Source organism: Oncorhynchus nerka, linkage group LG8, assembly GCF_034236695.1.
Source record: "Oncorhynchus nerka isolate Pitt River linkage group LG8, Oner_Uvic_2.0, whole genome shotgun sequence".
Classification (NCBI taxonomy): Eukaryota; Metazoa; Chordata; class Actinopteri; order Salmoniformes; family Salmonidae; genus Oncorhynchus; species Oncorhynchus nerka.
The window spans coordinates 23,812,718-23,956,896 of record NC_088403.1 but is presented as its reverse complement, the minus strand read 5'-3'; the positions used below and the strand labels follow the sequence as shown (position 1 = coordinate 23,956,896).

At 44.8% G+C, this 144,179-nt stretch overlaps 2 protein-coding genes and 1 pseudogene across 2 annotated transcripts; 1 reads left to right on the top strand and 2 right to left on the bottom strand.

Moving 5' to 3' along the window:
* Positions 1-44,496: 44,496 nt before the first annotated feature.
* On the bottom strand, positions 44,497-76,695 carry LOC115132987 (guanine nucleotide-binding protein G(i) subunit alpha-1). The gene is made up of 10 exons (XM_065021540.1): positions 76,241-76,695; positions 64,789-64,831; positions 62,650-62,791; positions 62,273-62,430; positions 60,936-61,064; positions 59,121-59,250; positions 57,127-57,280; positions 46,523-46,743; positions 45,080-45,653; positions 44,497-45,032 (listed from the first exon to the last, which is right to left on the bottom strand). Exons 1-8 carry the CDS (start codon positions 76,356-76,358, stop codon positions 46,553-46,555), a joined length of 1,065 nt encoding a protein of 354 aa, XP_064877612.1. The 5' UTR covers positions 76,359-76,695; the 3' UTR covers positions 44,497-45,032; positions 45,080-45,653; positions 46,523-46,552.
* Positions 76,696-82,828: 6,133 nt separating this feature from the next.
* Positions 82,829-89,690, top strand: LOC115133796 (platelet glycoprotein 4-like; annotated as a pseudogene).
* A 744-nt stretch (positions 89,691-90,434) lies between these two features.
* On the bottom strand, positions 90,435-137,556 carry LOC115132986 (semaphorin-3C-like). Its single transcript, XM_029665766.2, is given in 19 exon segments — positions 90,435-92,922; positions 93,661-93,791; positions 94,633-94,700; positions 96,716-96,873; positions 97,103-97,144; positions 97,765-97,853; positions 99,122-99,344; positions 99,616-99,760; positions 101,630-101,699; positions 102,270-102,384; positions 102,482-102,624; positions 102,860-102,979; positions 104,215-104,305; positions 105,562-105,681; positions 108,544-108,606; positions 110,055-110,215; positions 130,456-130,557; positions 130,560-130,629; positions 137,484-137,556. Coding segments are annotated over 18 exon segments (2,304 nt in total). The 5' UTR covers positions 130,591-130,629; positions 137,484-137,556; the 3' UTR covers positions 90,435-92,490.
* Positions 137,557-144,179: the final 6,623 nt, after the last annotated feature.

Genomic DNA, 144,179 nt, shown 5'->3' with positions numbered 1-144,179 from the left:
CCTGACAATCACAAGACAATTAAATATTTATTGCTCTTTTTTACCCAGCTTTCCAATGAGATTTTCTTCAAATGAAGCAAATTCCCATTCCTCTAAAATGAATCTAAAAGGGAGCCAAATGAGTTTAAAAGTTATTATTTCTCCCAGTATAATCCATCTTCAAACAGGAACGTAAGTATTTGATTTAGGAACCACCTTCTCCCAGGAGACATGCAGTTCTTAGTTCTATAAGCAGTGTAGTATCTTCAACTCTGTGGGCAATCCTCTTTGAACTTTCTCCCTCAAAGCAGCTCAATCTCTCTGATGATAAGTAGGCCAACGCAGTATGCCAATCTCTCTGATGATAAGTAGGCCAACGCAGTATGCCACTCCGTCTTCATTCAGAATATCCCAGTTATTATGTCATAATTATCATGTCCTTCCTATCGAGGGTCTTTTAGTTATTTTTACTCAGTAGTTGAATATACCTTGTAGCACAGAAACGTTCATTTAGATACAGATTTGATTTCTACAGCTTTCTCTAACTCCATTATAATTATGTTTTCTAAGAGTCACTTTTGGTGTCCTTGATAAGGGATGGAAACACTGGCCAGTGGATATAGACTCCTCCCAAGCAACCAGAGAAGCGGCCCTCTGCATTCCAGAGGTGGGAGTACCACTGACTCCGGTCAAACTGAGAAAGAGGAGTCTTTTGAAGGCTGGAATTCGGTGGAAGAAGTGTTTGACCCAGGAGAGGAATTCTCAGAGGGTGGCAGAATACTGGTGCTGGGGAGGAGTTCAGGCCATCGTCCACACAAGGGGTGAGATGAATGAGACTAGAATAACAGACTGATTAAACTGAGTCAGGTTGACATGTAGGGTGTGCTCTGGTATGGCATATCCAAGACTGGTGGATTTAAACACATTTTTTTAATTGAACCTTTATTTAACCAGGTAGGCTAGTTGAGAACAAGTTCTAATTTGCAACTGCGACATAGCCAAGATAAAGCAAAGCAGATCGACACATACAACAACACAGAGTTACACGTGGAGTAAAACAAACACAGTCAATAATACAGTAGAAAAAGTCTATATACAATTTGTGCAAATGACATAGGATAAGGGAGGTAAGGCAATAAATAGGCCATGGTGGCGAAGTAATTACAATATAGCAATTAAACACTGTAATGGTAGATGTGCAGAATATATATGTATATATTTATGTGTATGTATATATTTATATGTATGTATATATGAATGTGCAAGTAGAGATATTGGGGTGCAAAGGAGCAAGATAAATAACTAAATAAATAAATACAGTATGTGGATGAGGTAGTTGGATGGGCTATTTACAGATGGGCTACATACAGGTGCAGTAATCTGTGAGCTGCTCTGACAGCTGGTGCTTAAAGCTAGTGAGGGAGATATGAGTGATTTTTGCAGTTCGTTCCAATCATTGGCAGCAGAGAACCGGAAGGAAAGGCAGCCAAAGGAAGAATTGGCTTTGGGGGTAACCAGTGAGATATACCTGCTGGAGCGCGTGCTATGGGTGGGTGCTGCTATAGTGACCAGTGAGCTGAGATAAGGTGGGGTTTTAGATGACCTGAAGCCAGTAGGTTTGGCGACGAGTATAAAGCGAGGGCCAGTCATCGAGAGCATACAGGTCGCAGTGGTGGGTAGTATATGGGGCTTTGATGACAAAATGGATGGCACTGTGATAGACTGCATCCAATTTGCTGAGTAGAGTGTTGGAGGCTATTTTGTAAATGATATCGCCGAAGTCGAGAATCGGTAGGATGGTCAGTTTACGAGGGTATGTTTGGCAGCATGAGTGAAGGATGCTTTGTTTTTGTCACGTTCTGACCTTTATTTCCTGTGTTTTGTATTTAGTTAGTATGGTCAGGGCGTGAGTTGGGTGGGCAGTCTATGTTTGTTTTTCTAGGTTTTGGGTATTTCTATGTTTCGGCCTAGTATGGTTCTCAATCAGAGGCAGGTGTCATTAGTTGTCTCTGATTGAGAATCATACTTAGGTAGCCTGGGTTTCACTGTGTGTTGGTGGGTGATTGTTCCTGTCTCTGTGTTTTCCACGTTTATTGTTTTGTAGTGTTCATGTTTATCTGTTTTTATTAAACATGAATCAATATAACCACGCTGCGTTTTGGTCTGCCTCTACTTCACCACAGGAAAACCCTTACAGTTTTGCGAAATAGGAAGCCGATTCTAGATTTAATTTTGGATTGGAGATGCTTAATGTGAGTCTGGAAGGAGAGTTTACAGTCTAACCAGACACCCAGGTATTTGTAGTTGTCCACATGTTCTAAGTCAGAACCGTCCAGAGTAGTGATGCTGGACGGGAGGGCAGGTGCGGGCAGCGATCGGTTGAAGAGCATGCATTTAGTTTTACTTGCATTTAAGAGCAGTTGGAGGCCATGGAAGGAGAGTAGTATGGCATTGAAGCTCGTCTGGAGGTTACTTAACACAGTGTCCAAAGAAGGGCCAGAGGTATACAGAATGGTGTCGTCTGCGTAGAGGTGGATCAGAGAATCACCAGCCGCAAGAGCGACATCATTGATGTATACAGAGAAGAGAGTCGGCCCGAGAATTGAACACTGTGGCACCCCCATAGAGACTGCCAGAGGTCCGGACAACAGGCCCTCCGATTTGACACACTGAACTCTATCGGAGAAGTAGTTGGTGAATCAGGCGAGGCAATCATTTGAGAAACCAAGGCTATCGAGTCTGCCGATAAGAATGTGGTGATTGACATTCAAAAGCCTTGGCCAGGTCGATGAATACGGCTGCACAGTAATGTGTCTTATCGATGGCGGTTATGATATCGTTTAGGACCTTGAGCGTGGCTGAGGTGCACCCTGAGGTGCTCTGAAACCGGATTGCATAGCGGAGAAGGTACGATGGGATTCGAAATGGTCGGTAATCTGTGTGTTAAGTTGACTTTCGAAGACCTTAGAAAGGCAGAGTAGGATAGATAATCATGTATGCTAATGTTTTCGTGTGAAAGATTGTGCATTAGCCATATCAGAATGTGAAAACATTATAGCCCTTGCAGTATCTTCAGGAACTTTTTAAGCACATACCCATTGCTCTGTTTCGACGACTGAGTGGTTCACAGTAGGAGGGACAGCAGGTGTGATATTGGTATGGGAGTTGGCACAATGGGCTTTGGAGCTGTGAAGGACTGCTGTGGGAACTGTCCACTCTTCCATATTGCACTGCTCCAGATGGGAGCTGCCAATTGGCTCTAACGGTGATGCTGCCTCCAGGACCTCGGTATGCTACGCTGCTACGTGATGTAATGAATATGACAGGGGTAATTTCAAGGCAATTAAAGTCGGTCCAGGAATAAAGCAATGTAGGCTGATGGCTCCAATTGTGTCGCTACACAGCATAAAGAGAGAGGTGTGATTGGAGAGAACAATGGCCGCTTTGTGCCATCCCTTACAGTGATGCTCATTGTCGCCGCAATGAAGTGTGTAAGTCTTGTTGACGGTGATTTGGCAGCTTGAGTTTTCATCTCTCAATATAAAAAGCGGTGGAGTAATTGAATGGGGCCTGATTGTTCCAGGCCGTCGGCAGGGCAAGGAGATAATCAACTAGTCTGCGATCCTGCGTTTGCTTCATTTGACGTGTTTTTTTTGCGCCCCCATCTGTTCGACCTAGCTAGCTGCCTAATAAAGGGTTTCCTCTCTCTTATGTGCGCCCAAAGGAATTGAATATGCCAAGAGAAGTAGGGTGGCATCCTCTGGTTTTCCTCGGGCACAGAATGGCTGTGAAAGAGAAGGGGAAGGAGATTCAAATCTCTCGCCATGTTGACTATTAGCCAGTCCTTGTGTTTGAAATGCGTCAAGGACATGTCACAGTGACTGTATTACTGTTTACTGAGGGAGAAATGGAAGAGGCCTGAAAAACTGTTCACCAATGAATCAGTCAATACACCACCACCTCACCATGTTCTCAGATAACAGAACATCTCAGAGTTGTATTATTCATACCTTTCAATGGGAGGGAACTAGCTAGTAGAACACTGTTTTGATTGATTTCCACAGACTCCAAAAAGGAACTCATTGAGGAGTTCCACATTATGTACTGGAGACTGCTTCATGTACGAAGCTCTGGTCTTCATAAACTCTTTTGTTCCTTCAGCGGAGTCCCTTGCCACACTACCATGTATTTTTTAGTTGTCTCACGGTACTCAGTGTGTGAATGAGAAACACCACCACTTGTTTTATGGCAAGGACCTGAATCAGTCTACCAGCTCTGACAAGCTGCTCCTCTTTAAAACAATGAATGGCAGACGACCCCCCCCCCTTCTCCTCTTCCCTCGTTCCCCAGCGCTGGGCCAGCGGTGACTGGAGGATATATTTAGGGCTTTTACAGCGAGTGATTGAGGCGGAATCACAGCGTAGCAATAGCAAGGGGCAGTCACTCTGGAGAGTCCCAGTGAGAAGCACACACTGCTTCAGGACATAAATGAGGACAAGTGTCTCCTCCCTATTGGCTCAGAGATAAGTTCCCCTTCCTTCTACAGGCTTTTAACCACTCTTAGTTACACACACGGGTCAGGTCATCTGAAAACAGAGCCTCCCACTGCTGTATCTAGTGTAGTCCTCTGCTGATTCTATGATGTGATGAGAGGGAAAGTTTCAGTCATACGGTGTAATCTGTCATGGACTGACGTCCCAGGGCCCCTCATCCATCAACGCGGAACGTTGTCATTATTGCACAATCAACGCCACGCCTACGGTTTGATGGACTTAACCAGGAACTGGCTTTAACATCATGTCACAAAGCATGTCTGACAAACACGTAGAGACAGATCGAACTGTGACACCTTTCTGCTCTTCTGACATCTCACCGACCATACTCCTTTCACTGATATTATTACCACCCAAAGCTGCTGCTGAAGATGAATACAACAACGCTACATGAACAGTGTCAAAGGTCATATCTGAAGCAAGGCAACCTCTTTTTTTTTGGCCTTTAGAAGAATGCATGTAGGTTAGCCTTATTGCACAGTTTCAACATAGGATCTCTCTGTGGCGCTCTGTGATCCATTACTCATAGGTAAAGCCTGCAACTTCTAACCCTGACATTTCCCCATCGCCTCTATCAGCTGTAAAGACATGGGAGTATTAGCTCTGTTACAGCAGCCACCTTCAGCTGTTGGCTGTGGGTGTTTCATCTCGACCTGGCATAACCCTGTGATGAGGCACAGGCAAATGACAGTCTTGAATCATGCCGTTCAGGGCCATGTGGTGCAGCGGCAGATGACAGTCTTGAATCATGCCGTTGAGGGCCGTGTGGTGCAGTGGCAGATGACAGTCTTTAATCATGCCGTTCAGGGCCGTGTGGTGCAGTGGCAGATGACAGTCTTTAATCATGCCGTTCAGGGCCGTGTGCAGTGGCAGATGACAGTCTTTAATCATGAGGGCCGTGTGGTGCAGTGGCAGATCTCTTTAATCATGCCGTTCAGGGCTTTAATCGTGGGTGGTGCAGTGGCAGATGACAGTCTTGAATCATGCCGTTCAGGGCCGTGTGGTGCAGTGGCAGATGACGTCTTTAATCATGCCGTGGTGCAGTGGCAGATGACAGTCTTGAATCATGGTGCAGTGGCAGATGACAGTCTTTAATCATGCCGTTCAGGGCCGTGTGGTGCAGTGGCAGATGACAGTCTTTAATCATGCCGTTCAGGGCCGTGTGGTGCAGTGGCAGATGACAGTCTTTAATCATGCCGTTCAGGGCCGTGTGGTGCAGTGGCAGATGACAGTCTTTAATCATGCCGTTGAGGGCCGTGTGGTGCAGTGGCAGATGACAGTCTTTTAATCATGAATCAGTCTTGAATCATGCGTTCAGGGCAGGGTGGTGCAGTGGCAGATGACAGTCTTTAATCATGCCGTTCAGGGCCGTGCAGTGGCAGATGACAGTCTTGAATCATGCCGTTCAGGGCCGTGTGGTGCAGTGGCAGATGACAGTCTTGAATCATGCCGTTCAGGGCCGTGTGGTGCAGTGGCAGATGACAGTCTTGAATCATGCCGTTCAGGGCCGTGTGGTGCAGTGGCAGATGACAGTCTTGAATCATGCCGTTCAGGGCTGTTGACAGTCTTTAATCATGCCGTTCAGGGCTCAGTGGCAGATGACAGTCTTTAATCATGCCGTTCAGGGCCGTGTGGTGCAGTGGCAGATGACAGTCTTTAATCATGCCAGGGCCGTTCAGGATGACAGTCTTGTCATGCCGTTCAGGGCCGTGGTGCAGTGGCAGATGACAGTCTTTAATCATGCCGTTCAGGGCCGTGTGGTGCAGTGGCAGATGACAGTCTTGAATCATGCCGTTGAGGGCCGTGTGGTGCAGTGGCAGATGACAGTCTTTAATCATGCCGTTCAGGGCCGTGTGGTGCAGTGGCAGATGACAGTCTTTAATCATGCCGTTCAGGGCCGTGTGGTGCAGTGGCAGATGACAATCATGTCTTGAATCAATCATGCCGTTCAGGGCCGTGTGGTGCAGTGGCAGATGACAGTCTTTAATCATGCCGTTCAGGGCCGTGTGGTGCAGTGGCAGATGACAATCTTGAATCATGCCGTTGAGTGGCAGTGGCAGATGACAGTCTTTAATCATGCCGTTCAGGGCCGTGTGGTGCAGTGGCAGATGACAGTCTTTAATCATGCCGTTCAGGGCCGTGTGGTGCAGTGGCAGATGACAGTCTTTAATCATGCCGTTCAGGGCAGTGGCAGATGACAGTCTTTAATCATGCCGTTCAGGGCCGTGTGGTGCAGTGGCAGATGACAGTCTTTAATCATGCCGTTCAGGGCCGTGTGGTGCAGTGGCAGATGACAGTCTTTAATCATAATCAGTGCCGTTCAGGGCCGTGTGGTGCAGTGGCAGATGACAGTCTTGAATCATGCCGTTGAGGGCCGTGTGGTGCAGTGGCAGATGACAGTCTTTAATCATGCCGTTCAGGGCCGTGTGGTGCAGTGGCAGATGACAGTCTTTAATCATGCCGTTCAGGGCCGTGTGGTGCAGTGGCAGATGACTCTTAATCATGCCGTTCAGGGCCGTGTGGTGCAGTGGCAGATGACAGTCTTTAATCATGCCGTTCAGGGCCGTGTGGTGCAGTGGCAGATGACAGTCTTTAATCATGCAGGGCGTTCAGGGCAGATGACAGTCTTTAATCATGCCGTTCAGGGCCGTGTGGTGCAGTGGCAGATGACAGTCTTTAATCATGCCGTTCAGGGCCGTGTGGTGCAGTGGCAGATGACAGTCTTTAATCATGCCGTTCAGGGCCGTGTGGTGCAGTGGCAGATGACAGTCTTTAATCATGCCGTTCAGGGCCGTGGCAGTGGCAGATGACAGTCTTTAATCATGCCGTTCAGGGCCGTGTGGTGCAGTGGCAGATGACAGTCTTTAATCATGCCGTGGGGCAGAGTGGCAGATGACAGTCTTTAATCATGCCGTTCAGGGCCGTGCAGTGGCAGATGACAGTGCAGTGGCAGATGACAGTCTTTAATCATCATGCCGTTCAATCATGCCGGCCGTGTGGTGCAGTGGCAGATGACAGTCTTTAATCATGCCGTTCAGGGCTTGAATCATGTGGGCCGTGGTGCAGTGGCAGATGACAGTCTTGAATCATGCCGTTCAGGGCCGTGTGGTGCAGTGGCAGATGACAGTCTTGAATCATGCCGTTGAGGGCCGTGTGGTGCAGTGGCAGATGACAGTCTTTAATCATGCCGTTCAGGGCCGTGTGGTGCAGTGGCAGATGACAGTCTTTAATCATGCCGTTCAGGGCCGTGTGGTGCAGTGGCAGATGACAGTCTTTAATCATGCCGTTCAGGGCCGTGTGGTGCAGTGGCAGATGACAGTCTTTAATCATGCCTTTAATCATGTTCAGGGCCGTGTGGTGCAGTGGCAGATGACAGTCTTTAATCATGCCGTTCAGGGCCGTGTGGTGCAGCGGCAGATGACAGTCTTTAATCATGCCGTTCAGGGCCGTGTGGTGCAGCGGCAGATGACAGTCTTTAATCATGCCGTTCAGGGCCGTCTTTAATCATGGGGCCGTGCAGTGGCAGATGACAGTCTTTAATCAGGGCCGTGTGGTGCAGCGGCAGATGACAGTCTTTAATCATGCCGTTCAGGGCCGTGTGGTGCAGTGGCAGATGACAGTCTTTAATCATGCCGTTCAGGGCCGTGTGGTGCAGTGGCAGATGACAGTCTTGAATCATGCCGTTCAGGGCCGTGTGGTGCAGTGGCAGAGGCGGAGAGGGCAAGGAATTAAAGCACTTCACCAACGGTGACAGGGAATGATCCAAAGGGCATCCTTGTTGCGAGGTCGTTAGTTAGCGCCAAGCCCAGGGCGGTGACAGCATCGGCTGGCATTGTCAGCAAGCTCACACTATGAGAGGGAAGGCGGGACCGGCTGAGAAAGGAGGAAACACAACAGGCCTAGAACTGGGTTCACATAATATTTGAGCGTTTGCTTGAACCCTTTTGGAGTTCCAGATGGACAGAGTTTGCACGTTTGGGACTATACAAGTGGGTCCAATGCGTCAGGCAAGTTCGAACAAGTACAGCTAAAGTATTTTAAATATTGAATTGACTATTTGAACCCAGGTCTACCGAGGGCTGAAAAGGAAGGAGGTTGAGAGGTTAAGAGGGCGGCTCATAGGACTTCACAGGCAGTAGTGCTCATTGTCTGGATCTGGTTCAAAGGCAGAGCTCTCACTTACAGCCCATCGACTGAGCTGAGCCGGCATCAGTCTGGCTGCTGGTGAATGTCAGTCAGGTCTCCCAGAGTCCTCCTCTCTGTGTTCCTCTCATACAGCCTAGCCCACCTAAAGGCTTCCATTGGTCTACTCTCTAGGCCCACAGTACAGTATTACATCACTGTCATACACTATATCTAGGGCACTGTGTTTTGGACTATCATTTCCAAAACACAGGGCCTCAATTTTAACCTTTATTTAAATCCTTTTCCAAAAAGGAGAATTACACCAAAAATGAAAGGAATTGTCTGAGGATGGTGCTGGAGGATGGTGCTGGAGGATTGGTTCTGTACCATTTGATATCAAAAGAAAAGGGTGGAGTTTAATGAAAAAATCCAGGTCATGTGACATGATTGTCCAAAACATAGGGCCCTAACTATATAGTATCAAATTTAGAAACAAGTAGACATTAATATTACTGGTGGTAGGCTCATGTCTCTTCTCTCCTCCACCTAGTCCTAGAATGAATAACAGACAAAGCACTGAACAAATGACAAGACAACTTGGTCCGTTCGAAATGTGTGAGACTACGATAGGCATGTTTCACAATAAAAGTATGGCTGTTTTTCTTTGGCAACAGTTGAACAGGTTCATGGTTTTGACAGGTATGACGCTCTTTGACATTCATGATCACAGTAAAATGGATTAAAGTGGCAATATGTCACTTTTTGGGCGACCAGACCAAATTCACATAGAAATGTGAGTTTTAGATCTATCATTCTACTTAAAAGCCTAAGAAGCGGTAGATCTGTTATATGCGCGCTATTTCTATGCTTCCCATTCAGTACCATTATTGTTTAATTGTGCTATACTTTACACAGGTGTGTGTTGGTCTAGTACCTTGCTGAGGCACTTAACCAGTGACATGATCAACTGAAATGAACCAGACATATGGATTACACTTCAAATGTTGGTAGCAATGAAACTAAGCATAGTGGTGTGTGTTTTGCCATTAATAATGAGCTTATTGGAGGGATAAATGATTAAGAGAACTATCAGACAGATAAGACACTCTCACTCTCCTACTTTGCATGAAGCAAAAATCAGACAAACATCAAACCTATTCTTTAAAGATTCCCTCTTCTTCTTCGGATCCTCTCTAATGAATGAGACTCAGGCCTGGTTTTCCCTTCTGCTTCCCCCTTTCCTCCCACAGGTCTTTTGAAGAGGTGATGTGGGCTATGACAGGGGTGACATGCTTCCCACCACGACTCTATAATTCATCCCTGAGTTGTGATTTATAACAGCTCGCAGCAGTGCATGTCGCTCACTGCTGGTCAATAAATATTTTCTCTGACGGGATTAGATTGTTTCAGATGACCCAGATATTAAATCACGTTTCTTCTCCCAACCTCGTTCATGGTAGATTCTCTCAGAGAGAGAGGAGTCGAGAAGGGATGCTCTAGTTCAACAGTGACCCCTGCTGTAGAGACCCTCTTATTCCAGTGTTGAAATTGCAAGTTGACGTTTATTGTCATGAATCTTCCCCTGGAGGCAGAACTGAGCAATTTCTGCTAGATGGGCCAGCCGCAACGTCAAAATGGGTTATATTGTAAAAAATCTTGAATACAAAAATGTAAGGTTATGGTTAAGCATTGGGTTAGCAGTGTGGTTAAGGTTCGGGTTAAGGTTAGGTTCAAAATCAGATTTGATGACTTTGTGGTTGTGCCAGCTAGTGACCACTTTGCAGAGCTGCCTCCAGAACAAGATTCATGACAACATTTAACACCAACCTGCATTGAGGTTCCAGCCATGTTTTTGTCACTGACTGCACTGTAGGGCACAGTGGGGAATGTTGAGCCAAACAGGTAAGTTGAGCCACTCTTGTTTCTAGGATACCATACACAAAATGTATAATTTGACCAAATATTTAGGAAATTATAATTTCATGGAGTCTGTGAAGGAAGAAACCACATAGAAAAGTGCTATGCAAGTTAGGTCCCAAAACCAGTCAAATGAATGTATTGTGTTAGAGGTTTCGATATATAATTGCAAGGTTGTTCTTTACATCAGCTGGGGTCTCTGTAAGCTTCAATATGAGGTCCTAAACCTAGCATGAAAGAGCATTCTTGGAGCTGTGTGGGCTAATATAGTCAAAATGTTTGCCTTGCGGTAAGTTGAGCCAATGGCCAAGGGGTAAGTTGAGCAAATGGCCAAGGGGTAAGTTGAGCAAATGGCCAAGGGGTAAGTTGAGCCAATGGCCAAGGGGTGAGTTGAGCCAATGGCCAAGGGGTAAGTTGAGCCAATGGCAAAGGGGTAAGTTGAGCCAATGGCAAAGGGGTAAGTTGAGCCAAGGTTGGGGGTCACCGTCTCATTTCTACCCGGTGGTGACAGTATGATATTCTTTGTGATTTTACTGATCCTGTCCTGCATGTGTGACCGCTCCATGTGTTTTATGTGGCTGGCCAGAGGTAAAGAATAATCACAGATTCCCTGACTCCAGGAAAGATTTCAGGCTCTCGTCGTCAGCCCTAACCGCCAGACACTCAGAGAGGAGCAGCTGCCCTGGGCTTCCAACGAACTTATACTGAACATCATCCGCCTGTCATCACTACTAATATGTATCATAGAGGTATTGGAAGATCAAATGCTTTTTCAGTGTAAGGCAGAAAACTTACAGAACCATATAAAAGCTGCGAGACACACTGGAGTGTGTGTGTTCAGTAGTTGTGAGTTTATATTCATAAAATTATGTTGATTTAGACAGGCACCAGGGGGTTGTGGGTAGCCCAGAGCAGGAAGGCTTGAGTGCTGGTGTAAGAGGAGGTGCTTATCAGATCTCTCTAGCTCCTTAAAAGCTCCCAAAGAAATTGGGAGGCATTTCTAACAACGAAGGGAAGTGCTTCTGTGTTTGAATAGGATGAAAATATGGGGGACACCTTGGGTCCATTTCAAGTATTTCACTGAAGAGATATGTGACATGGGTTGCTACGCTACAGCACACCTAAAGCATAACTGGCAGCTCAGGAAGGCAGACTGCTCGTTTACATTCAGGTCAAATCATACCATCAGCTTTCAGACTGAATGAGCTCTAAAGGCCTCTAGCGTTGTCTGAGCCACTGATGTCAACCACTTAAGATTCCGCTCAGACAATAAGGTAAAGATTAAACTTTCTCTACAGGGCCAGATAAAACTAAGCAAACGGATGTCAGACAAGGACATAGGAAAGTGGTCGATACCGTGCCGGTGGCCACAAGCGAGCAAGTTTGAGGATGACTTTCCATGTTACCTGCAGGCAGGGGAATGGGATGGGGGGATAAAAAGGGGGAGGAGGAAAGAGAGAGGGGTGACATGGACAGTCATTACTTTAGTCCCTTCTCCTTCCTCTCAGGTAACCATCGGCTTTCTTATCTGGACGGGCTGATGTGAAGGCCCAGATACCCTCCTCTACCCTCGCCACATAGCCAAAACACACTTCATGTCTATCAATGAGCTCACAGGATGGGAGACGGGAAGATGGCGTCATTCAGGGCAACAGGTAAGGTGATGGCGTCAGGGAGGTTTGCATCATTCAGGGTGACAGGTAAGGTGATGGCATCAGGGAGGTTTGCATCATTCAGGGTGACAGGTAAGGTGATGACGTCAAGACTGTCAGTCTATGTCCCGACTTCGCCCTCTCCTCTGAAACTTTTATCACTCTCTATAAACTCAGAAACGAAGCTGAGGATCCCAAGAGGGAGAGACAGGCTGGTACAACTGTTGAATAAAATGGCCACCTCAAAATGTTCATAAACTCACTAGGTTATTAAAGACGAATATCCAGACTATTCATCAATATACAAGTATTGCATTTTCACTGTGGAAATGTCAAAATTCACTGACACAAATCATATTGCCATTTGGGGAGTCTATTACTGGGGTGAGATACAGATGTAGGATCTTAATTTGAACAAGTTTTCTACAGCAGGAAAATAATCCTGCAGCAACAGTAAACCTGAATTATTATGTGGATTATAATTAATGGACATTTACAGTATGTAGGGGTTGATACATTTTTCATAAGGAAAAATCTAATGGAAATGACAAACTTCATAAGCCTTTTTAAACCTCTCGCGCAACAGGGTGGTCAAATTAAATGGAATGGACTGTAATGGCCCACAAGTAATGAAACTATAGGACCACTCCTAACAAACTATTTACAGGGTCAGTACACTTTCTAGATCCGGTCACCTGAGCTGACCATAGACAATGCTGCAGTGTGAACCTCTCCTCAAAGGAGAGACAAATTGTTTGGGGAAATAAAACACGGAATTATGGGTCTGAATGCAGCAGACCCAATCTCTTATCAGAGTACCCCAGGGCAGTAGGCTTACCTCAGAGACACAGTGTGGTCTGAGGCTGGCCGGGCACTAATACCTAGTTAAAAGTGCCAACCTGGCACTGGAAGAGAGACAGACATTCAGCTCAATAGTAACATCTTGTCAGCGCTTTGATTCTACATTCACTACAGGAGATAAGACAGTGTTTTGAAAATGACATGATTCCTTGTCTTTGAGGCCAGGCTGGATTGCTGCAAGCTAGAGACTGACTGAATAAGCATCTCTGTATAGCTCTCTTCCTCTGTCATTCTGTCCCCCCCCCCCCCCTCTCTCTCTTTCCCTCCATTTGCTGTGACTGTTTTTTCATGTAGGCATACCCAGTGCGCTCCGATCTCTGCTATGGGAGAAATATCCTTCCCTAATACCATGCTGACAGATTGCTTTCTGCTCGGAGAACGATAGCCCTCAAAGCGCCATGACTAAATCCCCTGACATCACACACGCTCGTGGAAGAACTGCTCCTCTTGATTCCCTCTTTCCTCAAAGAGAAAACAACTCTAATAGTAGAGGTAAACCCCCAAAGGCTAGTAGCAATGCCCGCATCCCAATAACCAGCCTCGTCCAACAGCAGAGAGGAGACCCAAATGAAAGACACACATGCTGAACAGAGAGGATGGAGATTATGATGGAGACACACATCACACACCAAGAACGAGGGAGTCATGTGAGATTACAGCTGTTGACTGTTATACTAACCACACATACTGTCAGCAGTACTGAGTAGACTAACATCTATCATTTATTGATGGATGTGTAGTGTGTAAGTTTAGTGCTCATAGCGATTGCCCAATGGGCACAGACGTCAGTTCAACCTCGAGTTTTGATTTACATTTGGTTCAGTTGTCAACTAATGTGATTTCAACTTGAAATCAACAAAACATTTCACCATGTCATTGGATTTAGGTTAAACGTTGGCTGAAAAAAAGACTAAATGACATGTTGATGACCTTTTGCAAATCCAATCAGTTTTCCATATTGATTCAATGTCATAGCATATAATTTTCTCACTGAAATGACATAGAAACAACGTTGATGCAACCAGTGGGTGTGTTTTCCTCTATGGTGCTGTGTGTGAGAGGCTGAACAGGGAGAATAGACATGAGCAGCCCTCCCCCTATGGGCTTCATTAGATGGTTGGATATATCATTAGGAAAGTGCTGTTTTGTTGTCTCTGCATTTTCTATTGAATAACAGGAAGAATGTAATCACGACAATGAAGAGACGCAGGACAGAGCGACAGAGGAAGATCATTTACATATTGCACTGTAATGATGTGCAGCGCTAGCCTGCTAATACACACACACACACACACACACACACACACACACACACACACACACACACACATACACAGAGAGAGAGAAATCAGAACCATGGGAAGCCACATCATATTTAGCTTACTATGGAAGACCAGGGGGTTAGGTCAAGACATTTACATAGATTAGACACGGACAGGGTAGGATAAACAGCTCATGCTGTCATTTTGTAAATGAAGGGGGAGAAATGTGTCAGGGAATGATAGAACTGTGCTTGGCTTATTACAGACCTATTTGAAGTGGCCTATTTCGAGAGAACGCTGTCAGGGAAAGTGTATTTTAAATGTTTATGGGTGTCAATGGGTAAATGGCATCTGTTATCTGTGCCAACCCTTGTCATGCCCTTGGGGATGGGATGGGACAGGGTCAATGATACGTCCTATGTCCTATCAGGGATGTGTATTCATGGATGCCACGGGAAGCCAAGCTTCCCCAAATATTTGACCAACAAAATAAATTAAGATTTCTCTTTCGTCTCTCTCTGCGTTTCCATAATCTCCTGTCAATTTTCTTATTGGCTATATTTCATCATTAAGGACTGCACTGCTATCAGATCAGTGTGTGTGGCCCATTCCAAATCAGCATCACAGCCCATGGGCTTTGGAGGAGTTCATGTGAAGAATTTGCTAAGATCAAAGTGAAGGTCAGTGCATATGTGCAGGCGCACGAACGTCCAGGGACACACACTGATGATAAGCACTAGAGAGCAGTCGTCCACGGGTGCTTCTTGAATTACAGTGGCATTTGGGTATAGCATTTTGGAAAACATTTGCGTCCAGGACAATTCCTTAAGAGTGTTATACAGTGCACTCGGAAAGCATTCAGACCCCTTAACTTTTGTTATGTTAAAATTCAGCATAATGACAAAGCAATAACAGGTTTTTAGACATTTTAGCTTTTAACATTTTTTTATTAACTGAAATACAATATATGTATTCAGACATTTTGTTATGAGACTCGAAATTGAGCTCAGCTGCATCCTGTTTCCATTCATCATCCTCTTGTCTCATGGCTTCATTTTTACTGTCGGCTATGGGACCTTACATGTGTGCTTTTCCAAATAATATCCAATCAATTGGATTTAGCACAGGGGGACTCCAAAACCAGTTGTAGAAACGTCTCAAGGATGATTAATGGAAAGAGGATGCAGTTGAGCTCAATTTCGAGTCTCATAACAGAAAGTCTGAATCCTTACAGTTGAAGTCGGATGTTTACATACACCTTCGCCAAAAACATTTAAACTCAGTTTTTCATAAATTCCTGACATTTAAGAATGTGAAATGTCAGAATAATAGTAGAGAGAATGATTTATTTCAGCTTTTATTTCTTTGATCACATTCCCAGTGGGTCAGAAATGTCCATACACTCAATTAGTATTTGGTAGCATTGCCTTTAAATTGTTTAACTTGGGTCAAACGTTTTGGATAGCCTTCCACAAGCTTCCCACAATAAGTTGGGTGAATTTTGGCCCATTCCTCCTGACAGAGCTGGTGTAACTGAATCAGGTTAGTAGGCCTCCTTGCTCACACACGCTTTTTCAGTTCTGCCCACACATTTTCTATAGGATTGAGGTCAGGGCTTTGTGATGGCCACTCCAATACCTTGACTTTGTTGTCCTTAAGCCATGTTGCCACAACTTTGGAAGTATGTTTGGGGTTATTGTCCATTTGGAAGACCCATTTGCGACCAAGCTTTAACTTCCTGACTGATATCTTGAGATGTTGCTTCAATATATCCACATAATTGTCCTACCTCATGATCCATTTTGAGAAGTGCACCAGTCCCTTTTGCAGCAAAGCACCCCCACAACATGATGCTGCCACCCCCGTCCTTCACGGTTGGGATGGTGTTCTTCGGCTTGCAAGCCTCCCCCTTTTTCCTCCAAACATAACGATGGTCATTATGGCCAAACAGTTCTATTTTTGTTTCATCAGACCAGAGGACATTTCTCCAAAAAGTACGATCTTTGTCCCCATGTGCAGTTGCAAACCGTAGTCTGGCTTTTTTTATGGCAGTTTTGGAGCAGTGGCTTCCTCCTTGCTGAGCGGCCTTTCAAGTTATGTCAATATAGGACTCGTTTTACTGTAGATATTGATACTTTTGTACCTGTTTCCTCCAGCATCTTCACAATGTCCTTTGCTGTTGTTCTGGGATTGATTTGCACTTTTCCCACCAAAGTACGTTAATCTCTAGGAGACAGAACGCGTCTCCTTCCTGAGCGGTATGACGGCTGCATGGTCCCATGGTGTTTATACTTGCATACTATTGTTTTACAGATGAGCGTGGTACCTTAAGGCGTTTGGAAATTGCTCCCAAGGATTAACCAGACTTGTGGAGGAGGTCTACACATTTTTTTTTGAGGTCTTGGCTGATTTCTTTTGATTTTCCCATGATGTCAAGCAAAGAGGCACTGAGTTTGAAGGGTAGGCCTTGAAATACACTCACAGGTACACCTCCAATTGACTCGAATGATGTCAATTAGCCTATCAGAAGCTTCTAAAGCCATGACATCATTTTCAGGAATTGTCCAAGCTGTTTAAAGGCTCAGTCAACTTAATGTATGTACATTTCTGACCCACTGGAATTGTGATTAAGTGAAATAATCGGTCTGTAAACAATTGTTGGAAAAATGACTTGTGTCATGCACAAAGTAGATGTCCTAAACAACTTCCCAAAACTATAGTTTGTTAACAAGAAATTTGCAGAGTGGTTGAAAAATGAGTTTTAATGACTCATCTGGTCAGTCTATCATGGCAAGAGCATGTTTTGTACACTCAGTGTACATATACATAGTTCATTCTGATATTTCTTCATCATCCAGTTTGCAGGCATCTTAAATCATAAACTAACTATTAAACTGCCGGAGACACGTTGAAAAGCAAACACACTGGATAATTGAAATAGCTTCCGACAAACCCTACAATCTTTCATTAAATTACACACTGTGATAACGTTAACAAAGAGGTAAACACTAATCAACACACAGAGTAATGAGGAGATGGACATGTAATTGGTGGCAAAAAGCAGCAGACCTGGGTCCAAATACTGTTTGAAATGCTCCAAATACTTTGAGCATGCGCTTAAGCCTGCGTGGAGCGCCAGATGGGCGTGGCTAACACTTATGAGACCATTTTTCCTGGTCCCATTTCGCCAGGCAAGTTCAATCAACGAGAGCTTATGTTTTTGAAATGATTTCAAATACTATTTGAACCCAGCTCTGAACAGCAGAGGCTTCCAAGAGACCTCCCTCATTTGAGCTACGAAGAGAATTTAAGTATATGTAACAAAGCAGTGGCTTGAGGTAATAGGGAGAGCCCCCCCACTGTTTGTTTGAAAGAATACAGGAGAGGCAGGCACTCTGTGGGGAAATGGTTTTCTCTTCAGTCAACAACAACAACTGCAGAGCAGGAATACCAATGAATACCAATACCAATAACTAGGAATGCTGCCAAAATAAAGAGCTCTCAAATTGTTGTCTAAATGGGTTCTGAAGTCCTCTCTCTATGTGTTGTATAAAAGAAGCCAGAATTAAGTGTCGAGCTATGTGGTATCCATTTTCAATGAAGAATCCTCTGTTTTTTTGTAACCATATCCGTCTGGATGTGAGGGTTCAGTACACATTAGTCTGGGATCAAAGGGAAGATGGGGCTGGGAAGTTACTCTAAATGCTAGTAAGCTGCAAATGTATACGACACTTGATGTAAATCCAGATGATAGAGTCTGGCTGCTGCAGCAGGGTAGTACAAAACACAGGACATACAATATCAAGATGAGTGTTCCAATGCATTCAACTGGCCATGCAAGTTCCCTGTCATCTTGTAATCCACACATGAGTCATACTGCCAAGGGGCCTAGTTGAAAAGATGATGGTGTGTATGATGCTGGTGACCCCAGCTGCAGTGAGTCTTCCCAACCTGCGGAGGGCAGTGTCTAAGCGACAGACTGCTTTCACCACCATCAGTGTAACCTTACAATCATGAATCTGTCACAGCCCCTGAATTCTCTGTTATTTTTCCTTATTTGTCACATAAGCATTATGCTGTGGTGTGTTGACTGTCCCAAAGCCAGACATGTTAGGAGAGTGTTTTAACGTGGAGAACAGCAGCACTTTGCAGGTGAGTCCAGTCGAGCCAGTGAGTATGTGTTAGCTCCAGCTCCAGATGAACAGCACTCAGACAGGCCGTAACTGGCATTTCATAAGGATAAAGAGAGCGTGAGGGAGAGAGAGAGAGAGGGGGGGGGGGGGGGGGGGGTATGCAGGGTATGGGGTCCTGAGCACTCAACTGGCTGCTTCTTACTTGAGTGGAGTTTCATGGCCCCTTCTCTAAGTACCACCTCTCTCCCACCTGAGTTCACGCCTCACTTCTCACATTGTCTCTCCCTCTCTCACCTCTCTCTAGCTTGCTGTGTTCGTTCCCACCATTTCTCACATCGCTCTTCTTCTGTTTCTTCCTCCTATTCATTGTGTAGCGGTGTTTATCAGAGAGCGGCTAAGATAAGAACTGACCAGCATTAATGTTTTGGGTTGTTGTCGGTCCTGAGGTATGCTCTCAAAATACGTTTTATGTTTCAGTCCCTGATGAACTCACTTCACCATCATCCGAGTTTATCCCCCTGAACTATTGACAGGAAGAGAGAGGGAGAGAGAGAGACGGGGAGATTAAGAGCATGTCAAGGGGTTCTGAGCAGTGCACTCGCCTCACCTGCCTCTCACTTGAGTGGCCTTTCATGGGCTCCTCTCTGAGTGCCACCTCTCGCCCACCTGCTTCCGTGCCTCACTCTCTCTCTCTATTTTACTCTCTTCAGAGCTTGTTGTGTTTATCCCCACCATTGATCACGTCTCTCCTCCTCCTATGTTTCTCCATGAAGAGGGGTAAGAGCGGAGCAGAAAGAGTGTTGTGGGTTGTTGTCCACTCTTTCAGAATAGTACTGATGTTTTTTTCTGTGATTAACTTTGTCTCTCTCACCTCAGCTGCTATGGATGTAGTTTATGTCAATATCCCTAACCTCAGTGAAAGTGACAGCTCCAAATTGCTCAAAAAGAGCTCCAGCTATCAGACTCTTTCTATTGGAAGTGGTTCTTTCAAACGGCCCCTTCGCGAGGCGGCTGCTGCTGATGATCTAGCCCCGGCAGAAGGTCAGACTAACAATTTCAGCTCGATGGGTGGAAATGTCATGATATTACCCACACAGCCTGCAAAGGTCACATGGATCTGTGACTCTAAAACACAGACGTGAAACACAGAGATAGGAGAGGAGAGGTTGGTCTGTAGGCCGTCTGCCTGAGTGCCTGTTTCCACTTCAGTCCACTTCTAAGAGCTCTCTTAGAGCAAAGTGTGCCATCGCCATAACTTCTCCCTCCTCCGCCCTCATTCAGAGCCATTTCACTCTCATAAACAATAAGGGGCGAGAGTGATGGTCGAGACTAGCCTATCGCCATGCATAAAAGATGAGCTATGAAACAATGTGTGTGGCTGTAACACAGAGAATAATAGAGGCCTCTAGTGGCCAGAAGGCAGTATCAATATGAGCAGTGCCATTGAGGGCTTCCACCATTTCAATGTAGTTAACTGGGTGGGACTTTCAACTTCATTGACTGATCCCTCCTGCTGACCCTGTTGGAGTCATGTCCAACCGGGTCATCAGGAGGGATCAGCCAATCGTGAAGAAGAACATTTACTACTTCTGTTGTGGAAAATATTGAGTCAAATATTTGCAGATACCGGAGCTTGTAGATTCAGTTTAGACTACTACAGAGTAACAGAGCAGAGCCATTCCATGGAAAAAACTCAATTCTCTAATCACAGAGTCCTGCCTTTATAGTATTCTGTCTTTGCATAACGTATAGAATCCTCTCCCACTATACGAAAATAACTCCTCTTGACCTTTCTCCACCATTATCTTTCCGTCTCAGTTCTTGCTTGTTAATTAACGTCCACATCTGACAGCTGTCTAGGTTATAATGGTAGCGGGCCCTGGTCATATATGTTCCATTCCCCATATAGCCACTCTGCCTCAGCACCTCAAAGTGGACAGTCCAAATACTGCCTGCTTATATTGGAAATGTAATCATAGTCATGTGGTTTCTCCCACACTTCAAAATAGAGATCGCCTCAACTTTGTGTCCGAGAGAGAAGAGAGGACAGCATGGACTGGTGACTGGTGTCTCAGGAGTTTCTGAAGGAAACGGAAGGTAAAGTACAGACAAGGTGAGGTGAAACGAGGGAAAGTAAACTCTGCAGAATGTGGGACCAAAGTCACTCTCACACACAAGGATGAGTGTGTGTGTGTGTGTGTGTGTGTGTGTGTGTGTGTGTGTGTGTGTGAATGATTATGCATTCCCCTCGCAGCCACAATCCCCATGTCTCAGGCCCACACAGGAGGAGGGAGAGAGAGAGGGAGGGATGACAGATCTCTCTCCCCTTGAGTGTCAGGGCCCTGGTCCCTGTGTGTGTGCAGATAACACACGCCGGGCTAATTAATTACCCGCCGCCGCATACATCGTCCAGCACAAACATTCATAACAGTCACAGAGGCCTTCAGTATTGGGAGAGCCCCACACATTCTGCAGTTGCCTCTCAAGGCAAAGTCACCCCACTCGTCCCCTCTGCAACTGGCGGCCTTTGTCCCCAAAATGGAGAGGTGCTGAGGGTGACATTTCTCTGTTCAATCCTGTCATTTATCAATAGAACGAGCCAATATGAGCCATAGTAAATGAATATCTATTTTTCACAAGGCTAGTGCTTCACCGGGGCGGAATTCTCTCTCCATCCAGACAAGAAAGCCCCGGAATGTATAGCTTCAACGCGTGAACACACTTTTGCGGCTACGTTTGTTATTTACCAAGGCTGCTTGGTTGCTATGCTGTGTCAGATTGATCTCTCTGTGTGATTATGTTGGCTCAGCCTCTCCTCCTCCTCTTCCCACTCGTCTAGCAGGGAATCTTCACCATTATGTACCTACTGATGACTGAATTGAGATGAATCCTTACAGACCTGCTGTCTGAGGCTCCAGACTCAATTTTCCCTTTTCATTATCCAGAAAAAGAAATAATCAGTTGCTTCCCATTTGTTGTTTTTGGAATACTTCGTCCTGTAGATCTTCACAGAATGAGAAAAAAATGTGTAGAGGCAGATAAGAGGGTGTGTGTTATCTTCTTGATGCAAAAACAGACATAATGACCTGAAATGTATGGTTTATAAAGTTCTACAGCATAGGTAGATCAAACCGTGTGGAAAACACACATGTAAATGGTTACAGAATGAAAAACACGCTACATTGCTGTCCTGTCCTTGGATATTCAACTTGTTCTCGTCAGCTCCACTATATCCTAAAGAACACAGGGTCTCTTGCTAAGCATGGACTCTGACAGCCAGGGCCCTTAGCTGTGACATGGCTTTATTCAAGGGCCAAAAAGCCCTGAGGCTTAGTAGTGGGGAAAAGACAGTGCCTTCAGTCAAAGTCTGATTTAAGAGAGAGCCCTGTCAAGGTTGTTCCCTCTCAGGGATGTCTGTCTGCCTCTCCCCTGTGTAGCCTCACTCACAGAGGTAGATAGACAGGGTCCATGACATGCATCCATAACAACATGAGGTGCAGAGAGGCAGAGCTGTCTCAAAGGTGTGTGTGTGTGTGTGTGTGTGTGTGTGTGTCCACTTGCTACTGGCTTTGCATAGTGATGTGTTATTCAAGTCCTTATTCCCCTCCTGATGCCTGTCTGCTTTTATCCTTGACTTTCCTCCAGTGGGAGAGAGGGAGAGAGAGAGAGAGAGGGAGAGAGAGAGGGCTGCCAGTCGGAGTCTCAGTGCAATAATCCGTTGAGATTAGAAGTGACATAGGGGATCATTAACAGTACAGCCATACACTAACCCCAGAACAGCAGTCACATGGCAGCTCCATTTTAATCCACACCAACAGGATGAAACGGTGCCAGAGTTTTCACTGGCATCCATTTTCTTTCCACCTTCCTCCCTCTTAAATCTCTGCCTTTCCTCCAGAACTCTCATCACAGATCTGCATCTGCCTCGTCTGTGCCGCTGCCAACTAACGGATTCTCACTCCACTGAGTTCTACACTGGCAGGCTCTAAGGACTCTCTCCCAGACCCACACACTGCTGTCTCTGTCAGGGAGCTGTGAGGGGTACAGCTGAGGTGTATGTGGCGGTATGCTGGATAGGTCAATCTAGACCTGATTGGTTGAGAGATGGATCGTGCACTGGGATGATTCTATCTAAAGTGACCAATCTATTGAGGGAGAGATGAAGGAGAAAACAGGGTGGTGGGACAGAGAGAAGAATTGAGTGTGTGGAAGAGAGTGAGCGAACGAGGCAAAAAGAGAAGAGCAGAGAGAGAGAGGCTAGAGAGTAGAGAGAGAGAGGCTAGAGAGTAGAGAGAGAGGCTAGAGAGTAGAGAGAGAGGCGAAAGAGTAGAGAGAGAGAGGCGAGAGAGTAGAGAGAGAGAGGCGAGAGAGTAGAGAGAGAGAGGCGAGAGAGTAGAGAGAGAGAGGCTAGAGAGTAGAGAGAGATGCTAGAGAGTAGAGGCGAGAGAGTAGAGAGAGAGCGAGAGAGAAGAGAGAGGCGAGAGAGAGAGAGGCGAGAGAGAGGCGAGAGAGCAGAGGCGAGAGAGAAGCGAGAGAGTAGAGGCGAGATAGAGGGGAAGAGAGTAGAGTAGAGGCGAGAGTGAGAGAGAGACACCATTGGATCTTATTGTGTACTTGGAGGTACAAAGGCTGTTTCACTGCTGCACACTATGCAAATTGCTTTCAGGGAGTAATCCATACTGTTAACACAAGCTGCTCATATTTAACACCATGTCATTACAGCCCGAGGCAGATGATTAGAAAATGAAGCACTACACAGAAGTAACAGTCAACCACATAGACACAAAGTGCACACACACAACCACATCGATATCAACAAGCCTGCCCTTGTCCCTGTGTGTCAGGCATGGTGTGGGCTCTACTGCTCTTATCCTCTCTGTCTGTGTGTGTGCTCACTACTGAACACAACGCATGTTCCCCTCGTGCTCCACTGATCCATGAAACACGTTGGCCACTAGCAGCCAGACTCCTGGCTAAATCAACAGATGCATCTCTCTCTCGCTCGCTCTTTGCAGGCAGAGCGTTTAACCTTTTCCTTCTCAGAGACGACCAACGAGAACAGAGAACTCAAGCGAAAATCCATTCTCTCCTCCTCTGAAGGACCTCGGGTCTGGTGTGAAATCTCTCTGAAAGGGTGGGTGGAGCACCGACTCAGAAAGGAAGGCTGTACTGTAACATTCCAAATATAAAGCAAAGGTAGGCTTTCAGTTGGGACACCTGGATCATATTCAACCAATGACTGCTGTTTGTTCGTTTACCTGTATTTGAGCCATGAACACTTACCTATTGCTCAACAGGTAATCTCATCATGTATATTTGATGATGTGAAGGAAGGTCTCTATTACAAGCCCTCTCAGTAAGAGGCCAACAGCACACTTGGTGTTGACTGATGCCCAAGCATCACCTTCCACATTCAGTCTCTGGCTGTCACACAGGAAATGTTAGAAGCAAAGCAAATCAGAGCCATTTTCCAGGGATTAGGTTTTCAACTTCTGAAACGTCAATGGAAATTCAAATAGACTTGGCTGAGGGAGTGAAGGTGGCTGAGATAAGCAGGTAGGCTATGAAATGCATGCGCTATGCTGTGTGTGTAATCCAGAGAACAGAATATAATAGGGGAATATATGTTACACACATCTATGTAAACACTGTGACACACGTAAAAAAAAAAACACACACACTTGTAAACACGGTATGACGCTGAGCGTTCCCCGTACTCCCCCGGGGCAGTGGATGAGTGTATCATCGATTCAGCAGCATCTCCACACCGCCATTACCAAAACAGACTAGAACGTCTCCTATTGATCTGTGTCCTCTGTACAGCCCCAGCCATGTGACTGGCCTATCACCATGTGATTAAAGATACATTTCATAGCCATAATAAGATATTATCACTGCCTAGAGCCAGCCACTGCTTAATCCATTTAATATGATTTTCTAATTACTAAAATGCGGGCAGAGAACAGATTGTCTCAGAATGCAATTTATTTTCAAAATGTGGCCAGCGCACTGAAACAACTCACAGGCTGTCCCAAATAGCACCCTACAGTATATCCCTATGGGTCTTGGTCCAAAATAGTGCAGTATACAGGGAATAGGGTACCATTTGGAACACATCCATATTCCTTTTTGAGATGTGTCCTGCACACTAAAACAATACATTGTCCATCTCATTCTCAGCCCTGTGTTGCACCTGTGACAGGGTTTTCAATGAGTGTCTGACAGACCAAGGACAATTTCTCAGAAATGGGATGCTGTTGTGGATTGATTGATAAACAGTAAGACATGATCACCTTTGTGGGAAACAAGTGGGTATTGTGGAGCTGTAATCAGATCGATAAGGAGGGCTGTGGGAGACAAATACAACACTCCACATATGGATCAATGGCTGTTTACACCGACTGACCGCACGCACACGCACACTCGATGGGATCAACAGGACACAATAGTCACTTGTTGAAACTACAGGTAAGATGAGAACCACTGATAAATAATTGATTTGAAAATATTGAGCGTTTTTTTAAAATTGAAGTAACTGGTGCTTCTGATCCACACTGGAGCAAGCAAAGCTTCTGTTGGTTGGGATTGTAGGCTACCACACAATCCATCAAATCAGAGTCTATAGTTGGCATAACATTTTTGCCTTGCAGAGATAAACAGATTTTTCTAAGGGTCTGACATAACCCGTCAAGTGTTCTTGTAAGCTTGAAGTGTAAACTGGTTTACATGACAACCACTGAAATGTCGTTCCTTATTTAAAGGACATCTGTTCAGTTTCTCAACCACTTTCCACCAGAATAAACAACCTTATGAAGAATTCCACTTCAGCCTTTTAGCTGGAACACATCTACTGTGATGAAATGATACTGCAGCAAATGGGTACATGCATTAGTGCACTATGTAACGAACCATAGCAAACTGTTTCGAACAAGTTTCTTTTGGCTAATTCAGGTAGGTCCCTCCCCGTTTGTTTCCATTTGGTTCCAAGCGAATACACTCCTGTTCCCACAGAGAGGCTGTGGTGTCCAGTGGAGCAGAGTTTCCCTCTCCCCATGCACATTTTGGGTTTTTCCCTATCGCTACACAGCTGATTCAAATAATCAAAGCTTGATAGTTGGTTATTTGAATCAGCTGTGTCAAATCAAAAACATGCTCCCAAGGGGGGGGGCACATCCTTGGTTGATGTGCCATTTCCACGGGCAACCAGTGTCCTTATCACATGGAAAGAGGGTTGCTATGCCAGAAAGCCAGTGCGAGCTCAGATAGCCTACCTCTGCATTATATTTTGAATGTAACTATAAATTGGGTAATCTGGATCATATTCAACCAATGCTTCCTGTTTGTTTGTTTACATGAGCCATGAACATTTGTCTATTGCTCAACAGGTACAGTAATCTCATCATGTATGTGTGTGTGTGTGTGTGTGTGTGTATATATATATATATATATATTTATTTTTTTAACTAGGCAAGTCAGAACAAATACTTATTTACAATGCTGGCCTAGAAACAATGGTCAGGGGCAGAACGACAGATTTTTACCTTGTCAGCTCGGGGATTCGATCGAGCAACCTTTCGGTTACTAGTCCAATGCTCGAACCACTATGTTACCTGCCGCCCCATATGTATATTTGATGATGTGAAGGAGGGCATCTGTTACATGCCCAAGCATCACATTCCACATTCAGTCTCTCTCAGACTGGCACACAGGAAATGTTAGAAGCAAAGCAAATCCGAGCACATTTCTTTGACTTTTAAAATGGAAATTCAAATAGACTTGGCAGAGGGAGTGAAGAGCCCATACTGCCATCTAGTGGCTAAGATATAAGCAGGCAGTCCATGAAATATAGTGTACAAACATTAAGAACACCTTACTAATATTGAGTTGCACCCCCCTTATGCCCTCAGTACAACCTCAACTTGCCAGGGCCTGGACTCTACAAAAGGTGTTGAAAGCATTGCACAGGGATGCTGGCCCATGGTGACTCCAAGTTGTGTCAAGTTGGGTGGTGGACAATTGTTATTTTTATTTGTTTAACATTTTTCTCCCTAATTTTGAGATTACGATCTTGTTTCATCGCTGCAACTCCCCAACGGGCTCGGGAGAGGCGAAGGTCGAGTCATGCATCCTCCGAAACATGACCTGCCAAACCACGCTTCTTAACACCCGCCCACACCAATGTGTCGGAGGAAACACAGTTCACCTGATGACCGAAGTAAGCCTGCAAGCACGATGAGCCAAGTAAAAGCCCCCCCTCCGGCCAAACCCTTCCCTAACCCGGACAACGCTGGGCTAATTGTGCGCCGCCCTATGGGATTGAACCCCAGGCTGTAGTGATGCCACAATACTGTGATACAGTGTCTTAGACCACTGCGCCACTGGGGAGGCTTGGTGGACCATTCTTGATACACACGGGAAACAGTTGAGCGCAAAAATCCCAGGTGCTTTGCAGTTCTTGACACAAACCGGTGCACCTGGCACCTACTACCATACCCTGTTCAAATGCACTTAAATATTTTGTCTTGCCCATTCACCCTCTGAATGGCACACATACACCATGTGTCAATGCTTAAACATCCTTCTTTAACCTGTCTCCTCCCCTTCATCTACTCACATTGAAGTGAATTTAACAGGTGACATCAATAAGGACATCAATCATAGCATTCACCTGGTCAGGCTATGCCATGGAAAGAGCAGGTGTTCCTAATGTTTGTACACTGTGTAGATCCATTATGCTGTGCGTGTAATCCTGTGAACAGAATATAATATGTTGATTGATAAACAGTAAGACATGATTCCCTTTGTGGGAAACAAGTGTGTATTGTGGAGCTGTAATCGATAAGGAGGTCTGTGGGAGACAAATACAACATTCCACATGCTTCCCATCTGGAGCAAGCAAAGCTTCTGTTGGTTGGGATTGTAGGCTACCACACAATCAACCAAATCCAAGTCTATAGTTGGCATACCATTTTATCGTGCAGTGTTAGAAAAAAATCTAAATATCTGTGTAAGGTTTTTTCTAGGGGTCTGACATGAAGTGTGACGTGTAAACATGAAGTGTTGACTGGTGTTCATGACAACCACTGAAACTGTTCCTTATCAAGTGAAAGGACATCTGTTCATTTTCTCAACCACTTTTCACCACAAACAATCCTGTGAAGAATTCCACTTCAGACCTTCAGCTGAAACACGTCTGGGGAATTTAAATGATACTGTGGCAAACAGGTGTATGCATTAATGCACACTGTAGCGAACCGTAGTAAAGCGTTAAAACAAAAACAAGTCTCTATTGGTGAATGAAGGTAGGTTCCACTCTGTTTCATCCCTTTTACTTACATTTGGTTCCCAGTAAATACACCCCTGTTCTCACAGAGAGGCTGTGGTGTCCAGCGTTTGTTGGCTCCCATGCACGTCCTTTGTTGATGTGCCGTTTACACTGGCAACAGGGTCCTTATGATATGGAGAGGGCTGCTATGCCATGGAGCCAGAGCGGGCTCAGATAAGAGGCTTTAAATAGCCATCTGTAGATTACTACTCCGCTCTGGCTGGCCAAGACGAGGGTTAACTGCCTAGGGCGATGTGAGCACCCTGCAAGCAAATAGCCCTGCCCTGTCTGGCCTAAATAACTCCCTGAAATAACCCTGACTTACACACCTTTAGCCCTCTCATTCATGCCCAGTTAGGGCCAGAATGGTACACACATTTCAGTAGCCTAATGGTCTGTTTAGCAGAACGGGCTGAATGTGTTTATTGCCTGTTGACATGTTTTGATTCTGATGAGACTTGCTTCAATAAGATAGTGAGGGGGGGGCTTGTCTGACATTGGCTTGGTTTCAATTTACTTCTTAAAGCTATTTTTAAAACAAGCGTTTTAGTCCTTTCCATTAATTGCATTGATTCCTTTCCACTCACCACACTGCAGCCCTAGAGACTAATTAATGGTTAGGAAACCCACAGGGTGGACCATTAGTAGATCCTTACCATGCATTAGCATCTCCTTCTCAATTCCCCCTAAAAGGCTGTTATGTTGTTTGAAGGTTATTTGTGTGTTCAGGACGACAAAAGTTTAATGAAATCCTATTTGGACAGTGAATCTGAACCATTATCTTCCTTTGAAGTCATTATCAATCTAATCTCACACAAGCCCTTTCCTTCAACCCTCACACTGAAAAACAGCCTTCTCATCAACAAATGATGAAGACAGAAAGATGGCTTCCTGTCAACACATGAATAGGTCCTGTGAATAGCAGGAAGCATCTCTGCAAACAGAAAACAATTATTCCAAGGTGGTTACAGAAGGGTGAGAGGGATTTAATAGGAGTTTACAGTTCTGATGCGAGTTGGGATTGGAGGAGACGGCCGTGCAGTCTCAATCACCACGCTCATTAGTCAGAGAGACACGGGAGCTGTTAATAACCATTCAACACTACTTCACAGACCAGTTGGGTCCGAGATCCCATTGTTAACTAAATACTCTTTTTCTTGAAATATCCATCTTGTCCACTGAATAGATTATAAAAATGCAACTATAAAAATAACTTGACAAAAAAAATGTAAAAATACATATTTTGAAGAGAATGATAATTATTGGCACTTCATTCTTGGGAGTGGTTGACTGCTCCAGTGATAATGATGCAGCTTTGTTATGGCTACATCAGCACTTATTGGCCAATCCTTTAGTGAGAAAAATCAATGCTGTCATGCTGATGACGATAGGATAGCCGTGCCTTTAATTACATACCGTGAGAGGTTACATCTCTCTACTCCAGGGGGTGCTATAGTAGTCTGGCTCCAGGGGGTGCTATAGCCTATGAGTCAGGTAGTCTGCTGTCGAGTCCACAGCCATTGTTCAAGCCTGTCTAAAACTGTAAAACTATACTGTAGAACAACAAGTGTGAAAGTTCCAATCTAGGGGTGGCAGGGTAGCCTAGTGGTTAGAGTAGTAACCGGAAGGTTGCAAGTTCAAATCCCCGAGCTGACAAGGTACAAATCTGTCGTTCTGCCCCTGAACAGGCAGTTAACCCACTGTTCCTAGGCCGTCATTGTAAATAAGAATTTGTTCTTAACTGACTTGCCTAGTAAAATAAAGGTAAAAAATTTAAAATAAAAATTCAATCCATCTCAAACCCTGATTTCAGGCTAAATACTTAGCAATCCTGGCACCTCATTATCAGACTCAGAACAGTATGATTACTGTAGTTTTACCTTGGAAAGGACCCAAACCCACCATTAGCAGAAGCCTAAGTGCTAGACACCCTGAGCACTCAGTGAATGGTTTACAGTAACACCCCAGTCCTCTCTCTCTTTCACTCCCTCAGACCTCTGCTCAGTTCTACAGACACAGCCTGGTCTCATAGCCTAGATGTACCATAGTAAATGTAAATCTGGGTCACTCACATTAGTATGATATGTTACGTTTGGCATGGTTACATAAGACAGACGTTTGCAACCCTCTAGAGTCGACAAACACACTGCTGCATCAATCTAAGTTACATAACAAAAAAAATCCCCATCAAATCAGTCAGTTGAAGCTAGAGATATCAGTTGTTTTGCATTGCATGCGTCTCAATCCACCTCATCTTCCAGTAACGCACTTCTGTATCTGCGGTGAAAGGTGGGTTTTTCAGACATCCTGAAAATTGGTCTTCAAATCAAACGTCGTCACATGCGCCGAATACAACAGGTGTAGACCTTACTGTGAAATGCTTACTTACACACCCTTAACCAACAATGCAGTTCAATAAAGAGTTAATACAAATATTTACTATATAAACTAAAGTAAAAATCAACATTGATTACATAACAATTATGAGGCAATATACACAATGGTTACCGGTACCAAGTCAATGTGCGGGGGTACAGGTTAATCGAGGTCATTTGTAAAGTGACTATGTAAATAGTCTGGGTAAATAGTCTGGGTGGCCATTTGATGAGTTTAGTTGTTCAGCAGTCTTATGGCTTGGGGGTAGAAGCTGTAAGAAGCCTATTGTTCCTAGACTTGGTGCTCCGGTACTGCTTGCTGTGCGGAAGCAGAGAGAACAGTCTATGACTTGGGTGACTGGAGTCTTTGACAATTTGTTGGGCCTTTCTCTGACACCGCCTGGTATATAGGTCCTGGATGTCAGGAATCGTGGCCCCAGTGATGTACTGGGCCGTACGCACTACCCTCTGTAGCACCTTCCGGTCAGATGCCGAGCAGTTGCCATACCAGGCGGTGATGCAACCAGTCAGTTTTCTCAAGTAAATGTCTGTAGTGTCTAAATGGTTTGACCACTCTATGGAGGTTCTCGTGAGGTGCTCAACGACCTCCATAAGTGTCACAGGACTCGTCTGAATGTAACTGGTACCGGTTTCAAAAATAAATGGAAGTATGAAGCTAGTTTGGTGCCTAACCAAAAAAGGGGTTAAATACCGGTCAAAAGTTTTAGAACGGTAGTACATCTCACATTTGGACTCCAGACCAAGGGACAGATTTCCACCGGTCTAATGCCCATTGCTCATGTCTCTTGGCCCACGCAAGTCTGTTCTTCTTATTGGTGTCCTTCAGTAGTGTTTTCCTTGCAGCAATTCGACCATGAAGGCCTGAATCACACAGTCTCCTCTGAACAGGTGATGTTGAGATGAGTCTTACTTGAACTCTGTGAAGCATTTATTTGGGCTGCAATTTCTGAGGCTGGTAACTCTAATGAACTTATCCTCTGCAGCAGAGGTAACTCTGGGTCTTCCATTTCTGTGGTGGTCCTCATGAGAGCCAGTTTCATCATAGTGCTTGATGGTTTTTGCAAATGCACTTGAATAAACTTTCGAAGTTCACGGACCTTCATATCTTAATAGTAATGGACTGTCGTTTCTTTGCATATTTGAACTGTTCTTGCCATAATATGGACTTGGTCTTTTATCAAATAAATTCATTAAAAATCCTACAATGTGATTTTCTGGATTTTTTCCCCTCATTTTGTCTGTCATAGTTGAAGTGTACCTATGATGAAAATTACAGGCCTCTCATCTTTTTAAGTGGGAGAACTTGCACAATTGGTGGCTGACTAAATACATTTTTGCCCCACTGTATATATACAAACACATACATACATACATACATACATACATACATACATACATACATACATACATACATACATACTGTATATATTTCCTGAGATTTCAGGGACAGACACTTAACCTTGTGTCCTATGATACATTTTTTTACTCTCCTTTGTGCAATTTATGAATGTTATTCAATGCGTTTCTATGGGCTTTAGTGGTAATGCCCAAAATCAATATTTTTGCAAATAAGTTAAATTTGCTAAATTATCCAGTCTTAAAACAATTCCATATTTCAGCTTAGCACCCCCCCCTCCCTCCCCTCCCTCAACATCTTACACTAAAAAGTGAAGGCAAAAACAAAAGGAGGGTAGTTGGTTGGACGCATAATGTGAATGTCTAGCAAACCAAATGTTGTGTGTTCAAATCATCACAGATAACTTCAGTATTTTAGCAACTTTTCAACTTACAACCTTTTAGTTACTTATCATGTTCGGTAACCCTTCCCTTAACCCTTTATCCTAACTCCTATCCTTAACCCTAACCCTTAGACTAGCTAACATTAGCCACCTAGTTACCGTTAACCACAACCAATTTTTTACATATCATACATTTTCAAATTCATAACATATTGTACCTTTTGCAAATTTTGTGACGTATCGTATGAATTGTAATTCATATCATACGAAATGGAGGGGCATCCACAAATTAATACAGACCATACGAAACGTAACATCTTACTAAAACCGGTGTCTCAGATTTACATACATAATAATATGAAATGCTCTGACACCAGGTTGACAGACAACTCTTCCAGAAAAATCACCAGAGAGGCCCGTAAACAATCAGACATTAAAATAGACGTGGGAGCTGGACAGAGGGGTTGATAATTACTGTCTCTGTGTTATGTAACAGTAGCCTACTGATTTCTGCTTTGCCTTGGGAAGATTTTTCCTTTTAATTAGGCATCAGGTTCTAGTGGCTCTAAATGGCCAATTATCTTCTGAAATATAGATGGGTTCTTCTCTGGCTCCATGCATCCATTAGGCCCCATCTATTCATGATGTATAGAAGATGAATATTAATCTACGTGTTAGAATTAGCAATGCCATTATCCTCCTTTACTGTACTGGATGTTTTGAACCATTTACATTTGTAAAGCGCTTTTCATTATAGAGCAAAGTGCATTGTAAAAGAAACAGAAAGAAAATGGAAACAACTAGACAGGGTAAACAACACAAAGACAGCTGACGCTACACGGGACCAGGACACCAAGGAGCATAGCTATCAACAGAAGGCCGTTCTAAAGAGAAAGGTCTTTAGGCCCGTTTTAAAGGAGCCTTCAGGCAGTAGTATTTATTGGGATCACTAATTAGCAGCTGCTACTCTTCCTGAGGTCCAAACAGGAATCAAAACAACAAATAAAATACATAGCACTACATTTATGTTACAATTGACCATTTAGCAGACGCTCCCATCCAGATGCGACACACAGCTAGTGCATTCATCTCAAGACAACCAGGCGAGACAGCAGCATATCACTACATAATACAATACAATGTACACAGTGCCCGTCCTGTTTTTGAATCTGGTTTTATTGCGAGCTTGAGTTACCTGGGGTGGCAGAGAGTTCCATGTCGTCATGGCACTATTTAATACTGTGCGTTTCCCAGCCTCTGTTCTTGACCTGGGGACTGTAAAAAGACCTCTGGTTGCATCTCTTGTCTGGAACCCGATGAGTGTCTGAATGGTGTGCAAACAGCTTGAAAGGACAGTTCGGTACCTTCAACAACTTGCAAAGGCCAATAGTGATGCAGTCAGTGTCTCCTCAACTTTGTGCCAGGAGAGATTGACATGCATGTTGACATTTGCCCTTTGCGTACATCTAAGTGCAATACGTGCTGCTCTGTTCTGGACCAACATCACATCGCATATGTCCTTTGCCACACCTGACCACACATCTGGACAGTAGTATAGGTGCAACAAAACTAGGGCCTGTGGGACCTGTCTGGTTGATCGAGATGTCAAGAAAGCAGAGCAACCATTGAGTCCATACATTTTGACCATGACAGCTTGCTATCTAGGGTTACACCCAGCAGTTTAGTCTCCCCAACTTGCTCAATGGCCACATTATTCAATAATAGATGTAGATGAGGTTTAGGTTTGATTTGTCCAAAATAAGATGTTTTTAGTTTGAGCTATTTAGCACCAGCCTATTGTCGTGACTGTCCTGTGAGGATCTGAATGGGTCAGATCAGCTCGGCAATGGATGACAATAACCAGACCCGCTCTCACCCACAGAAGAGTGGAGGGAACTACTGCCGGTTCCACAGCTCACACCCTGTCGTAAATTAAAGGAGAGGGGATCTAGGGTTTTCCCCACCAGCATTAACCAAAATAATATTTTTGTTAACAGAGTCTTCCCTCCGAAACTAACACATTCTAAAGAGAATATTGGAACAATATTTCTAACATAAGAACGTAGGGACTGATCAGAAATGATCTATAGAAAACTGTCATATTGGTTTTTATTTTGCGATGTCATTAAAGAAGTTAAAGGAAATACTGTAACTTGGAAAATAAGTCCCCTTTATCTGTCAAGTTTCCATCCTCAACGTTGTCTATGAAATATGAAAAATGAACGTATTTTTGATAAGATGGGAATGTGATTTTAGGAGGTATAAGAGAATCTCTCTCCTATAAACTGTGCATAGTAAGAAGCCACGCAGAGTGATGTCAGACTGACGGAAACGTCCCTTCGGCCAGAGTGGAAAAAAGGGTTGGTAACAGAAATTAACATTAGACCAGAAAAGCATGGAGCTATGTTGAAACTTTGAACCTCAAGACGAGGTGAAGGAAATAAACTTACCTCCCAGACTAGACCAAAACATCGCCAGGCTGCAGCTGCACGTGTAACGGGGTGCAAACTGACTATCAACACGAGGTGGAGACTGGAGAAAACTCCCCTCGGACAATCACTGGTATGACGGATTAGCTGTCTTGAGTCAAATATATAAAAAAGAGAATTTAAGGTGGGACCATCCTACTGCTCTTCAAATCCTGCTTTACTACTCTTCTCAGATCACCTTAGTACACTACTCTCATCACTCTGAGGGAACCATCGACGTGGCTAGCTATCTTCCCAGGAGCATCTTCCAGAGTGAACAACAGTAGAAGAGATGGGTCCGGACCCTTTCGGACAATCCGAGCCTTACAAGCGTGCCGCTGAAAGGCCAACCCATCACCCTCCCTAAGGAGGGCTAGTTCCCGACAGAGAAGGCATTCACATGTAAATACATTCATGATTTATTTACTCCAAAATGGGCGGCGGTTCATGTGCAAAGTAAATTATTACTGTGAGAATAGTTCTAAAATGTATCAACTAGAAGTGTCCCCTTTTCTCTCTCGCCTCTTCATTCTCTGTGTAACAAGCCGCCATATGTTGTCGGTCCGTTAACACGAGAAACAGGTCCCTAAGTTAATAAATAAACCAATTTGTGTAGTACTGAATCATGATTAAGGCTGGGCTTTTGCAGATGCATGAGGTTACGACTGATAAGAGATAATGATTGTTTTATGGATGTGATGGTAACTCTTTAAAGGTCTTTTCCTATCTCCCAAACTAAACTCTAAAACAACCGCTCTCTTGGTGCCCCAAATCCTAATGAGTTAATCGTTACATGATTAATTTAAAATTGGGTAACAATTAAGCATAGTTGATGAAATAAATAACAGTAATCAGATTATTGAATGTAAAGTCACGACGCTATTGCTAGTGACACATTTTAAAACTGACTCTAGCTCTCTGTTAAAGGTGTCAGTTATTTATTTTACTGTTGTAGCTGATGTGTATACTGTTGAGTCGTCATCGTACATAGACACAGGCTTTATTCAAGGTCAGTGGAAGGTCATTAGTAAAAACAGAAAACAATGCACCCACCCCACCACTTTGTTTTTACACTGCTGCTATTCGCTGTTTATTATCTATGCATAGTCACTTTACAAATGACCTTGCCTAACCTGTAGCCTCGCACATAGACTCGGTCCCAGTACCCCCTGTATATAGCCTCGTCATTTTTATGTACATTTCTTGTGTTATTTTTGATTGATTTGATTTCTTTACTTTATTTAGTAACTATTTTATTAACTCTTTCTTGAACTGCATTGTTGGTGAAGGGCTTGTAAGTAAGCATTTCACGGTAACCTCTGTCCACCTGTTGTATTTGGCGCATGTGACAAATACAATTTGGAGGATTCCATCAAAGAAAACACTGTTCTATTAGATAGGCAACTCTCCATCCATGATAAGACAGAGGATGGAAATCCATAACACCTACCTTTTCCGGCAGTAGTTTTTTTCAAACGTAAAATATCCTTGTAGTATTTTTTCAAAAGTTTGCTAAACACCGGGAACAGGGTGATTGGTCAGCTGTTTGAACCATTAAAAACAGGGTGCTTTGCTATTCTTGAGCAGCGGAATGACCTTCGGAATGACCTGTGCCCTCAGGCCCTCCAGGCCCAAGTGCACACTCCGTCTTCTAGGCTTAAATTGAAGATCTGGCAAATAAACTCAACAAAGAAAGAAACGTCCCTTTTTCAGGACCCAATAAATCCAATAAAAACAAAATCCAATAACTTCACAGATCTTCATTGTAAAGGGTTTAACTTCACTAGGGTAGGGGGCAGCATTCGGAATTTTGGATGAAAAGCGTGCCCAAATTAAACTGCCTGCTACTCAGTCCCAGAAGCTACGATATACATATAATTGGTAGATTTGGAGAGAAAACACAAAAAAAGATTCCAGAACTGTTAACCTCTTGAACCTCTGGGGGCAGTATTTCATTTTTGGATGAAAAACGTTCCCGTTTTAAACAAGATATTTTGTCACGAAAAAATGCTCGACTATGCATATAATTGACAGCTTTTGAAAGAAAACACTGACGCTTCCAAAACTGCAAAGATATTGTCTGTGAGTGCCACAGAACTAATGCTACAGGCGAAACCAAGATGAAATTTCATACAGGAAGTGAGCCAGATTTTGAATGCGCTGTGTTCCAATGTCTCCTTATATGGCTGTGATTGCGCAAGGAATGAGCATACACTTTCTGTCGTTTCCCCAAGGTGTCTGCAGCATTGTGACGTATATGTAGGCATATCATTGGAAAATTGACCATAAGAGACTACATTTACCAGGTGTCCGCTCGGTGTCCTCCGTCGAAACTATTGCGTAATCTCCAGGTGCGTGCATTTTTCCATTTTGTTCAGAGGAGAAACCAAACTGCCACGAGTGATTTATCATTGAATAGATATGTGAAAAACACCTTGAGGATTGATTCTAAACAACATTTGCCATGTTTCTGTCGATATTATGGAGTTAATTTGGAAAAAAGTTTGCCGTTGTAATGACTGAATTTTCATTTTTTTTTTCTTAGCCAAACGTGATGAACAAAACGGAGCGATTTCTCCTACACAAATAATATTTTTGGAAAAACTGAACATTTGCTATCTAACTGAGTCTCCTCATTGAAAACATCCAAAGTTCTTCAAAAGGTAAATGATTTTATTTGAATGCTTTTCTTGTTTTTGTGAAAATGTTGCCTGCTGAATGCTAGGCTTAATGCTATGCTAGCTATCAATACTCTTACACAAATGCTTGTGTAGCTATGGTTGAAAAGCATTTTTTGAAAATCTGAGATGACAGTGTTAACAAAAGGCTAAGCCTGTGAGCCAATATATTTATTTAATTTCATTTGCGATTTTCATGAATAGTTAACGTTGCGTTATGGTAATGAGCTTGAGGCTATAATTACGCTCCCGGATACTGGATTGCTCGTCGCAACAGGTTAAAATAATGTCTGAGTATAACAAAACTGATATGGCAGGCGAAGACGTGAGGAAAATCCATTTAGGAAGTACTATTATTTTTGAAAGGCTGTTTTTCCATTGAAAGCCTATCCACCATACAAAGACTTAGGACCCAGTTCACGATCTCTATGGCTTCTTCTACATGTGGCCAGTCTTTGAAAAATGAGGGAGATACAGCACTTTCAATGAGTGGACAGTGGAAATTTCCAGACATAAGTCCAGTGTGTGAGATCGGGAGCGCGCATTTGTTTATCCTTTTCTATTGACGTAGATTTTGTCCGGTTGAAATATTGACTATTTATGACAAAAACAACCTGAGGATTGATTTTAAACATCGTTTGACATGTTTCTACAAACCTTTATTGTACTTTTTTGACTTTTCGTCTGGATGTTGAGAGCGCGCTTTGTGCCTTTGGATTACTGAACTAAACGCACCAACAAAACTGAGGTTTTTGGACATAGAGGGACATTATCAAACAAAACAAACATTTATCGTCTAACATGGAGACCTGGGAGTGCCACCAGATGAAGATCAAAGGTAAGTGATTAATTTTAACGATATTTCTGATTTTCCTTGGTTGGAAAATGGCTGTATGTTATCTGTGGCTAGGCACTGACCTAATATAATTGCATGGTGTGCTTTCACCGTAAAGCCTTTTTGAAATCTGACACAGCGACTGGATTAAAAAGACGTTTATCTTTAATCCTATGTATAAAACTTGTATTTTTCATCAATGTTTATGATGAGTATTTATGTAATTTGACGTGGCTCTCTGAAATTTAACCGGATGTTTGTTTGAGACAATTTCAACTGAGGTTTTTGGACATAAAGATGAACAAATATTAACAAAACATACAGTTATTGTGTAATATGAAGTCCTGTGAGTGCCATCTGATGAAGATCAAAAGTGAGTGATTAATCTAAATCGCCATTTCTGACTTTTGTGAGCCCTCGCCTTGGCTGGAAAAAGACTGTATGGGATTCTGTGACTAGGCGCAAATAAAAGCATGGTGTGCTTTCGCCGTAAAGCCTTTTTGAAATCGGACACCGTGGTTGGATTTACAAGAAGTTTATCTTTAAAAATGATGTTTGAGGAATTTTAATTATGATATTTCTGTTGTTTTGAATTTGGCACCCTGCAATTTCACTGGCTGTTGTCGAGGGATGCTACCGTCCATCTGGTACCAGAGAGGTTAAACACTGTTTCCCATGCTTGTTCAATGAACCATAAACAGTTAATTAACATGCCCGAGTTACACCAGGAACGCACAATCCCTCCATCAGTGCTCAGACTGTCCGCATTAGGCTGAGAGAGGCTGGACTGAGGGCTTGTAGGCCTGTTGTAAAGGCAGGTCCTCACCAGACATCACCGGCAACACCACCGCCTATGTGCACAAACCCACCATCGCTGGACCAGACAGGACTGGCAAAAAGTGCTCTTCACTGACGAGTCACGGTTTTGTCTCACCAGGGGTGATTGTCAGATTCACGTTTATCGTTGAAGGAATGAGCGTTACACCGAGGCCTGTACTCTGGAGTGGGATCGATTTGGATGTGGAGGGTTCGTCATGGTCTGGGGTGTCACAGCATCATCAGACTGAGCTTGTTGTCATTGCAGGCAAGCACACCGCTGTACGTTACAGGGAAGACATCCTCCTCCCTCATGTGGTACCCTTCCTGTAGGCTCATCCTGACATGACCCTCCAGCATGACAATTCCACTAGCCATACTGCTCCTTCTGTGTGTGATTTCCTGCAAGACAGGAATGTCAGTGTTCTGCCATGGCCAGCGAAGAGCCCGGATCTCAATCTCATTGAGCACGCCTGGGACCTGTTGGATTGGAGGGTGAGTGCCATTCCCCCCAGAACTGTCCGGGAACTTTCAGGTGCCTTGGTGGAAGAGTGGGGTAACATCTTACAGCAAGAACTAGCAAATCTGGTGCAGTGCATGAGGAGGAGATGCACTGCAGTACTTAATGCAGCTGGTGGCCACACCAGATACTGACTGTTACTTTTGATTTTGACCCCTCCCCCTTTGTTCAGGGATACATTATTCCATTTCTGTCACGTCTCTGGAACTTATTCAAAAACTGAGACATAAGCTGAACCTTATGTTCATACAAATACTTACATGTTAATTTTGCTGAAAATAAAAACAGTGAGAGGACGTTTCTTTTTTTGCTGAGTTTAGGAGTCAATGCATTCCGCTACCAACCTCAGTAATTTACCATCTATGTTGTCGGCACCAGGTGGTTTGTCCTTAGTGATAATATTATTGCCATCACCTCCTCCACACTAACTTTACGTTATTTAAAACTACAGTGCTTGTCGTTCGTTACTTGGTCCGTTATGCATGAATATTTAGGCTCAGCATTTGTTTGCATGTAAATCCCAATTTGCTAATCTTGTCAATAAAAGTGATTAAGTGGTTGCAATATTTAAGGGTTTTGTTATGAACAAGCCATCTGCTCAATGAAGGATGGGGCTAGATTTAGTTTGTTTTTCTTGCCTATAATTATATTTAAGGTACTCTATAGAGCTTTTTTGTTCCATAGTATAGTTTCTTCTTGTTTTTGTTAGTTACGTGATTTCTCAATTTACAGTATGTTTGCCAATCTGCTGTGTTGCCAGATGTATTTGCTATTCCCTTTGCTTCATCCCTCTCAGCCCTGGAGTTTTTCAATTCATCAGCTATTCATTGGGATTTGACAGTTCTCACAAACCATTTCTTGATGGGTGCATGACTATCAATAACCGGAAGAAGCAATTTAAGAAGCAATGGTCAGAGAAGGCATTCCATATCATATGTACAGTGGGCTATTAGGCTACTTAGCCTGGCTGAAGTAGGTGCTCTGGTCTGAGTACAACCCATCACTGTCTGGAAGGAGAAACCTGACTCCAACTCCAAAGGGCTTCCAGTAGCCATCAGCCTGAGAGGTATAGTTACACTAGCCAGGTCGCAAGCATCCTTACAAAGTGGACAGTTTGGTTTCTATGAGCATAGTACACAAACAAATACATGACATCACCATTGCACCATTTTCCAAAGTAGGACATAACAAGTACATGAGCCATAATCTTTTGCATAATGAATGATTCATTCACAGGAAATCAGCAGAGGCCCGCCCACGGACAGACAGAGAGCGGGAGCTTGAGAGTTCCTCAGCGGTGGCCCAGTGAGCAGCCATAGTGGTAAACCAAACTACACCGCCTGGCACCGGACTTCATCTTCCATAAGCCTTTGCGGCAGCCTGGTGGGCACAAACTCCTGTCCGGAGGTAGGTAACCCTTGACCCTCCATGACCACCACCCTACCCCAGCCAGTCATGCAGCTCATGTGAAAAATGTGTGTAACCAGGTAGGCTAGTTGAGAACAAGTTCTCATTTACAACTGCGTCCTGGCCAAGATAAAGCAAAGCAGCGCGACACAGAGTTACACATGGAAGTAACACACGTACAGTCAACACAATAGAAAAATAAGTCTATATACAGTGTGTGCAAATGGCGTGAGGAGGTAAGGCAATAAATAGGCCATAGTAGCGAAGTATGGTTCGGGTTGTTGGTAAGCCCAGGCAGTGGGCACACAGGAAGGTTAAGTCTGCAAAGGCTGTTTAATCCCAGGCATTTTATATCAAAGCACAGAGAGAGCTAACTCTCCCTGGACTACTGTTCAGGCTGCAGCAAGGAGTGGATGAGGTGTGAGAGCTGGAACTGTTCCAAACACATCTGGGTCCCTGGGCTCTCTGCGCCGAGGCCTGCGGAGAAGATGGGTTCTTTATCACACACACACACTGTGTTATTGATTTGATGTGGGTGGTGGTGGCATAGTGTAGTACACACACATTACTAGATTTTGGCACACACTGCAGTGGAGAAATGATCAGTGAATCTGTTGGCGTTTCTGCATCAAACTAAATTAAGCATTATCACATAGCAGTCAATGACAGGAGAGAATGAATGAGAACTGGAAAAAGAACTGGGGAAAAAGTTGGAAATGACAACATTGCTCAATGCTGTTGTGACGATTACATGAAGCTCCTTTCTTGGCTCAATGCATGTACTCTACTTAAGGAGACGTGCTGTCATTGATAATCTTGGATCGGCGTCATTCTTCAATTGTCCCCGTAGAATCACATGACCGCTTCGTCACAAAGACCCAATGTTCAATATGCAGAAAATAGCTTGGTGACAACCGACGGCGTCTTACGTCCCATCATTTTCCAACACATAGAAACACCAGGAGCTATTTATAACACGTCTCTTTTCCACTGAGCTGAAGGTAATGCCTGTCTAAAGGAATATCTCTGCCTGTTGCCATGGAGCCCAGCGTCGATGACATCACGGGGAGAGGACGAAGATGAAAGCGAGTCGCGGGGACTGAACAAGAGCAACAAAGATCAGGTGGCGTGGTGGTGGGGGGGGGGGGGATAAGCAAGGGGTGTGACCAAAGGCTGTATAGCAAACACACAGATCAAGTAGTAGATTTATCACGCACACGTTTAACTATCCTTGTGGGGACCAAACAATTGATTCCCATTAAAAAACATTTTTGTGGGGTGGATAAATGCTTTCAGTTTTAAAGCTAATTCCCTACAATTCTACACATTATGCCATGACTAATGCCATGTTAATGATATCCGAGTGAGAGTGAGTAACAAAATCAAAATGGAGGGCCCTCTGGGAGGTCAGGGCCCCTGGGCACGTGCCCTGAGTGCCTGGTCAGTATTCGGCCATAATTACTACAAAAGTAGACAGCTGGCAAAACTACCTTCCCAATCAACATTTATTTTCCTGACATGGCTAATTGATCGATTGCCACGCTAACTATGCCACATCTGTGAAAAGACTCAAATCCTTCAGGGAAACACTGTCTCATACACACACCACAATGTTACAGAGAGAGAGAACATCCAAACACAACAGCTCCTCTGATTGGTAATAACAGTAGAACTGGTAAGACCAGGGTTGGTCAGCTGTGGACAGTTTCCAGGCTTTGGAAAGTGACATTGATCAAGTTCTCTTTCTCATGTCACAGCTTCAGTGGTGTATCATATAGTATCTTAACTGGTTTTGAATTGCTAATAGCCACACTGATGCTGTGCACTGACTATAGTCTCCAATCAGCTGTGCTCTATATGGACATGCAGGGTTGTAATACAAACAATGGGTTTGAGTCCTTCCATGAAGGTGAATGTGTCTACACTGGTAGACAAAGCAAAACATTGCAGATTGTGTGTGTACGTGCGAGTGAATACAGCACCCCATAGTGACTTGGATGTGGCAGCCAGACACACAAAGTGTGGCTAGTTTAACTACGTGGCCGGTCCAACACAACCACCACCGGGAGCAGATCACACAGATAAGCCTGTCTTCTCCCTCCAACGGCCAGCTGCTTCATACAGAGATACCAGACACAGTAAACAAAGAGTAAACGCTGTACAGTTCCAGGCAGCACAGGAATAATGTGTCCATTGTTCTGTCACACACACAACAACCTCCCTCTGCTCTTCAGCGTTACCCATTCATTAACAGTGTCACTATTGTTTTACAGGGTTTCACACCGAAGCTGCTGCGGGGGTGCTAAAAATATCTCCCGCCAAACGTGGCGCCCATGGGATCCAAATCCCCGAGTCCCGCTTCACGTAAACACATTTTCCTCCATCTGTCCGTCACACATCTGTCTCTCCCTCCTTCTCTGTCATATTGTAATGACAGCTAAACTATACAAATGTAGCTTTCCCGCACAAACACGCTGCCACAGTGACGTGCACACATCTATAGATGCAAATCAGCGTGTCTATCATGTGCACACATTATGCAAACTATGGTGCCTGACCCAGTGCTTAGAACGTCCTTAGAGAATGGAGATCCCCGGGTGGAAGACAATCTGTCCAGGGATGTATGGAAGAAGTAGTGAACACTCCAGTGTTGAAGGGTTGTGTGGCTGCTAAGGGGCATCTGTGCCAGTCCAATGCCTCCTTGGGATCGCCTGAGGTGGCCCAGATCTGACTTGGGATATGGGAAGGCACGAGAGCGTGTCACAGCAGTGGACAGTGGTGGTCTCTGCCTATGTATAGTGCCAACTCATTTACATTGCAAACAGTGTTTCTGGGATAACATCTATGACCAATACAAATTTGTCAGCTAATCTTAACAAGCTCACACAATATGGAAACTGAGTAGGTGTATCTCACACACACACACACGATGTTGATTCAACCAGTGTGACCCCAGTGGGAGGTTACTGAGGAGATTCGCCATAGAGGTTATAAAGAACCTGTAAACTACATCAAAAGGTTATGAAAGAACCTGTAAACTACACGAATGCATTTTGTTTCCCCCGAAAACCCAAACCAACAATAGCCCTGCAGGGTAATCTGGCTAATGAGATCAGAGAAACGAGATAATGACATAAAATTTTAAAAAATCACTATGACTAAACATGTCACCATGGCCACTGACCAGACTCTGCCTCTCCTCAAGTCACCCACAACCCCAATGACAACAGGATGTCAATCATTCAACACCCAACAAACAACATTAGTACCACACTCCATACAGCTGTATATTCAAACAGACAGGGGAATGCCACCAGAGGAGAATAATCTAGACAGAGAATTGTCTCGTTTGGCAGTTTCCTTGATCACACATACTATGATCTGATGTGTTTTGTATGTGTTTGTGCCAACCACTCAAGAAACACTTGAATTTCAAAAATGTTACGCTACGTTAAAGAGTTAAGGAACAAAGACACTGGGAATTAGCCCGGTGGGAAAATCACTCCCGTTATACCACGGTTTCACAGTGAAGTGTGTCACACCGTGTGCAGTAAAACTAAAGTGAAACAGAAGGATTCATTTTGGAGTTTTCCCAGCTAACTGGATATGGCAGCCAGTGTGACATCAACATGGCATGAAGAAACGGGATGGTAAGACATAAATGATGACATAAGGATGACTACATGACATAACAATGATGACATGACATAAGGATGAATACATGAGGGTGACTAGAAGAAATGCTCAAACTCACCTGAAGTAAGTTAACTCCCTCCCCCTTTTCACCAACTGTAACTCAGGAGAGCACTGAAGACGCCAGGTTCACTGAATGGTTTGTAAAGGGTTTTATTAGCAAAATAAGGGAATGAGTGTACAAAGGCTCCCCGTCTGTTGGAGAACACACAGACAGCTGTGGCTGGTTACAGACCTTAACCATGTGTTTGTTCCCCATTCATTTTTACTTTACAATTGTGATTCTGCAGTGATCGCAGAGACCAAGTCCCCGAAGCCACCTTAAATAAATCTTAAAATATACAGTAAAATATGACTCCGATTGAGCTATTCTGTCATTCCACAGCATAACGTAAGCTCCCTGACCTAGCTAGGGTTCATATTGAATACACATAGGATATGGTGTACTGTTAAAAACCACATCCCTTTGTCAGTATGGGACAGCCTGTGGGCAGGGCTTGTGTTGGTGACCATCGAGACACACATCCCTTTGTCAGTATGGGACAGCCTGTGGGCAGGGCTTGTGTTGGTGACCATCGAGACACACATCCCTTTGTCAGTATGGGACAGCCTGTGGGCAGGGCTTGTGTTGGTGACCATCGAGACACACATCCCTTTGTCAGTATGGGACAGCCTGTGGGCAGGGCTTGTGTTGGTGACCATTTGTCAGTATGGGACAGCCTGTGGGCAGGGCTTGTGTTGGTGACCATCGAGACACACATACATTTGGACCACGAGGAATCTCGCCACTAAATTAGTTGGGAATGTGCACAAAAGATTGTTAATATCCCTTAGGAAACGTTTCACCGTTTATGTTGGAACGATTTCAGCAGGCAAAAAAAATAGCAATTTGGTCAGTGACTGCAGAGAAAAAGGACACGCAAAAGGCACAAGTACAAACAAACTGAGCTCAAATCAAATCCCTTTCCCCTAACAATTGGGGAGGGAGAAAAGGAATATTTCCACCAAAATGCAAGCTTCCTTTTCCAGAGAGGGTTTAAAAAAGGAACAAACTAAATAAAACAAGCTTACTCTTCCAAAAAAAAAAAAGAAAAAAAGTGTGAAAATGATTTTACAACGACACAAACATCCAACACAAATGTTTAAAAGCGAATTCAAAATGTTCCAAGACAAAAACATAAATAAATCCGTTAAAAGTGGCATATAGTACAGCAATGGTCCATAATTGATTCTCCCCACTCAGATTCTTGTGAACTTCTCCCCAAAAACGCACATTATGCTGGCTTTTCACCGCCTAGAGAGAGAAAGAGTGAGAAATAGAGAGAGTGAGAAATAGACACCATTAGATCTTATTGTATGTTTGGCGGTACAAACGGCCGTTCCATTCAAATATTGTTTGACCATGCCACGATCATCTCCCAACCATCTTAATTGAGCAGAACATTTAATTAGGCTCCCGAATCAAGAGGGCCTTGATTTCAGCTGATTAGATTTAACAAGCGTTTGATCATGAAAGGGTTAAACTGCATCTCTGAGGCAGCCTGGAAGCAGCTCAACTTGTAACAAATCAAATCCGTCAACTGATTTTAAAACGTTTGAAGTTGGATGCCAGTCGTCAGGAGGTAGAGATACACACGACAACAAGAGCTTCCGTGGATAACTTTCACCATCTGGGAAAGCTAGCATACTAGAGTCCTCCACTCCCTGTCCCCATACTGGGCTCGAACCTCTGCTTCGCAACACACGTGACCTCCAACCTTGACAACGTACCAACAGTTTCAGCTATCAAACTGGTGGTTGCGACATTTGAAGCTCGCTGTGGAGTGAGCTAATCAGTTGAAATCAAGGCCCTCTTGATTCGGGAGCCTAATTAAATGTTCTGCTCCATTAAGATGTTTGGGAGATGATCATGGCATGGTCAAACAATATATGTTTGTAAGTCCTCAACACTGGCACTGTGAGCACTCATGGCAGCCACCAATCAGACATGTGCCCTCAACCATGTAGCGCCAACGTCGATCCCCCAGCACTCTACACATACAAACACAAGTTCACAAGTCTGCAGTGCGTAGGCAGGGCTATGTTGCACATAGAGAAGTGATGAGAAGGGAGAGAGAGGGAAAGATTGATGGAGAAAGGGAACGAAAAAAAAGGTGGGCTTACCAGAAAACTTCCATCGATTAAATCCAGGTCTTAGAAGAGTCCACAGTCTTTCAGGTTGTTCTTGATGATGACGTCCGTGACGGCGTCGAAGACAAACTGCACGTTCTTGGTGTCGGTGGCGCAGGTGAAGTGAGTGTAGATCTCCTTGGTGTCCTTCCTCTTGTTCAGGTCCTCAAACTGGCACTGGATGTAGGCCGCAGCTTCCTCGTAAGTGTTGGAGCCTAGCCGCAAGACAAGAAAACCCCCACATTTCTAATGACTTTCCTCATAAGGCCCAGCATCTACTTCAGGCATTCGCACTGTCATGAATTGATGTCAATAGGAGTGAGAATTCAACTGAAGTGCAAGACAGTACATCAACTCAGCAAAAAAATAAACATCCTCTCACACTGTCAACTGCATTTATTATTTAGCAAACTTAACATGTAATATCTGAACAAAGGGGGAGCGGTCTAAATCAAAAGTAACTGTCAGTATCTGGTGTGGCCACCAGCTGCATTAAGTACTGCAGTTAATCTCCTCCTCATGGACTGCACCAGATTTGCTGTGAGATGTTACCCCACTATTCCACCAAGGCACCTGCAAGTTCCCGGACATTTCTGGGGGGGAATGGCCCTAGCCCTCACCCTCCGATCCAACAGGTCCCAGACGTGCTCAATGGGAATGAGATCAGGGCTCTTCGCTGGCCATGGCAGAACACTGACATCCCCATCTTGCAGGAAATCACGCACAGAACGAGCAGTATGGCTGGTGGCATTGTCATGATGGAGGCTCATGTCAGGATGCACGAAGGGTACCACATGAGGGAGGAGGATGTCTTCCCTGTAACGCAAAGCGTTGAGATCGCCTGCAATGACAACAAGCTCAGTCCAATGATGCTGTGACACCGCCCCAGACCATGACAGACCCTCCACCTCGATTCTGCTCCAGAGTACAGGCCTCGGTGTAACGCTCATTCCTTCGATGATAAACGCAAATCCGACTATCACCCCTGGTGAGACAAAACCACGACTCGTCAGAGAAGAGCACTTTTTGCCAGTCCTGTCTGGTCCAGCGATGGTGGGTTTGTGCCAATAGGCAACGCTGTTGCCGGTGATGTCTGGTGAGGACCTGCCTTACAACAGGCCTACAAGCCCCCAGTCCAGCCTCTCTCAGCCTATTGCGGACAGTCTGAGCACTGATGGAGGGATTGTGCGTTCCTGGTGTAACTCGAGCAGTTGTTGCCGCCATCCTGTACCTGTCCTGCAGGTGTGACGTTCGGATGGACCGAACAGTAAATAACAGTAAATAAATAAAAACTGTATAGGGATGAGGTAGGTAAATTGGGTGGGCTATTTACCGATGGACTATGTACAGCTGCAGCGATTGGTTAGCTGCTCAGATAGCAGATGTTTGAAGTTGGTGAGGGAGATAAGTCTCCAACTTCAGCGACTTTTGCAATTTGTTCCAGTCACAGGCAGCAAAGAGCTGGAAGGAAAGGCGGCTAAATGAGGTGTTGGCTTTAGGAATGATCAGTGAGAAACACCTGCTGGAGCGCATGCTACATAAGGCAGAGCTTTACCTAGCATGTACCTGTAGATGACCTGGAGCCAGTGGGTCTGGCGACGAATATGTAGCGAGGGCCAGCCTACTAGAGCATACATGTCGCAGTGGTGGGTGGTATAAGGTGCTTTAGTAACAAAACGGATGGGACTGTGATAAACTGCATCCAGTTTGCTGAGTAGAGTGTTGGAAGCTATTTTGTAGATGACGTCGCCGAAGTCGAGGATCGGTAGGATAGTCAGTTTTACTAGGGTAAGTTTGGCGGCGTGAGTGAAGGAGGCTTTGTTGCGGAATAGAAAGCCGACTCTAGATTTGATTTTAGATTGGAGATGTTTGATATGAGTCTGGAAGGAGAGTTTACAGTCTAGCCAGACACCTAGGTACTTGTAGATGTTCACATATTCTAGGTCGGAACCATCCAGGGTCGTGATGCTAGTCGGGCGTGTGGGTGCAGGCAGCGAACGGTTGAAAAGCATGCATTTGGTTTTACTAGCATTTAAGAGCAGTTGGAGGCCACGGAAGGAGTGTTGTATGGCATTGAAACTCGTTTGGAGGTTAGATAGCACAGTGTCCAAGGAAGGGTCAGAAGTATACAGAATGGTTTCGTCTGCGTAGAGGTGGATCAGGGAATGGCCCGCAGCAAGAGCAACATCATTGATATATACAGAGAAAAGAGTCGGCCCGAGAATTGAACCCTGTGGCACCCCCATAGAGACTGCCAGAGGACCGGACAACATGCCCTCCGATTTGACACACTGAACTCTGTCTGCAAAGTAGTTGGTGAACCAGGCGAGGCAGTCAAAACCGAGGCTACTGAGTCTGCCGATAAGAATATGGTGATTGACAGAGTCGAAAGCTTTGGCCAGGTTGATGAAGACGGCTGCACAGTACTGTCTTTTATCGATGGCGGTTATGATACCTTTTAGTACATTGAGCCTGGCTGAGGTGCACCCGTGACCGGCTCGGAAACCAGATTGCACAGCGGAGAAGGTACGGTGGGATTCGAGATGGCCAGTGACCTGTTTGTTGACTTGGCTTTCGAAGACCTTAGATAGGCAGGGCAGAATGGATATAGGTCTGTAACAGTTTGGGTCCAGGGTGTCTCCCCCTTTGAAGAGGGGGATGACTGCAGCAGCTTTCCAATCCTTGGGGATCTCAGACGATATGAAAAAGAGGTTGAACAGGCTGGTAATAGGGGTTGCGACAATGGCGGCGGATAGTTTCAGAAATAGAGGGTCCAGATTGTCAAGCCCAGCTGATTTGTACGGGTCCAGGTTTTGCAGCTCTTTCAGAACATCTGTTATCTGGATTTGGGTAAAGGAAACCTGGGAGGCTTGGGCGAGTATCTGGGGGATGGAGCCGGAGTAGCCAGGAAGAAGGCATGGCCAGCCGTTGAGAAATGCTTGTTGAAGTTTTCGATAATCATGGATTTATCGGTGGTGACCGTGTTACCTAGCCTTAGTGCAGTGGGCAGCTGGGAGGAGGTGCTCTTGTTCTCCATAGACTTTACAGTGTCCCAGAACTTTTTGGAGTTAGAGCTACAGGATGCAAATTTCTGCCTGAAGAAGCTGGCCTTGGCTTTCCTGACTGACGCGTATTGGTTCCTGACTTCCATGAACAGTTGCATATCGTGGGGACTATTCTGATGCTATTGCAGTCCTGCCACAGGATGTTTTTGTGCTGGTCGAGGGCAGTCAGGTCTGGAGTGAACCAAGGGCTATATCTGTTCTTAGTTCTGCATTTTTTGAACGGAGCATGCTTATCTAAAATGGTGAGTAAGTTACTTTTAAAGAATGACCAGGCATCCTCAACTGACGGGATGAGGTCAATATCCTTCCAGGATACCCGGGCCAGGTCGATTAGAAAAGCCTGCTCGCAGAAATGTTTTAGGGAGCGTTTGACAGTGATGAGGGGTGGTCGTTTGACTGCGGATCCAGCGGATACAGGCAATGAGGCAGTGATCGCTGAGATCCTGGTTGAAGACAGCGGAGGTGTATTTGGAGGGCCAGTTGGTCAGGATGACGTCTATGAGGGTGCCCTTGTTTACAGATTTAGGGTTCTACCTGGTGGGTTCCTTGATGATTTGTGTGAAATTGAGGGCATCTATCTTAGATTGTAGGACTGCCGAGGTGTTAAGCATATCCCAGTTTAGGTCACCTAACAGAACAAACTCTGAAGCTAGATGGGGGGCGATCAATTCACAAATGGTGTCCAGGGCACAGCTGGGAGCTGAGGGGGGTTCGGTAGTAGGCGGCAACAGTGAGAGACTTATTTCTGGAGAGAGTAATTAGTAAAATTAGTAGTTCGAACTGTATTTTGATTAACATGACATGAGCAATTGATAATGTGGAAAAAAGCTGACACTTGTACATTATCAATTGCAATTTGCTCAAAAGGAATAAGAAATTGCTTTAATGATGTGCACAAGTGACTAGATGATTTGGAATTTGTACAAGTAGTTTCAAGAATTGCACTTTTGATCTAAGAAATGCACCAAAGCGACTGAGAAAAACTGTATATGCTATATCCCAGAACACACAGTTGAATTTGTTTTGGTAAGGAAGAGTGACATAAAATGTACATATATTGCATGTTCTTTCCACAGCAATGGAAATGTGTGCAGTTTATGCTTACTGTACTATGTATCACTATAAAATGTTGCTGTAAAGTAGTTACATAGATATACTGTATGCTTGCCAATTGATTCTTCATGAGATGCACCTTTGAGCAATTTAGACAACTGGTTGATTGTTGGTTGAACTAACACTTTACATTCCTTTATGAGTGAGGGTTTTCACCTGCACGATTCATCAATTCACGCAAAAAAGGTCTAATAGAAATGTGTAAAACTATGCTTGACAGTTTATGACAAATAGTTCAACAATTTTGCATGTAATGGCTTATGCAAGGAACTAATGCCTAGATGTTTTGAGGGGTAAGACTATTCAACAGAGAACCATCTACTATATGTTGATCAGCATGACATGAGCAATTGATAATGTGGAAAAAAGCTGACACTTGTACATTATCAATTGCAATTTGTTCAAGGGAATAAGATATTGCTTTAATGATGTGCACAAGTGACTAGATGATTTGGAATTTGTACAAGTAGTATCAAGAATTGCACTTTGATCTAAGAAATGCACCAAAGCGACTGAGAAAAACTGTAAGAGGCATTAGAAGAAGACAAACAGGATCCATTGAACACATTTGGTTATAGTAGTCTCTGACTTGTAGTCAGACTCGCTCATGGGAACAAACTTAAAATTGCCCCTTTTTCAGTGATTGATTGAATTTTATTCATAAAACAAAGGTGTCATTTTTCTCTCCTAAAACATAATTTCTGAATTTATAGTAATCCAAGAAGTAATCATCTTGTTTTTCTAGAGTATCTGTCATCTGATTACAATATTTTAGCTGGTAACGTAACTCAGGGTTTCCCAAACACAGTCCTGGGCCCCCGGTAGGTGTTTTTTTGCCCTAGCACTAGCTGATTCAAATAAATCAAGCTCTGATGATTTGAATCAGCTGTGTAGTGCTGGCGGGGGGGGTCCAATCCTGGACTCAAACACACACACACACACAGACAGACAGACAGACAGACAGACAGACAGACAGACAGACAGACAGACAGACAGACAGACAGACAGACAGACAGACAGACAGACAGACAGACAGACAGACAGACAGACCATCAATCTTATCATCATCCTATGCAACTGATGAAATGAACAAGTGGTAAAAAATACTAGGCTATACATCTAGCACACAAGGACATGAGCTGACAAATCATGGCCACTTTTCTCTCTCTTGTTCCTGATTCAGTTTCCCAGATTGGCTTGGAAGGAGATTGAAGCCATGAAACTGGGTGGAGGTAAGGTTTTGGACTAGGGCCTTATGAGACACAGGACAGGTGATGATTTGAGCACTCTCAAGGTGATTTGAGTGTGTGCAGGAGGCAGTGGAGGACCATGTCAGTAAGGCACCTCTGGACAGGGCAGAATATCACAGGACTCATCATCCACCAGAAAGGGTACATAAAACTATACAAAGTTTCATTTAGCATCTATGCCTAGTGATTTATGAGTGTAGTTACAGTACAAGTGGAGAAACAGATTGACAGCAGTCCTTGATGAAGTTTCAATCAATGTATTATATACCATGATGCAGCAACATTTCCATAAGCAATCACTCTCCCTGCTGGTGATGCTTGTTGCAGGCCAGGACTGGTATGGCTCACAGCCTACAGCCTATAGTTTACAGCCTACAGCTTAATTTACAAACTACAGCCAATACAACCTACACCCCATGCACCATAAAGTGGCCAGGCCAAGACATTCCTCCGGAGCAACAGAGCGAGTGTTGAGGCCATTTTCCCTTCATTTAATTTAGCATGGCCCATCCACGGGCTCTACTTCTTTCTGCCATGCGGCTCACAGCTGCTGGGTGATTAACCTGGGAGGAACTCACAGGATTCTGTGGTAAATACTGCTGCCTGCATGGTCCATTACTGTGGAGGGCTGCCCTGCCTCCCGCCACCCGCCCACCATTAGCCTCACTGTCAGCCTCAGCGGCGGCACAACATTCAGCTGTGGCTCTGCTCACGCACACACACACGCACACACACACACACACACACACACACACACACACACACACACACACACACACACACACACACACACACACACACACACACACACACACACAACCACCTACAATGTGCTATTGCAGGCCACATCACACATCACATACGCATGGACACACTCACATCTGGACCTCTGTGGTGGATCAGGGTGTTCTCTCCATTCTAATTGGACGGGGGGAATGTGTGTGAAAAAGTACTATCACTCGCCTCTGATTAATTTATTTTCTCAAATCACTCTGACTTTATCTCATGATGATCATTCTTATTGCTGACGTGCTCTCAGCTCTCGTTGAACTATGCATTGATACATCGCTGAGTCAGCATAGAGAGCTGTTAATTTTCATTAAGACAGCCCACTGGTTGAATCAATATTTTTTTCCATGTCATTTCAACCAAATAATTAAATGTGATGATATTGAATCAATATGGAAAACTGATTGGGTTTGCAAGAAATCCTCAACGTAAGAGAATATCCCAATTTCACCCAATTATTAGCCTAAATCCAATGGCAGGGTGACATTTTTGGTTGATTTCACGTTGAATTCATGTTAATTGACAACTCAAAACTAGATGTTGAACTGACACCTTTGCCAAGTGGAAGGAGTCACCTTAGAATCCTACTATTAAAGTAAATGCTAAACCAGTGATTATTGAACATATTTGATGAGTCTCACCTGTCTGTGAAACATGGGAGCATTCCTGTGCGCCCAATGTGGAACCAGTGAACAAACAACCAGAAGCTAAAAACCCAGAAATTGATAATTGAGCAGTGTAGACAGTCACACACACACATACACACATGTATTTATCACTCATTTACAAGTTCAAAAATGAATATAGCAACTAAGGATTCTAGCTTTAAAACTGCTAAGGTATACATCTAACACAAAAGGACATAAGTGAGCAAATCATTGCCACACTAAATGCAAACTCAATCGTAATCTTCTCTCTCTTGTTCCTGATTTGGTTTCCTAGACTGGCTTGGTAAGGAGATTGAAGTCGCGAGACTGTTGATTAGAGGAGGAGGGAACAGGGTTTGGACCAGGGCCTTATGAGTAGGGCCAGGAGTTTCTGGCCACAATTGTAGGAACTGCTTTTACGGGTATTTACAGCATTGTCCACTAGTATTCACATAAACTCTACACCTCACTTTGCTCAAGCTGAACCTTTCCAACACCTTGGAAGTTGCTGTTGAGTTCCTCCCAGGTTAATCACCCAGCGACTGGGAGACGCATAGCACTCCTATATTTCTTCTGTGAGGCAGTACCACGGACAGCTTAGAGGGAACATTTTTCATAATGAACAAGTTTATCAGGAATCAAGGTAAGACCCAGATGCAGACACGTCAAATTTACAATGGTTTAATATTCCAACAGGGGCAGGCAATAGACAGGTCAAGGCAGACAGGTGTCAGTAAACCAGAGGTGGGGCAATGGTACCGGACGACAGGCAGCCGCAGGAGACAAAGGGCTGTGAGACATAGGTTTGACTCTGGACACATGAAAGGTGGGGTGTATACGAAGGGTACGGGGCAACAGAAGATGAACAGCAGGAGGCCCAATAATCTTGGAGATGGGAAATGGGCCCATAAACCGAGGGGTGAGTTTGCGGGATTCCACCCGAAGGGGCAGATCCTGGGTGGATAGCCATACCTTCTGCCTGAGACGATGTTGATCAACTTCTCCTTGTTCCCTGGAGTGGGTCTTGAGGAGGGCCGACCGGGCTCTCCTCCAGGTATGACGACAGCGGCGGACAAACATCTGGGCAGAAGGTACGCCGACCTCTTGCTCCAATTCGGGGAAGAGCGGGAGCTGATACCTCAGGGAACACTCAAATGGCGATAGGTCCATGGCAGAGCAGAGAAGGGTGTTGCGGGCGTACTCGACCCGCACCAGCTGCTGGCTACAGGAGGTGGGGTTGGCGAAGACCAGGCAGTGCAGAGTAGTCTCAAGATACAGGTTGGCTCTCTCCGACTGGCCATTTGACTGGGGGTGGAATCCAGAGGACAGGCTGGCCGACGACCCAATGAGGGCACAAAACGGCTTCCAGAACCAGAAGAGAACTGAGGCCCCCAGTCGGAGACCAAGTCCATGGGAAGTCCATGGATCCAGAAAACGTGCTGCACCATGAGCTGGGCCGTCTCCTTGGCCGAGGGTAGTTTGGGGAGAGGAATGAAGTGAGCGGCCTTGGAAAACCGGTCAACCACAGTCAGGATGGCAGTGTTGCCCTTAGACGGGGGGAGACCCGTGACAAAATCCAGGGATATGTGAGACAAGGGACTGTGAGGGACAGGCAGTGGCTGCAGAAGACTAGCCGGAAGACTAGTACAGACCGTGCAGGCGGAGACAAACGCGGCGACATCTGGAACCATCGTAGACCATGAAAAGCGTTGCCTCATGAAGGCCAGGGTCTGACAGGAGCCCGTGTGGCTGGCAAACCTGTAGGAATGGGCCCACTCCAGGACCGCAGAGCGGACAGCGTCAGGCACAAACATCCGATTATCCCCCCCCCCCTCCCCCCATACACCAGTCACGAGGTTTCCCTATACACCAGTCACGAGGTGGGAAGGATGGTCTCGGGATCCGGTGTGGTACTCGTGGGGCTATGGCAGTGGGACAGTGCATCCGCTTGACGTTCTTGGATCCCGGCCGGTACGAGAGGGAGAAGTTGAACCATGTGAACAGCATCTGGCTTGCCTGGAGTTGCGGCGCTTGGCAGTGCGGAGATACTCCAGGTTCTTGTAGTCGGTCCAGACAATGAATGGGTGTTCCGCCTCCTCCAGCCAGTGACTCCATTCCTCCGATGCCATCTTCACCGCGAGAAGCGCACGATTCCCCACATCGTAGTTCTTTCTGTGGCGTTGAGGCAGTGGGAGAAGAAGGCACAGGGATGTAGCTTGAGATCCAGGGCAGAACGCTGAGACAGGACCACCCCCACTCCGACATCAGAAGCATCGGCCTCCACCACAAATGATGAGGGGTGGTCGTTTGACTGCGAACACGTAGCGGATACAGGCAATGATCGCTGAGATCCTGGTTGAAGACAGCGGAGGTGTATTTGGAGGGCCAGTTGGTCAGGATAACGTCTATGAGGGTGCCCTTGTTTACAGATTTAGGGTGTACCTGGTGGGTTCCTTGATGATTTGTGTGAGATTGAGGGCATTTAGCTTAGATTGTAGGACTGCCTGGGTGTTAAGCATATAACCGCAAGCTGTTAGTGTCTTAACCTGTTGCGACTCTAGGGGCAGTATTTTCATTTTTGGGGAAAAAAACGTTCCCGTTTTACACGGGATATTTTGTCAGGACAAGATGCTAGAATATGCATATAATTGACAGCTTTGGATACAAAACGCTAACGTTTCCAAAACTGTAAAGATATAGTCTGTGAGTATAACAGAACTGATGTTGCAGGCGAAAGCCTGAGAAAAATCCAATCCGGAAGTGCCCCATATTTTGAAAGCGCTGCGTTCCAATGAGTCCCTATTGAGCTGTGAATGTGCCATCAACCAGCTTACACTTTCTACGTATTCCCCAAGGTGTCTACAGCATTGTGACGTAGTTTTACGCATTTATGTTGAAGAATATGGGGATACATTGCGCAAGTGGTCACATGATGCTCCCGGAGAAAATCTCACGTAAAGTACAGAGGTAGCCATTATTACAATCGCTTCTACTGGAGCTAATTTTGAATATTTTTCGGCGTTATCGTGACCGCAATTTCCGGTCGATTTCTCAGCCAAACGTGAAGAACAAACGGAGCTATTTCGCCTACAAAAATAATCTTTTGGGAAAAAATGAACTTTGGCCATCTACCTGGGAGTCTCGTGAGTGAAAACATTGCTCAAAATTTTGTATCATGACTGCCCAATTGGTTTATTAATAACTTTTCATGTTCAAAACTGTGCACTCTCCTCAAACAATAGCATGGTATTCTTTCACCGTAATATCTACTGTAAATTGGACAGTGCAGTTAGATTATCAATAATTTAAGCTTTCTGCCAATATCAGATATGTCTATGTCCTGGGAAATGTTCTTCTTTCTTACAGCATCATGCTAATCGCATTAGCGTACGTTAGCTCAACCGTCCCGTGGAAGGGACACCGATCCCGAAGAAGTTTTTAAAAAGGTAGAAGTGACCAATGTCTGTTGAACGTCTCCTGTCACAACACTGATGCGGTGCAACATACCATCTGCATGTGTTCAGTAACTACACTATATTACCGGCGCTATATGTTTATATGAGATCCTCTTTCAAATCATGTAGACATTCAATTATATTTGTTCAGGTGTGCAAATGACAAAGAAATCATTGAAAATGTACAGACAACTCCAGCGATAAGTCACACACAATTCACAGTTATCCCCAATCATTCTATAAACAGTCTACCATGGCTGGTTGGCTGTGTTACTGTACCTGCGTATTCTGGGTAACAGATAGTTAGAGGACTCTTCTTGATCTTCTCCTCAAACAGGTCTTTCTTGTTGAGGAAGAGGATGATGGAGGTGTCTGTGAACCACTTGTTGTTGCAGATGGAGTCAAACAGCTTCATGCTCTCATGCATCCGGTTCTGGGGAGAGAAGAAGGCAACATTGGACAATGGCTTTTGTGAGGCTTCGAGCTACAGGACTTCACCTGCACTGATGTGGAATAATGGGACAGGTGAAAGCAAACACCTGCTAGGACGTCCACCATATTGCTTTATCCTATGTTTTCAGATCAGTACAGATGAAGGAAAGGAGTTGAGGAGAGAAAGCCTCTAAACTATCGAGATATACTCAGAAACACGTTTGGACTTGTAGAGACAGTTTCACAGACCCAGAATGAAGCTCAGTCCAGCACTAAAATGCATGTTCAATGTAAATATTATATTGAGAACGATTTTTTGTTCAGGAGTTGGCTGGTTTCATACAGATATACAGTACCAGTCAAACGTTTGGACACACTCCTCATTCCAGAGTTAGCTTTATAGAATAATAGTGAAGACATCAAACTATGAAATAACACATATGGAATCATGTAGTAACCAAAACAGTCTTCAACAAATCAAAATATATTTAATATTTTTCAAAGTAGCCACCCTTTTCCTTGACAGTTTTGCACACTTGGAATTCTCTCAACCAGCTTCATGAGGTAGTCACCTGGAATGAATTTCAATTAACAGGTGTGGCTTGTTAAAAGTTAGTTTGTGGAATTTCTTTCCTTCTTAATGCGTTTGAGCCAATCAGTTGTGTGACAAAATAGGGGTGGTATACAGTAGATAGCCCTATTTGATAAAAGACCAAGTCCATATTATGGCAAGAACAATTCAAATAAGCAAAGAGAAATGATAGTCCATCATTCATTTAAGACATGAAGGTAAGTCAATCTGTAAAAGTTAAAGAACTTTGAAAGTGTCTTCAAGTGCATTCGCAAAAACCATCAAACGCTTCGATGAAACTGACACAGGAAAGGAAGACCCAGAGTTACCTCTGCTGCAGAGGATACATTCATTAGAGTTACCAGCCTCAGAAATTGCAGTCCAAATAAATGCTTCACAGAGTTCAAGTAAGACACATCTCAACATCAACTGTTCAGAGGAGACTGCGTGATTCAGGCCTTCATGGTCAAATTGCTGCAAGCAAACCACTACACTGAAGGACACAAATAAGAAGAATAGACTTGCTTGGGCCAAGAGACACGAGCAATGGACATCAGACCGGTGGAAATCTGTCCTTTGGTCTGATGAGTCCAAATGTGAGATGTTTGGTTCCAACCTCTGTGCCTTTGTGAGACACACGGATGTGGGGGGGGGGGGGTGCTTTGCTGGTGACACTGTCAGTGATTTATTTCAAATTCAAGACACACTTAACCAGCATGGCTACCAGAGCATTCTGCAGCGATACGCCATCCCATCTGGTTCGCACTTAGTGGGACCATCATTTGTTTTTCAACAGGACAATAATCCAACACCTCCAGGCTGTGTAAGGGCTATTTGACTAAGAAGGAGAGTGATGGAGTGCTGCATCAGATCACCCAATCTGAACCCAAATGAGATGGTTTGGGATGAGTTGGACCGCAGAGTGAAGGAAAAGCAGCCAACAAGTGCTCAGTGTATGTGGGAACTCCAAGACTGTTGGAAATGCATTCCAGGTGAAGCTGGTTGAGAGAATGCCAAGCATGTACAAAGCTGTTATCAAGGAAAAGGGTGGCTACTTTGAAGAATCTAAAATACATTTTGATTTGTTTAACACTTTTTTGGTTACTACATGATTCCATGTGTTATTTCATAGTTTATGTCTTCACTATTATTCTACAATGTAGAAAATAGTAAAAATAAAGAAACCCTTGAATGAGTAGGTGTTTCTAAACTTTTGACTGGTACTGTACATGTACTCTTATTTATTGTCCATCGTTGGACAGGAACTCACCATCTCCTCATCTTCAGCCAGCACCAGATCATAGTCGCTGAGCGCCACACAGAAGATGATGGCAGTGACACCCTCGAAGCAGTGGATCCACTTCTTCCTCTCGGACCTCTGACCTCCAACATCAAACATCCTGAGGAGGAAGTGGCGGATAATGCACCAGACAATGTAAACGGAGTATGTTTCCATGCATGTCGCACACAAGACAAACAACTTTATTGGCCATTGGCCACTAGAGAAAACAGAGCTGTGGCCTGGGTTTAAGTGTTTAACCATCTAACAGGCCACCAGGTGGAAATGACAGAGAATACATTCATTTTGGAGGCTTTTCTGTGTTGTGGAGAGATGATACACAGCAGAAATGTTCAACACAGAATAAAATATTTAGAAGGGAGGGTATAATTTTTTTATGGGGTATAAATGGATACACTTTGTTAAATGTAATGTTTTTGTATTTTAAATAACATTCTTGTTTATACCCTTACCAATTTGCACTTTGAGCTGTATAACCCATTAACGTAACCCAAGGGAACCAGCCCTAATAATGTCACCCGCTTTGTGAGCCAGTTTCCACCCATTGGCACACAGACGGCTGTGGGGCTCTAATGTACTTAGATATGGTTTGCATTGGAATGGCTCCACATAGTTTTCTCTGCTGAGTTGCACTGTGTGGCTTGGCTGAACAAACTGTTGAGGAAGACAATTTTTAAAGGGCTTGCTATTCAACTAGGATGTGGAGTGGGGGACAGACATGATAAAACAACTAAATATGCAGTGCTGTGGAAGCTACTCTGAAAATATAGTTTACCAAGCCATTACTTCACACTGGAAGAAGTTAAGCTACACTAATGCTACCATTAAGGAAAACATAGTTAACTAAAGTTACTTTGAATGTGTAATTTAGCCAATTTAACACAAAAACTGTTTCAAGTGACAATTAGGCAGGTATGATTTTTTTGTTTGTTGCAAAAGTAGCAGTGTGTAGTTCCAGTAGTTAGCTACACCACTACATGGTAAAGAAGTAGTGTGTAGTTCCAGTAGTTAGCTACACCACTACATGGTAAAGAAGTAGTGTGTAGTTCCAGTAGTTACATGGTAAAGAAGTAGTGTGTAGTTCCAGTACACCACTACATGGTAAAGAAGTAGTGTGTAGTTCCAGTAGTTAGCTACACCACTACATGGTAAAGAAGTAGTGTGTAGTTCCAGTAGTTAGCTACACCACTACATGGTAAAGAAGTAGTGTGTTCCAGTTCCAGTAGTTGTGTAGGTCCAGTAGTTAGCTACACCACTACATGGTAAAGAAGTAGTGTGTAGTTCCAGTAGTTAGCTACACCACTACATGGTAAAGAAGTAGTGTGTAGTTCCAGTAGTTAGCTACACCACTACATGGTAAAGAAGTAGTGTGTAGTTCCAGTAGTTAACCGTTTTACTATGTAGTGTGTAGCTAACTACAGAAAACACTACCTAGATTTGAATTTAGTCGAACTACCACCAAGCTACTGTAAAATGCAGTTCAATTACTAGTTGAACTACATGTAGTTCACTAATCCCCAACACTGGAAATATGGGTATTGACCAGTGAGCCAATCGTTCCCCTTTCCACTCTGGCATCAGCCAATGGAACACTAGAACAGATATGATTCACTGCTGATGTCGTATGGTCAGCTCTGTCATCCAGTCACAATGAAACCACTGGACTAAGGACATTTCTATGGGTTTGAGAGATTCAATAGGCACAGTAGGGAGGTAGATTGAGTTATCCTGTTTAAAGTAGGGAATATGACTACACTTAAAAAGGGATTTGGGGGAAGTGCTCACTTGAAGTGGAGGTCCTTGAAGGTGAAATGTGTCTCCACAATGCCTGTGGTTTTGACTCTAGTCCTCAGGACATCCTGCTGGGTCGGGATATAGGTGGCTTGGGATATCCTGTCCAAATCGTTTAAGTAACTGGAGAAGGGAGGGGGAGAGAGAGAATGTTTAGATGGGAGTCAATGCATCCAATACACATACTTCAATGGAACAATAGGACAATAAGCTATTCTAATAATAAACAGATCTTGTTTGGCCATGAACCATGTCTGCTTCTATATCTTGAACTGGGAAAAACAAGTGACATTTTTTCCCCTCTCTTCCACACTATTCTGTTGCCTCAGAATGGTCCCTCATCCAATATTTCCACATGGGGCTCAGTTCTGGACTTGTCGCACACCCTGCCCCTTCCTCAACAGTAGAATCTACAGTAGAACCCCCCCCCCCCCTAGCTCAAACAGCCTACCCTGTATTACTCTTCCTAAAGATCACGGCAGCAGTAATTACACACTACTCAGCAGCACTGGTGTTTTAACCCAAACAAACAGCAGAAATCGGCATCAACTGCCTCGCTGTAGAGGCCCGTCGGCAGGCTACGTGACGCTGGTATGTGTGCCTCTCTATGTGTGTGTGGTAGCCCTGGCCAAAAGGATTCTGGGTATTGATTTGGAAATGGCCAGCAGCTGCGGCACCAGAGGTCAGAGAGCCAATCGGTGAAGTCTGTTCCGTTCCAAAACAAGGTAGAGGGGTTTCTCATGGCACACCACAGGGGCTGCCCCTCTGGTGACTTCACTGGCTTATGGAAAGGCTGTGGCACAATGCGTATGAAAAAAGAACAACCACTTCAGGAAAAAACAACTGAACCGAGGGAGTTGAGCTCAAATGCTGCCCACTGACAAAGGGATTTGGACATGTTTTCTAGCTTGTTTGGTAAACACAACAGCCCTGGCCAATCTGCTGTTAGACAGCTACATGAGATAAATGCTAAGGTCAAGGACTCAGCAGACACGCAGCAGCCTGCGTGTTACAGTCCTGCTACAGGGGTGACACCCCCACACAAAACAAATATTGACAGTCTCACTCAAGGTTGAAACACCAAGCGGACTGGACTGTAGGCCGTAGAGATATACATGTCTGCCAGAGAGTGGGCGGGCATCTGTAATAAATGGACTGCTCAAGGCCTTTGGTTATTTTAGAGGAATGAGAATGTATTTACTTCCAGCAGAAGAGAATTAAGGAAGAAGAGGAACTTCAGGAGCTCTGTGTGTGAGTGTGGGTGTGTGTGTGTATCAGACCAAGGGGAGCAGACTGTCTGAGCAGGACAAGGTGGTGTGTGTGTGACCCACTATGCTGCAGAGTCGTTGAGCTGGTACTCTCGTGATCGGCTGAAGCAGGCCTGTACCCCTCCGTCCTTCCACAGGCGTTTGATGACCCCGGCCAGCTCCGCCGTCATGAAGCCTTCCTCTGCCGACCCCGCCAGCACAAACAGCTGTCTCGCATCATCCTGTGAGAGAGCAGTCCATCAGCACAACCATCACTATTACCATCAAATCGTCACCATCAGTTCCACTGCGAAAATCAGCCCTACCATCATAACCATCAATAGCATTAATAATACTGCCATGGCATCAGTAGTGTTGGGCATGTGATTGGGTGTGTTTATAGTTTTAGTCAGAAGGCTTTGATAAATGCAATCCATCATCATCATGTCTAGCCCACTCACGGCTCTGGCGGCGTCTCCAAAGTCGATCTTGAGTCGTCCCATGGCTCGGATGACGGCGATGATGGACTGGATGGTGTTGCTGTAGACCACAGCCCTGTACTGTTTACACTCCTCCTCCGAGTAGCCTGCCTCGTGGATGATCCTGACACACGGGACGGAGGACACAACTACAGTCAGCCACCATGAGGAACACGGAGCAACACGACACCGTCAGCCACCATGAGGAACACGGAGCAACACGATATGGTCAGTCACCACACAGTCAGTCACCATGAGGAACACTGAGCAATACGACACGGTCAGTCACCATGAGGAACACGGAGCAACACGATACAGTCAGTCACCATGAGGAACACGGAGCAACACATCAGTCAGTCACCATGAGGAACACGGAGAAACATGGAGCAATCACAAGTCACCAGAAGTCACACAAGGAGAAACACGACAGTCAGTCACAAGGAGCAACACGATAGTCAGTCAGTCACCATGAGGAACACTGAGCAACACGACAGTCAGCCACCATGAGGAACACGGAGCAACACGACACAGTCAGTCACAAGGAGAAACATGGAGCAATCACAAGGAGAAACACGAGTCAGTCAGTCACAAGGAGAAACACGACAGTCAGTCACAAGGAGCAACACGATAGTCAGTCACAAGGAGCAACACGATCAGTCACAAGGAGCAACACGACAGTCAGTCACAAGGAGCAGCACGACAGTCAGTCACAAGGAGCAGCACGATAGTCAGTCACAAGGAGCAGCACGATAGTCAGTCACAAGGAGCAACACGATAGTCAGTCACAAGGAGCAACACGATAGTCAGTCACAAGGAGCAACACGATAGTCAGTCACAAGGAGCAACACGATAGTCAGTCACAAGAGCAACACGATAGTCAGTCACAAGGAGCAACACGATAGTCAGTCACAAGGAGCAACACGATAGTCAGTCACAAGGAGCAACACGATAGTCAGTCACAAGGAGCAACACGATAGTCAGTCACAAGGAGCAACACGATAGTCAGTCACAAGGAGCAACACGATAGTCAGTCACAAGGAGCAACACGATAGTCAGTCACAAGGAGCAACACGATAGTCAGTCACAAGGAGCAACACGATAGTCAGTCACAAGGAGCAACACGATAGTCAGTCACAAGGAGCAACACGATAGTCAGTCACAAGGAGCAACACGATAGTCAGTCACAAGGAGCAACACGATAGTCAGTCAGTCACCATGAGGAACACTGAGCAACACGACACAGTCAGCCACCATGAGGAACACGGAGCAACACATCAGTCAGTCACAAGGAGGAACACGGAGCAACACGGCACAGTCAGTCACAAGGAGAAACATGGAGCAACACGGCAGTCAGTCACCATGAGAAACACTGAGCAACACGACGCAGTCAGTCACAAGGAGAAACATGGAGCAATCACAAGGAGAAACACGACAGTCAGTCACAAGGAGCAACACGATAATCAGTCAGTCACCATGAGGAACACTGAGCAACACAGTCAGTCACCAGGAGGAACACGGAGCAACACGGCAGTCAGTCACCATGAGAAACATGGAGCAACACGACACAGTCAGTCACAAGGAGAAACATGGAGCAATCACAAGGAGAAACACGACAGTCAGTCACAAGGAGCAACACGATAGTCAGTCAGTCACCATGAGGAACACTGAGCAACACATCAGTCAGTCACAAGGAGAAACATGGAGTAACACGGCACAGTCAGTCACAAGGAGAAACATGGAGCAACACGGCACAGTCAGTCACCATGAGGAACATGGAGCAACACATCAGTCAGTCACAAGGAGAAACATGGAGCAACACTTTCTGTTTGTGAGAACACATTCATTTTTATTAACAGCAAAAAATGAGACAGGAAAATAGCAGACCAATAACCCCCAACCCCATGGCAACCTTTCCATCATAAAATGACAGGGGGGGGAAAGCGAACATTGATAACAACACTATCCAGGTAACAATGTTTACAGCATCTGAATTGAATGGGGCACTAGGACAATAACAATGACTCATTTCTGAGAACTGTCCACACAGAAGGGCAAAAACAATGCTTTGTTTTGATGGTGTGGCAGATATGGCATCTGGAAGAATGGAAGGAACATACTCACTTCATCTGCTTGACTATTGTGCTCTTCCCCGACTCACCAGCACCTGAGAGAGAGAACACATTTACCAAACCAGTCAAACGCCTAGAATTTAACTAATTGCAATTATGCGATAAGAGCGGTGTTCCGAATCTGCAGGGGAATTTGAAGCCAACACTGATCATACTGTTGATTGCCTGGTATGGGATAACACTGACATACCGTTGATTGCCTGGTATGGGATAACACTGACATACCGTTGATTGCCTGGTATGGGATAACACTGACATACCGTTGATTGCCTGGTATGGGATAACACTGACATACCGTTGATTGCCTGGTATGGGATAACACTGACATACCGTTGATTGCCTGGTATGGGATAACACTGACATACCGTTGATTGCCTGGTATGGGATAACACTGACATACCGTTGATTGCCTGGTATGGGATAACACTGACATACCGTTGATTGCCTGGTATGGGATAACACTGATCATAATGTTGATTGCCTGGTATGGGATAACACTGATCATACTGTTGATTGCCTGGTATGGGATAACACTGATCATACTGTTGATTGCCTGGTATGGGATAACACTGACATACTGTTGATTGCCTGGTATGGGATAACACTGACATACTGTTGATTGCCTGGTATGGGATAACACTGACATACTGTTGATTGCCTGGTATGGGATAACACTGACATACCGTTGATTGCCTGGTATGGGATAACATTGCCTGGTGGGATAACCATACCGTTGATTGCCTGGTATGGGATAACACTGACATACCGTTGATTGCCTGGTATGGGATAACACTGATCATACCGTTGATTGCCTGGTATGGGATAACACTGATCATACTGTTGATTGCCTGGTATGGGATAACACTGATCATACTGTTGATTGCCTGGTATGGGATAACACTGATCATAATGTTGATTGCCTGGTATGGGATAACACTGACATACTGTTGATTGCCTGGTATGGGATAACACTGACATACTGTTGATTGCCTGGTATGGGATAACACTGACATACTGTTGATTGCCTGGTATGGGATAACACTGACATACTGTTGATTGCCTGGTATGGGATAACACTGACATACTGAGAAAGAAAAGTCCAATTGTAAAGAGCTACTCATTACAGGCCATTATGCAACTCCTTTTGAAATGGACCATCGTGGAGAACCCTGAGGTGGTCAAACACTGATCATTTCCTTTCCTGTGTTTCTGTATTGACGTCTCTGACCCAAAGCGTCGCTCTGCAGCCGTCCGGTCGATACGGACCCTCCCCACCTCTCCCTTTATCGGCACATTTCAACAGCAGCACTAACACAGCATTATGGACCTACCTACTGCAGCAGGAACCAATGACCCATCTCAGGCAGCATCGCAAGACTCACTGAATGAGCCGCACCATAGCAAAACACAGTAACATTCAGAGAGTGCGAGTGTGAATGTGTTGGGATGGGAGTACAGTGAAGGGACAGAGGTGAATGGAATGGTGTGTGTCTCTGAATCTGCGTGTCTGATGTCTATGTCCAAATACTTTTTTTACTCTCTTCCAAATACTTTCTGCAAATAATCAGTGACAGTGATACATCTTGTTTGAGCTTGCCTGGCTCAATGGGACCATTGGAATAGTCACAACACTGAAAAATCCCAACACCCTCTGGCACTCCAGGCAGGTTTAATCAAACACTCAAAGCATTTGAAAGGAAACAGGTTGGATGTGTGTGTCTTACGTCTATGCACGCGCAGGGATGTGAGACAGAGTACACCACAAAGAGATGGATTTGACGGTAAAGTGGATGTGTAAGTGAGAGAAGTGTGATGTTGGAGAAAGGAGGTGGGGTGACAACCAGGGATTGAGGTGGAGTGATGGAGACTGGGTAAGAGAACAGTCAGAGAGAGACATAGAGTTCGGGAGGTTTGTGTCTCTGAACCGCTTTTTTAATCATCTCTGTATTTTTTTTGCAGATGTATGAAAATGATAATCCCTCAATGGAATTAAGTGTTTTCATTGCCCCTCATTTCAGCTATTCAGAAACCAGGCTGTCGTAAATAACAATTTGCTCTTAACCAACTCGTCTGGATGAATAAATGTTGAATGAAATAGCCTATAAAACACAGCTGAGTTCTATACAGTGTTAAACAGAATGCCTGTCTTTCCTTATGCCTATGGGAATCTTTTCCACTTAAACAAAGAGGTTGCTCAGTCAGTCCTACCGAAGGAAGGCTTTTAGAGAACACGATACATTTGACTTCTCCTGCAGTATCTCCAACTAATCTGTTCCCAAGTCAGTCTGGCTTGTGCCAAAAAGCCAGCAGTAGCTCGGCCCAAGAGATCTGCGTTAGCTCTATCTTGGGGTCAGTCATCTGTACCGGTTGGTCATTTCCACGTAAAAGGACCCATGAGCACCAAAATGTGAAGCTTATAGGAAGATGTTAAGTCCCCTATATAGTCCTGGACTGGTTCCTAAATGACATTTTGGTGTACAACGCGCTCTGTGAACGTCGTATGGTCCCAAGGGTTACAGTGTCAGAAAGCTCCATCTGTGTGCTCTCCACTGCCACTCTCCCAGCGAAGCTGACTTGAAGGTCATCACTGGGGCCAAGCTTCCTGCCATGCAGGACCTCTATACCAGGCGGTGTCAGAGGAATGCCCTAAAAATTGTCAAAGACTCCAGCCACCCTAGTCATAGACTGTTCTCTCTGCTACCGCATGGCAACCACCACCTTCCGGAGACACCTGAAACCCCACCTCTTTAAGGAATACCTAGGATAGGATAAAGTAATCCTCTCACCCCCCCCCCCTCCCCCTTAAAAGATTTAGATGCACTATTGTAAAGTGGCTGTTCCACTGGATGTCATAAGGTGAATGCACCAATTTGTAAGTCGCTCTGGATAAGAGCGTCTGCTAAATGACTTAAATGTAAATGTTAAATGTACATTATGGTCCTCAGTATTACTGCAAAAGCCAAATCACTGGCAGTACAGTCATCTTCATTAACAGCAGTGAAGCATGCAGCCTGCAGTAGTTTCCAGCAACCACTAACAACGCTGCCATCAACCAGTTAATATCTGGTCATTGGGTCTTTGTACATTAAATGAGTTCGTTGTCTTTCTGGTGGTATAATCAGAGCTGACAACGATCACCAGTTGTAACCAGGGTTTGCCTTAATGGGCGTATGAGCACATATTGTGTTACTTCAAGATGGTACAAGCCTTCTATATTGAATTACACATTACTGACTGATAGGCTGTGTAAAACACTCACGAGGACAAGAGCTGGGGGGGTGCATTCAATGAGTGTGAGGCGGAGAGGTGATTGACATGGCAATACTCTGAGAGAGGCAGGGAACACAGAATAAGCATTGCTTGGGCCTGGCTGCTGCTAGGGGCTCCGTGCCTCCGTCACACATGTCACACTGCCATGGCAACCGGCTCCGTTACCAAAGACATCTCAGCACTCGCCACACGGTCAGCTGAGGAGGATTAGGGGTGATTGTGTAGTGATGGCTCATCTCCATAGCCCGGGCATGTATTATTGATAGGCAAATGTCCCCAAACTGCACACAATGTCCCCAAACTGCACACAATGTCCCCAAACTGCACACAATGTCCCCATAACACATAAGTAGAGGATGTGTCATGGAGATTGACTAAGCCAGGCCCCTCCTCGACATAACATCCACCGGTGGGAAATATGGGTTGTCCCTGAAAACAAACATGTTGTTTTCACTTGTTTCGTGGGCTTGCTAAGTCCCTTCCCATAGGGGTTGCTCAGCTCAGACACAATAAACAGTCAGAAAAAGGGGAACTGTAGCCATGTCAGTCTAAACTTTACTCATTAGTATTACTTACCAATTCTATAGAAGTTCAGTAGAGGATTAAAAAAAGTCCCAATTTTTGTTGTGCAATTACAAACGCCATTGCTATGCAATAAAATGAAACTACCAAAGTAGTATATAACATTTTAATACAATGTTGTTACTAGTGTGATTAAAGTTCTTCACTGTTTATTCAGAACTGTCCAGGCTGTACTAACACCCATCTGAGTTGCCAGGAGGAAGCTAGTTCTGTAACACCCAATCTTCCCATCTCGCAAGACCGAGCTAGTATTACATTACAGCAAGACAATGAGCACATGCGCGCGCGCACACACACACACACACATACGTCAGGGCTTCTCGTTGTGGCAAGTGAAACTTGGGGGCCTGGAACTTTCCCTAACGCAGTAGAGAACCTGAAACCAACATGTAGAAGTGAATTCCTGTGGACAAGCCTTTCTCCAGAGCCTTAGAGCATGCTGATACAGAGTGTGTGTGTGTGAGAATGTGTGTGTTTTAACAGTGTGCCAGGCAGGTACCTCCTACTGTTCAGCCTAATTGGAATGGCTTTCACCGGAGGACAAATTGTTTAAATTAAATGTCGCTGTGGCCGTGGCCCTAGAGAGGAGGACTAACACATCTCATTGCTCCGGAGCCAAACAGTCACATGTGCCACTAAGAACCCCAGAGGAGACAGCAGACACACGTGCACTGTAACACAGACACATAAAAACAAACGTGCGCGCACACAGACACACAGCATTGGCAGCAGGTAAAGTAATCTCCCTCCTTCTGCTAAGGGCCTCGGTGCCAAGGCAGCGCCACAACACAGCATTCCACTCCCTACCACACTGACTGGCTGCCTCTCAATCTAGAATAAACATACCCTCTTTACAGGCCGTTGTGTGTTCACTGAACCCTCCCTCTAGATATACGTTTTACTGTCTGACCGACACACTTGATTTCTCAATATGGGACACAAAACCCTGCATAGTGTCAACAAAATGTATGTCCTTTTCCCTTATGACATTTCTTTAAGTAAGGCAAACAAACGCTCCAGTCTGGACTGACTGACCTTGCTCTGTCCTTCAACTCTAAAGTTACTGGGGTAGGGCCACACCCCTATTACATCACTAAAGTCTAATGGCCCTGATTTGAGCCACATGGGCCATTAAAGAAAGCAAAGGCAGAAAAATGGACCTCATGGGCTGGGATAGACAGAATCATGTTACCCACCCACAATTTGATACACCCATGAAAGAGCCAGACCAAAACCACAGCGAGGCAGCTGCTTTCTGGCGGTTGGGGAAAGAATGTATTTTAAGAAAAATTGTTGAGGCCTGCAAACTAAGTGGACGTTTACAAAACAGTACTTCTAAAGCCCACCAACCATCCAACCCATCTCTCCTGGAACTTCCTCCAAGGTGGTTTTCCACAGACAGTAAAGAGGACATGCATGTCGACAATGAAGGAAAGTTTTAAAGTGCTGTGGTGGGATTGGCTACAATCAAGTCTTCATTCCAAATGACAGCTCTGTTGTATTTTAATCTTAAATGATGATTACGTTGGAGCTTTTATATAATACCATTGTGGGGAGAATGGCGTTTGGAGTTCCTCCCACTCTCTCAGAGCTCAGTCTCTCTGCCTGTCCCGGAGTTAAGGGCTTTCAGATCTAATGATCAGAGGGGTTCTGTCTGAGTCACCAGAAGAACCAGGGCACGTCCTGCCTGGGGTTCAATTAGGCTGGACAGGGCATACAGTCCTCTGGGAGAGGGGGACAGAGGGAGAGAGGCAGTGAGGGACAGGGCTGAACGGGCTTACAGCTGGGCCTGGCTCGCTCTCCGTGAACCACATTAGTGGTGCCACATTAGCTGGCACCATCCCTCGTTACCATTGGGAGCTGTTGAGCATGTGAGTGACTCACAAGGGAACCCAGGAAGTTACAGGAGCATTAACCCATCAGGAAGTCATGTAGCTAAATCAGCTGGATTCATCTGCCCACATCCAGACCAATAGATAATAGATTTAAGAAACAAACTACATGCAGGCCGATACTTAACTGGAAGAGACCAGTAACAGTAGTAGATCTAACGGGATGGTGCTGGAGAAGTGGAAGCTACTGAATTCCTCATAATTCATAAGCACTTCAGTTTACAGTAGACCTACATAAATCACCAGATGTGATAAATGACAAGGTAAAATAGCAGATAGTGATAACCTAGGAATTGCTTGTTTGTTTATTTGAGATTTATGACCACACATTTGATAACAGGTAATTAACCACCATGTGTTGAACTATTTGAAGTACAAGAAATAAACAATTTCCTATCAAACATCTGGGAAATACAAGTGGAAGCATTAGTACTGTAAAATAAAGTACTACCCATAAAGCTTTACATAAAATGTTACATAGACCACCTACAGAAACCTCGACACCAATGTGGCCGGGTTTAGTCGGCCTAATATAGACAAGACAAGATGTTGCTTGTACAGACTTGACAGCATACACCCAAACATTCATAGCACTCCTCAAATGATTGTTCCTCTGACAGCAGGATGCCAGTACACTCCGCTGACAGACTCATTATGCTGTGTGTTTTATAGGATACACATGGTATAAACTGGCCAATGAAATGCTTACATGCAGGTTCCTTTCTGGAGAATGCAACAATTGTTTTGTGTTTGTGCGTGCGTCCTACCGTATGCCACCCCCCATGAAGTCCACAGCACAGACATGGACAGGGTCAGCCCATCAACGCCACACAATGTAAAACACGGACGCTTGGCGGTTGGTGTCCTTGAAGTGATTTAGTCGTTAATATTCACCACCGTTTCTGGAGGTGCTGCCTGTGCCGATGTACGCACCATCAGCATCACTGATATGGCTGTGACCTCTTGACCAGGATGTAATTAAACAAAGTATGTTTAGTGGGGCGGCTAGGAGGCAGATGAAGAATTGAGACTTGTGACAGAAGTATAGTAACAGAAAAGACTAATATGTAAACAAACAGAAACCAAAACATCTTCCTCCTCTCCATGAGTACACCTCAATTTATAATGAGTGTTAAGAGTTTAGACCTGATCTAGAACATTCCTTCCTGTTGCTCTTCTATTAGCATATCTCACGGTCATCTGACAAGGCTGGGTGTGTTACCTAGTTACCAACCTGAACGGCTGACACAGGAAGCAGGTCAGGGTGCCAACACGCAAACAAGTTTCAAATGTCATGCACACAAGTACAGTGAAATGCCTTTCTTGCAAGCTCTAACATGCTGACCTTGCGTTGCAAAATAAATTGACAAATAGATGTTTGTCAATCATTTCATCTAAACTGCTCACGCGCGTCAACGAACATCTGCATGGCCAGGTGAAAAATAGAACTTGGTTTGATTTGACGTGCTGCAAGTCCCACCTCTCCCATCTCCTCATTGGTTTTTAGGAGCATATAGATGAACTGCGGTCCACACTCCAGTCATTGGTGGTAATGCACCTTAAAGTTGGTTGCCAACCGACAAAGTCCGACGATCACCACCACATTACTATTAGGAATAAGGTGACAAGTCATCAGGATATATGATTTTTTTTTTTTTTTAAAGTTAAATTGTAGCAGCAGCATAAATGATGATTGTTTGCGAGTGTGTGCGTAGTCCATATACATGTGTGTGCATATTATGGGTGTTGGAGTGTTAGTGCAGAGTCCTACGAGTGCGCATAGACAGGGGTCAATTAATTTAGTCTGTGTATCCATTCTGTTAGCTATTTAGCAGTCTTATGGCTTGGGGATAGAAGCTATTCAGGAGCCTGTTGGTGTCAGACTTGATGCACCGGTACCGCTTGCAGTACGGAAGCAGAGAGAACAGTCTATGGCTTGGGTGGTTGGAGTCTAATGATTTTCCAGACCTTCCATTCACACCGCCTGCCCCTGTGATGTACTGGGCTGCCTGCAACAGCCTCTGTAGCACCATGTGATCGAGGGCGGTGCTATTGCCACACCAAGCAGTGACGCAGCTAGTCAATATGCTCTCAATGGTGCAGCTGTAGAACTTTGAGGATTTGAGGGCCCATGCCAAACCTTTTCAACTTCCTGACATTGAGGGAGAGGTTGTTGTCCTTGCACCAGACTGCCAGGTTACTGACTTCCTACCTGTTTCCTCATCACCGGTGATCAGGCCTACCACAGTCATGTCATTGGCAAACTTGGTGTTGGAGTCGTGCGTGGCCACGCAGTCGTGGGTGAACAGGGAGTACAGGAGGGGACTAAACACACACCCCTGTAGGGCCCATGTGTTGAGGGTGAGCGTGGCAGCCTGGGGTCAGTCCGTCCGGAAGTTCAGGATCCAGTTACAGAGGGAGGTGTCTGGAATGATGGAGTTGATGTGTGCCGTGCCATAACCATCCTTTCAAAGCACTTCATGATTACAGAATGATGAAAGTCATCTTAAAATATGGGGATTACAGAATGGGACAATGAGAAGTTGAAAATGACCGTGACTATGCCTGCCATCTGATCTACACATTCCCTGAGAATGCGCCCTGGAATACTGTCCGGACCCGTGGCCTTGCGTCGGCCTCGGAGAGCGAGATCAACAACCGAAGCAACAACATGTAACATAGCACCTATTTGTATAGGAATGCATGATATTGGGGGAGACCATTTCTATTTCTTATTAATACATTGAACAAAAATAGAAATGCAACAATCTAAGATTTTACTGAGCTACAGTTCATATGAGGAAATCAGTCCATTGAAATAAATAAATTAAGCCCTAATCTATGGATTTCACATGACTGGGAATACAGATATGCATCGGTTGGTCACAGATACATTCATTCAATAAAGTAGGGGCGTGGATGAGAAATCCAGTCAGTATCTGGTGTGACCACTATTTGCCTCATGCAGAGCAACACATCTCCTTCACATAGTGTTGATCAAGCTGTTGATTGTGGCCTGTGGAATGTTGTCCCACTCCTCTTCAATGGCTGTGCGAAGTTGCTGGACATTGTCGGGAAATGGAACACGCGGTCCTCCGTACACGTCGATCCAGTGCATCCCAAACATGCTCAATGGGTGATATGTCTGGTGAGTATGCAGTCCATGGTAAAACTGGGACATTTTCAGCTTCCAGGAATTGTGTACTGATCCTTGCGACATGGGTCCGTGTATTATCATGCTGAAACATGAGGTGATGGTGGCAGATGAATGACACGACAACGGACCTCGGGATCTTGTCACAGGTTCTCTGTGCATTCAAATTGTCCTTGATAAAAGGTAATAGTGTTCGTTGACCATAAGCTTAGGCCTGCCCATATCATAACTCCACCATGGGGCTCTCTGTTCACAACCTCGCCATCAGCAAACCGCTCGCCCACACAACGCTATACACACACTGTCTGTCATCTGCTCAGAAACAGTTGAAACTGGGATTCATCCATGAAGAGCACAATTCTCCAGCATGCCAGTGGCCATGAAAGGTGAGCATCTGCCCACTGAAGTCGGTTACGACACGAAACTGCAGTCAGGTCAAGTGGTGAGGATGACGAGCATGCAGAGGAGCTTCCCTGAAGCGGTTTCTGAGAGATTGTGCAGAACTTCTTCTGTTGTACAAACCCACAGTTTCATCAGCTGTCCGGGTGCCTGGTCTCAGACTACCCCCAGGTGAAGAAGCCCCCAGGTGAAGAAGCCAGATGTTGAGGGCATGGGCTGCCATGGTTACACATGGCCTGCGGTTGTGAGGCCAGTTGGATGTACTGCCAAATTATCTAAAACGATGTTTGAGGCAGCTTATGGTAGAGAAATTCTCCGGCAACAGCTCTGGTGTACACTATACTTGCAGTCAAGCATGCCAATTACACACATCCTCAAAAGTTGAGACATCTGTGACATTGTGTTGTGACAAATGTACATTTTAGAGTGTCCTTATATAGTCCCCAGCACAAGGTGTACCTGTGTAGTGATCATGCTGTTTAATACAGCTTATTGATATGCCACATCAGATGGATGGATTATCTTGGCAAATGAGAAATGCTCACTAACAGGGATGTAAAACAATTTGTGTGTCTGGAAAGGAGATATTTTTGTGTGTATGGAAAATGTTACTTTACATGTTGTGTTTATATTTTTCTTCAGTAAATGATTTTGGGCGACACAGTTTTCAAAAGAGTTCAAAATATTGGACGTCACAAACTTTAGAATTGCAACTCAGACGAATATTTGGAGACCTAAATCGCAGCCTGCAGCCATAGTGCTTGACCCGACTTGCTTCGAATCAGTTTCATCATTCATAGCAATACAGATGAATGTGGCCTAGGCTCTCAACAACAAGGAAGAGGTTTATACCATATAACCATAGACCACAAACCTAGAAGTGCCTTATTGTTATTAGAAACTGATTACCAACGTAATTAGAAAAGTACAAATAAAAGTTGTCATACTCGTGGTATACCACAGGTGTCAGCAAATCAGCATTCGAACCACACAGTTTATAAATATCAGCATGTACAACTAGAAGAAAATAGCAGGAAATCAAAACAAAAAACACAGGGACAATGTCCTCACCAAAAGCTTTCATAGCCATCCACTGACAGGCCTACAGTTTTACAGGTATTTCAGGACAGCCATTCTTGCTCATGGCATCAGTGAAGAATACCCATATTAATAGAGAAGACACATCCAGTCCTTCTCTTCCCCAATGGAGTGGATGGTAGAGCAGTATTTCAAAAACAATCACTAGTTTCTATCAAGGGAAATTGGCTTCTTTGTTTGTCAATGGAATGTCCACGGTTTTAATTGATTTTAGGTAAAACACATTGTGCAGTAGGCTAAACTCAGAGATAACTGCATCCACTATTGCAACAACCAATGGGAGTAGCGGTAAGAAAGAGCCTGAAGTTTAATTTTGACCTATGTTTATCTAAGAAATGGCGGAATCATAAACATACATACATCCATGCCTGAAGTAGCAAAAAAGGCGATGAGGTCTCAAACAAAAATGTTTTGAACATAGTAGTATAGTTATTGCAATTCGTTATTCCAACAGTTTCTGGGCCAATTACCAAGTTGGAAACATCATATGCACTCAGCTCGACATAGCATTCAAACACAATGCTGCAGAGAGGCGACAAAAAAGGTGTCAAATGCTGGAGGATTAAGCCAATGAATATGGCCCTTAGAAACCATTTGTGTTGCTGAACAAGCGTAACAAAGAGGGGTACTTTGTTGCAACTGTCTGTAAGGGTGATAACATACTGAAGGCTGGAACTGATGAGCCAGCGTGGACAATGACCTTTGTTCTGCTTATAGGCTAAATCGGGAAAAAAATTCTTAAACTTTTGTTTTATTAGGTGCTTTGATTTCAAGGTCTATGCAAAAGTTGACAATGTTTTAAATTTGATTACGACAGCTTGTGCGCTATGCGGAATTGTATGAAATTGTACCTAGAATTCTCAATTCAAATTGTTGCCATTATATGTATGCAGACCAATTGTTTATCACTGTAAATAGTGCGTTTGATATGTAGTTACAATGTCGCAATCGCAGCTAATATTACAGTTTGTGAAGTTCACGGATAACGATTGCTTCGTCCCACAATGTTTCACGTTGCGGGACGAAGCAAGGACAACCACTTCCCTTACCGAGGAGCAGTAGCTTGACCTCTCTTGCGGCTTTCTCCCCGTCGTCCCGCAGATTCCTGTCGATCATTTTACTGCGCTCCACCGCCGCCTTATCGTCGGTGCTCAGGGTACACCCCATCCTCAAGCAAATCCTCCCGACCCAAGTGATGCAAAAATATCAAATTTATACAGTACCAACATGCAAGGGTTAAAAAGCGAGCCGCTGCTCCCGGAGACCCACACACGCCCTTGTGTGAAAGCTATCCGGTCGCTTGGATTTATACTTTTTTTTAAGATAAAAAAAAATGGACCAGGAGTGTGCTTCTTTAGTCCACTATATTCCTACGCTTTCAGTCAGTGTAAGCTATTTCTCTCGTCGTGGCATAAATAGCTGTAAATGAAAACAGTTCCACGGCGAATTGCTCTCTCTGTCCCCAGCACGTCCGTCTTTCACTGCCACAGTGAGCTCTGCTCATTCAACTACAATTACCACCAGCTACTTCCTGTTTCATTTTTTTCTGTCAAAATACCAGACTGACCTTTGAGTCAATATATTGTGGTCTTTGGAAATGCCTAATACTGTAAGTGACATTTGATGTCACGCGAGAAAACAATGTACTGTACTTTACTGTTTCTTGTCTGTGTATAAAATATTATAGGGAACACTGGGGCCATCCCACTTCTGACACCGATATAGCTAAACCAAGGCAAACATGCTATTCACCCCCAAGAGAAACCTCAAGAGATATATTATACGGTTCATGCAGATTATTAGGCTACTAGGGTGTTATAATATATATTTCATTATCAAACCATGAGGGTTGTTAAAGGATACGTGATTTCTTAGTCTATAGCCTTATTCTTTGATTCTAGTAGCCTACGCCTAAAGTTAATATACAGTACACATATAATTAAATTAATTCTGGAATTAAAACATTTAATTCCAAAATAAAACAATATCAAAAGGCTATGCAACTCCTGAGTTGTTGTTGCATTTCTGCCACCTGGTGGTTTTATAGAGAAAACTCCATGGAAAGACCTCATCTCCACCTTCTGATAGAGATACCATATGAATAGTCTGCATCACACGAGACTGCTGAGGGGAGGATGACTCATAACAATGGCCGGAATGGAGTGAATGTAATTGTACCAAACATGTGTTTGATACCATTCCATTGATTTATTTCCATCCAGGCATGCAGGGAACATTTCCAGCATGCCTTTTACATATCATTTTACTTTCAAATGGGGATGTTTAGGAGTACATGCAAAATAATGGCGGTGACCCCTGCTATTCTAATGGTTTCCTATAAACAGATTTCCCTTTGTGACCACAGATACAGGCCAGGTGCTGGGGAAAGTACAAGAGGTAGATACAGAATTATAACGTGGTATGAGACAGCGCCATACAGCGTTACAGCTTGGCTAATGGAAAGCCCATTTTTCAACTAATCTGTTCTGGGTGATACTTTCTTCATTCTCGGATGTCCGTGCCCAGTTGGAGGTGGTTCTCCACCTGTGGTCTGTCTTACAGAATAGCCAGGAAGATGTGGTGATGGAGATGGTGAGCCTGGTTAGAGAGACCATCGATCTAGTGGCTGCTTTCAGGAAGGTGCTGATTGTCAGAGGTCTCCCCAAGACCGGCTCTGGGAAGATCCCCGTGCCAACCTGGTCAACAAGAAGCCATTCACCTAATCTAAATTTAGGATGAATTCAACAAGCCCATTGAATCATATTACAAAATGTGAGACATTCAGGCCCACTTTGAGGGATAGTTGCATAGAAATGAATAATGGTTGTTGTTTCTGGACAACAAAGGTGGAATTATTCAGTAAGATTCCTGTACAGCTGCCATTTCAGTTTTCTGGTGAGCCAGTTGTTGGATAATTTGAATTCATACCAACAAATTGGATAAACGTTTGAGGATCATATCAAATATCAAATGTAATTCAATTTAAACTGATTTAATATATAAAAAAGGCTGCTGTGGAAGCCTCTGTCTCCACAGATCACTTCTACTATTGAGGACCCAGATGTGGGCAAGGACATTGAGGATGGTGAAACAGGAGCTAAGACCTGCTGGACAGTGACTCTCTCTAGGCTGCTCCTTTAGCCTCTAACCTCACACCTGGGCAGCAGTCTAATTAGCTATACTGTCCTTCGCCTGAGTTGTGATGCTGTGAATGAACATTATAACCTACTTCCTACCATAAGGGGCCATCTTCACAAACCAACACTCGACCACCAAGCTGTACACTGTCCAACGGAATATGCTTAAGCCCTCAGCAAGATCCAAAATTAAAGATCTTGTGATTGTAATGAACACAAGGTGAGACAGAGAACCGGTTTCAAGTGCAGGGCGCAGCAGGTGTTTATTGCAAAGGACCACAGGAGGAGGCAGGTAGCTGGGTCCAGGGGCAGGCAGAAGGTCATACACAGGGGCTATAAAAGGGCAACAGTACAGGCAGGGAATTGCTAGTAACCTAGTCCAGGAGATCAGGCAATAGGCAGATAACAGTAAATCCAAGTACAGGCAAAAACTATCATACACTATCATACACTATCATACACAAGCGGCATAAATCACAGAGGAACCCCCAGTGCTCAGAACAACATGTGTCACAAAACAAACAAAACCTAACAGTGACGGGGTGCAAGGAACTGAACTAGATAGTGTGTGATAATGACATACAGGTGTGTGATCAGGTGATTATAATTCAGATGATTGGAATCTGGAGAGTGAGCTGCGTTCAGGGGATCTAGGTGTTTGAGAGTGTGAGCTGGAAGCAGATGTTACAGTGATATCAATTTTTTTAAATTACTTGGCCATGAACGGGATCTTTTTCACTTACTAATACATTGGAGCCTTCAGTGGCCTCTCATTTAAACTGCACAGGATCATGCTGGTGGCCATCTGGTGGAGAATACAAGTGAAGAGAACATAGTGATGAATACTCATTTGAAGCTCTGAACCCCTGAGTTCCTTGATAGCTCAACAGGTTAGTGCTGGAGTGGCAAGCCAACTCCAACATGGGTTTGAATGCTAGCTTTGCCCAAGCTGTTTGTATTTAAGTGTTCTAGACTTGTCTGGTTAAATATCACGGATGAGCACTTCTCAGGAGTGGCTCATGAGGTATATGCTGGGTTTTACACACCCAGCACTTCAAGGTCACATTTCTTGCAATGTGGGTTTGAGCCCCACTCAGTCTGTCTCTCCTTCATGGTGAAGTAGGAGGTGGTGTTGCTGGATCCAGTATCTGGTAAGTGGGCTGGGGTTGCCCAGGATGGTGCACTGGTAGGGATACCCCATAGGGGAGGGGTAGATGGGGGCACTGGGGTTAGTGGGGAGGAAAGGAGTGGCTATTAGCAAAGGTGAAGAAAGAACAGGACGGGTTAACACAGACATCTCCGTCATGTGAGGCATGGGTTCACATCCTGCAACTATTATCTTCAAGCCTCTGATCATTTGCATGGTTAGATATGTCATGTCTCAATGGGTTAATGCACACTCATTCAATTCCTAAACAATCAGCTCATTGACACACACTATGCGCCACAGAGGTAAAAACTTTTGACAGCTCTTCCAACCTATGTGAAACGAAAAGCAAACAAGACAGATCTGAGAACCTTGCGCCTGTTAATAATCACGGCAGTAATCCGAAATGGTAATGTTAGTCATGACCCCAGTCTTGCAATGTCATTAAATATAACTGCATTCACTAGATTTAATTGCACACATCTTCTAATGTCATTTCTAATATATTGTAACTATTCCAAATGGTTTCACATGAAGAGAGGCATGCTTATGTGCCTGTTTGCGAAGCAAGGATCAAACATTGAAATAGGTGTAGAACTTTTCCTGTGGATATGGAATGGAGATGGGAACGAGAATTGGAGGGGAGGAAGCCACGTGCTGTAGATGAAGGATCCTTACCCGTGGACTGTAGTGTAATAACACATAGCTGTTGGCAGGCTGCTGTGGTGATGGTGTCATTCTGAAGTATCTCAATGTGTGAAAGACAGTCATTTCAACCAATATTTTACTGACAGTATTTTTTGTTGTTGACAATCAACATTTGCTTGATCAGCCTCTTTCAGATCGTAGTTTATTATGTAGAATGCATATGCTGCTTTGGCATATTGAACAAGGAATCACACGTAAGCTTTAGTCATGTTTGGCCCAGGTTTGTGCACCTGTTGTAGTGAATCTTCAGGTGGAGTTTGATATCCTCCTGTGGATTAAATACATTTAAATAAAAGTGTGTCTTTTAGCAGATGCTCAAAGCTATTTACGGGAACAATTAGGGTTGAGTGCCTTCCTCAAGGGCAAATCAACATATTTTTTATTGAGTCAGCTTGGGGATTCAAACCAGAAACTTTTTGGTTACTGGCCCAACGCTCTTAACCACTAGGCTACCTGGTGCCCGTAAAAGAAGAAGAACAGGGTGTGGCAGGTCAGGAAGGCAGAGGAGGCTGGTGGGAGGTGCCATAGGAGGATGTACTCATTGTAATGGCTAGAATGGATTATATTGAACTGTATCAAACATATGGAAACCACATGTTTGAATCCGTTCCATTAATTCCAATCCAGCCATTACAATGAGCCCATCCAAAAAAAGAAACGTCCCTTTTTCATTATCGCTCAAAGATAATTTGTAAAATTCCAAATAACTTCACAGATCTTCATTGTAAAGGGTTTAAACACTGTTTCCCAATTTAATGAGCATGCACCTGTGGAACGGTCGTTAAGACACTAACAGCTTACAGACGGTAGGCAATTAAGGTCACAGTTATGAAAACTTAGGACACTAAAGAGGCCTTTCTACGGACTCTGAAAAACACAGAAAGAAAGATGCCCAGGATCCCTGCTCATCTTTGCGAACATGCCTTAGGCATGCTGCAAGGAGGCATGAGGACTGCAGATGTGGCCAGGGCAATAAATTGCAATGTCCATAACTGTTGTAAGGCAGGTCCTCACCAGACATCACTGGCAACAACGTTGCCTATTGTCACAAACCCACCGTCGCTGGACCAGACAGGACTGGCAAAAAGTGCTCTTCACTGATGAGTCGCGGTTTTGTATCACCAGGGGTTATGGTCGGATTTGCGTTTATCGTCGAAGGAATGAGCATTACACCGAGGCCTGTACTCTGGAGCGGGATCGATTCGGAGGTGGAGGGTCTGTCATGGTCTGGGGAGGTGTGTCACAGCATCATTGGACTGAGCTTGTTGTCATTGCAGGCAATCTCAACGCTGTGCATTACAGGGAAGACATCCTTCTCCCTCATGTGGTACCCTTCCTGCAGGCTCATCCTGACATGACCCTCCATCATGAAAATGCCACCAGCCATACTGCTCATTCTGTGCATGATTTCCTGCAAGACAGGAATGTCAGTGTTCTGCCATGGCCAGTGAAGAGCCCGGATCTCAATCTCATTGAGCACGTCTGGGACCTGTTGGATCGGAGAGTGAGGGCTAGGGCCATTCCCCCAAGAAATGTCCGGGAACTTGCAGGTGCCTTGGTGGAAGAGTGGGTCAACATCTCACAGCAAGGACTGGCAAATCTGGTGCAGTCCATGAAGAGGAGATGCACTGCAGTACTTAATGCAGCTGGTGGCCACAACAGATACTGGTACTTTTGATTTTGACAACCCCCCCCCTTTGTTCAGGGACACATTATTCAATTTCTGTCACTTCTGTGGAACTTGTTCAGTTTATGTCTCAGTTGTTGAATCTTGTTATGTTCATACTAATATCTACACATGTTCAGTTTGCTGAAAATAAATGCAGTTGACAGTGAGAGGACGTTTCTTTTTTTGCTGAGTTTATATGTCCTCCCACCAGCTTCCTCTGGGTCAAGGTGTTTAGTAAAGTAGAGATATGGATGTGGGACTGAGGGTCACCTGGAGGGAAGAGGAGGAACCTATTAACTCTAAGATAACAACACCTGAATAACGCATGTCAGTACCGTATTGCAATAATAAATACACCTGTTCAACAAAAGATGTAGGTCTGTATTTGTAACACCAGGGGGCATATTTGTGACACAGAATCTCCCACATACTGAATGACCTGACATTTGACCAGACCGAGGTAGAAGATAACTCCAATATCACTCAAATCTATGGCTGTCATAACCATGGTTTGCCATAATCATATAATCAAGATTACACTTCTCCTTCTTCGTTATCAGCATGGGATTAGTAAAGCCCTGCAAATTCCATTGAAAACATAGAGTTGTGGATATATTCTCTGAAAAGTACCCAATTCGTCTCCTCCGACCCACCTCCAACAGTGACCATCTCAGCTCTTCCTCTAAACAGTGGGAGGGTATAAAGCAACCCACATACCATCAGGAAATAATATTAGAATAGAATATCCAGTTAACACAACATGATATACAGAGACCTGCTCTGTATTTATAGGTACAGAAATCACAGTTCCTCTCAGAGCATCTCCTTCCTTCTTGACTCCTCCTCAGTTAAGCGGAGCTCCAATCAGCTAGTGTAGTGTAGTGATATCTGTAGGTCAGGAGTCATCATCACCCAACCTTCAACCCCCAGCTGTCACATTACTATATACATCTTATCAGTAGGTGACCTGGTTTAGGACCAGCTACATCTGTCTGTACTTGTCCTTCAGTCTCAGTCTCTCGGTCTCTCCACTGGCACGGCTGCTGCTGGGACCTACATACACCACAGACAGAAACACACACCACCATGGGTTGCTGTAACAAGCTGTGTGGGCTAAAGGCTGGAATTGGGGCTGGAATTGCGGTGGCCGTATTAGGTATAATCCTTATCCCCGTGGGGAACAATATCATCCGTGAGACTGTCACAAAGGTGAGTGTCAGCTGGCTAGAGCTGTAACCATTGTGGATTTATGAGAGGTCCATTTAGGAAAAAGTGGTTTGCTGCTAGCGAGAAAGGGACATGAGAGTAGATTCTAAACAGTAAGTGAAAGAAACATCTTCATTTGTTCAATCTCTTGAATATTTTGCATCTAAAAAGTTGACATAACTTAAATAAATGAGTGAAAAGATTGCTGCTTTACTTAAAATCAGGGCACTGTATAGAAAGTGTTTCTGTTTGTCTGGTGAAGGTAGGAATCGGTCATCGAGCCTGGGACCACAGCCTGGGACAACTGGGTGTCTGCAGACACACCTGTCTACAGACAGTTCTGGCTCTTTGACGTGCAGAACCCACAGGACGTGGTGGAGAATGGGTCAAAGCCCAAATTGGTGGAGAAAGGGCCCTACACATACAAGTAGGTCCCTACTCACTCAGATGCCTCTAAAAGATCAACAAAATGATGTATATACGATGTGCATCATCTCTGTTAGGTGATTTCAATGCTGTATAGAGGAAGAAAAACCTATGGTGTTGTTCATCTCCACTTTGTATTCTAAATAGAATTGGATGACTTTGAATTATAAATTGCTCTTTAATATCTACTTCTAATATATATGAAGAGAAAACACCTATATTTTAATACATCTAATCTAGAATCCAATCTAATATGATATAATGTACGAGAGATTAAAAGTCACTGGGTGAGAAAGCAGGAGACGATAGGGTGGGTGACACTCGTCCGTGTGTGTCTCTCTACCCATCAGGACGCGGTACCTGCCCAAAGAGAACATCACGGCCAACCCAGAGAACCACACCATCTGCTCCCTGCGGGGGCCATATTTGAGCCCTCCTTGTCTGTGGGGTCTGAGGACGACAGTGTCACCTCCCTCAACCTGGCTGTGGCTGTAAGTGGGTGACACCTCATTATCTTGTGATGGCTCTCTCTACCTGTCTGAGTGGATGTTGTGTATTCCACCTCTGTCGAGGTTCCTTTGTCTGGAGTAGAGAAAAAGGACAATAAGGAGAGCTGGGGTTGAAGGGAACCAATTGTCTGGATTATATGAGCACAACATAAGTTATGGGGCCCTAGCTTTCACTGTCTTTACAAACCACAACTTATTTAGTTGTGAGTCTGGCTGTGGTGGTCTCACAACACTCCAGTGTTATTGTGAATGTTTGGTTGAAGTGCACAAGTACAGTGCCTTAGGAAAGTGTTCAGATCCCTTGACTTTTCCACATTTTGTTACATTACAGCCTTATTTTAATATGGATTTGGATTTTTTCCCCCTCATCAATCTACACACAATACCCCATAATGACAAAGCAAAAACAGGCTTTTAGAAATTGAAAGATCACATTTACATAAGTATTCAAACCCTTTACTCAGTACTTTGTTGATGCTACAAGCTTGGCACACCTGTATTTGGGGAGTTTCTCCCATTCTCTGTCAGGTGGTGAGCGTCGCTGCACAGCTATTTTCAGCTCTCTCCAGAGATGTTAGATCAGGTTCAAGTCCGGGCTCTGGCTGGGCCACTCAAGAACATTCAGAGACTTGTCCTGAAGCCACTCCTGTGTTGTCTTGCCAGGTTTCCTCCAGACCTGATGCTTGGCATTCAGGCCAAACAGTTCAATCTTGGTTCCATCAGACCAGAGAATCTTTAGCTGCTTTTTGGCAAACTCCAAGCAGGCTGTCATGTGCCTTTTACTGAGGAGTGGCTTCCGTCTGGCCACTCTACCATAAAGGCTTGATTGGGGGAGTGTGGCGGAGATGCTTGTTCTTCTAGAAAGTTCTCCCATCTCCACAGAGGAACTCTAGAGCTCTGTCAGAATGACCATCAAAAATCCTTCGACCTCATGGCTTGGTTTTTGGTTTTTGCTCTGACATGCACTGTCAACTGTGTGCCTTTCTCAATCATAAATGTACCACAGGTGGACTCCAATCAAGTTGTAGAAACATCTTTGCCTCCCAAGTGGCGCAGTGGTCTAAGACTATGCCACTAGAGATCCTGGTTTGAGGCCAGGCTCTATCGCAGCCGACAGGGAGACCCATGGCGCGGCGCACAATTGTCCCAGCGTCGTCCGGGTTAGGGGAGGGTTTGGCCGGCAGGGAGACCCATGGCGCAGCGCACAATTGTCCCAGCGTCGTCCGGGTTAGGGGAGGGTTTGGCCGGCAGAGACCCAAGAAGCAGTGCGGCTTGACTGGGTTGTGTTTCGGAGGACTCACGGCCTTCCTGACCTTTGCCTCTCCCGAGTCCTTATGGGAGTTGCAGAAATGGGACAAGATTGGATACCACGAAATTGGGGAGAAAAGGGGGCATTTAATGATTATTTTTTTAAGTAAAGAAAAAAAGAAAAGAAAAAGAAAAAGGATGAAACAGGATGAAACAGGATGAAACAGGATGCACCTGAGCTTCATTTCGAGTCTCATAGCAAAGGGTCTGAATACTTATGTAAATAAGGTATTTCTGTTTCTGTTGCAATCCTCTATCTGTATGAGCCGGGGAAGCAGTAATATGCAGGTGTGCTGACATTATGTAATGTACTCGTTTTGAATCATGGAAATGCAACTTCCTTTTTCTTCTCCTTCCTTTCAGGGTGGGTACAAGTTGTTTCCCCCATGGGTACTGGAAGCTGCAATGAAGTTAAACAATGTCTCCCTCTTCCAGCGACGGACAGTGAGGGAAATACTCTGGGGTTACAAAGACCCCATTCTGAAAGGGACACTGGGCCTCTTTTTTCCTGTAAGCTCACCAGCATATCAGTTTCATACACCTTCCCTATATAGAATAATACACATCCTTTATATTCATACACCTTCCCTATATAGAATAATACAAATCCTTTATTTTGTTTTATATGTACGTTATTCCAAAAAATACCAATCTACATTATTTATGTTACATTCACTGAAAATGTAAGAATAACTTAATGAAATGTAATGTACTATGGTGTGATGTGCTCTTTCCTCAGTACAACGGCACCTATGATGGGCCATACAGTGTCTTCACGGGCAAGGATGACATCTCTAAAGTGTCTATCATTGACAGCTGGCAGGGGGAAAAGTGAGTCTATCTTGAGCCTCCACACACTGAAGTTGATGGAGAGTTGTTGTGAGGGTTGAATCCAAATAGTGCAATGAGTGCACGCTAACCTTCCCCCCCCATATCATAACAGGGACCCATGATGTAATTCTCTTACCGTTTTTCCGTTTCCGGATGTAAATGCACTTCACCTACTGTAATATCAATAAACAAAATGAAAAATTAATAAATGTGCATCTGCACAGTTCTAGTAAATGTGTTTTTGTGACATTTTCTGTGTAAATTGTTCAAAGTAGTCCTTGTGCATAGAGTTGCATGGTTTGTTGTTAAACTTTTAAATCAATGCTTTTTGTTTGGCGTACATCTTAAAGTGAAACATCTGAGTCTGTTACCGTTACCGTAGGGTCCATATTGTCAGTTCAGTCTAATGGCGTCATGGATTTACAGCATCATCTGTAGAATTACCATGTAAAACCACAGGTCTTTGGTGAGTGTAGGCAGGCGCGGACTGGCTATCTGGTATTTTGGGCAAAAGCCAGATGGGCTGGTCCATTTGTAGCCCAGTAGGCCTGTCTAACTAGTTATTTTTTGTGCCCCAAATAATGATCTGGCTAATAATGGGGGCCTCAAAGAAAAAAAATAGGCCGGTGTGGGGGCCTCAAGGAAAACAATATGCTGGTATGTTTGAAATGCCAGGGCCAATTTATTGTCCCAATCCACCCCTGAATGTAGGTAGTTTTTGTCTGGGTCGTATTACCCAATAACTGATGGCTTTACTGATTTCTCTCTAATAGGAAGGTGTCTTTCTGGAACAACACATACTGCGACATGATCAACGGCACAGGTACAGTCACCCAAATACCCAGGCAGCAAACAACTTGCATTGAATCACTGTCTTGTTGAATTACATTTTACTCACACAACCAAAACATTTCAAATGCATAAGAAATCAATTAAGAACACTGGAGAATCATTACTGAATCATCTTATACTCCCATGGTTAATATATTACATTCTATGTTCTTTACCTTTGTTCTGACTATTTTCATCAGATGGCTCGTCATTCTCTCCCTTCCTGGACAAGAAGAAGGCTCTGTACTTCTTCTCCCCTGACATCAGCAGGTGGAGTGATCATTTACCTATTGGGGAGGATAGTAATGTTCAGATCTCATGTAGACTGGTGTTATGGTATACAAAGACAAGTGGAGATGATAACTCATCAATGTTCAGATCTCATGTAGACTGGTGTTATGGTATACAAAGACAAGTGGAGATGATAACTCAATGTTCAGATCTCATGTAGACTGGTGTTATGGTATACAAAGACAAGTGGAGATGATAACTCAATGTTCAGATCTCATGTAGACTGGTGTTATGGTATACAAAGACAAGTGGAGATGATAACTCATCAATGTTCAGATCTCATGTAGACTGGTGTTATGGTATACAAAGACAAGTGGAGACGATAACTCAATGTTCAGATCTCATGTAGACTGGTGTTATGGTATACAAAGACAAGTGGAGATGATAACTCAATGTTCAGATCTCATGTAGACTGGTGTTATGGTATACAAAGACAAGTGGAGATGATAACTCATCAATGTTCAGATCTCATGTAGACTGGTGTTATGGTATACAAAGACAAGTGGAGATGATAACTCAATGTTCAGATCTCATGTAGACTGGTGTTATGGTATACAAAGACAAGTGGAGATGATAACTCAATGTTCAGATCTCATGTAGACTGGTGTTATGGTATACAAAGACAAGTGGAGATGATAACTCAATGTTCAGATCTCATGTAGACTGGTGTTATGGTATACAAAGACAAGTGGAGATGATAACTCAATGTTCAGATCTCATGTAGACTGGTGTTATGGTATACAAAGACAAGTGGAGATGATAACTCAATGTTCAGATCTCATGTAGACTGGTGTTATGGTATACAAAGACAAGTGGAGATGATAACTCATCAATGTTCAGATCTCATGTAGACTGGTGTTATGTTATACAAAGACAAGTGGAGATGATGTTTAATGTCTCGGTCTATTATTTTCCCGTACTTTACTATTGTATGTACAGACACTCATCCAAGGACATCTCGCTCTCATTACATATTCTCCAGGGTGTTAAAGTGAAGGATTACACCGCACTCCCTATAGTTTGGCTAAACGAGGTAAGTCATTTGAGCTGTACTTACTGCTGCCAGGCCTTACTTCTAAAACTTTTTATTAACTTGCGTTTGTTATGGCATATTTCCAAAGTATTTCCTGAGTATATAACCTCTCGTTTCTGTACGTGCCATACCTCAACGACTGTCTGTTTCCACAGACGGCATCCCTGGATGACGAGACAGCGGACAGGTTTAAGAAGGAGCTGTTATCTCGTGTTGACATGCTGGAGACGGTGCAGTTCACGCTGATAGGCTTAGGGTCAGCAGCCTTGGTACTCTGCACAGTGGCACATTGTTTGGTAAGCAGAAACAACAAGCTTGTGTGAGAGGGACAATGCTGCTGTGCAACAGAGGAACAGCGGGGGTACAAGGACATCAGTGTGCTGTAATTTGTCACTTAATATCACGCACGTTCATCATTTGTGTTATTTACAATGTCAAAATTCTTGCTCTGATACAAAGCAAGGATATATTGTAGACATTGTGGGAGTTAGAATGTACTTCTTTGTACAAATTCTTATAAAACTGTTCCTTTATGTTATTGTAATTTGATTTGCACACACCTCCCGGCTAGATTTTGGTCAGAGATTTTGAAAGCTAGAATATACGGCGGTTGAAATTGCTATGACATTAATGTAGCGAACATTCATGACTCCAATAAAAAGAAATCAAGCTGATTCAAATGTATTCAACTTAATCTCAGCTCCCACTGAAGTTGAGCCATGAATATCAATGGAGGCAGGAACGGGGAGGAAGTGAAGTTGTTTTATGATACCCTGCTTCTCAAGGGGTCTTAAGTAGAGTTGATACTCGGCTTCTCAAGGGGTCTTAAGTAGGGTTATGGCACGGCATGAGTCTAGCTTAAACTGGCCCACCTAACCAGCTTAGGTTCTCTCATTACTGGAACAAACCGCTCGATTGTACATTTGAAGCCAAATGATTCAGTTTCCCTTTCACCTCATGTGGCCCGTAAATCAAAGTGAGAGTGAAAACACCCCCATAAGGATGATTATTCTGTGGTTTCTGCATGGCACTTGGGTTTGTTTGGTAAGAAAGCACTGTTTTTCCCTGCAAGGAACCCTCCCTTAGTTTTAAGGGGTTTAAGGTGACCATTTGCCGGTTCCCGGGGCGCTTTGATACCGGTCTACTCGAGAGTACAGTAACAGTGGAAAGCGTTTCATTGAGATTGCTCGTTCAATCTTTACTTGCGTTCGGGCTCCTCAGCTCTCTAGCCTTCCCTGCACCAGCACACTCTAAAGCAGCCATTTTCTTTCTAAGCCATATCTTCTAAGATGTGTGGCTGTTTGAAAATGAATATTAAGTACTGAATATGAATCTACAAACGGAAACTAACCAATATTCAATGCTAGTTCTAACAGCAGCTACTGATATCTTCATGTAAATATTCTGAAGGAAAGTAGGCCATGCCTAAGTATAATTTCTCAAGTATTTAAACTTGTGGGTACCTAATAAATCACATTGTAAATCTATTCAGCTTCACTTGGAGTCATTAAACTGTTTCCCAGAATTCTTTCCCTTTTCCCATATCCACCCCATTTGCATGGGCAGCTTCTTCCTACCCATAATTCCTCAGAAGGGACCCCTGACCTTTTTCTCAATATTAATGCTGCATTCACGTGCTAGTCGGAACTCGGAAACTTACATTTTCGACATGCTAACTGGTTGTAGTTATTATACACGTACCGCGTTCAACCAGTTAGCAAGATGGACATTTCCGACTAGCACATGAACACGGCAAATATCTAGCCAACAGAACAGTAATGTGATTGTTTTCATTCATCATACAATTTCATCAGTGGAAGCTGCTGAGGGGAGGACGACTCATAATAAATGGCTGGAATGGAGTCAATGGAACGGCATCAAACGCATGGAGACCATGTCTAAGATGTATTTGATACCACTCCACCAATTCCACTCTAGACATTACCATATGCACGCCACCAACCTCATGAATTTCATACATTCGATAAATCGATGTAATTCCTAAGCGTGACTGAACAGTGAAAGTGTATCACATCTGAAGAGAAGTGAAATATGGGGACTTCCTGCTCCTTGGAATGATCCTGTTGTTTCCTCTCCTGTCAGATTCATCTCTGACTACTTACAACCTAAATGTAGGAAATTCAAAGTAGTTTCTAAATGCATTTATTCAGGCTGTCATTACATTAATAAATAGAAATACACCAGTTTTATGATGACATGGAAATGACATTGAACATCACTATGAAGACACTTTTGTTAAAAGTTTGACTCGACCTCAACTCGTCAGTCTAGAGATTTATGTTAAGGAAAAGCCAGACCTTCAAAAAATATTTTGTCCCAAAAAAAATATAGCTCTACGATTTGCAGATACGGTCAAGAATATTTGATTAAATATGTTAAATTATATACACTAGGGTCACATTCCAAAGCGCAGATCCACAAAAACTGGACACAATGACATAAGTTACAATGATGAAAATAAAGAATGAAAAACACTCTGTACACATACCGACCCTGAATACATCTACACAGACTATACTTCTGAGACAAACAGGAAAGAGCTATTCACACTATAGAAAACAGAGAGCGCCAATCTGACCATCTCACAAACTGTGAATGAAATGATTAGAATGATATTCAAGTTAAATGGTCATCATGATTATTTTTGATCGTGCATGTCTGCCTTGCTGTACGTGAAATTAAAACTCCGTAAGGAGATGAAATATATCTCATCAAATCATGGATCAAGAAAATGCAAACCCCAAAATCAAGAGTGTACATGCATGTACCTGAATACAAAAGCTAGGATGTGCGTCACTGCTATACTCCATCAGTATAAAACCAATCCAGCGATGTATTGCAAATAGCCACAAAGTTAAGATGGAGATTATACACATTAACATGCTTATGTGCTGACGACAAAGTATCGTACACTATCGAAGAGATACTTGTGCAGTATGGCACAATGTCCCGTAGCATTTAAGAACATAAATGTTCCAAGTAACGTGAATAAATACAGGAAAGACGACGTAAAATGTTAGGTCACAGCATTCTATGACCTTTGTCCTATTCAACATGATGTTTAGAATATGAGTAAGGATTGTGAACATGTCGGGTGGTCTTACCAGTGTTCCTGTAATTGAGCAGAATCCCTCCCAACAAAGGTTCTTTGCTCACACAGCGCTACGTGTTCTAGTGTAACAGTACTGTCCATATGGGTGGCAGCTGAGCTGGAGGTGTACTTTGGCCACTATGTTTTCATTTCCAAGGCTGGAATATTTTTATTGGGACCACTTACTATGGACAATATGCCCTTTGTATAGACAGTGCTGCTATTTTATCTGGTGTTAGGAGGGATAGAGTTCCTCCATAGAGACAGAGCTACAATGTGAACATAGAAACGGGTCATACAATGAGAGATTTGTTTCTGATATTGACGACAGCCCTGTCGTTTTGTCAAAATGTGAAACTGTAATAGGTGGTAGTTGTAAACAGTGTTCATGTGGATGAATATGATATGAATATGAGTCAATGTACAGTTGCAGAGCAGAGTGTAAACAACTAGGGTGCTCCCTATGAAACATCCCTCTTGGATATACAAATTAATATGCCAATGATCTCCCTACTCAATCACAATCTTTACCATCTGTAACCCCAGGTTTGTTCTCCTTGGACCAGACATCCATCCATACTAAGCCATTATATGCTGTCTGATGCATTTCCCCATGCTGTAAATGTCTATACGGAATATACGACAACACTTATCAGCCATTGCCTACTGTATAGCGTGACTACAGTATATGTGTGGCAAGTATCATCATAGAACTATGGGAGCAGCATTGAATGCAGTAAGTCATCCTGTGTATGTAACCTACGACACCTGAACCCGATGCCTAAATCCACACATCTCCATGTGTCCTGATCCAGGGTCAGGGCTTTACACCTCTGTCTAAATGGCGAGTGTGACAGGGTGTGAGGTGTGCATGTATATCACAGTCATCTGGTCAGTGTACCTCATGCATATAAGACTACAGACAGCCCCAGGCAGGGTGAGTCCCACTCTCTCCTTGTAAACCTACAGTAGCTGGAGCTAGGGAAGTGTTCAGTTCAGGTCCATTGCCTCTGGGCAGGGCGGGAGCTCGGGGGTTGTGTGTGTGTGTGTGTTCATGTATACCCCCTCTACACAGCCCTAGTCTCCACCAGTCAGACATCAGGCAGTTCCAGGTGGTTCCTGCGGTTGCGGCTCTTCCGGAGGTCTAGCAGGGGCTTGAGCTTGGCCATGTCACCCCGTAGGGGAGGCCCTCCCCTCGGCCCCTTCTGCTGCCTGGCCCCTTGCAGGTTCTGGAGCTGCTTTCTCTCCTTACAGTACTGCTGTATGGCCAGGCTCTCTGCAGGGCTGAAGGCTGAGAGCAGGGCCTTGGGGTGCAGGGTGCTGGCCCAGGCCCAGGGAGACTGCTGCTTGTCCATCAGCACTGACACCATGGCCTCACTCAGGACACGCAGGCGGAGCTTGGCCACGGTGCGCTTGAAGGTGTTCTCCGTGGCCAGGCAATAGTACAGGCCCTGGTCTGACAGCTGGACGGAGCGGATGAGCAGGCCGTGGTCAGTGGCGACCACACGGTCACCCAGCTTCACCTGGAAGGGGGAAAGAGAGGTATCAGCAGAATGGTCTTAATTGTCCTATAGCATAACACATTATCCCACAGCTTGATCTATAGTCAAGTAAATCGAGCAAAGACAAATCAACTTCAAGTGACACTCCAGTCTCCTTTTCAGCTCATTTAACACTGGATTTACTTAACGTAAAGCACATCTCAATAGGTGGTCCATATATGTCATGACATAGCACAAGGGGGGGGGGCTTTACTCCTTTGTTCTCTATTGTCCCACAAGCAAGGGGGGAGGCCCATGACATCACGACTTCCCATCAGCCCAACGCCATGAATGCCCATTCATGGGCATTCACGCCATGAATGGGCAGCAGGAAGTCTTAGAGGGTGTCAGTAATGTGAAATGTTTCCCCGTTGAGAATAGACTCATTAGTTAGGGCCCATACCACATCTGATCTACAGTATATCACTACTCATTATCTTGTTACACAGCCAATAAATACTTTACAACTTCATCCCCGAGGCATGACATGATAGTGGTCTGATACTACTTCAAACACGTCAACGAAGGATACCTACTCAATCCTCCTTTACGTCATGGGATTCCATTTTTGCCTAAAACGTCATTGATTTGCAAGAAACTGGAGTCAGAATTGAGCCAATTGAGCCAGCTCTGACATTGAACACACAGAATGAATCATTCGATTTCTATGGTTCAACCCAGCTTCTCAATTAACTTTGACTCGGGAAGTTGTTGTCTGACCTCTTTCCTCCTGTCATTGTCTCTGTGGATGAGCCAGCGGACGGAGGCCTGAGGGGACTTAGGAAGACATTCTAAGAAGGTGGTGTTGTTCTTCACTCCATACTGGGTCATCTCCACCGCGTTCCTGTACGCTGAAACAAGGGTGTTTCACACACGTCAACTCATTGACAGACATAAACCACACAACAGGATGATGTAGGTCCCAAGAGTCAGGGTCAAAAGTTGACCGGAGGGTTAGTGACACCTGCAGTACAACCAAACCCTCACAGTCACTAGGGGGTGAATCCTAACTTCCACTTAAGTCTACTTTTCAATTAGTCTCCCATTGAAATTTGACTCAAGTTAAGATTATCCCCAAAGTACGCTTGTTTGTCAGATTGCATCCCCACTGAGATGCACTTCATATCTGTATAGTAGAACAAGCTTGGTTGACCTGGTCTTTAACTGACAGCATTGTCATCTGATGTGTCCCAGCCAACTAGCTCATCCCCATGCTGGATGGATGACAGGGTATAGACTAATTAGCACCAGTGACCATATGGTTTAGTCCCATGACATATGTTCATTTACACAGACTTATACTGGAATGTAGCACTATGGGGACCGTAGCGCCTCCCCTTGTTAGACTGCTTGCCGACAGCTGATTGAGTGAATCATCTCTGTATAGTCTGTTTGCTTACTCACACACACACACACACACACACACACACTCTCAAGGGGACAATACAGTAAAACACTATGCACCTGCTGCTGACCCACAAGGGCCTGAACTCAAATGACCCATAAACCAACAGAATCTATGTTAGACCCTTTTAGAGTAAAATGAGTACAGCTGGGATAGACCAGCTACAGAGCAAATGAGTCGAGGAAATCAGATAAATGGATTAGCACACCAATGCCCTCTGTTGGCCAATTCAACAGAGCTGTGGGTTTCTCAGGCATTTGGTGCACGTTGGCTGGATGTTGTCATACCTTTCAGATTGAATCCTCTGCACTGAGTCAGTGGGTTGCCATGGATGATGTCCTGTCTTCTGCTCCTTCTGTGTAGAAACCATAATCATCCATAAATATTTCCAATGCCACAATACAGTACCCTAATATAGATATATATATAAATAAATACAATGTACTATGAAGTGGCCTAACTGTTGAATCCTGTCAAATATATTGTATATCTAGTTTCATTGCCTACATAAAATAGTTGGAGAATACCTACCTTTCACAAAGCCCAGTAGCTTAGAAACATGGTTATACCAACCCTCCAGCCCGTTATGAAAATCTCCAAAATCTCCAAATATCAACAGTGAGGAAGGACCACTGAGCCAGACAGAGGTGTGAGGAACATTTGACAGTGTTATTCCACTATATGGTTCAGTCGCCTCCCATCCAACAGCTACAGGGAGAGAGAGCCATCCTATCTGCCCAGCAGCTAGCCAGCTAGCAAACGTTCACAGTCTACCGTAGCACTGTAGTAACTATCACACTCAACTGAACGACTTGATTAGTGTAGTGTTAGCTAGCTACATAGTTGTCTTTGCTGTCTTCGTATCCAAGATAATTGTGTAGTTTAGAGTGTGTAGTCTTAGAGTGATAATTGCGTAATTATCGTATTTCGTCGTCCTCCTATCTGCCCAGGAGCTAGCCAGCTAGCAAACGCTCACCGTCTACCGTAGCACTGTAGTAACTATCACACTCAACTGAACGACTTGATTAGGCGGTGGCCCGTTCCTGTAGGTTCATGCTCTACAACATCCGCAGAGTACGACCCTGCCTCACACAGGAAGCGGCGCAGGTCCTAATCCAGGCACTTGTCATCTCCCGTCTGGATTACTGCAACTTGCTGTTGGCTGGGCTCCCTGCCTGTGCAATTAAACCCCTACAACTCATCCAGAACGCCGCAGCCCGTCTGGTGTTCAACCTTCCCAAGTTCTCTCACGTCACCCCGCTCCTCCGCTCTCTCCACTGGCTTCCAGTTGAAGCTCGCATCCGCTACAAGACCATGGTGCTTGCCTACGGAGCTGTGAGGGGAACGGCACCTCAGTACCTCCAGGCTCTGATCAGGCCCTACACCCAAACAAGGGCACTGCGTTCATCCACCTCTGGCCTGCTCGCCTCCCTACCACTGAGGAAGTACAGTTCCCGCTCAGCCCAGTCAAAACTGTTCGCTGCTCCGGCCCCCCAATGGTGGAACAAACTCCCTCACGACGCCAGGACAGCGGAGTCAATCACCACCTTCCGGAGACACCTGAAACCCCACCTCTTTAAGGAATACCTAGGATAGGATAAAGTAATCCTTCTCACCCCCCTTAAAAGACTTAGATGCACTATTGTAAAGTGGCTGTTCCACTGGATGTCATAAGGTGAAAGCACCAATTTGTAAGTCGCTCTGGATAAGAGCGTCTGCTAAATGACTTAAATGTAAATGTAAATATAGCTTAAACAGCAGGCTTTCTGAGGAGTAAAGGGGCAGAGCCTCTGTTCCCTGACCAAGCTACACTTGAACTGTGGTTGACTGAAATGGCAGCTGAGCAGCCGGTGAGGAGGGAAACCAGAGGGGGGACTGTTCAAAGTAGAACGGTATCACTCACTGTGCTACGGCTGTGTTATGGCTATGGTTGGATCAATTGAAGAATACATGGTGTATACACTGAGTATACTAAAACACAGACAAGGACCAGGACAGGAACAGTGTCAGAACAGGGGGAACAGAATGACAACAATAATGCTGAAGCGGGGAACAACCTCTGGAACAGACAGATATCGGGGAGGTAATGAAAGCAGGTGATTGAGCCCAGGTGAGCCTGACTTGTCTTTATTCCCAGCTAATTCCCCATGAATAACACCTAAGCTATGTGAAGTGTTGCCCTATACTGTAACCCTTAACAACCTGGGTCCTCAGCACCAATGTTTTACAGGTAAAAGCAGACTGCACCATAGAGTGGAATAACACTGTAAAATGTTAATTGTGCCGCTCTGTTTGCTTTAGAGTGGTCTTTTCCCACAGTTGGCATTGTACTGTTGATGTTGACCCAAACCAGGGTCTGTAGTACCGTACCTCTTGCCAGTGGGGTAGAAGCGGGAGCAGCTCAGGCCGTCCCAAGCACAGTAAGGGTCTCTGGCCAGGCAGCAGTCGGCGCAGGCTGAGCCGTAGGCATGGCAACGGTGCAGAGACACTTGGGACACGCCGTGCTCTGAACTTACGTACAGCTGTTGCTGCGAGGCCAAACAGTTCAAATGTCAACCACACTGTTTGTTTTAACAAGTGGAAGCGTAACTTAACTAAGTTAAGATCACGAACAATTATGGCTTATTATCTGGCTTTCCGGCTGAGTCACAATTTGAATGCAGAAGGTAAATATTGCACTAGGCGATAGCAATGAGCTAATCAGAAGCATTTTGATGCAATATTGAGATACATTAAGCACTGGTTGCATATACTTACTTTTTTGGAAGATATTCTCAAGTTTGTCACTGGAGCTTGGTTCTGGGAAGAGAGAAACATGCCACAATGTCAATAATATTACGTAACAAATGTTGTGACCCTATGTCAAAAGTAATGGACCATAATAACTTTCTTATCATATTACATAAGACTGTAGGTGTGTTTGAGCTAGTCCTTGTTGCACATTGTGAATCTTAGAATGTAAAGGACCAAATGTATTTCCTGTGTAGGGGTCTTTTTACCAACACTCAGGTTATCTAACATCCTATTGAATACCCTGTAACCGTCCACCGCACGGCACTAGTAGGAACACTATGTGAGATCTCTATGACACGTCAAACTACACTAGTGGGAGACCGGTGTTGTCCAGGTGCAGAGAGAGATTAGCTTGGTTGGGCCTTGATCACATGGATGACTTGCTTTGTTTATCAGGCTGAGATTAAACAGAGCGTGTGAGGGTTGGTATGGGTGACTGGCATCGCCCTCTAATGTCAGTATGCTTCCCATCAGTCTTGTGTGGTGGTCTAGTGGCCGGGTCATCACGCTCCTGAATGCCCCTCCCTTAGGAGTACAGTCTGTGACCCTTTGTGAAGAAGCCAAGAGCTCCTATTCTGTCTGCATTTGATGTCTGTCTGTGTTTGAGAGAGAGAGAGAATTCAAACCTTAAACACTTCCAGCTCTTCTAGTATCAGATCCTGGTCCAGGGAGCGGTTTGTGGGGAGAGCGATGACCTTTTGCACTGTCCCTTTGTCTGAGGACACACACACACACACAAATTTTGTTCTGATTTATTCGGATCCCCATTAGCAAACACATAACGAAAAATACATTACAGACAAAAGACTTCACAATTGCCATACTACATGTTATTGTTTTGAAATGTGTGTGTGTGTGTGTGTGTGTGTGTGTGTGTGTGTGTGTGTGTGTGTGTGCATCTATCAGTTCCATATACACGTCAGAGAATGGAGACAGCTGTGACCGGTATCCACAGTCAAGCCAGTTGTGGGTTTGTGGGCTTTAGAACCCACAGAGAGGAGAACGGACAAAGGCCACGGAAAGGGGCAGAACTATGTTTGTCAAGGAGTTAGCTAGCGAGCAGAGGGAGGAAAGAGGAGAGTTACAGCAAGATCTCCTGAAAATCCCTGAAAAAAACTCTCCACATCCCTGAAACAAAGCCCCCACCTCTCCGCCCTGCAGTCTGACATTACTGCATGTCTTCAGGCATCTTGGCGGATTGGAAGGCTGATAAACATAAACAGCTGTGGGTGAGAGAAAGGAGAGAGACTCCCTGGGATGCATGACGTACAGCCAGCTCCACACTCCCCTCTCAGACCTGTCCTCTTCCTCTTCCTCCTCTTCCTCCACCCAGTGGGCTGCATCACCCTCCTGAACGTCTGTTTGTCTCTCTTGCAGCTCGTTATAGTGTAGTTATTGTTCTATTCACAGAAGAGCGAGACCGACTACTTATCTTGAGTTCATATCCCCTCTGTAATCATTTGCTTATGAAATGCCTGCGTTATGGCATGAGAGCAGAGATGGATTACTGCAATATAGAATGAAATGGAATTAAGTGGGTTATGTATAATGAGGGCATTGTGGTGGCGCCACCCCCTGGTGACAGAGAGAACAGGCCATTTAGGCTGTCATGCTGGGGCCTGGAGATCTGTTAGCATCCGTAGCCAACATGGATCCTCCATCGTGGACAATGTCACACTCTTTACGAAGCATCCCACTCATATAACCCACCGCGTTAGTCAGAGCTCTTTAAACTGCAACTCTGATGGTTATTGAACACAAGTGGCGAGACGAGGAATATGAGAATGTTAGTCTGAGGGCATCCTGAACAGGCATCCTGGACAGGCATCCTGAACAGGCATCCTGAACAGCTACTTAGGTGCTGATGTAGGCGATGTACAGGCCCTGTGCTGCTCCCAGCCTGTTATGTGTGTATGTTGTGTGGTGGGACTGGGTGCTAGTTGTCTCTAACAGATCAATAAGGATGTATCGTTCAGTACAAACCTGTGCCCAGGAAGAGGACCTGGTAGTGGCCATCTGCGGCGGTCACCTGGTCCACAGCGATGGAGGTGTACTTGTAGTCAGCTTGCGTTCTGACCACCAGGGGCCTCCTGCCAACGGGGTAGATAGAATTGAACATGACCGGGTGGTTCCTGACAAACGTCACCACATCATCAGGGAACTCCTTGGTGCTCTGAATGTGAGGGGTGAAGGCTCCGCCTGGACACTGGAGGGAGGGAGAAAGAGGAGAGATGCTATAGAGGTGAATAAATCCCTACCACTCAGCTCTGTGACAAAGGTACATGAAGGAAAAGCCTACCCCTGACCCTGAACTCTGCTGTCCTCATCCTCATGGATTAATGTTTCTCTGACCTTGTTTCCTCAACCACACTGATAGACACAGTACATACTGTGTAGGAGAACAACAAGGAACTGTACATTTGCATTGGCACTCGTCTTATTTTGAGTTCAATACAGATATTAGATCCTAAACTCACTGTTCCAGGCCGGGGGTAGGGGATCCGTCCCTGGTACGCCACCCACTGAAAGTTCGGCCCATCCCTGTGAGCGAACGGCCCGTTGAAGACTGTCAAGATGTCTGCCATGTTGTAGACACACACGGCCGAGCCCTTAAACACTGAGCTGTGGGAAACGACACACACACATTCTGGCGGTCAGTGTGATGTGAACTGACATCCCAGAAGCCCCCAGATCCACCAAGTTAAAACATCACAGTCCTTTAAACCCTGCTGTTCATAGGATATCCAAGCCATCAAATCGGGGTGAAGCTTACTGCCACCCCACTTCGCCCTACCCAACTTGCCCCTCTTCCCCCATTATTGCTCCATTCCCAGAAGGATATGATGCGGTTTGGACCAGACCCTAAAAACCACATGACCATCAGTAATACAGAGAGCCTTTGTTCAGCGAGCAAAACAGAGGAGAAAGCCTGAAGGAGCAAGAGGAAGAAACACATTGTGCTGATAGGAATGACAATGTTGCATAGAGACTACAGACTGTGTTGGAGATTCATATATATATATATATATATATATATATATATATATATATAAATATAAACGAAAGAGAGAGCGAGAGAGCAAGCGAGAGCGGGAGAGAGAGAGAGAGCGAGAGATTGCTTGGAGACATGGAGACTACAGACTGTTTGTGTTGGATATAGAGAGAGGATGAGTCTCAAATGGCCGGGTTAAAAGATACAAGCGTTTCCTTAGGATTTATGAAAGGGTCCCGGTACAAGGTTGAGTAACCCTGATCTAGATACTGCCCAATTAGCCTTGATGATTGAAGAAACCAGGGTTGTATTCATTAGTGCAGAGCATAGCAAAATGTTTTGCAATGTAAAAAATTTTTTTTTTCTTATTGATAGTTCCCTTCCTGTTTCTGCACGTTTGCTTCCGTTTAGTTCCTAGTGAATACAAACCTTGTTCCTAGTGAGTACACATAACAGGCATCCATAGCCATCCTGCAAAAGCCCTTGAGGATAAATAAAGTTATTGAACACATACAGTGTCTGAAGTTACCACATACAGTAACAGTAGACCTCAGGAAACACCAGGGGTACTACATGGTGATACTCATGCATTATGAACTTGCTGTCAACATTGCGAAAGGAAGCAGAGCTCACTAACTGCATTACTAGTACATAAGGAAAAGTGATCAATGTAATGAGAACGGTATGGTAAAGTTAAGTCAATGAGCCAAATACTGTAGTGCCAGAGGAGGCTGGTGGGAGGAGCTATAGGAGGATGGGCTCATTGTCATGGCTGGAATGGAACCGTATCAAACATATGGTAACCACATGTATGACTCGGTTTTATTTATCCCATTACAAATGAGCCCATCCTCCTATTGCTCCTCCTACCAGCCTCCTCTGGTACTACATGCAGGTCACTAGAGTGTGCTCCCAAGTGCCGCAGTGGTCTAAGACACTGCATCTCAGTGCAAGAGGCATCACTGCAGTACCCATTTTGAATCCAGGCTGCATCACATCCGGGCGTGATTGGGAGTCCCATTGGGTGGTGCACAGCGTCGTCCGGGTTTGGCCGGTGTAGGTGTAACCGATGTGAAATGGCTAGCTAGTTAGCGGTGGTGTGCGCTAATAGCGTTTCAATCGCTCTGAGACCTTGAAGTAGTTGTTCCCCTTGCTCTGCAAGAGCCGCGGCTATTGTGGCGAGATGGGTAACAATGCTTCGAGGGTGGCTGTTGCCTGTGTGTGCAGAGGGTCCCTGGTTCAAGCCCAGGTAGGGGCGAGGAGAGGGACGGAAGCTATACTGTTACATAGGCCGTCGTTGTAAATAAGAATTTGTTCTTCACTGACCTGCCTAGTTAAATAAAGGTTACATTTTAAAAATGAAATGCTACAGTAAGGTGATACTGGAGGTCTCTATCCAGGAGTTCCTGTCATGTCTGCTTCATTCCAAATGGTATCCGGTGCTGCCATGCCAGTCAGCATAGCCACTAAGGCTCGAGCAATATCACCATTGGCCTCACCTTGTGGACGTGAAGACGCCGAACACCAGGAGGCTCTTGGGGTGATCGGTTTCCAGCAAAAACACACTCTCTGGAAGGGAAAACACAACGTTGTGTTATGGAGTCAGCGTTCATCATGCACCTTATCGTTTAATATTCCTGGAACGGAAGAGTCTGAAGTGGAGATGAATTGAATGAATGTCCGTGTTGACAGACCTCCCTAGACTCAAAGAAGACTAAAATAATACTAAGGGATGAATTGGGTCACTGTTTGGATAGTCCGGCTCGTCATATTATCAACAAACGATCTGTTGAACAGCTACTGCTTGTTAGGTTTAGACTAAAGGTTAGGGTAAGGGTTATGGTTGGGGATAGAGCTAGAAGATAGTTTAAATGTTACTAATAGTCTGTAGAGCATCTACAGGTGGACTAGCCAACTAAAGTGCAACCATGAATTCTTTCAATACTGAGAAGGTCAACAAACCGGTGTAAAGACCCTTCTTATAATCCAAAACACCTGAGCATCTGAGATCCATTGGTATTTGTTAAGACTGGCTAGCGAGATGTTTAGTTCTAGGTAAACAGGAGAAGTGGTTTGGGTTGGAACAGAATGTTCTAGGCCTTGGTGAACATAGTAGGTAGGTGTTGGCGTATTCCTCACCGAGCTCGTCAAAGTGCGTCTCCGTGCCGTCCTCCTCCAGAACTGAACACACCATCCGGGCCTTCAGGAACGTGGTCCACTTGTTCACCAGGCTACGCTGGCCACCTATGTCATTCTGTAGACGTTGAAAGAGATGCATGTTAATGTCTCATGTATGCACACATACCCTTGTATGCAATGCACACACACACACTTCCTGAACACACACTTACAGGACACACTCTAGCGACCATGGTGTGGATGTTCTTGGTATTCCCACTGTTGTCCGTCAGTCTCTCCCGGAAGAAGAAATACAGTTTAGCATCGTTGGGATCCGATCCGTCTGGGATTAACTGGGCATCTATGAAGATGGGTTCTATGGAAAATAAATAAACAGGGTCAAAATGTTATAGTATAACGTTCTGTCCATTGTCTCCAGTGTCAAAGTAGTTGAAGTACATTTGATGTACTAAATGTGGATCTCCAACTCCAGATGTGTTAGTGCAGGGATGGAATAAAAGCCTGCCCAACCTCTAGCTCTTCAGGGTCACAGTTGGAGACTTCTGGTGTACATTACATGTGCTTCATATGTTTCTGCTGTACGTGCTCACCACTCAGCCACTTGGAGTTGTGCTGGTCTGTCCTCACTGCGTTCCTCCTGGTGAGGCTCCTGAAGATGGCAGCGTCCGTCCCCATGAAGTCTATGTACATGCCTGAGAACAGCTCCTGGTCTGGAACACAGAGACACATACAGGGCTGTGTTCATTATGGCACTGCATGGAAGAAAATGAAGTAAAACAGGGAGGTACCTGGACTTGTCCACTAAGAAAAGCTTGTTTTCATTTTACATTGCAAAAAGTTGCGCTACGGTGTGCCCTAATGAACACACCCCTGGATCATAGCTGAACCATCTTACTCCCATCTGACCAAACAGAACACTCTGTTCACCCCCCACGGCCCTAAAGATTTGACAAAACACACACACAAAAAAATAAATCACTGACTATTAATGGCCAAGGGAACAAAAATGTGCCTGTCTCAATTTCCATTGACAGCAATGGAAATTCTGGGTTCATATTCAATGGTGAATTCAATGGTGATGGAATTTTTTCATTTAACTAGGCAAATTCTTATTTACAATGACAGCCTTTATTTACAGAGACAGTACATCACTGTGGACAGGGAATGGTGACAGTAAACAGTACTGGAGCCAACAGTGGATTTACAGCCATAGTGTTTGATCTCCCTGTACTCTGCTAATGACCCTGGCTGTGAGCCCGCACTCTCTTTCTTTCCTCTCTCCACACCCTCTGTGTATTTCATCATTCCATTACTCTGTCACTTCATCATTCCATCAGCCCCAGCATGCAGCAGCCTGTACTCTGGTGGTGTGGCTCAGGTCCAAGTGTTTGTATGTGATTGGCTGCTTTGAGGGGAGCAGTGGTGTCAACATCCCCCAGACAGCACAAGCTCATATGAGGGGTTCAGTATGGAGATGGAGCCTTTTTATCTAGCCCAGACACAGGCCTGATTGTCCCCTAGTCTGACTCAGAGGTCCCCTCCCTGCCACACCCACCCCTCCTCTCTGCCACCACTACCCCTCCTCTCTGCCACCACTACCCCTCTTTGCCAACCCTCTCCTTGTGACCGGACGGCCCGGGCTTGAGGGGCTGATGACGGGTAGGGCTGCTGACGCCACGGGGCTTGGGTGTCAGAAAGTCGAGCTGTGCGTGCGACTCGGTGCCTCTGGCTATTTCGTCAGAAACTTGACACCCGGCAACCAATCAGAGGCCAAAGGACGACAGACTGACAAGGGTATGCGGCCCGACCTACGGCAGGGTCACCGATAAGGGGGATGGGGAGTTGGGTTAACCATAGGGTGGGGAAGCACAGCGATTTGGGTTTTTGTATGATGTGTCCTGCAGAGACAGAAATAGAACCAATAGAGGGACAGAGGGAAACTTACTAAGCATGACGGAGACCGTATTGACTCTAGGATTGAAGGAGCACCTTCCCTTCCCAGATTCCGCTCTGGAGTCAATGTGGAACACTTGCTCCTGCAGGAAAAGAACATGTAAATAACATATTTCATATGGGAATTTGATGGAATTCAACCTTCTGCTCTTTTTAGCAATAAATATGAGATTATGAGCATTCCAAATGTTCTCAAGGTAATCCAGAGTAAGGTTTTTTCCCATCTGGTTTAAAGAGTTACAAAACCAGCGCTGGGCTTTACCTTTACTGGTCTGCACGGGACATTAAAAAGAACATTCCATTAGGGAGGAATGTCCTCCGATGGGCTGAGATGCTGTGGTTCCATCTCAGACCTGGCCCTCCGCCACCCCTCACAGTGAAATGGATCATCTGAATTTACAATCTCGGCGGTCAGTGGAAAATCCCCCCGGCTTGGTCCAACCCACACTTCGACAGTTCTGACTGAGGGAATGAAGTGGAAGGGGGTGCCGTCAGCCCAGGGACGTTCTCCAGAAAAGCGCGGCTGCTCTCCAAGTGGTGCGTGAAGATTTCCCGTGGCTCTGGCGGCGATCCGTGGCCATTCATCACAGGGTCTGTACGGCGACACACTCACACAAAGGTGACCTGTCTGTGACACTGAAATCCTCCTCACTAGGCTCCCATACAACAATGTGACACACGCTTAGGGGCCAAAGAGCCCAGGGAGATATGCGTCAAAGTCCCACAATAGCAGCTTGTTACTGTTAGCAAACCCAGTCTGAGAAACGATACTGACACATCCAAAAATTGGCGGATGGGAAAAACAGAGCAATGCTGCTTTTTAAACAAAACCCTAAATGACAGAAGACACCATACTGAAGAAAGAGCCTGGTTTCGAACTCTGTGCCGATTAGCATTTGGCAGGCGCTGCAGACTGCTGTAACTGCGAGTGAGTTCAGTGACCGCTTTTCTCCTGGAGGGGTTTCCCAGTCTTGTTTTCAGGGCCAGGTGGCCAGAGACCGGGGCAGACAGCTCCTCCTCTTCTACTCCATCCCTCTCCTCTGTCTCAGAGAGACTGACACACAAGGCTAAACTCAACTGTTATGGCTGCTTTCCTGAGGATGTCTTGGATTAAGACAGACTTCCTCTTGCCCCAGATGAGACATAAAAAATCCGGTAGTTTGGTTTCAGAAGCAGAGGCGCCCAGCCGTAAACCTACCAAACTCTAGTTTCAGCAATAACCACATCACATATCCACAGGAATTTCCATTTGTATGAAAATATGGTGGTAGAGACTGTACTGTAGGTGAACTATAGCCTAGCGGTCATGGTCTGATTATAAGTCAAGGAGCATACGAACCTCTGGTCTCCTGCCCCTGTTGATGAAGGCACAGACAGGACTGTAGGCACCACTCCCACAGATGAACAGATGGGTTCTGTTGAACGGCTGGACCACCCGGATGAAGTTACCACATCCATGCTGCAGAGAGGTGGAGAGGAAATTGGTTAGTACATGTATGAAATCAAAGTATCCATACATCAGTCAATCAATCTCTCATGTAATGTTGCAGGTTCAACAGCAAAATCCTTCCAGATTGCAATTGTTGAGAAGGTCATACAGCTAACAGTGGCTAAGTTGTGTTTGGTCAGGGCCTATGCTTCATAAAGAGAAGGTCATACAGCTAACAGTGGCTAAGTTGTGTTTGGTCAGGGCCTATGCTTCATAAAGAGAAGGTCATACAGCTAACAGTGGCTAAGTTGTGTTTGGTCAGGGCCTATGCTTCATAAAGAGCAATTACACAGTTCCAAATGGTTAGCTACCAATGTTATTCCAACTTTCACTTGCTACTTATGTACTGTCATTAAGTACAATCATAATAGCTATTTCCAGTTTGCTCCCTGGCACTGGTAGAGTGGGGAAAAAAGGTGTCAACAGTGAAGTGATGTTTCGTCAAAGCCCTGTCTCCAGGGCTGAGTATATACAGCCCTGTGATCTGATTACAGACCCAATCGAGATCTTTCCCTCTTCAGCACGAGGTGGGACTGGCCGGAGCACTGGGCTTTGTGCGTAATAAAAACTCAGACCGCGTAGCGAGCCAGCGGAGGAGAGGATCATCCAGGGAGCCATTAGGAACTTGGCCATCCCCACGGAAACGGAGCAGCTGCGCCCACTCACACTCCGCACACCAACTCTACCGAGAAAAAAAATGACACGTCCAACATCACACACCCTTCATTCCCTCTCGCTTTTTCACTCTCTCTTTCATTCCCTCTCCTCCTAGCAGATAAACGCCCTTCAGACGACTCCAACTCTACACCCCCCCGCTGCTCATATCCAATATCCAGATTTACAAATGAACTCATTTCATGTCCCAGAGCTTGCTGGGGTTAACTATCCAGCCACAGGTCCCCTTCAGAGACAAGCCAGAACAACTGTAGTCGGGATTTAAAACCAGGCTGATGACCTTTAAGGGAGGGTCACACAGTGAGGGAACTTTTAAACATGGACTTAATCAATCTCATCCTTTTATACATACAATAAAGGAATATTTCTCCCCAAATGCCATGTGTGGTCGTAGTCTGGAGGCCCGGTGACCCCAGATTCTATCGTAAAGGAGGAATTGAATACACACACACATCAGGAGGGTAACCATAACAACCTGACAAGGGCAGGAAGACAAATAAAATGTCTGGGAGAAACTGCATTATAAAAACCGAGTTTAAACAGAGAGAGAAAGAAAGAGCGAGTGAGAGGTAGAGCGAGACAGTAAGAGTAAAGGGAGAGAGAGAGGGGAGAGGCCGAGACTGCAAGATAGAGACCAGGCAGGGCTGCGAAAGAGAGGGATGGAGGAGTAGAGGCGGAGGAGGGAGGTAAGCCGACCACTGGGCTTCTCCACATAGAGACGCTCAGCCAAATATTTGTGCGAGGCTGTCCACAGAGCCGGAGCCGTGACTATAGGCAGCACTAATCACCTTCCACTGACTGGAAACAGCTTCTTCTCTACCCCTACAGTACAAGACTATGGTCCTACACTCTAGTACTGTACAAGACCACAGCTCTCAGTCATGGTGGCTGTTGTTACTAACTACGACTACTAGCTTCATAACAGTACACCACATGAATGCCTTTGAAGTCACAGTCCAAATAAAAAACAGACCAACAGTCCACTAAAAACAATGGAACAAAAACAAAATGTTTGTCCTAACATGCAAAACAGCCTAATTAGTTACAGAAAACTGAATCACCAGCTGCTGTTTTGAGGTTGTCGATGTTGTATATGCTAATACAACAGAGACTCAGTGCAGTAAGGGATCAGGACAGGTTATGGGATCTGTTGTCAGTCACAGTAGTTAGCGTACTGTTTTGATGCTTGTTTATTTTCTCTGGGTGGATTTGAGCACTGTTGATGTTCAAATACTGGAGAGTTGAGACCAAATCATGGACACTGGACAGAGTGGATTTCAGTTTTAACAAAAGGCAGTTTATTTAGTCAAAAGATATCTTGTCCTGCAGTTTAACGTGCACGGACCTTATTCATATAACTCAGTAGGGAGTCAGGTGAAAAAGGGACCTATACAGAGGTTTACAGTAGTTTTTATACATTGAATAATGTAGGTAGAGTCTTGTCGTGTCGCCTCCTGAATGGTCCCGAAGGGTTGGAGGCGGACCTGCTCTAGCCAGAGCAGGAGCCCCATTGGTGCACAGCAGAGTCTTCTGCTCTGGGCACCCGACCAGTAGAGGGGGGAGTGAGGTGTGTGTGTTTATGCAAGAAGGTATTTGTGTGTCAGGGGATCGTGAGGCAGGGGAAACAGAGAGGGGCAGTTTTATGGCTGGGTGTGTGTGTTCGTGCGATGGAATGTCTGTATATCCAGGAGTCGTGAGATAAGAGAACTGAGAGGTGCAGTTTATGGTTGGGTATGTGTGTTCGTTCCTTTTGGGCAGGGATACGTGCAATGTCTTGAGTCAGGCAGATTAGTTTGGCGCTGTATAATATATGAGCTATGTGTATGAATATTTATATATATATATATTCCTTATGTTAGTTGATAGTTGAATGACGCATAGGAGTGCTGTCATATATATATATATATATGACAGCACTCCTATGCGTCATTCAACTATCAACTAACATAAGGAATGCCAGGAGTCAACTCCACATCTGCAGCCCCACGCGTTTGGACCCCAGGATGCTAGCACATGCTAACACATGCTAATGGAGAAGGACCAGAGGCTTCATCAGTATAGTGTGTTCATTCATTTAGTTAGTGGGTAGCATCACACATGACTTTCAGTGGATTTAGTTAGAAGTTAATATGTAGCACTGAGTGTAAGTGTTCTTACCGTGGGGTCCTTGCCAGCCATTTGGCATTCCTCAATCTTGCTAACAGATGCAGGCCAAAACACCTGGTGAGAATCACAGAAAACATCTTCATTAGGGACCATTGCACATCCTGGTCTTCTTGGAAAGTTGGGATTTTTTAAAACTCAAAAACAAACCGTAGCCACCTGCCAATAGGGACGCCCTACACCGTAGCGACTTCCTAATAGGGACGCCCTACACCGTAGCGACTTCCTAATAGGGACGCCCTACACCGTAGCGACTTCCTAATAGGGACGCCCTACACCGTAGCGACTTCCTAATAGGGACGCCCTACACCGTAGCGACTTCCTAATAGGGACGCCCTACACCGTAGCCACCTGCCAATAGGGACGCCCTACACCGTAGCCACCTGCCAATAGGGACGCCCTACACCGTAGTCACCTGCCAAATAGGGACGCCCTACACCGTAGCCACCTGCCTAATAGGGACGCCCTACACCGTAGCGACTTCCTAATAGGGACGCCCTACACCGTAGCGACTTCCTAATAGGGACGCCCTACACCGTAGCAACTTCCTAATAGGGACGCCCTACACCGTAGCGACTTCCTAATAGGGACGCCCTACACCGTAGCGACTTCCTAATAGGGACGCCCTACACCGTAGCGACTTCCTAATAGGGACGCCCTACACCGTAGCGACTTCCTAATAGGGACGCCCTACAACGTAGCGACTTCCTAATAGGGACGCCCTACAACGTAGCGACTTCCTAATAGGGACGCCCTACACCGTAGCGACTTCCTAATAGGGATGCTCTACACTGTAGCGACTTCCCAATAGGGATGCTCTACACTGTAGTGAACTTCCCAATCATGATGATAACTTGTCTACAGTAAATGCTATATTTCTAATCCCGTGAGGAGCTTGAAGGATCTAATGCTGGGAACGTATCAGGCAATTACTTTGCAAATGGATGTGCTACAGCTCTCTCTGGGGTGAACTAAATGCATTCCCATCTGTTCTACTCTTCACGCCTGTCAGTTATAGACAGGACGGCTCCCTCACTGCACACAGAGATACAATTAGCAGGGAACTTCTGTAACAGAATCACAGAACTGCATCAAGCACCACTAAGATGTGTCATATTTTGCTCCATGAAATGGGTGTGATCTAGCTTATAAAATGTACTATATTTTAACTTAATTACCACCATTACTGCTCTTGTATAATTAGCATAATGTATTCAGCCATGATCTGCCACGTGCAAGGAAAGCTAAATGAGATCAAGGTCGTTTTGTCTCCTTTAGTGTGAGCTTGATAAATAGGATGGAAAGTAATAGAACTCATGTTGGTATCAGACAAAGAGTTATGAGTCATCACACCATCATACTGTAAGGCAGATGAAGTCAGTCTCCTGCTATATCCATTCTCTACTTACAATACTATCACAACCTACAATGATCAACTAAACATATCCCTGATGCTGCAAGGAAAATCCTCTTAGCAGTTTAACGGACTGCTCAGAGGACCTCACCTTGAGTGTCCCATGGGTGATGTTGTTGATGTCCATAGACAGGACATGGTCCTTACAGCCTACATACATCCTGTCCTGGTCCTCGTCCATCAACAGGATCCTGTAGTCCATGGCTTTGTCTGACAGACTGTAGTACTCCACCGTCTGGGAGGCCTGCAGGTCTGTGGGATACAAACAGACAATGTTATGGTGGGAAATAAATGAGGGATCTGTTGCGTTTACAGCAGGACTATACCAAGTCAGCTAACACTGACTAAACAAGTGCATAAAAAGGTGATTGCGTCCGTTTTCCAATGCATGCAGTAGATTCCACACAACAACTTTCCAGACACTTTATGAACACTGGACAGTCACGGTGAGCAAAATAAATCTAAGGAAAAAACATTTACTTGGTTTTATTTACTCTGACCGACCAGCTACTGAAAAAGCCTGTATTGCCCTAAAGCAAGAAGGAAGAAGTAAACGTTCTCTGTCTAAGTGTCCAGAGCTCTCCATCCAAACCATCAAAGGCCTTCACTGTCTATGCCAAAGTCACGCATATTCATCACTATTGACAGGGGGCAGGGGGGCAGGAGTGGAGGAGTTGAGAACAAGTTGATCCTTCTTCCTTTTCTTCTCTCTAATCAACAAACAGGCTGGCTATGCTCTCCTTCAGGCCTCCAGGCTAAAATCACTTTTCATTACTCTATTCAATAGTAGTGCTTTTGAGGTCGAGGCCCTTTAATCCTGAATGAAAGCTCTTTTCCAGTGCCTCACCTCACTCTCTTTCTGATCATGGATGTGTGTTTGGTGCTGTTGCCGTATGGAATAAAGCTAGAGTTGTTTACATGAATAAGTACCGTTTCCCACGCCTCTTCACTCTATTGATCTTGACATACCTCTATAAGCATCCTCACATCCCTATTTTTTAAAAACTTTTACCCTCTTTTTCGCGGTATCCAATTGGTAGATACAGTCTTGTCCCATCGCTGCAACTCCCGTACGGACTCGGGAGAGGTGAAGGTCGAGAGCTATGCATCCTCCGAAACACGAGTCAACCAAGACTCACTGATTCTTGACACAAAGCCCGCTTAAACCAGAAGACAGTCACACCAATGTGGCAGAGGAAACACCGTACACATGGCGACCGTGTCGGCGTGCACTGCGCCCGGCCCTCCACAGGAGTCGCAACAGCGCGATGGGACAGGGGCATCCCTGCCGGCCAAACCCTCCCCTATCCCGGACGACACTGGTCCAAATGTGCTCCGCCCCATGGGTCTCCCAGGCGCGGCCGGCTGCGACAGAGCCTGGACGTGAACTAGGATCTCTAGCGGCACAACTAGCAACTGCGATGCAGTGGAGATAGGGTCGCATTGGGCTCAGGGCGATATTAAGTTAGCTCAAGCCTTTGGCTCATCAGGCTACAGAGGTTCAACGGCCTGCTCTGCCAGAGATCAGGGAAGCCAGGCGTGCCACCAGGGGTGAAGGAGTAACTATAAGAACTAATTAAAACCATGCTTCACTCCAAACCACTCTTACCTACATCCCTCCAGAATAAGCAGGCAGGAGAGATTTAAAGACCTTCTTGGAAAGGGTTTTATTTGATCTTTTTCTTATGCTTGAGGGAAAGGAGTGTTCAGTTTACAAGCCTGCGGGCTCCTGCTTCTGTTTTTCCTGGAGCAAAAGGTGCTGACTCTCACTTAATGATTCCTGTTTACAGCATGTTTTATTGTAGCCCTGCTCAATGTGGATCTGGAATCCCCCCTAAAGTCAATGCTCTTGATACAGCCTGATTCTATCCATATTGTCCCTCTAGAACATTCCACAAGGGGAATAAAGTGTTCAGAGATGTGTGGGGTGAGGCGGCCCGGGTGAAATAATGATAATAAGTTAACTCTGTATTGTTTTCTCAGTGGAGGAATTGGACACTTTCATGTTTCCTACCGTGGGTGGAAGCCCTAACTAAGTCCAGTGTTTTGGGGGGAAACAGCGCGGCAGGCGTGCGTCACATGACCCCGCCGCCCAGCTGATCCTCTGTGAGGCGAGCATAGCCTCTGGTGCATACCATGGGATCCAGTGTCTGTCTGCTCATCATGACACCAGCGGGAAACACACGAGTCATGCCTGGGTAAGCAATACAGCCTATCACAATGTCACAATAGCCGTTGGTGTACCGCACCTGCACTCTCTGAAGAAAAAACATGAAGACTCACTTCAAGTGCTTCTCCACCATTTTCTGCCTGCGATGCATGGGATTTGCACAATTTAGCATGCGTCTAATTTATAATGAGATTGGCTTACAAAGAGAGATGGTGGCAGGCAAGTCTGTGGATGTTTATTCTACTACCCATTAACCTCTGACCTGATGGGATCGGAGGTCATCCTTGTGGGACGAGTTAAGCTTTTGACGCCATAACATTAATACGCGGCTGTGGAAATGTAATCAAAGCAAACCTTAAACTATATAATGGCTGTCATAGATCAGTAATAATGAGTCCCAGAAGTATCGCTTAAAGCATTTGGAGGACAGTGGCTGGTACATGTACAACACGGTCTGTTACCATATAAATCATTGGGTTGACAATCAAACTCTTACGATGAGTTCGGGCCTGTTTATTGAAAACCAACATATCAAATGGGAGCTCCCATATGCTCTCATCACAATGAATTATAAATCCATTAGGTTGTAGTAATATTTATTGCAGGCTTAGCCTGCATTCCACTATGATGACATCACCAGCAGAGACCCTGAGTATGCCATAAGTGTTTGAGGATATAATTGGCTATATTGTCCTCGTCTGTCCAGTCTGCTATGGATGGTGTTGTTTATGTAGACTGGATTCACTCAGATGTGGCTTGAGGAAAAAACGGGGTCTAACTGTTAAACATAATGAGTAAGAATGTTGGTCATTGTTATTGGCTGGCTTGAAGTATTCAGGGGATCGTAAAATGGGAGGACACCACCCTTGACAGTAAGACGTTGGGAGGTCTGGTATGTAGGTTGAGCTGCGGTGGTGTTGACTGTGGATGAAATGGCATATCCCTTGTTGTTTAGGCATCAGACAGGATACAAAAACATTTCTGCCCCCGTTACAGAACACACCCGCAGTAGGATAACGCAGAGCAGTGTTGAGGACTCAGTAGAGGATTGTGGGTAGTCTATTATTTATGTGGGTAGGTGGGCCGCACCTTCCCCCGTGTGCCTCCTGGTAGGACTCCAGAGTTCACTTTGACTGTGGGCGTTCACCCATGAACACTATTCCATGCAGGAATAGCGTTCTGACCAGGCACGTTCATCCATGGGGGCTCCGCTGTGCAGGAATAGCGTTCTGACCAGGCACGTTCACCCATGGGGTCTCCGCTGTGCAGGAATAGCGTTCTGACCAGGCACGTTCACCCATGGGGTCTCCGCTGTGCAGGAATAGCGTTCTGACCAGGCACGTTCACCCATGGGGTCTCCGCTGTGCAGGAATAGCGTTCTGACCAGGCACGTTCACCCATGGGGTCTCCGCTGTGCAGGAATAGCATTCTGACCAGGCACGTTCACCCACGGGGGCTCCGCTGTGCAGGAATAGCGTTCTGACCAGGCGCGTTCACCCATGTAGTGGACTGCGGGTTGCAGAGCAGCCGACCGCTGCAGGTGACCGCACAGTAATACCTCTAGTCCCTTTGAAGAGTGGTTCATTTGTGAGAGCTTGGTCAAGCGGAAGCGGCACAAAAACCTTCTGTAGGGGCCAAGAGACCACAACGGTCATTCAATATTTAAGTGGTGGTGGGTTGCGGGCTTCGCATCGTCGTACACTGCCGCAGAGCAACTACAGATGTTATCTAGTCTGAGTGGAGTAGTCTACATATTTCGCATGCAAGACTAAAACCCAGATAAATCCATACTAGCGGTCACCCAAGACTTCGGGTCAGAGATTCTCGATGGTGAGAATGTAACTAATGAGCCTAATGGATGATCTATATTTCATCAGCTTATTAACACACTTTCGATTCACATTTGCATTGATCCCCAGTCCAGTGAACCTTGTGCATGGAGGGCAAATCTGTTTAAGACAGAAGGCTTTTAATCCAGTCTAAAACCCACCAGGAACGTCTGATGACATTACCAGACAACAAGCTTTGATCATCATTCCCTATAAACAAGTATTCTGTAAACTAAGGGAGGGAGGATAGCAGAGAAAGGCAACAACCGTCCTGCATGCTACATAGTACTGTCCAAAAGGCAGTTGTGATGTCAGTCTGTAGAATCTAAGTGAAGGATTTGGGCAGCAGCAGGGACTTGTCCTTCCGCCCATGATGGTATTACTGTAATTAAAATCGTGGAAGAGACTGCAGTGTTCATTTCATAATTGTATAAATGTAGATGGGATAGGCCTCGTCTTGTTTCACGTTGCTGTGATTACATTTGGGGGGGGTTGTACCACCACAGCGAGTAAGAAGTCTCCCTCCGGCGAAGTAAAAACCCATAACACGGAATGACAGACTAACTCTCCCATTTGTTAGGCTGATCAAAGTAGTAGGCCTCCATGATCCCCACCAGTAAACAAGCCAGTGGTGTTTTAGGTTTGGCTCGCCATACAAGGAACAGTTTTATCACATTGCAGAATTGTAAAAAGAGAGAAAGTACGCCGTCTGGCTTTTACAAGAGCGATGACTATGTGGGTCCCCCCAAGACCAGGTTTAAGGACATGGAGCCAGCAGTCTGTGCTGGTTGGCCCACTGAGCCACCCGACAGGCTCATTCTACTCTCCCTTTCTCTATGTGCGGGGGGCACCAGCTGGGGACTGACACTCAGGCTGTACTGAGCCATGACACGTGTAGTCCAGCTGTGTCCAGGCAGGGTCAGGTGCACAAAGAGGCATCAAAGGATCAGGATTACGGCATTGTGTGAACAGACAACTTCCTAATATGGATGCCATACGCGGTATAGGATGGTTCAAGCCAAGGCTCATCTGGGGCTGAAGTTTAAGAGAACCAAGTCTACAACCAAGATTTAATCCGCTCTACTCATAGGGGTACTGAAAAGCTAGACTAGATTAAATGGTTAACTAGGCCTGTGGAGTGAGAGTTCTTGCTGGATGTTGGCTACCTCGGTGTCTGAGAGCCAAAGGCCCAGAGGTCTTCAGACCCCATTAACACCACAGAGCCGGGCAGGCGGCCAATCAAACCTCCCTTTGAGTCTCAGATTCAATGCATTCCTTTTCAAAATGGGCCACACCCTCAAAGGCCATCATGAATTCATTAACCACATGCAAATGAGGCATTGTCTATTTTCAACGACTAGGAGCTGTGTTCCACTGTTTTCAGGGGCAGGAGTTGGCGGATCCCAATCACTCGCCTTGATAAATATTGAAGCATGGGCTTAGTACACTTCCGCCCCCTGATTCATGTACCCACTGAAGATGGAGTGGGTTTCTTTATAAACGCCTGACTTTAGACCTCTTGCCAAGTGTCGGTGCTCTTTGTGAGGACAATGCCACATCTCCTTGGGTTCAGTTCTGCATGGCTACACTCCTCTAATACAATGTTGGTACATTCACACATACTGCGCCACTCACAACCTTTATCCTGGCAACTCAAAGCTTCGGTCTGGCTCTGGAGACACTGACCCTCACGAGGACATTTCTTCCATCACCATGGGGATATACAGTGCCTTGAACTTTGCGACCCCCTTGAACTTTGCGACCTTTTGCCACATTTCAGGCTTCAAACATAAAGATATAAAACTGTATTTTTTTGTGAAGAATCAACAACAAGTGGGACACAATCATGAAGTGGAACGACATTTATTGGATATTTCAAACTTTTTTAACAAATCAAAAACTGAAAAATTGGGCGTGCAAAATTATTCAGCCCCCTTAAGTTAATACTTTGTAGCGCCACCTTTTGCTGCGATTACAGCTGTAAGTCGCTCGGGGTATGTCTCTATCAGTTTTGCACATCGAGAGACTGAATTTTTTTCCCATTCCTCCTTGCAAAACAGCTTGAGCTCAGTGAGGTTGGATGGAGAGCATTTGTGAACAGCAGTTTTCAGTTCTTTCCACAGATTCTCGATTGGATTCAGGTCTGGACTTTGACTTGGCCATTCTAACACCTGGATATGTTTATTTTTGAACCATTCCATTGTAGATTTTGCTTTATGTTTTGGATCATTGTCTTGTTGGAAGACAAATCTCCGTCCCAGTCTCAGGTCTTTTGCAGACTCCATCAGGAGTCATTCTTCCAGAATGGTCCTGTATTTGGCTCCATCCATCTTCCCATCAATTTTAACCATCTTCCCTGTCCCTGCTGAAGAAAAGCAGGCCCAAACCATGATGCTGCCACCACCATGTTTGACAGTGGAGATGGTGTGTTCAGGGTGATGAGCTGTGTTGCTTTTACGCCAAACATAACGTTTTCCATTGTTGCCAAAAAGTTCAATTTTGATTTCATCTGACCAGAGCACCTTCTTCCACATGTTTGGTGTGTCTCCCAGGTGGCTTGTGGCAAACTTTAAATGACACTTTTTATGGATATCTTTAAGAAATGGCTTTCTTCTTGCCACTCTTCCATAAAGGCCAGATTTGTGCAATATATGACTGATTGTTGTCCTATGGACAGAGTCTCCCACCTCAGCTGTAGATCTCTGCAGTTCATCCAGAGTGATCATGGGCCTCTTGGCTGCATCTCTGATCAGTCTTCTCCTTGTATGAGCTGAAAGTTTAGAGGGACGGCCAGGTCTCGGTAGATTTGCAGTGGTCTGATACTCCTTCCATTTCAATATTATCGCTTGCACAGTGCTCCTTGGGATGTTTAAAGCTTGGGAAATCTTTTTGTATCCAAATCCGGCTTTAAACTTCTTCACAACAGTATCTCGGACCTGCCAGGTGTGTTCCTTGTTCTTCATGATGCTCTCTGCGCTTTTAACGGACCTCTGAGACCATCACAGTGCAGGTGCATTTATACGGAGACTTGATTACACACAGGTGGATTGTATTTATCATCATTAGTCATTTAGGTCAACATTGGATCATTCAGAGATCCTCACTGAACTTCTGGAGAGAGTTTGCTGCACTGAAAGTAAAGGGGCTGAATAATTTTGCACGCCCAATTTTTCAGTTTTTGATTTGTTAGAAAAGTTTGAAATATCCAATAAATTTCATTCCACTTCATGATTGTGTCCCACTTGTTGTTGATCTTTATGTTTGAAGCCTCAAATGTGGCAAAAGGTCGCAAAGTTCAAGGGGGCCGAATACTTTCGCATGGCACTGTAGGCCTAGCCTACATTACCTCTACAGTATACAGTGTTATGGCAGGTGGTATTTAGGCAGGTAAAGCAGAGGGGGCTGGTTGGGTATCATGCCAGAGCATGGTCTCCTCCTTGTCCCCCCCGTAGAGAGGGACCACCCACAGTGGCCAGTGCAGGGCGACAGTCATCTGGCTGTCCGTCTGTCTCTGTCTGTCTGTCTGACATTCACCACATTCTCGACCCGGCAAGAGGAGCAGGAGCACACAAACTCACCGCTCAAGTATCAACACACTCCTCTCCATAGACATACAGGGACTGCTTGTAAGAAAGAGGGACAACTGCTCGGTCGACTAACTCTCATCCCATCCAATGTCATCCTCTTCCCACCATTTTCTGTAAATTACTGCATTATCTAGCAGTCTCCAGATTTTTAATTATTTTTATTTCACCTTTATTTAACCAGGTAGGCTAGTTGAGAACAAGTTCTCATTTGCAACTGCGACCTGGCCAAGATTAAGCATAGCAGTGTGAACAGACAACAGAGTTACACATGGAGTAAACAATTAACAAGTCAATAACACAGTAGGAAAAAAAAAAAAAGGGGGGAGTCTATATACAATGTGTGCAAAAGGCATGAGGTAGGCGAATAATTACAATTTTGCAGATTAACACTGGAGTGATAAATGATCAGATGGTCATGTACAGGTAGAGATACTGGTGTGCAAAAGAGCAGCAAAGTAAATAAATAAAAACAGTATGGGGATGAGGTAGGTAAAAAAGGGTGGGCTATTTACCGATAGACTATGTACAGCTGCAGGGATCGGTTAGCTGCTCAGATAGCAGATGTTTGAAGTTGGTGAGGGAGATAAAAGTCTCCAACTTCAGCGATTTTAAAAGTCTCCAATTCGTTCCAGTCACAGGCAGCAGAGAACTGGAACGAAAGGCGGCCAAATGAGGTGTTGGCTTTAGGGATGATCAGTGAGATACACCTGCTGGAGCGCGTGCTACGGATGGGTGTTGCCATCGTGACCAGTGAACTGAGATAAGGCGGAGCTTTACCTAGCATGGACTTGTAGATGACCTGGAGACAGTGGGTCTGGCGACGAATATGTAGCGAGGGCCAGCCGACTAGAGCATACAAGTCACAGTGGTGGGTGGTATAAGGTGCTTTAGTGACAAAACGGATGGCACTGTGATAAACTGCATCCAGTTTGCTGAGTAGTGTGTTGGAAGCAATTTTGTAGATGACATCGCCAAAGTCGAGGATCGGTAGGATAGTCAGTTTTACTAGGGTAAGTTTGGCGGCGTGAGTGAAGGAGGCTTTGTTGCGGAATAGAAAGCCGACTCTAGATTTGATTTTAGATTGGAGATGTTTGATATGAGTCTGGAAGGAGAGTTTACAGTCTAGCCAGAAACCTAGGTACTTATAGATGTCCACATATTCAAGGTTGGAACCATCCAGGGTGGTGATGCTGGTCAGGAGTGCGGGTGCAGGCAGCGAACGGTTGAAAAGCATGCATTTGGTTTTACTAGCGTTTAAGAGCAGTTGGAGGCCACGGAAGGAGTGTTGTATGGCATTGAAGCTCGTTTGGAGGTTAGATAGCACAGTGTCCAAGGACGGGCCGGAAGTATATAGAATGGTGTCGTCTGCGTAGAAGTGGATCAGGGAATCGCCCGGGGACTCGGTCATATGTAGGATGACTATTCTCCTATTAGCCTTTAGTATGACATCCCCATCATTAATTTCTCACTCCATTTTCACTATGTAGGACACAAGGGTAGAACACGAGGTCATAGAATAATCTTTCTCCTTGGCAGTGAGAGTGTGGTTCTCTAAGACTCTGCAGGGTGAGGTTACTCAGCACCAGTATCAGAGCAGTCTTCGTTACACGGATGACCTGCGCTGCAGTGGCGTTGGGTAATATCTCCTCCAGGAGTCTGAAACCGGAGACGCAAACCAACCTGTCCATCACGCTAGTTAAGCATTGGCCTTAATTAGCACCTGGCCTCTTCACCTGCCACAGCACCCCCCCCCCCCCCACCCCCCACAGGGCCTCTCATGACCTTTCACCTAACCGGTCCTCCAATTACTCCTTCACCCCGCCCGCAGATACTAAATCAATGTATTTTTATTGTCAGTTCAGCTACAGACTACAGGCCCCATGAGACCAGAGGGAGAGTCAATATTGAACTATAAAACGTGCCTTCCTGTATTATACTTATGCTAAAATGTTTATTCTATTCTACGGAGTCATTTACTTTATGTTCGTATTCTTATCTTCTATTGTTGCATTGTTGAGAAGGAAACTGAAAGTAAGCATTTGGTTGGACGGTGTATACCATGTGTATCCCGTACATACGACTAATAAAACTTGAAACTGTCAGGTTCAGGGGAGGTTTAATAAACAGTACTGGGCCATGAGATTCTCTGATTTATTAGTGGAAGTGGAAGAGAAGCAAAGGCTGAGAAGAATTTAGGCGAATTGGGCGGAGATGACATGTTGAGACGTCGTTTTGTTGGATTAAAAGGTCTTTCCTTCCTGGCTGACATCATGAATGTCAAACGGTCATCTCAGTGCTGTTGAATTATGGTGAGGGTCAGTGGTGTAAAGTACTTCAGTAAAAATACTTTCAAGTACTACTTACTGTAAGTCATTTAGGGTATCTGTACTTTACTATTTGTGATGACTTTTACTTCACTACATTCCTAAAGAAAATAATGTACTTTTTACTCCATACACTTTCCCTGACACCCCAAATGACTCTTTACATTGTGAACGCTTATCAAGAGAACATCCCTGGTCATCCCAACTACTGTTGATCTGGCGGATTCACTAAACACAAATGCTTTCTTTTTAAATTATGTCTGAGTGGTGGAGTGTGCCCCTGGCTATCCGTAAATTTAAAAAATGTTGCGGTGTGGATTACTTAATATAAGGAATTTGAAATGATTTATACTTTTGATACTTAAGTACATTTGATCAATTACATTTACTTTTGATACTTAAGTATATTTAAAACTAAACACTTTTACTCAAGTAGTATTTAATTGGGTGACTTTCACTTGAGTCATTTTCTAATAACATATATTTACTTTGTCTTAAGTATGACAGTTGGGTACTTTTTACACCCCTGGTGAGGGTACAGAGAGTAATAACTGGTCAGACATGCAGTTTCTTTTAACCTTCACTCAAAACCAATATGTTATGACCAAGATCTCAGAAAAGGGTCTTGACCTCAAAGGTTCAAATAACTCACATTTTGTCATTGATCCCAACAATAAAATACAAACATTTTCACGGGTATAATAAATAGTTATTCCAAAAGAGTCACTCTGAGCCTTGTTCCATTGTTAGTGAATACAGAATAGTTGTGTGCAAGATAAAATATTTAATGATACATCTGTAAAAAAACGACAGAAAAACAACGCTGAGAACACATTTCCATGAATCAATAGCCTAAATTCCCAAAGACCAACCGTCACCATTTCCATTTGACCTTGTGCATCTTCCAGAAGGATACCTTCTCTTCCATATTGATGGCCATGGATTACCTTTCAACATGGTGCACGGGATGAACACTAAAACATTCATCTGGGGGCGGCAAGGTCGAAGACAGGAATGTCAAAACACCGAGACAGGAAGAGAAAGGGGGAGAAAGGAGAGAAAAGGTATGACTGACAGAAGGCTTGTCAAACCCTGTCCGCAAACACAGCAGCCGTAGGCTTTGCTGCAGCCTGTACCCGCTAACCTACACTGGAGAATGTCCTGTTTCTAACTCAATCAATTAGCTCGGCTAGCAACGGGATACATGCCTGGAGACTCAAACAACAACCACACAAAAAACAACCCCAGTCAGCCTAGTTATTTGTATGTCTAAATATATCTCTCTGTCGACAGTAATGACAGGTCACTGGTTTGCATAGCCTTGAACTCCCTGGAGCATACCATCACGGATTTGTGATTTCACTTCAAAGGCAAATTATGTTGCAAATTACAAGTTTAGATGCACTCTGGGAAAAATAATGTAAAGCAGATATGGGATGCAGTGTGAAATTATAAGCATTTTACTTTACTTCCATGCCCCTGAGCACTAATGCAGACACACAGGTCCACTTTTGCCCTGCGTCAACCCTGCCTTTAACGACCTTTGACTTCCTATTGACCCTGCTGACGACCATGCAGGCAGCAGTCTGTTTGACCTATCCAGGCCCTGTAATTGCGGAGGGGTCAGGGATAGAAGACAAAAGTGCAAACCCATAGAGAACACATTATCATGAGATCTGGGGCAAGTTAGGCAATTTATGATCAGGTTTAGGTTCGGCAAGGATAAAACCTTGAACATCAAACCACTGGCTCAGACCTTCCCATTAGATTTAAAGTTTGAGACATCATCTTACAGGAGGTGAATGTTACATTGGCAAGGCTCTGCTGTTTATCTTCCAAATGATTCCTTCACGTAGGAATTCGGAAAATGTTTAACCTTGTTTCAATTCCACTGAATGCACCTCATGATTTTCCTCAGTAAAACGCAGAGGAGTCTTCGAGTTAAATCTGAAAGGGTTCAAACATTTTTCAGGATACCTGAAGTATTCCAAATATTCACTTAACAGTTCAGAGCCTCAATTTGTTTTATAAAGAGGGATGGAGAAAAAAAAAACTGTCAGTTTCCATGGTGATTCAGGGAAAAGTAGAAAGTAATCAAATGTGAAGAATTTGCATGAGCGCACACACCATCCCACAATTAAATAAACATACTTCACAGTTGGACGACCTCCTGATAGTCATCCTTTATGAATAATGAGGGCTAGGAGGAGATTCTAATGACGCATGATAAAAGAAGGAACTAATCTCTGGAAGCTGGGGAACCAGAGCATCCGTTCTATGGTGAAAGGCTGTGAGACAGACGGCTGTGTGTGTGTGTGACGTCTGGTTCCGCTCAGGGTTTGGCTGAGAACAGGAGTAGCTCCCAGAGAGAGGGAACACTCATTACAAGAACACCATCTTAATCAATCTCCCACATGTCGCAAACTACAGCTACGCGACCAAGGCTCTCTACCAAGGACTAGACCGAAGGATTCAAATAGACACCTGCTAAAACACACACAGAGATATACACAGACAATTTTATTTTTAAATTTTTTAGCGACAATGACCATGACTCTCAACACCCACTGCCTTAGTGTAGAATCCTCTTCACAATCCAAATCATCCTACCAGACCGTATACAGACCGTTTTAGATGTGTGATAAGTACCATACAGCCATAGCTCGTTAATACGGCCTCCTAACAATTAGATCAGAGCTAAAACATTGTCGTATTGGCTTGTAAACTCACTGGCAGGTGCAGAACGCAGCCTAACAATAAGGTTGTGAAATGTTTCACCTGGGTCAAACAAAGTATCAACATGGCATGAGCCATCTTTCTGACGATGACCTGATGAACTGATGATCTAACGTTTTCTTCTATGCTCAGCTCTGCTCTGTTTATGATTAAAAGCATATCACCCATGTCACTGAATCGAGTTGAGAAAGGACAATGCCATATGACCACTGGAACAGACCCAGATTCATTTTCCAATTTAGTTGAAATTGAAACATTTCTCCATATAGTCTATGGCAGGGATTTAAATAAACACAGATTATCGACATCACAGTGTTCTTGACTTGTAGTAGCCATCAAATCACGACGCCTAGGGCTCCAAATCCCAAAAGCTTTCTCTGAGCAGGTGAGGTGTAAATCTGACTGGGACTAGGTAATCCTAACCCACGATTCAGCCAAATATTTTATTACATTTTCTCTGCGTTTGTCTGAATCCTGGCCTAGGATTAGACCTAGCCCAGTCTAATCTACACCTCACCTGCTCAGAGAAAGCTATAGGAAGCCTCACTGTTAGTGCTTTATTATTCAGTCCTTAGTCCTGGGCTTTGTACCATTCTCACATTTGAAGGATTCATGGGAAAATATGGCCCTTATCTTATCCGTGGTTGACAAAACACAGACTTCAGAGCGGTCCGCTATTCATTATTTTAACTTTCACTGAGACAGATTGAGTTTGTGTTTTGGAATATGTCAAATGAAAGGGGTCGCTAGACTAAATATTGGAGAAAATAAGTGATTGAAAACAAAAGTTTAAATACAAATCTCTTATCATGCTACTAAATCCAAAATGATTTTTGCAAAAAATTGAGGAAGCCCCTCATTTAGTTTCCAGCTTTACTGAAACGTATTTGACTGTTTATTATATAGGGCTGTGTTCTGGGGCCTGCGTTTCTCACTGTTTATTATATAGGGCTGCGTTCTGGGGCCTGCGTTTCTCACTGTTTATTATATAGGGCTGCGTTCTGGGGCCTGCGTTTCTCACTGTTTATTATATAGGGCTGTGTTCTGGGGCCTGCGTTTCTCACTGTTTATTATATAGGGCTGCGTTCTGGGGCCTGCGTTTCTCACTGTTTATTATATCGCTCTCTTCATCACTCAATACCTAGGTTTACCTCCACTGAATTCACATCCTACCATACCTTTGTCTGTACATTATACCTTGATGCTATTTTATCGCCCCCAGAAACCTCCTTTTACTCTCTGTTCCAGACGTTCTAGACGACCAATTCTTATTGCTTTTAGCCGTACCCTTATTCTTCTCCTCCTATGTTCCTCTGGCGATGTAGAGGTGAATCCAGGCCCTGCAGTGCCTAGCTCCACTCCTATTCCCCAGGCGCTCTCTTTTGATGACTTCTGTAACCGTAAGAGCCTTGGTTTCATGCATGTTAACATTAGAAGCCTCCTCCCTAAGTTTGTTCTTTTCACTGCTTTAGCACACTCTGCCAACCCGGATGTTCTAGCTGTGTCTGAATCCTGGCTTAGGAAGACCACCAAAAATTAAGAAATTTTAATTCCAAACTACAACATTTTCAGACAAGATAGAACTGCCAAAGGGGGCGGTGTTGCAATCTACTGCAAAGATAGCCTGCAGAGTTCTGTCCTACTATCCAGGTCTGTACCCAAACAATTTGAACTTCTACTTTTAAAAATCCACCTCTCTAAAAACAAGTCTCTCACCGTTGCCGCCTGCTATAGACCACCCTCTGCCCCCAGCTGTGCTCTGGACACCATATGTGAACTGATTGCCCCCATCTATCTTCAGAGCTCGTGCTGCTAGGCGACCTAAACTGGAACATGCTTAACACCCCAGCCATCCTACAATCTAAACTTGATGCCCTCAATCTCACACAAATTATCAATGAACCTACCAGGTACCCCCAAAGCCTTAAACACGGGCACCCTCATAGATATCATCCTAACCAACTTCCCCTCTAAATACACCTCTGCTGTCTTCAACCAAGATCTCAGCGATCACTGCCTCATTGCCTGCATCCGTAATGGGTCAGCGGTCAAACGACCTCCACTCATCACTGTAAAACGCTCCCTGAAACACTTCAGCGAGCAGGCCTTTCTAATCGACCTGGCCGGGTGTCCTGGAAGGATATTGATCTCATCCCGTCAGTAGAGGATGCCTGGATATTTTTTTAAATGCCTTCCTAACAATCTTAAATAAACATGCCCCATTCAAGAAAATTAGAACCAGGAACAGATATAGCCCTTGGTTCTCCCCAGACCTGACTGCCCTTAACCAACACAAAAACATCCTATGGCGTTCTGCATTAGCATCGAACAGCCCCGTGATATGCAGCTGTTCAGGAAGCTAGAAACCGTTATACACAGGCAGTTAGAAAAGCCAAGGCTAGCTTTTTCAAGCAGAAATTTGCTTCCTGCAACACTAACTCTAAAAAGTTCTGGGACACTGTAAAGTCCATGGAGAATAAGAACACCTCCTCCCAGCTGCCCACTGCACTGAAGATAGGAAACACTGTCACCACTGATAAATCCACCATAATTGAGAATTTCAATAAGCATTTTTCTACGGCTGGCCATGCTTTCCACCTGGCAACTCCTACCCCGGTCAACAGCACTGCACCCCCAACAGCAACTCGCCCAAGCCTTCCCCATTTCTCCTTCTCCCAAATCCATTCAGCTGAAGTTCTGAAAGAGCTGAAAAATCTGGACCCCTACAAATCAGCCGGGCTAGACAATCTGGACCCTTTCTTTCTAAAATTATCTGCCGAAATTGTTGCCACCCCTATTACTAGCCTGTTCAACCTCTCTTTCGTGTCATCTGAGATTCCCAAAGATTGGAAAGCAGCTGCGGTCATCCCCTCTTCAAAGGGGGACACTCTTGACCCAAACTGCTACAGACCTATATCTATCCTACCATGCCTTTCTAAGGTCTTCGAAAGCCAAGTCAACAAACAGATTACCGACCATTTCAAATCTCACCATACCTTCTCTGCTATGCAATCTGGTTTCAGAGCTGGTCATGGGTGCACCTCAGCCACGCTCAAGGTCCTAAACGATATCTTAACCGCCATCGATAAGAAACATTATTGTGCAGCCGTATTCATTGATCTGGCCAAGGCTTTCGACTCTGTCAACCACCGCATCCTCATCGGCAGACTCGACAGCCTTGGTTTCTCAAATGATTGCCTCGCCTGGTTCACCAACTACTTCTCTGATAGAGTTCAGTGTGTCAAATCGGAGGGTCTGCTGTCCGGACCTCTGGCAGTCTCTATGGGGGTGCCACAGGGTTCAATTCTTGGACCGACTCTCTTCTCTGTATACATCAATGAGGTCGCTCTTGCTGCTGGTGAGTCTCTGATCCACCTCTACGCAGACGACACCATTCTGTATACTTCCGGCCCTTCTTTGGACACTGTGTTAACAACCCTCCAGGCAAGCTTCAATGCCATACAACTCTCCTTCCGTGGCCTCCAATTGCTCTTAAATACAAGTAAAACTAAATGCATGCTCTTCAACCGATCGCTACCTGCACCTACCCGCCTGTCCAACATCACTACTCTGGACGGCTCTGACTTAGAATACGTGGACAACTACAAATACTTAGGTGTCTGGTTAGACTGTAAACTCTCCTTCCAGACCCATATCAAACATCTCCAATCCAAAGTTAAATCTAGAATTGGCATCCTTCACTCATGCTGCCAAACATACCCTTGTAAAATTGACCATCCTACCAATCCTCGACTTTGGCGATGTCATTTACAAAATAGCCTCCAATACCCTACTCAACAAATTGGATGCAGTCTATCACAGTGCAATCCGTTTTGTCACCAAAGCCCCATATACTACCCACCATTGCGACCTGTACGCTCTCGTTGGCTGGCCCTCGCTTCATACTCGTCGCCAAACCCACTGGCTCCATGTCATCTACAAGACCCTGCTAGGTAAAGTCCCCCCTTATCTCAGCTCGCTGGTCACCATAGCATCTCCCACCTGTAGCACACGCTCCAGCAGGTATATCTCTCTAGTCACCCCCAAAACCAATTCTTTCTTTGGCCGCCTCTCCTTCCAGTTCTCTGCTGCCAATGACTGGAACGAACTACAAAAATCTCTTAAATTGGAAACACTTATCTCCCTCACTAGCTTTAAGCACCAACTGTCAGAGCATCTTACAGATTACTGCACCTGTACATAGCCCACCTATAATTTAGCCCAAACAACTACCTCTTTCCCAACTGTATTTAATTAATTTATTTATTTTGCTCCTTTGCACCCCATTATTTTTATTTCTACTTTGCACATTCTTCCATTGCAAAACTACCATTCCAGTGTTTTACTTGCCATATTGTATTTACTTTGCCACCATGGCCTTTTTTGCCTTTACCTCCCTTCTCACCTAATTTGCTCACATTGTATATAGACTTGTTTTTTTTTACTGTATTATTGACTGTATGTTTGTTTTACTCCATGTGTAACTCTGTGTCGTTGTATGTGTCGAACTGCTTTGCTTTATCTTGGCCAGGTCGCAATTGTAAATGAGAACTTGTTCTCAACTTGCTTACCTGGTTAAATAAAGGTGAAATAAAAATAAATAAATAAATAAATAAAATATAGGGCTGCGTTCTGGGGCCTGCGTTTCTCACTGTTTATTATGTAGGGCTGCGTTCTGGGGCCTGCGTTTCTCACTGTTTATTATATAGGGCTGCGTTCTGTGGCCTGCGTTTCTCACTGTTTATTATGTAGGGCTGCGTTCTGGGGCCTGCGTTTCTCACTGTTTATTATATAGGGCTGCGTTCTGGGGCCTGCGTTTCTCACTGTTTATTATATAGGGCTGCGTTCTGTGGCCTGCGTTTCTCACTGTTTATTATATAGGGCTGCGTTCTGGGGCCTGCGTTTCTCACTGTTTAATATGTAGGGCTGCGTGCTGGGGTCCGGGTTTCTCACTGTTTATTATGTAGGGCTGCGTTCTGGGGCCTGCTTTTCTCATTGTTTATTATATAGGGCTGCGTTCTGGGGCCTGCGTTTCTCACTGTTTATTATGTAGGGCTGCGTTCTGGGGCCTGCGTTTCTCACTGTTTATTATATAGGGCTGCGTTCTGTGGCCTGCGTTTCTCACTGTTTATTATATAGGGCTGCGTTCTGGGGCCTGCGTTTCTCACTGTTTATTATATAGGGCTGCGTTCTGGGGCCTGCGTTTCTCACTGTTTATTATATAGGGCTGCGTTCTGTGGCCTGCGTTTCTCACTGTTTATTATATAGGGCTGCGTTCTGGGGCCTGCGTTTCTCACTGTTTATTATATAGGGCTGCGTTCTGGGGCCTGCGTTTCTCACTGTTTATTATTGTGTTTTGGTTGCCATTGCGTTTGCTTCGCCAAGACAAGATTAAGCAGTGTGAGGGAGCAGGAATGTCAGTGATGGCAACCTCTCCTGGAGACGCGAGCTGGCTCACTCAGCCACGTGAACCTGCCTTACCCTCGGCTAGAGTTTCAAGGGAGAGGGAAGAAAAGATGGGTAGCTAGAGGGAGGGAGAGAGAGAGAGTGAGATACTGTGTACTGACACAGTCTCCCCCCAGAGTTTGTTCTCTTTTTTTGGTTTAGTCAGTTTAGGCTGTAGTAATAAAACTCCCTAGAGTCTTTACTCTAGGGAACTACAGTATATCTCACCTCCAGTGCAGAACCTTTGACACACACCCTTACACTTGCTGCTGACTGGACCTCCCACCTGTTACCCTCTCTGGGCCCTGCACCTCTCCCCACCCTGGTACTGGAGAGAGCCCATGCACCCTAAATAATTCCCACAGTGGTGGACGTCCACACTGGAGTTTATTGGAGAGAAGAGTCCTCTCCCTCGGTCAGAGGGGTCTCAAACTCCCTATATCTGGATCTCTCCCAGGCAGAAGCTCTACTGAATGCAGGGTGAAATATGGAGCCTGTCTGCCCCAACAGAAAAGGATTTCCAGCTCCACCAACATAGATCAGTTCAGCTCAACTCCCCTGTGCTTAACATCCCGGACAGAATAGCTCTAAAAATCACAGCATGGAAGCTAACCAACACCTGAAATCTTGGCTCACAATCAAATCTCCATTCCTTTCCTTACCTTGAAATGTCCTTCCAGTCACTGCCAAATTCCCTCTGCTTCTGTTTTCACACTAATTCAATCCAATGAGTCCCATGGGAATAAAGCACAGCGAAGCACCTACATAGATCATCCTAAGTGACATACACACACCTGACTTTCAAATAAATACAAATATTTTAAAAATAAATCAAGCTATTACCGGTCCGCCACAAAACCAGAGCTACCCAACCAAGAACCACTTTGACTGATAATAGTTACCTTTGGTTTTACTGTATCTGAGTGAAATGTCAAACTAAAGCAGGAAATGGGGACAAATCAAATCCACACATGGAAAAGGGATTAACCAATCACATGATCAGCAGCAGGGATAGATTCATTTCCAGCATGTTGACCAGGAATCCTGGAGGTCAGCCATTTAACAGGGCAGGAGTGAATAGGCCTACCGTGGTTGTATGTAAAAGCCACAGAGGTATTTGAGTGGTTTGGTCTGTTTGCAGTGAGCGAGCAGGCTTTTTCCAAGCCACCCGCAATGCTCCACACATCCCCTAGACAAGAGTATACAGCCTGGGTCCTGTCTGTGAGCAGCTCTGCTGAGTGGGGCGTTTCGCTGCCTGTCTCTGCTGGGCTACAGCACTCGAGACAATCACAGAGAAACACAGAGAGAAGAAGAGGGGGAGAGGAGAGAGAAAGTCAGGGAAGGAAAGAGGATGAGAGCCAGTGAGAGGAAGAGAAAGGTGCCGGGAGTCAAGGAAAAAGATGACCACAGCAAATCATAGCCTTTCCAGAGACAATGAGTCACAGCCACAACACCTCTTCACACCGTCTGAGCACTCAGACGCCGCACAGACACGTGCAACAAAGACGCCGCACAGCCACAGTCTTTCCTGGATTGGACGTAATAAATCAGCCTGGAGGTACCGAAAGATAATCAAACATACCCAGAAGTTGCTGTACAACATCACCACTTATGAGGGGTAGCTGGTTCCTGAAAGGTAGATAAACAAGAAACAACCCCTCCAGCCTCCTCCCCCGCAAACTTCTTCCTAGTTCAGAGGGTTAATAATTCATCCAATCATCGGTGTCAAGGAAATTAAATAAAACAGAATCAAACCAAGAGGCTGTAACAACACTCACAGTGAAAGGAAACAGTGCCTCCACCCACTGTGTGTGTTTAATGTTTAACCAGGCGGAACCAGGGCAGTCAGTCATTCATGACACAGTACAGTACGATCTCACAGAGGTATGGCTCTGGCTCGCCTCAATGACATGGAACAGAACCACGATCTCAGGGTCTCACAGGCCCAAACCAAGAACATGACAATGTTAAGTCCCACAGGGACTAAGCAGCATGGGTACTATAACGTTTAGAGACGCCCTACCACTATCTGGCCGAGAACACTGATTAAATGTCAATCAAACACAAACATCTAAGGGAATGTTTGAGATGACCTCATCTCAGACATTGCAGAGAAGGTCATTATATAGTATTTTCTTGTTAGTTCAAAATGACGAAGATGATTGTACATCCTCTGGATGGGCATCAATCTGTTATTGACCATATGTTACCCATTAACACCATAAACTAATATCTTCATTGTGTTCTGTAAGTTCATCACAGCTGTGGTAAAACACAGCAGACCAGGATGAGACTAAGCCTGAGGTAATGCTTTACGGGTGTTCTGGAGAAGGTTAGATTTAGGACATGTCTGTCCGATGCTTAGGGATTCACTGTTGGAGTAAACAGGACATTTCTTTACCTTCGAAAGAGAGGAAGACTCTTGGCAATGGCTGGAGGAAGCTGGAGACACAAGTGAGGAGGAGAGAGAGAGCCAGGAGGGTGGATCTGGCTCCTATCCAGGCGGGGTCTTCACGACCCCCTCCGGCCACCTCATTACAGCAGGGCCTCAGGAACCACACCTAGTCCAAATAACCTAAGGGAGAGAGCGGTGCATCACTGGTCAGACTACAGTACCACAGATGCAGCAAGGATGTTCAAATTCAGTCCACGAGGGCTACACCACTGCTAATTTTATTCTCTTCCCGGTAGTTCATAGATCCCAGTAATTGATTGATTCACTCATCTCGTTTCCCAGGTCTGAAACAATTCCTGATTAGAAAGGTAGGATTAAAACTGGCAGTGCTTGCAGCCCTCCATGATCTATTCCTGTCCTATGGCGTCTACTTCCTGTTCTAATAATAACAATAAATAATAAGGATCCGTGTTAAAGGAGAGATCGAGTGTCACACGACAGTTACATCCATCAGTTACCGCGTCCTTTAACATGGCTCCCTGTTATGGAACGAGATTCATCTACACAAAAGAGCTGGGGGAATCTCCTCTCTGCCTTCACTCTGCTTCCATTATTGGACAAGAGGTGTTCCATTATTGATAAAGACAGGTATTACCAGGGGACTTTCTCCTGTAGAGAGATTATCTTACTGCTAACCAAAGACTGAGCTTCTCACTGCCTCTGAAAAACTGAGCAGGCTCTTCTGCCCATGGCCATGCCACTCAATGTATTATGCGCAGAGTATTCATTTTGGTTTAATAGAAAATAATTTTAAAAAATGGGGAAACAAAATGCACCCAAACAAAGGCAGATCTATATTCTCATGGCTTATAGATGAGGGTGGGATATCTATGAAACTTTCAATTTGGGATGCAGCTGACAGAAAGGTTGAGGCACTGGGATCAGATGAACCATATATCACCCAGCTGAAATGTAACCTGCATGACGGGCTTGGGTCGTCGTTTGAGGGGCCGCGTGTGAAGAGTTAGAACGCATATGGAAAAGTGCAGAAGGGCTAAGATCTCTTTGGCCCTCCCTATCCCAGCCCACCCTAGCTGGGGTGAGTTCCAGGAGAGAGAAGCCCTTGCGCTGGACTGGAGATGTCAGCCTCACAGCTGCTTAAACCATCACTGGAGACGGGAGCCTCTACTGCTGCTGAGTGCCAGGAGTCATTACTGTGAGATAAGACACAGGCCTACCATGACACGCCACCTCAGCAGGATTAGACACATACAACTGGAACTTCTCTCCTGCTTTAAATCTATCACGGTCATACTGTATAACCTGTCAGGTGATATCATGGAGATCCCTACAAATATGACTGGCACCTAGCTAGTACAACTGACTTCCCTAACCTCCTAAGGCATGTCTGGCAGCCTGATAGTGCTCCATGTACACAATCAAGCTCCCCATTGATTTACACAACAGCCTTATAAGGAGCAATGCTCCACGTTCTAGTGTACAAAGCCATGTGGATAGCCATAAACATTCATTTGTCTGGCGAGACTGTAATCAGACCAGAAATGCTGCTCCTTGCCAGGAATGCTGGCGATGACAATTAAATTGGTCTCCATAAAGGAGGTGGACTTGAATTAATACAGCAATACATTACCGAAGTGGTATAATGATAATTGGGTTTATTGTGTGTTGCTTGGCCCTTTAATTTTAATTTCCCATCTCTCTTTTAAAAAACTACTAATCGATGAATGTATGACGACATTTTAAGACAAATTTGTTTTTCTTAGATGCCGAACAGGAGATCTGATTTTCTGGCTCTGCCATAATGTCTTTACTGAATGAGAGCAATTCCCAAGGCTGTGTTTTGTAATGGAATATTAAAATTTTACACAATTGAGCATGTTTCCAGTGAATTGGGAAAGTATTCAGACCCCTTGAGTATTTCCACATTTTTGTTAGGTTAGACTTATTCTAAAATTGATTAAATTAATATTCAATCTCAATCTACACACAATGGCCAAGTGAATACAGGTTTAGATTGATTTACATAAGTATTCAGACCCTTTGCTATGAGACTTGAAATTTAACTCAGGTGCATCCTGTTTCCATTGATCATCCTTGAGATGTTTTTACAAAATGATTGGAGCCCACCTGTGGTAAATTCAATTGATTGGAGGTGATTTAGAAAGGCACACCTGTCTAAAAACCAAGTCATGAGGTCGAAGGAATTGTAGAGCTCCGAGACAGGATTGTGTCAAGGCACAGATCTGGGAAGGGTACCAACAAATGTCTGCAGCATTGAAGGTCCTCAAGAACACTCCATCATTCTTAAATGAAAGAAGTTTGGAACCACTAAGACTATTCCTAGAGCTGGCCGCCCAGCCAAACTGAGCAATCGGGGGAGAAGGGCCTTAGTCAGGGAGGTGACCAAGAACCTGATGACCACTCTGACAGAGCTCCAGAGTTCCTCTGTGAGATGGGAGAAACTTCCAGAAGGACAACCATCTCCACAGCACTCCACCAAGCAGGCCTTTATGGTAGAGTGGCCAGACAGAAGCCACTCCTCAGTAAAGAACACGACAGCCCGCTTGGAATTTGCCATAGGGCACTTAAAGACCCTCAGACCAGGAGAAACAAGATTCTCTGGTCTGATGAACACGAGTGAGTTACACGCTCAACCATTGCTATTCTAACTTCCGCAATGCATACAAGGCCCTCCCCTGCCCTCTATTTGGCAAATCTGACCATGACTCAATCTTGTTGCTCCCTTCCTATAGGCAAAAAATAAAACAGTAAGCGTCTGTTCTTAGGTCTATCCAAAGCTGGTCTGACCAATCGGTTTCCACGCTTCAAGATGGCTTTGATCACGTGGACTGGGATATGTTCCGAATAGCCTCAGAATAATATTGACATATACATTGACTCGGTGAGCGTGTTTAAGGAAGTGTATGGGAGATGTTGTACCCACTGTGACAATTAAAACCTTCCCTAACCAGAAACCGTGGATTGATGGCAGCATTCGTGCTAAACTGAAAGCACGTTCCACCACATTTAATCATGGCAAGGCGACTGGGAATATGGCCGAACACAAACGGTGTAGTTATTCCCTCCGTAAGGCAATCAAACAAGCAAAGTGTCAGTATAGAGACAAAGTGGATTTGCAATTCAACGGCTCAAACACGAGACCTATGTGGCAGGGTCTACAGATAATCACGGATTACAAACAGAAAACCAGCCCCTTGCTTCCAGACAAACAAACACCTTCTTTGCCCGCTTTGAGGATAATACAGTGCCTGTCACCGACGCAGCCCGCTACCAAAGACTGTGGGCTCTCCTTCTCCGTGGCTGACGTGAGTAAACATTTAAACGTGTTAACCCTCGCAAGGCATCCAGCCCAGATGATATCCCTAGCCACGTCCTCATGGCATGCGCAGACCAGCTGGCTGGTGTGTTTACGGACATATTCAATCAATACCTAACCCAGTCTGCTGTCCCTACATGCTTCTTGATGGCCACCATTGTTCCTGTTTCTAAGAAAGCAAAGGTAGCTGAACTAAATGCCTACAGCCCCATAGCATTCACTTCTGTCATCATGAAGTGATTTGAGAGACTAGTCAAGGATCATATCATCTCTACCCTACCTGACACCCTAGTCCACTCCAATTTGCTTACTGCGGCAATAGGTCCACAGACGATGCAATCGCCATCACACCGCCCTATCCCATCTGGACAAGAGGAATACCTATGTAAGAATGCTGTTCATTGACTAAAGCTCAGCATTCAACACCATAGTACCCTCCAAACTCATCATTAACCTTGAGACCTTGGTCTCAACCCCACCCTGTGTAATTGGGTCCTGGACTTCCTGACAGGCCACTCCCAGGTGGTGAAGGTAGGAAACAAAATCTCTACTCCGCTGATCCTCAACACTGGGGTCCCACTAGGGTGCGTTCTCAGCCCCCTCCTGTACTCCCTGTTCACCCATGACTGCATGGCCATGCACGCCTCCAACTCAAACATCCAGTTTGCAGACGACACAACAGTAGTAGGCTTGATTACCAACAATGACGAGACAGCCTACAGGGAGGAGGTGAGGGCCCTCGGAGTGTGGTGTCAGGAAAATAACCTCTCACTCAATGTCAGCAAAACAAAAGAGATGATCGTGGACTTCAGGAAACAGCAAAGGGAGCACCCCCCCATCCACATCGATGGGACAGCATTGGAGAAAGTGAAAAGTTTTAAGTTCCTCAGTGTACATACCATAGACAAACTGAAATAGTCCACCCACACAGATAGCGTGGTGAAGAAGGCACAACAGCACTTCTTCTATCTCAGGAGGCTGAAAAAAATGTGGCTCATCATCGAAAACCCTCACTAACTTTTACAGGTGCACAATTGAGAGCATCCTGTGGGGGTGGGGCTGTATCACCTCCTGGTACGGCAACTGCACCGCCCACAACCGCAGGACTCTCCAGAGGGTGGTGCGGTCTGCCCAATGCATCACCAGGGTCAAATTACCTGCCTTCCAGAACACCTACAACACCCAATGTCACAGGAAGGCAAAAAGATCATCAAGGACAATAACCACCCGAGCCACTGCCTGTTCACCCCGCTTCCATCCAGAAGGCGAGGTCAGTACAGGTGCATCAAAGCTGGGACCGAGATATTGAAAAACAGCTTCTTTCTCAAGGCCATCAGATTGTTAAACAGCCATTACTAGCACAGAGAGGCGGCTGCCTACATACATCATTGGCCACTTTAATAAATAGAACACTAGTCACTTTAAGAATGTTTACATATGGCGCATTACTCATATGTATATACTGTATCCTACACTATCTTTTGTGTCTTAGCCGCTCTGTTACTACTCATCCATATATTTGTATATTCTTATCCCAGTCCTTTACTAGATTGTGTGTATTAGGTTTTGTTGTGGAATTGTTGATATTACCTGTTAGATATTACTGCACTGTCGGATCTAGATCCATAAGCATTTCGCTACACTCGCAATGACATCTGCTAACCATGTGTATGTGACCAATAAAATTGGATTTGAAACCAAGATTGGACTCTTTGGCCTGAAGGCCAAGCGTCCCGTATGGAGGAAACCTGGCACCATCCCTACGGTGAAGCATGGTGGTGGCAGCATCATGCTGTGGGGATATTTTTCAGTAGCAGGAACTGGGAGACTAGTCAGGATCGAGGGAAAGATGAATGGAACATCCCTGATCCCTGATGAAAACCTGCTCCAGAGCACTCAGAACCTCAGACTGGGGCAAAGGTTCACCTTCAACAGGACAATGACCCTAAGCATACAGCCAAGACAATGCAGGAGTGGCTTTGGGACAAGTCTTTGAATGTCCTTTAGTGGCCCAGCCAGAGCCCAGACTTGAACCCGATCGAACATATCTGGAGAGACCCGAAAATAGCTGTGCAGCGACGCCCCCCATCCAATCTAACAGAGCTTGAAAGGATCTACAGAGAAGAATGGGAGAAACTGCCCAAATACACACTACAAGTTTTTAGCGTCATACCCAAGAAGACTCAAGGTTGTAATTGCTGCCAAAGGGGCATCAAAATAGTACTGAGTAAAGGGTCTGAATACTTATTCAAATGTAATATTTAATTTTTTCAATACATTTGCAAGTAGCAGTATTTCTGGATAGAGTACAGTCTCGCCAGACTGTATGTTTATGGCTCTCCATATAGCTTTGTACACACTAGATCGTTGTCATTATGCGGTATTGTGTGTAGATTGATGAGGGGAATTTGTTTATCCATTTTAGAATAAGGCCGTAACGTAACAAAATGTGGAAAATGTCAAGGGGTCTGAATATTTTCCGAATACACTGTACATGGAACGTAAATGAGGAAAAAGCAGTCCCATCTGGATTACGACTTGATAAATGGATTGTTTTGGTCTAGACTCGCTCTTCTTCCCGGTTCTATTTGTACAAAGATTCCTACTTTAGATAGAGATAACCACACTGTAATTACAACACATATGACACGAGAGAGAGAGTCTCCATTTAGACCTAGAGCATATAAATAAAAGATGCTAAACAGATAATAATATTCTGAGAGTAAAGAGTTGAACACTGTGTGAATTGTCTGGATCGGTGTCTTCCCTCCGCCTACAGGATCTACCAGAGGGGCTCCGAGTGTTCACACCACACCCTGTCACTCACAAGTTAACGGCTCGGGTACATGGACATGTTGCCAAGCACACGTTTGACCAGGAAGAGTTAAGAAAACAAACGTTTTTGTAATAAAAATTGAGGTTTCAGGGCTCAACAGTGACCTGTTGAATTGAATTAAATAACACTTTTTAACTATATATCTTTGGCTTATAGTCAATCATCTCAGACTCACAATCTTCTATTTTTACTCATATAGTTAATGTCAGACAACGTGACAATCTCAGTCCCAGAGCAAAGGCACACTTGTGATCACGCTGATATATTTGTAATAGTACGTCCTATAACAATTATACTTCTTTCTACTCAATGTAAATGTTAATATAACACGTCTCCCACCATAAATACAGTATGGTGTGCGAACATCAGTGATGAAGAACAATCAAAAACACATTCAATGGTCAGCATTACTTTTCAGATGCCACACAGCATGTCATTTCAGACATATCTTCACAATACTCAACACAGAGAACCGCTTAGAGCAAGTATTTTGGAGATTCTCGATACTTGTCTAAATGAGTTCCCTTTCGGCCGTTCTTATTCCCTTTCCGTCTGTCTACCAGCGGGACCCTGCACCTGTTAGCCCGAGTCCACGCAGCCCTCTCCCACTACCGCCTCTCTTTCAAGGCCCCGGTGAGTGATCTCTCTGTCACAAAGATTGACTGTCCACACACCCCTGTCCCAGCCTAGGACAGCCCAGCCTAGGACCCACCTTATAAGGCTCCTCTCCTGCTCTGTCTCGATCCCAAAGCCCTGGTTCCCTGATCGTTCCTGTGTTGACCCAGTCCTTATCCCCGTCAAACACTTAAGTACCACTGAGACGGTTCCCTGGTGACTAACCCAGAAAGAAGGCAGAGAAGAGAGCGCTGCTGCTATTACATCCAACCGCCTGCAGGACAGACTTGATGAGTGAAAGAGATGAGAAGGAAGGGTAGAGAGAGGAGGAGAGAGAGAAAAGGCTGGTTTCCTATTACATACTCTACTGAAGTCGCCCCCTCCTCGCTTCTCTTTCTCTCTCCCCCTCCGTCAGCTAACGAGACAGCAAACCGATCACCCAAACCCTCCCAGTACTAGGACTCCTACTCCTACCAGGCAGGCAGGCAGGCAGAGGACTCCTACCTCACGCACGCAGGCAGGCTGAGGACTCCTACCTCACGCAGGCAGGCTGAGGACTCCTACCTCACGCAGGCAGGCTGAGGACTCCTACCTCACGCAGGCAGGCTGAGGACTCCTACCTCACGCAGGCAGGCTGAGGACTCCTACCTCACGCACGCAGGCAGGCAGGCTGAGGACTCCTACCTCACGCACGCAGGCAGGCAGGCAGGCAGGCAGGCGACTCCTACCTCACGCACGCACGCAGGCAGGCAGGCAGGCAGGCAGGCAGGCAGGCAGGCAGGCAGGCAGGCAGGCAGGCAGGCAGGCAGGCAGGCGACTCCTACCTCACACAGGCAGGCAGAGGATTCTTACCTCACAAGGAAGACAGAGGTAACCAGGGAGAAAGCAGGAGAATATGAGAGACTGAGCCAGTAACAATCATTTATGTCCAACAGAGCCCTGAACAGTTTACCTAGGGACACTCACAACACATTCAGTCATATTGCCCTTCAGCAGTAGATTAAAATCAACACAGACCCTTCCTCCTTTCCTATCTACACACCAACCCAATATTAAATATTATTCCTGTTGAATGTTTCCAAATAATAAAATCACATCTAACATGGGCTGGAGACAGTTTCAAAAACATCAAATTAAATAGTTCATAGTAGTGTCGTAAAATGTTATAGCCCAGATATTGAGTTAGTCGTGGGACATGTTTTCTTAATGTTGAGATATTAAAATAGGTTGTTAGACATTATTTGAATTCTGATGATAATTTGATATCCTATGGAAGTTACTATGGCAGAAGTCACTATGGCAGTCATACAAATATTCCTAAACTATTCATTTCCTCCACTTGTGTGATTTTTTTTTTATTGCCTGGCTCTCCATTCTAATATATATATATATATATAAAAAACACTTTATTATTCCATTGCCTTTACTAAGGTATTGCCAGAAGCCTAAATTATAACTTACAGGGCATGTTAGTGCATCCTTGAGAGATCTACTATAGTAGGGTTGCCTCTGGGAGCGTATGACTCATGGTCTGAGTGGTAATGTCCTCTGTAAGACCAGAACCATATCACTTTCAGAGTCACCTAAAAACACACTTCATGTTTGAAGGGATCATTGGAGTCCTAGGTCATTTTCAAACGTTTTGCAACATAATATGAAAATTACAGTTTCTCATTAGACAAGTCCAGGTAGTCTCTCCTTGTTTCAGTGCATTTTATTCCATTTGGTGCCTAATGAACACAGCCCTGTTGTGCCCTTGTCAGCTTTGGGGGTTACAATTAAGGGGGTTCTGAAAAGAGGGAGAATTGACTTTATTTTCCACTATCGAGTTGAGTAGGAACCTCAGGATGAGATATGTAATGGTATCTCCTCATTTGTACCTCTCTTAAGCCCAGTGAAAAGTGACAAAACAAAACCACATTGTTCAAAGGCCTGACACATACTTAAATACATAAGATGCGTTCCCCCCACATAGTAGCCACATTCCATTGTGCTCCATATTTCCAGTGTGCTCTAGAGAGCTGTGAGGTATTGTACACTCTACCCAGGTTATGTTTCCATGAACGGGCACATTTGTGTTGCTCTTGGAATGACTTGAATTCCTGTCAGTTTATGTGTGAAGGCAAGCAGGATTTACACTTTTCCATTTGAACAGCTTTGAGGTTGAGTTTTCACTGAGTTTGAGAGCTGGGTGCAACCGCCCCATTGAAAATACATATTTGTCAATGTATTATGGTTCAATACATTTTCAATATACAATAAACTAAAAAAAATGTGTTCCGAATGTGTTTTCTGAAACTCAGAGAAAATCGGTTAAAAATACATTGCAACACAATATTAAGACAAATGTAATTGAGTGTGTGTGTGTGTGTGTGTATTTACTACTACTACTACTACTACGTGTGGGTGTGCTCCTACATGTCTATTTAAGGGAGGAAGAGAGGGCGGTAAAAAGCTGGTAGCGGAGACACAGGGAAATAATTACCCCTCTCTGACAGATGGGCTGATTTATGCCTCTCCAATTAAACTGTCAGGATACGGAGCAGCAGAGCGGGAGAGACCATTTCATAGGGCCGTAAAGCCTCTTCTCTTCACCCAGAGAGAATAGAGGCAGACGGGTCTCTTTAACTAGCCCCTCTACAGAGGCGAGGAGGAAGGAGCAGTAAATGACTAATGGCTGTGATGAAGCTGAGAGCACGTCAGCCTCAGACAGAAGGGACGGGCTGCAACTATCTTCATGACATTACATACAGAACTGAGATACATTATTAGAGGACCGATAGGGGGGAAATGAACCTGAACGTTTCTGAATAACAGCCCTCTCTGACACTGTAAACGATGTAGGTAGCTGCAACTCTCAAACTGAGAACAGGATGCATTCTCTGTGGTGTCATGTAAAACATGTCCGCTCTGTGTAGAGAGGTCAGAGATGATAAAACATTGGTATGCTTCATTTGAAGTTTTCCAAAAACGTCTTGTTGGGAGGATAAATAAATCTTTCAGTTTATAGAATTCATCACGCAATCTGGACTGTCCACCTGTACCTTTGTTTCACAAGCGGCCACGCACACACACACACACACACACACACGTGTTTTTTGTTGCCACACCAAAGTTAAATACATTGAGCGATGGCTAGGGTTACGGGTGGTTCCACTCTAAGCCAAAATATTCTGTCACACACATCTGCTTTCATGGTATGTGATTCTATACCAGAGAGTTCATAGTGTAATACAACAAAAACTCTCATCAGAAACTACATGGACAATCTATCAGGCTGAGCATGTAATATTTCTCCCTTCAAGTTTGGTCTTATTCTTAACACAAATCAAGTTCTTTGGACATTTGCCTTGAGCTTCGCATCATTTAACAGATGCAAAAGTGACTAATAGAGCTGTATTCAGTGGCCTGTGCGGGAATTGAACACACAACCCTGGTGTTGCCAGCATCATGCTCTAACCCACTGAGCCAATGTGCGAGTACTGTCTGGTGAAACAGTACAGGTGGAATGTCATCATCATAGCTACAGGCTCTAACGAATGAGCTACAATTAACAACTAATTGGAGATGATAAAAGATGTGAGGCAGAGAGCTGACCTTGTCCTGCTCCCCCACTGTGTATCCAACACATTGCTATTGAACCCCCACCAGCTGGAGTACAAGCACTCCATAGCGCTCTGGTCAAAAGTAGTGCACTATACACAGAGTGTTCAAAACATTAGGAACAACTGGTGATAGCTATGATCCCTTATTGATGTCGCTTGTTAAATGCACTTCAATCAGGGTAGATGAAGGGGAGGAGACGGGTTAAAGAAGGATTTTTAAGTCTGGAGATGTGGAGCAATGGGCAAGACAAAAAGACATCCAAGCCAACTTGACCCAACTGTGGGAAGCATTGAAGTCAACATGTGGAACGCTTGACACCTTGTAGAGTCCATTCCCCGACAACTTGAGGCTGATCTGAGGGCAAAAAGGGGGTGAAACTCAATATTAGGAAGGTGTTTTTAATGTTTTGTACACTCAGTGTATAGGGAATAGCATGCCATTTCAGACAGCCTATGTATCGCTGACAAACACTACCCAAATTGCACACGACATCCTAATCAGCGGACTGAAGCCGATTGCAAACCCTCTCCTCAATTACCATGGGAATGACGGGCGTGATAACGAGGCAGGAGCGTGAGTGGTGGATGCCTGAACGAGCTAATGATGGATTGATTTGCGTGTTACGAGGTATAATAAGGACATATTGTTTTCTCTGTTGGTGCAGCTGCTCTGGTTTTGCATATCTCTCCCTCCATCTGTGCACACAGCACATAGTTGAGGCCGCCGCTGCCACTTAGCCATGAAAGACTGCAATAACAACAGCAGAAAACGTGAATAGTGGGGTCAGTAATAACCTACCAGGCAGCGAGAGGGGGGGAATCTGATCTGATTTAATAGACTGGCCGTAGCTACCCTGGACGGAGAGAGAGAAGGAATTCAGCCGGAGGCACAGTCGGTGTTGAAACAGCTTGAGGTAGATCTCCTCAGACACTCGTCTTTTAAAGCGTTCCCCTCAGACCGTGTTGAAGAATTCCATTACTGTAGTACAGTTGCAGTTCTGGCAGAATCAGCGCAGCCGAGACTACTTCTTCAGTCTAATGTGGAATGTCTTGGCATTTGAGAAGGGAAACAGAGGGAGACTTTCTATAAACGGGGGCATTTCCATATCTAAAGGACATCCTGTGGTCTCACAGTGGAGGCTGGACGGAAGGTCCAGAAATAACAGCCTATAGAGAAAGGAGAGGAGGAACTCAATTAACTAAGTGACTCATAATACCCAGACAGACTCATAAGAGCGAGTCTGTGTCAAAATGAACGATTGCTTCTCAACTAGCTTCTGGCTGACGTCTGTTTGACCCCAGACTACATGAATCCTACAAAGTAAATTCAAACCCATACACTGTTCATAATATCTCCATACCTGATCCTATTATGAATTGCATACCTTCGAGGTCGCCCAATGAAGACTAAGGCAGCCAGGGCGCGAGGAAAGGCAGACATCATCAAGTGTCTAATAATAGCGCTGCTTCTCACCATTAGTTCTGCCAACACAGTCTCATACGTACCAGCTCCCAGAAAGTCCCGCAGGAAGGGCCAGAGTTTGATCCCATAATCTATCAACGGTTATACTATCTCCTCCTTCCTTCCCTAAGGTGCACTGTACAAGTCAACCTTAATCTCAACTGCTCCGTCTGTTGTCTGTGACCTAGACTGGCTCTGTATGAGGCCTTCCTGTTGTTTATGACATGTATACATCACACCTGGGTTCAAACACTACTTGAAATCATTTGTAAATACTTCCGCTAGGCTTGAATTAGCTTTCCTGGCCAAAAGAGTAGTCGCAACAGTGCAAACCCTGACCATCTGTCACTCCAGGTAGAGCAAGCAATTAAAGAATTTGAAAGATTTCAAATAGTATCTGAACCCAGGTCTGGTATACAGCAGAGTGAACTGTATGGAGAACCCCACCCCTCACCCCCTGCCACTGAACAATATTGTCTGTCACAGTGCTAGACACCTCAGCAAGGGGTACAGTATAGTAACATCATATGTGCCATCGCAGGTTCTCTCTCTAGCTCAGGCATAAACTTCAATAGGAAAAGCGTATTAGAGTTGAGGTAGAAAATGTATACCACTTCCTATAGTTTCGTCTAGCCATTGTCTGTGATAAAGGGTACAGTTACTAGCAGAGATACTTCAGACCGTCCTATCCAGGGATCTATGGCATATCATTTTGATTTATGGATTTTGGAGGGAGGGTGACAATGGGTCTAGTACAGATGTATGTTACCTTATGTCATGATGTGAACAGTTATCAGGAAAAGGTCCAATTTAAAGGACCAATGGCCCATGCACACTATAATAATTGCCTCCTCCAATGATTCATAATAGTGAATGGACGAGTCCATTTCTTTCTGTCCATGTTTCAGCTACTCAACGTGCTCCATTCACATTGAGAAGCCACAGACATCTGTGTAGCATTACTCAGCGGATGTTACCAGCTACTAAATAAGTTATTCAAATGATGAGAGAGTGGAAAGACTGACCGATAGGCAGATCCCACAGTAGGTTTCACCTCATGACCAGAGCTATAGTACAGTGCTTCTCATTCTCTTCCATTATCATAGCTTCATCTATGCTTGTCAAGTACATGGGCCATTACCCTCCCATAAAGCACCATTCAATTTCATTACAATGACTTCTGCCTTCTACTGGATTTGATTACATTTCATCCCTCATTTCACATCACTGATATTGTGTTCATTTATTTCTCCTCATCTCCCATCAGCCAACAAGCACTACTGATGAGGAGTTCTAGTACTGATGGAGAGTTCTACTGATCAGAACAGCCAGCTGAGCTCATACTCCTGGAATAGGAATAACACCTGAAAACACTCTCCTTCAATCCAGAGTGTATCAGTTCCCAGGATCTAACATGGAGCACAAAACGCGACTCCTGTCTGGAAGTCATGTGGCCCCGCCGACAGTTTCTACTGGGACAGAAAACAAGTGAACACACAGGACGTAGTTTGACCTTCCTTTTGACAGGTGGCGGACTTGTTAACTCTTCCTACTCAGAGAGGTTATAGATGGATACTAGTTTAAAAACACACAACCGAAGCCTCGGAAAGAATGCAGCCGTATTTGTGCCGACACGCCCGGTAAGTTGGAAGCTGAAAATCTGGTATTAAAAGCAGCTGTCCATCTTGTAAAGGGGATTGTTGCTTTAACCTCAATGTAGACTAGATTCTCCTATCAGCAATATGCTAATGATTTAGTTGGTGGGTCAAAAGCTTTTGATAATACCTCTGATTACTTTGACACCCCTAAAGACAGATGCTGATGAGTTACTAGAGAACCAATCAGAGCCTAGAG

What these genes read in the sequence shown, in the direction of transcription:
- LOC115132987 (XM_065021540.1), bottom strand. Translation starts at nt 76,358, where the DNA reads ATGGGGTGTACCCTGAGCACCGACGATAAGGCGGCGGTGGAGCGCAGT. An exon ending in ACAATAGTCAAGCAGATGAA is followed by an intron (nt 62,792 to 64,788) that starts GTGAGTATGTTC and finishes CCCGTGTGTCAG; the next exon opens with GATCATCCACGAGGCAGGCT. An exon ending in TGGCTGAAGATGAGGAGATG is followed by an intron (nt 57,281 to 59,120) that starts GTGAGTTCCTGT and finishes TTCTCTCCCCAG; the next exon opens with AACCGGATGCATGAGAGCAT.